Source organism: Conger conger, chromosome 9, assembly GCF_963514075.1.
Source record: "Conger conger chromosome 9, fConCon1.1, whole genome shotgun sequence".
In the NCBI taxonomy this organism is placed as follows: Eukaryota; Metazoa; Chordata; class Actinopteri; order Anguilliformes; family Congridae; genus Conger; species Conger conger.
The window spans coordinates 9,312,063-9,455,250 of NC_083768.1; the positions used below are offsets into that span (position 1 = coordinate 9,312,063).

The following is a 143,188-nucleotide window of genomic DNA, read 5'->3' on the forward strand; positions in this document are numbered from 1 at the left end:
CTTATCACCATTCCTCAGGGAAAAGACCCAGAATCCTTTCTCTGTGTTGAGTGTTATTCTTCCCTTCCTAATGATGGACTCTTTCACCACTCCTACATCCCAGGCAGTTTTACTCCCAACCTTCACCTCCCAGCTGTGCTTCCCTGAGGTAAACCCCTCAGATCCCAGCACATCCACAATGGGGCTAAACCTCTCTGGGTTGTCAGGACAGTTCTGCGCTGTACTTGTGTGTCTCACAGAGGTCAGATCATCAGAGAGAGAGAGAGATAGGCACATGCAGTGTTGGGGCCCAGCATCACAGGAGCTGAAATAAAGAATATAGATATCTAAAAGACTGAAAGAAAAGGCACATGTCAAATACTCTATCCAGATTAGCTCACAAGCACAGAATTTTCTATATAATAAAGAAAGATTCTAATATTGTAGTTTTTATATTTGGGGTTAAAACCCACTTGCATTTTAAAAACACAGTTGATGGCAAATTTCACACATACTAATATGGTTTATTAGCTGTGTGAATTGTAAGTGGGTTTTAAATGGTTAATTCTGTGTTTGCTGGTGTTCTGAGTCTGCTGCAGCCCACAGGCTATACACTGACTCATTTTTCTTTCACATCATTTCAATATACAGCCTGTTCCATCAGTCCTATGTGTTCAGTAAATGCTTACAGAAAACAATGCCCCAGTATCTGCCCCAGATACTCACTGTACTGCACCGTCCCCAGCATCTTCTCCCAGACTCTGAACTTCAGGTTGCCCAGGTGTTTGGCCACATCTATCAGTGCCCCTGAGAGCAGCTCTGGGTCCTGCAGTGTGCACTGGGCTCTGTAACGACAGGCAGGAGTCAGTCAAGCTGAGGGAAAGAAGTGACTCGGACAAGGAAATGAGGCGAGAGTCTCCATACCTGTCTTTGATGTTCTTGTAGCTCTGAAAAACACATAACAGCATAATTGTGATGCATGTACAAATGTTTCTTATTCGCAGTTTGTAATATTCCCTATTTTACTGGTGAGGCCTTTCTTTACTGACCCAGTGGTTATTGAAAATGGCCACTGATACTCTATCACAGTGAGAAACTACACATCTCAGTTTGACTGGAACATGATAAACCCAGAGTCAATCAAGCTCCTACCTTTAAAAGGGAGGCATCTTCAGTGTCTATGGCCTTCTCAATAGTGGTGATTTTGTCTGTCAGTGTGGAGAGGTGTCTTGTGAGGTCTGCCAATTTCTCCTCCATGATCCGACTCTTCACCTCCCCTTCCTCCTTCAGTACAGCTAGTCTGGCCTCCTCTTCCTCTCGTAGGAACTGGTGCAGCCTTTCAAAGTCTGCCTTTACCTGCCCCTCTGTGTGCTGCGTTTGACTCTGCAATCAACACACAATGTTAAAACTGAATATTGTAACTATTCTGTTCATGTTAAACACAAACTAAAAAGAATACTTTTCTAATTCTTTGTGCACTTTAAAATAATTCCGAGCAGCTTTACTTACCCTGATGTGTTCCACGGTTTTCTTACACTCTCGTTCATTTTCAGTAAAAGTCTTCAGTTTTTCTTTCATGAGATTAAGTGCAGGCTTGAGTTCCTCCTGCAGTGATATGAACCAGTTGTCACTTACAGAAAGACACAAGTGGCAAAGTAATACCCCTGAGTCAAGATCAGCATAACTTTTTAAGTACAAGGGAAATGTAGTTGTGAGGTGGGGTGTGGGGTGTTGGAACAAACGCAGACACCAGGGCTCCTAAAAGCAGTTCACAAACAAACAACCACTAAATCTGCAAAGCAGACTAAAGGGACAGGAAAATGAAGATAAAGTAAGAATGACCTTTAAATAAAAATTACCCCACCGGGGAAAAAACTTCACACAAAGGGAAGGATAAAGAAGGTGAACTTAAATATGTCCCAAACAAGTGAAAAAGGAAAACTTGTAGCAAATAAACTAGGGGAGAGTAGACTCCCCCCAAAAACACTATTCTCAGTGAAAAATAGAAGAGTATTCTAACAAAGGGAGAGTTAGACGCCCACAATCTCATTTCTCAGCGAACCAGCGATACTGTTTACCAGCTTCAGCATAACGCAAATTACACAGAAGCACCTGAGTGCAGTGAGAGGAGGGTTTATCAAGGGTGCGGTCCGATTGCACACATGATTACACCTGTGAGTAAATAGGCTGAAAAGACTGTCAACCGACCACACCACCCTCCAGTGATCCACACCGGTACTGCACCAGTCATGGGGCAAATAGCCCTCCTACAACTCCAGTAAAGATCATAGAAATAGACTTATAGTGCATCATAACATTCTATATTTTTGTGCATTCTCAGTACTATGAAACCAGTCTGAATTTTCAGCATATAAGATTAAAAAGCATCTATTATACTGGGTTGTACTTCATATAAAATATTGCAGACATTAAGAAATGTGGAAGCATTTGTAAAATTGGTTTGATGTATTGGTACAAAAAATCTATAGTATTGATTTTCTGGTACATTCACACACAACAGATCTGTTAAAAACAACAAATAGTGTGTAATTTTTAACACACCTACATGTCGACTTAAGGACAACACATTCTGTGTTAAAAAAAAGAAAAAACTCTCCCTTTGTAACACACAAATCCTTTTTGAGAGAATAGGCTATAGCTCTCATCTCCTCTGGTTGTATACTCATTGTGGATTTCTGTACTTCCTGGTTGTTGCTCAGCTCTCTCTCCAAGTATTTAATAGTATATATTGTATAATATTACCTTTATCATAACTGGACCTATGTGATATAAGAGACTTTGTACTCATATCTAAATGTTTCTTGAGAATATCTTGTTGTTTAAAAAAAAAAAGTGATTACCTTAAGATCCAGTACAGCCTCTTCCACTGGACAGACTGGGTGGTTTGTGTGTGGCAGACGACACAGAGAGTTTCTTTGTCATGTTTGCAGAATAATAGAAGTTTCTCCCCATGAAGACAACAGCAAGCCTCACTCTTGTGTGCAGTTTCTCTGTCAGTCTTCTGCTTTAAGTAGGATTCCACTATGCTCCGTAAGGCCAGGTTTAGAGGAGGTTCCATAGAGGCCTTTCTCCTGCAGATGGGACACTCTCGAGAGCTCTTCTCTTCCCAGTACTGCTGCAGACACACTCTACAGAAACTGTGGCTACATTTTAGAACAACAGGCTCTTTAAAAATATCAAAACATACAGAACAACAGAGATCATCCTCAGGAATCAGAGCTTGAGCTGCCATTTCACGGTCTCTCAGTCTGATACTTGCAGTTTGGCTGATACCCAGATCTGAACACACCTTGTGTGCAACACAATATTCTTGCAGATCAGGTTTGCTTTTCTCAGTCTGTGATAAAGTCTTGACTGTGTTTGTGTTCTCTCACTTACAGAGATGATATGAGTTGATTTCATACACAAAATTAAAAGTCAGTAAAATAGTGAAAGAAAGAATAAGCTGATCCGCTGTAAGAACAAAAGCATATTGAGGGAAAGAAGGTGACACAACTAGAGAAGAGTTACACATCCATGTTTGTTTCTGTGTTTGTAATTCACTGAGGAGCTGATGACCAGCTTAGCGATATCTGAACGCAACACTAAATGCATCTTAATTCAGACTATGGTTAAAGTAATTTTTTTAAATTGCTTTGCAGAGTGCCATGTGTCATATACTTTGATTTACTTCCTCCTGCAGTCTCTGAGTGAACACTACCTGGATGATTCTTAAACACGTAGGAAATGTGTGTCCTTTGCAAAGAGGTATGGTGCCTATTGGGTGCAGATGGGTAAGGTGTGAGAACACAAATATATGACTGGAATGTTCAGTTCTTAACTGAAAAAAACATGACAAAAAACCTACTCTTCAAACGGCCGAGTGATTGTTTTTTGTGCGTTAAGTGTGATTTCCCTGTTCAGATGGACAGAGTTGAACTGTCATTACAGACATGACCTTTTCAGGGCACACACACCATTCACACACTCATACCCACGGGCAATTTAGACTCTCCAATCAGCCTAACCTGCATATCTTTGGACTGTGGGAGGAAACCGGAGTACCCAGAAGAAACCCATGTGAACACGGGGAGAACATGCAAACTCCACACAGAGAGGCCCCGGCTGACCAGGATTCAAACCCAGGACCTCCTTGCTGTGAGGCGGCAGTGCTACCCACTGCACCATCCGTGCTGGCCCTTTTCAACATTCTACATGAATTTGCTTCTACCCTGATTCGCGGATATCCAATGGAAACGAATATCTTTTAAGAACAGAACTTAGTGTACAGCACACTTTGAGCAGTAAAAAGGCTGTCCAAAACCAGTCATGGAAATACAAAGGGAAATCATACTTGTAGTTTCCCACTTGAATAGGAAGTGCGACACAATATCGACTATAAAAGCAAGTGGCAGGCATTAAAATGTATTCTACACGTTACGTTGTCTGCATCAACAAAATCTCTTTACTCAAGTGAGTTCTAATAATAATAATAATAATAATAATAATAATAATAATAATATACGCTGGAAGTACATATAGCCTTGGTAAAACACCTTTGTAGAAACCCTTTCAGTGCTTACTCTAAAAACGTATTGTGTATGTGCTACTAATTTACATTTTAAGTTGTATTTAGGTAACATATACATACAAATATACATGCTGTATACACGAGGACGAATTATAGATGAGATTGTTTGAATAATACCTTTGTGGAATAAAATATGCATCTGGTAATATTGCATGTGCAATGAACCGTTTCACACCGACCACGCACCAGTTTAATCTAGTGAATTAAAACCAGTTTAGAGGCAAGTTCAAGTTCTCTCACAACATTCATGTTATTTATTTGTTCGTGTATTTATTTATTTATTTATTTATTTATCTATTTGTTTATTTTAGATGATTTTTTAGAAGATCCAGGTGTATTTAACTTGTTATCCATCTTATCGGTATCCATCTTATCCAGTGTTATCCGTCTATGGTTTCCCTGTTCATTTATTTATTTATTTTTTACCAGAAATACAATTTCTCGTTTTAGCTTGTTAATTCTCCCGGTTGTGACCATGCTGAAATATTAGTTCAGAAGTAGGCAACTGCAGCGCCCTCCCGTCGATATGTTGAAAATACCGTGTTAAAACTACACGGTACGATGGTATACGCCAGTGTTTTGTTTTCTTGGGGACAATTCATGACGCCGTACCTTAAGCGCCACAGTTTAAACTTCCCTCACAAGACAGCATCTGACGGAATTAGTTATAAAAAAAATATTAGCGAATGCAGGCACAATTAATTGAAAATGAAATTCCGAGCAAAGATGATAGGCGTGGGCTGCCTTAATAATTCTACTCGCGTGGTCGTTAATTTAACTATTTAACAGTAACTAGCTAACCTAACTTAGCCAACGCTAAGTAAGGCTCATATGATTTGGACTTATTAAATTTGTATGCGAGCTATCTAACGGCTTCGTTAGTTATACTATCTAGACTAGAAGTTGTTTATCTAATTAGCAACCATTAGCTAACTTGCATGGAACAACGTTAATATAGCTATCAGGTTAAATAAGTTGCCGCAATTGTGCGTGTACGACTCGGGTAAATAGCCAGTATCAGATTTGAGTGAGTAACGTTATCGTTTTGCGAAAGTGGGTGGCCGGTCTGTCCCTTTACTACGCAGGTGTGGTGAATACCATCTCGAAATTGACGAAGACTTGCACGCTGCGACTCACCACTGACAACCTGTTTTTCATGCTTTCTGACAAAGTGGCCAATGGTGGCGTCAGTATGTGGTGCGAGTTATCGCAGGTAATATCCATATTCAGACTCCGGGAACGTTTTGCTAACTAATCAACGGCCTTGACTTTTATTGATCGAAGCACTTAGCATAGTTGCTATACATTATTAATAATAATTAGAACTACATTTTTGAGCACCGTGTTAATATCGGCTATTGATTTCAGTTCATTGACAAATGCCAACTTATTTCTCGACATGGGGCCTGCAGCCATTCAGGCTCCACTGTGGAACCAGCAGCCATTCAGGCTCCACTGTGGAACCAGCAGCCATTCAGGCTCCACTGTGGAACCAGCACCAGCGGCCATTCCGGCTCCACTGTGCAACCAGCAGCCATTCAGGCTCCACTGTGGAACCAGCACCAGCGGCCATTCCGGCTCCACTGTGCAACCAGCACCAGCGGCCATTCCGGCTCCACTCATCTTCAGCTCCATGTGGAACCTGCAGGCACTGGAGACATGGCATTCCTTAACTTTTATGTTCTGGGAAAAGATATCAGCTTTGCATTCAAGTAAAATTTAAGGGGGATTGTTCCTTTTTAAAATCAACCTTGTCATCCTGATCTTGAATGGAGCACTTTGTTATTGACGCCTGTTGTTCTGTAAAGTACATTTCAAGTAATATATACTTGAATCCTCAACTTAAAGCCAAGCTAAGAATGTCCCACTTCCTTAATTAACTTTCCTCAGTCACACCAGTGGTGTGTATGTGTATGTAAGTGCAGTTATGTGCTGTCTCCATTGTCCCTGCCGTACTGTGTCCTGAGAGAGTCTTCAGGGTCAGCTCATGAGAGACTTTTCACAGGCTGAACTCCAGCAGGTTTGCTGGGTGCACAGAGGTGTGTGACCTCACTGCTCTGGGGGGTGCAGTGGTAGTGTTCCACTGGATCTACACCCGGGCCTTCAGTAGTCTCCTCTCTACAGTGGTGATTACGCTCAGCCCTGTTTTGCTTTTGCACTCCCTGATTATCTAGCAAACAATCCAAATTCATGCAAGAATGTAGGAAAGCTACAACACATTTTTGCCTGCAGAACTGCTGCTCACTGGATGTTTTTAGTTTTTTTGCACCATTCACTGCAAACTCTCGAGACTGTTGCATGTGAAAATCCCAAGAGATCAGCAGTTTCTCAGTCCACTCTGACATCAACAATCATTCCACGCTCAAAGTCACTGAGATCAAATCTCTTCTCCATTTTTATGTTTGACAACGTCTGCATGCTTTTATGCATTTAGTTGCAGCCACATAATTGGCTGATTAGATATTTGCATATACAAGCTGGTCTACCTAATAAATTGCTCACTGAGTGTATAAAACTTAAAATTATTTTAAATAATTCTGTTTTATTAACTGGAGTTTTTTGCTATTTCAATTCTGTAACATTAATTGATGAACAAGAATACTATGAAATCAACTTGTTTATTTGTTTTGTTGCATTTTACAAATGTTTTTCACAATACACTTCACAGAAAAGCTTGGCCAAAACCCCCACAAGAGCAGCAGTGGCTTGAAAACACTTTTAAAGTAAAGTAAAGTCTTAGTTCCAAAGTTTACAACAATAACAATGTATATTAACAGGTGAAAGTAGTCTCCTTTACAGCAGGAAACATAGCAGGTAAATGCCAGGCATTTAAATTACAATGCAGTGTTCAAGCCCCAGCTTTATAGCCCTTCCCAGAATGAAATGTAGCAATAATGTGGCAGGGAATCAAATGATCATTGTTACCTCTGTATGCATGTCTGCTGCCTTCTGACCACCCCAAATCAACATCCATGCACACTGAGGCTGATTACAGGAAACAAATGGTCATTGTGTGTGTGTGAGAGAGAGAGAGAGAGAGAGAGAGAGAGAGAGAGAGAGAGAGAGAGAGAGAGAGAGAGAGAGAGAGAGAGAGAGAGAGAGAGAGAGAGAGAGAGAGAGAGAGAGAGAGAGAGAGAGAGAGAGAGAGAGAGAGAGAGAGAGAGAGAGAGAGAGAGAGAGAGAGAGAGAGAGAGTCTCAGAGTTGTACCAAAGTACAAGATCTCACATTTCTTAATTTTTTTTTTTTTTCAAACATCTTCACTGGGATCATGTCACTGTAACAGAAACCTTTGCTGGACATATTTGCAGAGGGGCATCATTCCTACCACCATCTGTCAGATAGGGAGAGAAGTATGGGAACAATCTCTCAGTAAACATGTGTTTAAAAGTGTGAATGTGGGCCATGTCACTGGAGTCAAAGAAGGACACCTCCCCCCTGTCATAGTCCAGCTGCACTCTGATGCTCTGGGGTTTCCTCTCCAGTGTGAGCACAGTACCTCCTGCTTTGTACTGATCACCATTCCTCAGATAGAAGACCCAGAATCCATTCTTTGTGTGAAGTGTTATACTTCCCTTCCTAATGACGGACTCTTTCACCACTCCTACATCCCAGGCTGTTTTACTCCCAACCTTCACCTCCCAGCTGTGCTTCCCTGAGGTAAACCCCTCAGATCCCAGCACAAACACACAGGGGTTAAACCTCTCTGGGTTGTCAGGACAGTTCTGCGCTGTATCTGTGAGTCTCACAGCGGTCAAATCATCAGAGAGAGAGAGTTTGTGATGTGCAGTGTTGGGGTCCAGCATCACAGGAGCTGAAATAAAGACCGATAAGTAAAAGACTGAAAGTTCAGCCACATGTCAAATACTCTATTCAGATTAGCTCAAACAGTATTTTCTATATAACAATGAAAGATTCTAATATTGTAGTTTTAGCAATCTTGCAAAAATATATATAAAACCCATTTGCATTTTAAAAATGAATAAAAACAAAAGCTGATTTAATGGATAATTCACACCGCTAATAAACCATATTAAGTGGGTTTTAAATGGTTAATTCTGTGTTTGCTGGTGTTCTGAGTGTGCTGCAGCCCACAGGATGTTCCTCCACTTGGAGAAACTGTGTCTGAGTGACTCCATTTTTCTCCATCATTTCAATATACAGCCTGTTCCATCAGTCTTACATGTTTAGTAAACGCTTACAGAAGACAATGTTTTCCCCATCTGCCCCAGATACTCACTGTACTGCACCATCCCCAGCATCTTCTCCCAGACTCTGAACGTCAGGTTGCCCAGGTGTTTGGCCACATCTATCAGTGCCCCTGAGAGCAGCTCTGGGTCCTGCAGTGTGCACTGGGCTCTGTAACGACAGGCAGGAGTCAGTCAAGCTGAGGGAAAGAAGTGACTTAGACATGGAAATGAGGTGAGTGTCTCCATACCTGTATTTGATGTTCTGGTAGCTCTGAAAAACACATATCAGCATAATTGTGATGCATGTATGCATGTACAAATGTTTCTTATTAGTTTCTCATATTCCCTATTTTGCCATGCCATGCTTTACTGGCCACTGATACTCTATCACAGTGAGAAACTACACATCTCAATATGACTGGAACATGATAAACCCAGAACACTGTCAGTAAATGAAGCTCCTACCTTTAAAAAGGAGGCATCTTCAGTGCCCATGGCCTTCTCTATAGCGGTGATTTTGTCTGTAAGGGTGGAGATGTGTCTTGTGATGTCTGCCAATTTCTCCTCCATGATCCGACTCTTCACCTCTCCTTCCTCCTTCAGTACAGCTAGTCTGGCCTCCTCTTCCTCTCGTAGGAACTGGTGCAGCTTTTCAAAGTCTGCCTTTATCTGCCCCTCTGTGTGCTGCATTTGACTCTGCAATCAAAACAACTTTAAACCTGAATAATGTAACTATGCTTTGCATGTCAAACACAAACTAAAAAGAATACTTTTCTAATTTTTTGTGCACTTAAAAATAATTCCTAGCTGCTTTACTTACCCCAATATGTTCTGCGGTTTTCTTACACACTTGTTCATTCTTAGTAAAGATCTTCAGTTTTTCTTTAATGAGATTAAGTGCAGGCTTGAGTTCCTCCTGCAGTGATATCAACCAGTTGTCACTTACAGAAAGACACAAGTGGCACAGTAATACCCCTGAGTCAAGATCAGCTTAACTTTTTAAGTACATGGGAAATGTAGTTGTGAGGTGGGGTGTGTGGTGTTAGACCAAACGCACACACCAGGGCTCCTAAAAGCACTTCACAAACAAACAACCACTAAATCTGCAAAGCAGACTAAAGGGACAGGAAAATGAAGATAAAGTAAGAATGCCCTTTAAATAAAAACTACCCCACCAGGGAAAAACTTCACACAAAGGGAAAAATAAAGAAGGTGAACTTCTCAAACAAGTGAAAAAGGAAAATTTGTAGCAAATAAACTAACACAGGGAAACCCACAAACTCTTTTCTCAGCAAAGCAGCGATACGGTTTACCAGCTTCAGCATAACGCAAATTTCACAGAAGCACCTGCATGCAGTGAGAGGAGGGTTTATCAAGGGTGCAGTCGATTGCACACAAATTATTACACCTGTGAGTAAATAGAATGAAAACGCTGTCAACCGACCACACCACCCTCCAGTGGTCGAAACTGGTTCTGCACCAGTCGTGGGCAAATAGCCCTGCTACAACTCCAGTAAAGATCATAGAAATAGACTTATAGCGAATCATAACATTCTATATTTTTGTGTATTTTCAGTACTATGAAACCTGTCAGAATTTTCAACATATTGGATTAAAAAGCATCTATTATACTGGGTTGCACGTTATATATAATATTGCAGACTTTGAGAAATTTGGAAGCATTTGTAAAATTGGTTTGATATATTGGTACAATAAATCAATAGTTTAGATTTTCTGGTACATTCACACACAACAGATCTGTCAAAAACAACAAATAGTGTGTAATTTTTAACACACCTACATGTCTACTTTAGGAGAACACATTCTGTGTTAAAAAAAGAACAAACTCTCCCTTTGTAACACAGCAATCCTTTTTGAGAGAATAGGCCATAGCTTTCATCTCCTCTGGTTGTATACTCATTGTGGATTTCTGTACTTCCTGGTTGTTGGTCAGCTCTCTCTCCAAGTATTTAACAGTATATATTGTATAATATTAGCTTCATCATAACTGGACCTGTATGATATAAGATACTTCTTACTCATATCTAAATGTTTCTTGAGAATATAAAGTGATTACCTTCAGATCCAGTACAGCCTCTTCCACTGGGCAGACTGGGTGGTTTGTGTGTTTTTTTGAAGTCTGGCAGACGAGACAGAGAGTTTCTTTGTCATGTTTGCAGAATAATAGAAGTTTCTCCCCATGAAGACTACAGCGAGCCTCACTCTTGTGTGCAGTTTCTCTGTCAGTCTTCTGCTTTAAGTAGGATTCCACAATGCTCCTTAAGGCCAGGTTTACAGGAGGGTCCTCCATAGAGGCCTTTCTCCTGCAGATGGGACACTCTCGAGAGCTCTTCTCTTCCCAGCACTGCTGCAGACACACTCTACAGAAGCTGTGGCTACATTTTAGAACAACAGGCTCTTTAAAAATATCAAAACATACAGAACAACAGATGAGCTCCTCTTCAGGAATCAAAGCTGTAGCCTCCATTTCACGGTCTCTCAGTCTCTCAGTCTCAAACTATCACTTTCACTTCTGCTGAACTGAGAACACAACACCCCATGTGGTTCAAAAGCGAACTGCAGATCAGGCTTGTTGTTCACAGTCTGTGAGAGATTCTTGACTGTGTTTGTCCTCTCTCTCTCTTACAGATGATAATGTCTCTGAACTATCTGCTCTGTGTGGAGTTACAGAGTGTAAAGGTGTACCACTTGATTTAAAACATTTTCATGGATAGCACATTTTCTGCACCAAAATTTAATATGCGTCACAAAAAAACACTCCCCTCCAAGCTAACCTTATTGGACAAACAGACTGTTCACTCCCTAAGACAGTAGACAGCATATCGAGGGTAAGAAGGTGAAATAAAAATGAAAAGAAATGGAATGAGGTACAAATAAAATGATAAAACTTTCCATTAGTAATCAAGAAATAAGTGGAGAGAATTAAACACCTTATTCAAGCATTCAAGAAAAATAACAATGGATAGATAAAAACAATTTAGGTCATGGAGTACAGGTTGTGGGGTGCGAGACACCAGAGAGGCACTGAAAGCGTGTGTTACGACCCCTGGTTTAGTCTCGGGGTAAGTGGGGTGAGCAAGAAGGGAAACTGGCAGGAGTGGGGAAAAGAATAGTAACACAATGGCGGTGGAAACAGAAAAGAATCCGACAGGGTTGTAATTCTCAGGTGCTCTTTTATCTACAGTGTGCAGTGCATGTACAAGTTTGGGAAGGGATGGTAAATAGTGTCAAATAAATAAATACAAATAAAACCATACAACAAAAACTGATATTAGATAAACCAACTGACTAATACCTAGAAAATAAATCCCCAAGGAAACAACCAAAACCTACAATACTAAACTCAATCAGGATAATTCACAAAGAAAACAGATGTGCCACTCGCTCCTTTCCTAATGTGTCTGACAGTGAAGTCTACATGTATATACACACTGAGCACTTTATTAGGAACACTATATTAATTTGCTCCCAAAACGGCCTCAATTCCTGGTGGCATGGATTCCACAAGATGTTCATGTTATGTTAGTTTATTAGTGTTATTCTTGTAATTTATTATTTTTCATTATTAGATCTGGTTTTCTATTTCCCTTCCATTACAATTGTGATCCCCTGTTTACGGTAGTTTCCTGGATTTCAACATTCGTTCCAGTCTCGCATTTCTTACTTCCCGCTTCTCTCGATAGTAAAATGTTGTAAAGCACTATTCTTACTAACTACTGCTAATCTAGATATTGTACGGTATATCATGTTTCCCACCTGTTGTCTATTTGTTAGCCCACCTTTCTCCCGAGCCCCGCCTAGATTGTCACCTTCCCTCCTGTATTTAAATCTCAGTCTCTGCTTTGTTCTTTGTCAGATCGTTCATCCTCATTCTGAGCTGAGTTCCCAGTTTGCCAGTTTGTAAAGATTCTTGAGACACCCTTTTGCCTGATTACGATTTGCCTTGCCCTTCTGTTTTGTTGGTTTCGATTTTTGCTACGTCCAGTTATTATTCGCCTGCCTGCTCCTTTTGTACTTTTGCTCATCTGATTTTTGGCTACGACTGTTTTAGCACTGTCTGAACCTCTGATGCCTGGCTATGAACTTGGACAGTAATAAAGACTGATTCTTGCTCATCCTTGTGGTTTCCATCTGGTTCCTTTACCAGTCGTAACAGTTAAAAACATTCATTTCAGATTCTGTTCCATGTTGACATGATATCAAGCATTTTCTGCATATTTGTCAGCTGCACATTCATGCTGAAAATCTCCCTTTGTACCACATCCCAAGGGTGCTAATAAATATGGGATTTGTATCTATATTGCATTTTGACTGCCTCAAATAAGTCACTTTGAGCTACAGTGAAGGATACTTTAGGCAGTATTGTTGCTGTGATTTATGTGTGGACTGTCACCTGTGAACAACAGATGAGGGATTGGGTGTGTGTGTCATCATTGAAAGCACACTGATTATTATATTTTTTTTTTTAAATAATGAACTGTGAACTTGAAGTGCTTTGAAGTGAACTGCAAAATAACTGTACAAAAATTATATAATTGCCAAAAATGGTAATGCACCTGACATTTAAAAAAATTGAATTGGGAAGTAAGATTACTTTTTATGGTATATTCCTCTGAAATGTACATATGTTTTAAAGTGTCTGTTGCACATTTAATTGAAAGTAGTTTTTCTCATATTATTTTCTGAATATTTGGCTGATACACCAATGCAAGACCTGCTCACAGTGAGGAAAAGCACTGATTACAGAACTTATTCATATCATTCACACTGCCACTAACATCCTAGGAACATGGTTGTTTTGGTCTCTACTCCCCAAGATTTATTTCATTTTACCAGAGCAGCCGATGTACTGTACATTAAAACATGCAGTCAAGAGGCTTTTGGGCTGAAGGTTCTGCATTAGCCTTCTGGTCCTTCTCAATGCGTACACCTGAAAGATAAAGTGCAGTTATGTGCTGTCTCCGTTGTCCCTGCCGTACTGTGTGTCCTGAGAGAGTCTTCAGGGTCAGCTTATGAGAGACTGTTTTCACAGGCTGAACTCCAGCAGGTTTGCTGGGTGCACAGAGGTGTGTGACCTCACTGCTCTGGGGGGTGCAGTGGTAGTGTTCTACTGGATCTACACCCGGGCCTTCAGTAGTCTCCTCTCTACAGTGGTGATTACGCTCAGCCCTGTTTTGCTTTTGCACTCCCTGATTATCGAGTAAACAATCCAAATTCATGCAAGAATGTAGGAAACCTTGACTCCATAAATGTCCATTTACCTGTTCTGTGAAGTTCAGGAAGTTCAGTGCTCATGGAAATGCCCTGAAGCTTTCATCAAGCTGAAGGAGATGCTGTACTGTATGTTGGTACAGTACACTCTACAATAAACAAAGGAATTTAAGTTAAAGACTACATACACTCACAGAGCACTTTATTAGGTATTTATTAGACATTTTTAGACTGAAGTCTTCTGCAGCTGTGGCCTATCCACTTAGGGGTTTGATGCGTTGTCTGTTCAGAGATGCTCTTCTGCATACCACTGTCGTAATGTGTGGCTATTTGCATTACTGGCACCTTCCTGTCAGCTTCAACCAGTCTGGCCCTTCTCTGACCTCTCATTGACAACACATTTTTGCCTGCAGAACTGCTGCTCACTGGATGTTTTTAGTTTTTTTGCACCATTCACTGCAAACTCTCGAGACTGTTGCACGTGAAAATCCCAAGAGATCAGCAGTTTCTCAGATACTCAATCCACTCTGACATCAACAATCATTCCACGGTCAAAGTCACTGAGATCGAATTTCTTCTCTATTCTGACATTTGACAACATCTGCATGCTTTTACGCATTTAGTTGCATAAAATTGGCTTATTTTAGAAGATATTTTCATAAACAAGCTGGTCTACCTAATAAATTGCTCACTGTGTATAAACCTTATTCTTTGAAATAATTCTGTTTTTAGTCCTTTCGTACTATTGAGATTCTGTAACATTAATTGATGAACGAGAATACTATGAAATCAACTTGTTTATTTGTGTTGTTGCATTTTACGAATGTTTTTCACAATACACTTCACAGAAAGGCTTGGCCAAAACCCCTCCCCCCCCTCTCCCCGTGTGAGACAGATAGAGATGAGAAACAGACAGTGAAAGCTTGGCGATTACTTGTAATTAAATCACTGGAATTGGCAACTAATAGTTACAATACAAATAATTGTCACGCAATAATTATCAGCCAAGTATAAGGAATGAAAAGTCAAAGTTTGATGTCGATGGCAGGAGTGCAGACAAGTCTGTACACTGCCTTATGAACCCAGCTAAAATGGAATGACACTGATCAGGTATAAAAACATTTGATTTAACCATAAGAGTGCATTTGTTTCATGCATGAACATTATGAACTCAACAAAATAATCAATGATTAAATGAAAATTAAATGAAAATATCATCATGAAATGGATTTCCTCTATCGTACTTCTTTAGAGTGACGGAATTGGTCCTTTTTAAAGTAAAGTCTTAGTTCCAAAGTTTACATCAATAACAATGTATATTAACATGTGAAAGTAGTCTCCTTTACAGCAGGAAACATAGCAGGTAAAAGCCAGGCAGGTAAATTACAATGCAGTGTTCAAGCCCTAGCTTTATAACCCTTCCCCAGAATGAAATGTAGCAATAATGTGGCTGGGAATCAAATGATCATTGTTACCTCTGTATGCATGTCTGCTGCTTCGAGTGTGTGCGAGAGAGTGTGTATGAGAGTGTGTGTGTGTGTGTGTGTGTGTGTGTGTACTGCCTCCCATTCGGTTCTGATAGGCAGGAAAACCCCTCCTTAATCAAAGTTCATGTCAACAACCAGGCATGCTGAGGCGGAATAGAACCGTACTTGAATGGAATTTTTTATCAAAAATCTTCACTGGGATGACGTCACTGTTACAGAAACCTTTGCTGGACATATTTGCAGGGGGGCATCATTCCGACCACCATCTTTCAAATGAGGACAGAAGAATGGGAACAATCTCTCAGTGAACGTGTGTTTAAAAGTGTGAATGTGGACCATGTCACTGGAGTCAAAGAAGGACACCTTCCCCCTGTCATAGTCCAGCTGCACTCTGATGCTCTTGGGTTTCCTCTTCAGTCTGAGCACAGTACCTCCTGCTTTGTACTGATCACCATTCCTCAGGGTAAAGACCCAGAGTCCTTCCTCCGTGTTGAGTGTTATTATTCCCTTCCTAATGATGGACTCTTTCACCACTCCTATAGTCCAGGCAGTTTTACTCCCAACCTTCACCTCCCAGCTGTGCTTCCCTGAGGTAAACCCCTCAGATCCCAGCACGTCCACACAGGGGTTAAACCTCTCTGGGTTGTCAGGACAGTTCTGCGCTGTACTTGTGAGTCTCATAGTGGTCAGATCATCAGAGAGAGAGAGTTTGTGATGTGCAGTGTTGGGGTCCAGTATCACAGGAGCTGAAATAAAGAATATAGACATCTAAAAGGCTGAAAGAACAGGCGCATGTCAAAGACTATTCAGATTGGCTCATAAACACAATATTTTCTATAACAATGAAAGATTCTAATATTGTAGTTATAGCAATCTTGCAAATATATATATATAAAACCCATTTGCATTTTAAAAATGAATAAAAACACAGCTGATGGCAAACTTCATGGACAATTCACACAGCTAAAAACCATATTAAGTGGGTTTTAAATGGTTAATTCTGTGTTTGCTGGTGTTCTGAGTGTGCTGCAGCCCACAGGATGTTCATACACTTGGAGGAACTGTGTCTGAGTGACTCCATTTTCCTTTCACATCATTTAAATATACAGCCTGTTCCATCAGTCTTACATGTTTAGTAAACGCTTACAGAAGACAATGTTTTCCCCATCTGCCCCAGATACTCACTGTACTGCACCAACCCCAGCATCTTCTCCCAGACTCTGAACTTCAGGTTGCCCAGGTGTTTGGCCACGTCTATCAGTGCCCCTGAGAGCAGCTCTGGGTCCTGCAGTGTGCACTGGGCTCTGTAACGACAGGCAGGAGTCAGTCAAGCTGAGGGAAAGTAGTGACTTAGACAAGGAAATGAGGCGAGTGTCTCCATACCCGTCTTTGATGTTCTTGTAGCTCTGAAAAACACATAACGGCATAATTGTGATGCATGTATGCATGTACAAATGTTCCTTATTAGCAGTTTGTCATATTACCTATTTTGCTGGTGAGGCCTTGCTTTACTGACCCATTATTGAAAATGGCCACTGATACTCTGCATCACAGTGAGAAACTACACATCTCAATATGACTGGAACATGATAAACCCAGAACACTGTCAGTAAATGAAGCTCCTACCTTTAAAAAGGAGGTGTCTTCAGTGTCCATGGCCTTCTCTATAGTGGTGATTTTGTCGGTAAGGGTGGAGATGTGTCTTGTGATGTCTGCCAATTTCTCCTCCATGATCCGACTCTTCAACTCCCCTTCCTCCTTCAGTACAGCTAGTCTGGCCTCCTCTTCCTCTCGTAGGAACTGGTGCAGCTTTTCAAATTCCGCCTTTATCTGCCCCTCTGTGTGCTGGGTTTGACTCTGCAATCAACATACAATGTTAAACCTGAATTATGCAACCATGCTTCGCATGTCAAACAACGCAAAACAAAAATAATATTTTTCTATTTTTTTGTGCACTTAAAAATAATTCCTAGCTGCTTTACTTACCCTGATGTGTTCCACGGTTTTCTTACACTCTTGTTCATTCTCAGTAGACATCTTTAGTTTTTCTTTCATGAGATTAAGTGCAGGCTTGAGTTCCTCCTGCAGTGATATGAACCAGTTGTCACTTACAGAAAGACACAAGTGGCACAATAATACCCCTGAGTCAAGATCAGCATAACTTTTTAAGTACAAGGGAAATGTAGTTGTGAGGTGGGGTGTGGGGTGTTAGACCAAACGCAGACACCAGGGCTCCTAAAAGCGGTTCATAAACAAACAACCACTAAATCTGCAAAGCAGACTCAAGTGACAGGAAAATGAAGATAAAAAGTAAGAATGACCTTGAAATAAAAACTACCCCACCGGAGAAAAACTTCACACAAAGGGAAGGATAAAGAAGGTGAACTTAAATAGACCCCAAACAAGTGAAAAAGGAAAACTTGTAGCAAATAAACTAACAAATGGAGAGTTAGACTCCTTCAAACTCTTTTTTCAGCGAACCAGCCATACCGTTTACCAGCTTCAGCATAATGCAAATTACGCAGAAGCACCTGAGTGCAGTGTGAGGAGGCTTTATCAAGGGTGCAGTCCGATTGCACCAGTCGTGGGGCAAATAGCCCTGCTACAACTCCAGTAAAGATCATAGAAATAGACTTATAGCGAATCATAACATTCTATATTTTTGTGCATTTTCAGTACTATGAAACCAGTCCGAATTTTCTGCATATAGGCTTAAAAAGCATCTATTATACTGGGTTGTACGTTATATATAATAGTGCAGACTTTAAGAAATGTGGAAGCAATTTGTAAAGTTGGTTTGATGTATTGGCACAATAAGTCAATTATATTGATTTGCTTGTACATACACAACAGGTACATTAAAAACCAACAAATACTGTGTCATTTTTAACTTGACAATCAATAAAACAGACAGTAGCAGAAAAAAGAGTGTCAGATCCTTTTTGAGAGGGTCATTTTACTTATGTATAAATGCGTCACAAGAATATGTTTAAAAATAAAGTGATTACCTTCAGATCCAGTACAGCCTCTTCCACTGGGCAGACTGGGTGGTTTGTGTGTTTTTTTGAAGTGTGGCAGACGACACAGAGAGTTTCTTTGTCATGTTTGCAGAATAATAGAAGTTTCTCCCCATGAAGACTACAGCGAGCCTCACTCTTGTGTGCAGTTTCTCTGTCAGTCTTCTGCTTTAAGTAGGATTCCACAATGCTTCTTAAGGCCAGGTTTATAAGAAGTTCCTCCATAGAGGCCTTTCTCCTGCAGATGGGACACTCTCGAGAGCTCTTCTCTTCCCAGTACTGCTCCAGACACACTCTACAGAAGCTGTGGCTACATTTTAGAACAACAGGCTCTTTAAAAATATCAAAACATACAGAACAACAGAGATCATCCTCAGGTATCAAAGCTTGAGCTGCCATTTCACGGTCTCTCAGTCTGATACTTGCAGTTTGGCTGATACCCAAAACTGAACACACCTTGTGTGCAACACAATATTCTTGCAGATCAGGTTTGCTTTTCTCTGTCTGTGATAAAGTCTTGACTGTGTTTGTGTTCTCTCACTTACAGAGATGATATGAGTTGATTTCATACACAAAATTAAAAGTCAGTAAAATAGTGAAAGAAAGAATAAGCTGATCCGCTGTAAGAACAAAAGCATATTGAGGGAAAGAAGGTGACACAACTAGAGAAGAGTTACACATCCATGTTTGTTTCCGTGTTTGTAATTCACTGAGGAGCTGATGACCAGCTTAGCGATATCTGAACGCAACACTAAATGCATCTTAATTCAGACTATGGTTAAAGTAATTTTTTTAAATTGCTTTGCAGAGTGCCATGTGTCATATCCTTTGATTTACTTCCTCCTGCAGTCTCTGAGTGAACACTACCTGGATGATTCTTAAACACGTAGGAAATGTGTGTCCTTTGCAAAGAGGTATGGTGCCTATTGGGTGCAGATGGGTAAGGTGTGAGATCACAAATATATGACTGGAATGTTCAGTTCTTAACTGAAAAAAACATGACAAAAAACCTACTCTTCAAACGGCCGAGTGATTGTTTTTTGTGCGTTAAGTGTGATTTCCCTGTTCAGATGGACAGAGTTGAACTGTCATTACAGACATGACCTTTTCAGGGCACACACACCATTCACACACTCATACCCACGGGCAATTTAGACTCTCCAATCAGCCTAACCTGCATATCTTTGGACTGTGGGAGGAAACCGGAGTACCCAGAAGAAACCCATGTGAACACGGGGAGAACATGCAAACTCCACACAGAGAGGCCCCGGCTGACCAGGATTCAAACCCAGGACCTCCTTGCTGTGAGGCGGCAGTGCTACCCACTGCACCATCCGTGCTGGCCCTTTTCAACATTCTACATGAATTTGCTTCTACCCTGATTCGCGGATATCCAATGGAAACGAATATCTTTTAAGAACAGAACTTAGTGTACAGCACACTTTGAGCAGTAAAAAGGCTGTCCAAAACCGGTCATGGAAATACAAAGGGAAATCATACTTGTAGTTTCCCACTTGAATAGGAAGTGCGACACAATATCGACTATAAAAGCAAGTGGCAGGCATTAAAATGTATTCTACGCGTTACGTTGTCTGCATCAACAAAATCTCTTTACTCAAGTGAGTTCTAATAATAATAATAATAATAATAATAATAATAATAATAATAATAATATACGCTGGAAGTACATATAGCCTTGGTAAAACACCTTTGTAGAAACCCTTTCAGTGCTTACTCTAAAAACGTATTGTGTATGTGCTACTAATTTACATTTTAAGTTGTATTTAGGTAACATATACAAACAAATATACATGCTGTATACACGAGGACAAATACAGGGCCTACTCTTTATGTGGATTTATGTTTGCTTGGTTCTGTTTTTCAACGAATTATAGATATATTATTATATAATATATCCATTATATATATATTATTGTTTGAATAATACCTTTGCATCGGGTAATATTGCATGTGCAATGAACCGTTTCACACCGACCACTCACCAGTTTAATCTAGTGAATTAAAACCAGTTTAGAGGCAAGTTCAAGTTCTCTCACAACATTCATGTTATTTATTTGTTCATGTATTTTTTTATTTATCTATTTGTTTATTTTAGATGATTTTTTTGAAGATCCAGGTGTATTTAACTTGTTATCCGTACATCTTATCGGTATCCATCTTATCCAGTGTTATCCGTCTATGTTTTCCATTTATTTTTATTTTTTTTTACCAGAAATACAATTTCTCATTTTAGTTTGTGACCATGCTGAAATATTAGTTCAGAAGTAGGCTACTGCGGCGCCCTCCCGTCGATATGTTGAAAATACCGTGTTAAAACTACACGGCACGACGGTATACGCCAGTGTTTTGTTTTCTTGGGGACAATTCATGACGCCGTACCTTAAGCGCCACAGTTTAAACTTCCCTCACAAGACAGCATCTGACGGAATTAGTTATAAATTTTAGCGAATACAATATTGCAGGCACAATTAATTGAAAATGAAATTCCGAGCAAAGATGATAGGCGTGGGCTGCCTTAATAATTCTACTCGTGTGGTCGTTAATTTAACTATTTAACAGTAACTAGCTAACCTAACTTAGCCAACGCTAAGTAAGGCTCATATGGTTTGGACTGATTACATTTGTATGCGAGCTATCTAACGGCTTCGTTAGTTATACTATCTAGACTAGAAGTTGTTTATCTAATTAGCAACCATTTGCTAACATGCATGGAACAACGTTAATATAGCTATCAGGTTAAATAAGTTGCCGCAATTGCGCGTGTACGACTCGGGTAAAGAGCCAGTATCAGATTTGAGTGAGTAACGTTATCGTTTTGCGAAAGTGGGTGGCCGGTCTGTCCCTTTACTACGCAGGTGTGGTGAATACCATCTCGAAATTGACGAAGACTTGCACGCTGCGACTCACCACTGACAACCTGTTTTTCATGCTTTCTGACAAAGTGGCCAATGGTGGCGTCAGTATGTGGTGCGAGTTACCGCAGGTAATACCCATATTCAGACTCCGGGAACGTTTTGCCATCTAATCAACGGCCTTGACTTTTATTAATCGAAGTACTTAGCGTAGTTGCTATACATTATTATTATCATTAATAATAATAATAATAATAATAATAATAATAATAAAAACAGTGTCATCCTCAGACCTGCGTACACTTGTGTGGGGGAGGCTGTGAAGCTGGTTAGGCTTGGTTGGGTTGGGTTGGGTCAGAAGGTGGAACTGGGACACAGAACTGTTTCTTGGAGAATGTGTATTGGTCTAAACTCTCCTGAATCAATAGCCAGAGTCCTGTTATGAGTGCCAGAATGTGGGCCAAATAAAAGGAGACAATAAATTGCTATGTGATTAGCAGAAGACATTAGATTTGATATTGGCATTTATTTATTTTCTACCCTAACATCAGAATATGAAATAAAAGAAGGCAGACAGAACATGCCTTCTTTTATTTCATGATTCAATGGCTCCAGCGAACACAAAGTTCACAGGTCCTTATCAGAGGAAAAAGGCACAGCAGATAACCAGCTGGCAACAGTGAATAAATACCAAGAGCCACCATCTTTAAAATAGGATGTGTTAGAACGTAAAATACAAGTAAGGCTGGGAGGAAGATTGATTAAAACCTCCAAGACGTCTCACTCAGAACACATTAGAAGACACAACTTTCATAAAATCAGCAAATGTTTTCAGAATCTGCTTATTCCAATTTTACATCCAGTTTTAGAACTACAGTTTTGAGCACCGTGTTAATATCGGCTATTGATTTTAGTTCATTGACAAATGCCAACTTATTTCTCCACCCCCCCCCCCCCCCCCCCCCCCAAAAAAAAAAACCCAGACATTGTCAACAAGGGGATTCATTCTGCTGAAGGAGGACGTCTCTCTGCAGTACTTCATCCCCGCAGTGGCCAGAGAAGAGGATTCTGGGATACGAGACACCGGAGAGGCACTGAAACTGTGGCTGAAGGACAGATGATGCACATGGGGCCTGCAGCCATTCAGGCTCCACTGTGGAACCAGCACCAGCGGCCATTCCGGCTCCACTGTGGAACCAGCACCAGCGGCCATTCCGGCTCCACTGTGCAACCAGCACCAGCGGCCATTCCGGCTCCACTCATCTTCAGCTCCATGTGGAACCTGCTAACTTTCCTCAGTCACACCAGTGGTGTGTGTGTGTGTGTATGTAAGTGCAGTTATGTGCTGTCTCCATTATCCCTGCTGTACTGTGTGTCCTGAGAGAGCCTTCAGGGTTAGCTTATGAGAGACTGTTTTCACAGCCTGAACTCCAGCAGGTTTGCTGGGTGCACAGAGGTGTGTGACCTCACTGCTCTGGGGGGTGCAGTGGTAGTGTTCCACTGGATCTAAACCCGGGCCTTCAGTAGTCTCCCCTCTACAGTGGTGATAACGCTCAGCCCTGTTTTGTTTTGCACTCCCTGACTATCGAGCAAACAATCCAAATTTATGCAAGAATGTAGGAAACCTTGACTACATAAATGTTCATTTACCTGTTCTGTGAAGTTCAGGAAGTTCAGTGCTTATGAAAATGCCCTGAAGCTTTCATCAAGCTGAAGGAGATGCTGTACTGTATGTTGGTACAAGTACACTCTACAATAAACAAAGGGATTTAAGTTAAAGACTACATACACTCAATGAGCACTTTATTAGGTATTTATTAGATTTTCTTTTTCTTCTGCAGCTGTGGCCTATCCACTTAGGGGTTTGATGCGTTGTCTGTTCAGAGATGCTCTTCTGCATACCACTGTCGTAATGTGTGGTTATTTGCATTACTGGCACATTCCTGTCAGCTTTGACCAGTCTGGCCCTTCTCTGACCTCTCATTGACAACACATTTTTGCCTGCAGAACTGCTGCTCACTGGATGTTTTTAGTTTTTTTGCACCATTCACTGCAAACTCTCGAGACTGTTGCATGTCAAAAGAGATCAGTAGTTTCTCAGATACTCAATCCACTCTGACATCAACAATCATTCCACTGTCAAAGTCACTGAGATCAAATTTATTCTCCATTTTGACATTTGACAACGTCAATTATGTGCATTTAGTTGCAGCCACATAATTGGCTGATTGGATATTTGCATGAACAAGCTGGTCTACCTAATAAATTGCTCACTGAGTGTATAAACCTTATTCTTTGAAATAATTCTGTTTTCATTACCTGGAGTCCTGTTTTGCTATTTAGATTCTGTAACATTCATTGATGAACGAGAATGCTTATTTGTTTTGTTGCATTTTACAAATGTTTTTCATAATACACTTCACAGAAAAGCTTGGCCGAGACCCCCACAAGAGCAACAGTGGCTTGAAAACACTCCCCGTGTGAGACAGATAGAGATGAGAAACAGTCAGCCAAAGCTTGGCGATTACTTGCCAATTCCAGTGATTTAATTAGAACGTATAATTACAGTACTAACAATTGTCACACAATAATTGTCAGCCAAGTATAAGGAATGAAAAGTCAAAGTTTGACGTTGATGGCAAGAGTGCAGGCAAGTCTGTACACTGCCTTATGAACCCGGCTAAAATGGAAAGACACTCATCAGGTATAAAAACATTTGATTTAACCACATCTGTTTTGTGCAAGAACATTATATGAAATAAACTCACAAAATAATTAATTCGATACGTCTGTGTGTGTGTGCTCCGATTTGGTTCTGATAGGCCATGGAAAACCCCTCCTTAATCACAATTCATGTCAACAACCAGGCATGCTGAGGCGGGTTTGAAACAACCCAAATTCCTTACAAGTACAACATCTCTTGTTTCTTCATTTTTCTTTTCTTTTTTTAGCAAACTGCTTCACTGGGATGATGTCACTGTTACAGAAACCTTTCCTGGACATATTTGCAGGGGGGCGTCATTCCAACCACCATCTTTCACATGAGGAGAGAAGTATGGGAACAATCTCTCAGTAAACGTGTCTTCCAAAGTGTGAATGTGGGCCATGTCACTGGAGTCAAAGAAGGACACCTCCCCCCTGTCATAGTCCAGCTGCACTCTGATGCTCTGGGGTTTCCTCTCCAGTGTGAGCACAGTACCTCCTGCTTGGTACTCATCACCATTCCACAGGGAAAAGACCCAGAATCCATTCTCTGTGTTGAGTGTTATACTTCCCTTCCTAATAATGGACTCTTTCACCACTCCTATAGTCCAGGCTGTTTTACTCCCAACCTTCACCTCCCAGCTGTGCTTCCCTGAGGTAAACCCCTCAGATCCCAGCACGTCCACACAGGGGTAAAACCTCTCTGGGTTGTCAGGACAGTTCTGCGCTGTATCTGTGGGTCTCACAGAGGTCAGATCATCAGAGAGAGAGAGATAGGCACTTGCAGTGTTGGGGTCCAGCATCACAGGAGCTGAAATAAAGAATATAAATATCTAAAAGACTGAAAGTTCAGCCACATGTCAAATACTCTTTTCAGATTATCTCATAAACACAGTATTTTCAATATTACAATGAAAGATTCTAATACTGTAGTTTTACCAATCTTTTAAAAATATATAAAACCCATTTGCATTTTAAAAATGAATAAAAACTCAGCTGATGGCAAATTTCATGGACAATTCACACAGCTAATAAACCATATTAGTAAGTGGGTTTTAAATGGTTAATTCTGTGTTTCCTGGTGTTCCAAGTGTGCTGCAGCCCACAGGATGTTCGTACACTTGGAGGAACTGTATCTGAGTGACTCCATTTTTCTTTTACATCATTTCAATATACAGCCTGTTCCATCAGTCCTACATGTTCAGTAAATGCTCACAGAAAACAATGTTTTCCCCATCTGCCCCAGATACTCACTGTACTGCACCATCCCCAGCATCTTCTCCCAGACTCTGAACTTCAGGTTGCCCAGGTGTTTGGCCACATCTATCAGTGCCCCTGAGAGCAGCTCTGGGTCCTGCAGTGTGCACTGGGCTCTGTAACAACAGGCAGGAGTCAGTCAAGCTGAGGGAAAGAAGTGACTTAGACAAGGAAATGAGGTGAGTGTCACCATACCTGTCTTTGATGTTCTGGTAGCTCTGAAAAAGACATAACAGCATAATTGTGATGCATGTACAAATGTTTCTTATTAGCAGTTTTATAATATTCCCTATTTTACTGGTGAGGCCTTGCTTTACTGACCCGTTATTGAAAATAGCCACTGATACTCTGTATCACAGTGAGAAAGTACCCATCTCAATATGACTGGAACATGATAAATCCAGAACACTGTCAGTAAATCAAGGTCCTACCTTTAGAAAGGAAGCGTCTTCAGTGTCTATGGCCTTCTCTATAGCGATGATTTTGTCTGTAAGGGTGGAGATGTGTCTTGTGATATCTGCCAATTTCTCCTCCCTGATCCGACTCTTCACCTTCCCTTCCTCCTTCAGTACAGCTAGTCTGGCCTCCTCTTCCTCTCGTAGGAACTGGTGCAGCTTTTCAAAATCTGCCTTTATCTGTCTCTCTGTGTGCTGCGTTTGACTCTGCAATCAACATACAATGTTAAAGCTTTGTATGTCAAACAACATAAACCAAAAATAATATTTATATTTTTTTGTGCACTTCCTAGCTGCTTTACTTACCCTCACGTGTTCTGCGGTTTTCTTACACTCTCGTTCATTTTTCGTAAAGATCTTCAGTTTTTCTTTAATGAGATTAAGTGCAGGCTTGAGTTCCTCCTGCAGTGATATGAACCAGTTGTCACTTACAGAAAGACACAAGTGGCACAGTAATACCCCTGAGTCAGGATAACCTTTTAATTACAAGGGAAATGTAGTTGTGAGGTGGGGTGTTAGAACGAACGCAGACACCAGGGTTCCTAAAAGCGGTTCACTCACAAACAACCACTAAATTTGCAAAGCAGACTAAAGGGACAGGAAAATGAAGATACAAAGTAAGAATGACCTTTAAATGAGAACTACCCCACCAGGGAAAAATATAGAAGGTGAACATAAATAGACCCCAAACAAGTGAAAAACTTATAGCAAATAAACTCACAAAGGGAGAGACTCCCACAAACTATTTTCTCAGCAAACCAGTGATACCGTTTACCAGCTTCAGCATAATGCGAATTACACAGAAGCTCCTGAATGCAGTGAGAGGAGGATTTTCAGCATATAGGATTAAAAAGCATCTATTATACTGGGTTGTACTTCATATAAAATACTGCAGACATTAAGAAATATGGAAGCATTTTTTAAATTAGTTTGACATATTGGCACATTAAGTCAATTGTACTGATTTTTTGTTACATACACACACAACAGATCTGTTAAAAACAACAATTAGTGTGTCATTTTTAACACACCTTCATGTCTACTTAAGGACAACACATTCTGTGTTAAAAAAGAAAAAACTCCCTTTGTAACACAGCAATCCTTTTTGAGAGAATAGGCTATAGCTCTCATGTATACTCATTGTGGATTTCTGTACTTCCTGGTTGTTGCTCAGCTCTCTCTCCAAGTATTTAACAGTATATACTGGATAATATTAGCTTCATCATAACTGGACCTGTATGATGTAAGAGACTTTGTACTCATATCTAAATGTTTCTTGAGAATATGAAGTTGTTGTTTAAAAAAGAAAAGTGATTACCTTAAGATCCAGTACAGCCTCTTCCACTGGACAGACTGGGTGGTTTGTGTGTTTTTTTGAAGTGTGGCAGACGAGACAGAGAGTTTCTTTGTCGAGTTTGCAGAATAATAGAAGTTTCTCCCCATGAAGACTACAGCGAGCCTCACTCTTGTGTGCAGTTTCTCTGTCAGTCTTCTGCTTTAAGTAGGATTCCACAATGCTCCTTAAGGCCAGGTTTATAGGAGGTTCCTCCATAGAGGCCTCTCTCCTGCAGATGGGACACTCTCGAGAGCTCTTCTCTTCCCAGCATTTCTCCAGACACACTCTACAGAAGCTGTGGCTACATTTTAGAACAACAGGCTCTTTAAAAATATCAAAACATACAGAACAACAGAGATCAATCTCAGGTATCAAAGCTGTAGCCTCCATTTCATGGTCTCTCAGTCTCTCAGTCTCTCAGTATCAAACTATCACTTTCACTTCCGCTGAACCAAGGACAGAACACAACCCATGTGGCTCAAAAGCAAACTGCAGATCAGGCTTGTTGTTCACAGTCTGTGAGAGATTCTTGTTTGTCCTCTCTCTCTCTTGCAGAGATGATAATGGAGTTACACAGTATAGAGGTGTACCACTTGATCTAAAACATTTTTATGGATAGCACATTTTCTGCACCAAAACTGAATATGCGTCACAAAAAAAGACAGAATAAGACACTCCCCTCCAAGCAAACCTTATTGGACAGTAGACAGCATATCGAGGGTAAGAAGGTGAAATAAAAATGAAAAGAAATGGAATGAGGTACTAATAAAATGATAAAACATTCCATTAGTCATCAATAGAATGTGGAGAGAATTAAAAACCTACAGCATTCAAGGAAAAAACAATTTAGCTCATGGAGTACAGGTTGTGGGGTGCGAGACACCAGAGAGGCACTGAAAGTATGTGTTACGACCCCTGGTTTAGTCTCGGGGTAAGTGGGGTGAACAAGAACGGAAACTGGGGGAAAGAATAGTTACACAATGGCGGTGGAAACAGAAAACAATCCAACAGGGTTGTAATTGTACAAGTTGGGGAAGGGATGGTAAATAGTGCCAAAACAAATTCAAGAAAATAAAACCATACAACACACTGAAAAAAAACCCAGACATTTGATAAACCAACTGACTAATACCTAGAAAATAAATCGCCAAGGAAACAAGAAAAACCTACAATACTAAACTCAATCAGAGTCATTAACAAAGAAAACAAATGTGTCACTCGCTCCTTTCCTAATGTGTCTGACAGTGAAGTCTACATGTATATACACACTGAGCACTTTATTAGGAACAATACTTGACAGGGCCTTGGCTCTCAAAACAGCCTCAATTCTTGGTAGTATTGATTCCACAAGATGTTAATGTTATGTTTTCCTGTTAGTTTATTATTATTATTCTTGGAATTTATTATTTTTCCTTATTAGATCTGGTTTTGGCGGCACAGATGGTGCAGTGGGTAGCACTGCCGCCTCACAGCAAGGAGGTCCTGGGTTCGAATCCCCGTTGGCCGGGGCCTCTCTGTGCGGAGTTTGCATGTTCTCCCCGTGTCTGCGTGGGTTTCCTCTGGGTACTCTGGTTTCCTCCCACAGTCCAAAGACACGCAGGTTAGGCTGATTGGAGAGTCTAAATTGCCCATAGGTATGAGTGTGTGAGTGAATGGTGTGTGTGCCCTGCGATGGACTGGCGACCGGTGTATTCCTGCCTTTCGCCCAATGTATGCTGGGATAGGCTCCAGCCCCCCTGCGACCCTGTTTAGGATAAGCGGGTTCAGATAATGGATGGATGGATGGATCTGGTTTTCTGTTTCCCATCCATTACAGTTGTGTCCCGTTTACGGTAGTTTACTGGATTTCAACATTCCTTCCTGTGTCGCATCTCTTACTTCCTGCTTCTCTCGATAGTTAAGTGTTGTAAAGCACTATTCTTACTAACTACTGCTAATCTACATATTGTACGGCACTAATCCGATTAATACACTTTACTAACTAACTAACTAGCAGTCACTTTAATTGGGTAGTTTAGATTTATCACGTAACTAACTCACTAACGCAATCTCTTAGTTTTGCGCACTGTTTTATAATTCCGCCTCCCTATGCTATCCCTGATTACTCGCTTAGTTTCAGCGAAGTGTTCGCACCTGCCTCTTACTATCACTGTCTTCAATCTCAGCAAATATCCACTCCCTAATCCGGAGCCGCATGTTTTACATGCGTGTTGTCGTGCATTCCAGTCCGCATTTTCATCTCGCCCCTGCAATTGTATTATTACCCTATCATGTTTCCCACCTGTTGTCTATTTGTTAGCCCACCTTTCTCCCGAGCCCCGCCTAGATTGTCACCGTCCCTCAGTCTTTGCTTTGTTCTTTGTCAGATCGTTGATCCTCGTTCTAGTATGCCAGTTTGTAGAGATTCTTGAGGCACCCTTTTGCCTGATTACAATTTTCCTTGCCCTTCTGTTTTGTTTGCCTTTCTTTTTTGGTGGGTTTTGACTTTTTCTACGTCCAGTTATTATTCTCCTGCCTGCTCCTTTTGTACTTTTGCTCATCTGATTTTTGGCTACGACTTCTGCTTGTGTCTTCTTTTGGCACTGTCTGAACCTCTCATGCCTGGATATGAACTTGGACTGTAATAAAGACAGATTTTTGCTCATCCCTGCGGTCTGCATCTGGTTCCTTTACCGATCGTAACAGTTAAAAACATTCATTTCAGATTCTGTTCCATGTTGACATGATATCATCAAGCATTTTCTGCAGATTTGTCAGCTGCACATTCATGCTGAAAATCTCCCTTTGTACCACATCCCAAGGGTGCTAATAAATATGGGATTTGTATCTATATTGCATTTTGACTGCCTCAGATAAGTCACTTTGAGCTACAGTGAATGATACTTTTGGCAGTATTGTTGCTGCGACTTATGTGTGGACTGTCACCTGTGAACAACAGATGAGGGATTGGGTGTGTGTGTGTCATCATTGAAAGCACACTGATTTTATTTGTTTTTTAAAATAATGAACTGTGAACTTTAAGTGCTTTGAAGTGAACTGCAAAATAACTGTAAAAAAATTATATAATTCGCAAAAATGGTAATGCAAATCAAAAAATTTAAATGGGAAGTAATATGACTTTTTATGGTATTGTCACGTTTCAGGTCTGTCTCGCCATGTTTTATCCATCCATCCATCCATTGTCTTAACCCTCTTATCCTGAACAGGGTCGCAGGGGGGCTGGAGCCTATCCCAGCATACATTGGGCGAAAGGCAGGAATACACCCTGGACAGCTCGCCAGTCCATCACAGGGCACACACACCATTCACTCACACACTCACACACTCATACCTACGGGCAATTTAGACTCTCCAATCAGCCTAACCTGTATGTCTTTGGACTGTGGGAGGAAACCGGAGTACCTGGAGGAAACCCACGCAGACACGGGGAGAACATGCAAACTCCGCACAGAGAGGCCCCGGCCATGTTTTATGTTTATTCATTTTGTCTTAGTCTTGTATTGTCTTATCATGTATTATGTTAGTCTAGGTTCGTCATGTTGTTTAGTTTATTTCTTGTTCCGATTTATTTTCTCGTCATGTCTAGTTATGTTTCGTTACGATTATATTACCTTGTTATGTTGAGTGGTTATCGTCTTAGTTTCGTTTTGTGTTATGTTTTGATTTATGTTTATTGTTACGGAGACTGGTTACTGTTTAAACATACACTTTTACATACAGGTTTTCCGCAAACCTTGCGTTCCGCCTTTTCTCTCTCTCTCTTTCTGTCATTCACTCCCTAATTGTTTCCATTTGTCTATTTACTAAAACTACTAACTGGATTGGGTAGAAACTAACAAACTAATCATGTGTTCATGTTACCTTAAGTTTCTCGTGCATGTCATTTACTAATTTACTAATGCTAGGGCAGGATAGGTTTATTACTAACGATTACTAATCTCCTTGTTAAACTTGTCATCCAACCCCCACGCACCCGTCTCAGAACAATTTCGCCACAATGGACCCTGCTGACTCTACTGCCATGTTCCACGCCCTCCAGGAACAAGGAGCCATCGTCCAGCAACATTCACAAGGAATCTCCGAGCTTCACCTGGAGATTCGTGAACTGTGTGCGGAGATGAAGAAGCTTGCTGTCGCGGTCCTGCTACAACCACGGGAGGAGCCTACCCACCCACCCGCATCCCCAGCGTTCAACCCCATGGAAACCTGGCAATTCCGGGAGCCCCAACAACCCCCCCCGGAGAGGTTCGGTGGAGAACCTGAGAGGTGCAAGGCTTTCCTACTCCAATGTGACTTCGTATTCAGGCAACAGCCCCAGACCTACAACAGCGACGACCGTCGGATAGGCTATGTGATGGGACTGCTGAAGGGGAGGGCATTGGACTGGGCTACTGCGGTGTGGACCGGGGGTTCATCTCCTCCTCGTTACCCGGCCTTCGTCGAGGAGATTCGGAAGGTTTTCCAACATGCATCCAGCGACCAGGAGCCATCCCAGAGACTGATTGCTCTGCGCCAGGGACGGAAGACCGCGGCAGACCACTCCATCGACTTCCGCACCCTCGCGGCGGCCACTAGTTGGAACGATGCGGCGTTGGCGAATCTCTTCCTGGCCAGCCTGAGTGAGACTCTCCAGGACGAGTTGGCGCGACTGGACCCCATCACCCAGCTCGACCAACTCGTGCGCACCACGATCCGCCTGGACAACCGTGCCAGACAACGCCGGTCGGAGAGACCGATCCTTCCCGGCAACCCGTACCCCAGCCAGGGGCCAGATCCTCGACAAGAGGAGCAGCAGTCGGAGGGACCCGAACCCATGGACCTGTCCCGGGCCGGTACCAAGATCTCCACTGAGGAACGAGCACGCCGCAGAACCACCGGCTCGTGCTTCTACTGTGGGAGGCCGGGTCACACCCAGGCTCGGTGCTCCTTCAGGACCAGGCGACCAGTAGAGGTGAGAGCAGTCGACAGGCATGAGGGTTCTGACAGAGACAACCATCGTCCCACGCTCACCACCCTGCTGATTCTTCCCGACGGAACAACCCGGGTTAACGCATTGGTGGATTCTGGAGCGGACGCCAACCTCATCGACGAAGTTCTGGTGTCTGAACTGAACATTCCCACCCTCCCTCTACCCCACCCTGAGAATGCGCGGTCGCTGGATGGAAGGACTTTCTGCCGCATGACGCACATCACAATTCCCGTACAACTGATCATTTCCGGGAACCATCGGGAGATGATCCAGTTCCGCGTCATCCAGTCCCCCAATGACCAACTCATCTTGGGATTACCCTGGCTCCAGAAACACAACCCCACGATCAACTGGAGTTCTAATCAAGTTCAAGCCTGGGATTCTAAATGTCATCTGTCCTGCTTGCGTTCCGCCCCACCACCAGCAGAGGGAGCACTAGCCCCACCACAGACTCCCAGGCCCTCCCTGGAAAGGGTTCCCACACCTTACCATGACCTGGCCACGGTGTTCTCCAAGACTCAAGCTCAGTCACTGCCGCCCCATCGACCCTACGACTGCGCCATCAAGCTCCTTCCCGGTTCGTCACTCCCCTCTAGTCGCCTATACAACGTCTCCAGACCAGAAAGGGAGGCTATGGAGAAATACATCCGTGACTGCCTGGCTAACGGACTAATTCGCCCATCTTCCTCTCCCGTCGGTGCGGGATTCTTCTTCGTTCAGAAGAAGGATGGCTCTCTACGCCCGTGCATCGACTACAGGGAGCTGAACAACATCACGGTGAGGAACAAGTATCCTCTGCCCCTGATGGACTCCGCGTTCCACCCACTTCACGAGGCCACCATCTTCACCAAGTTGGATCTTCGCAACGCTTACCACCTGGTCCGGATCCGTGAGGGCGATGAATGGAAGACCGCCTTCAACACCTCTCTCGGACACTTCGAATACCTGGTCATGCCATTCGGCCTCACCAATGCTCCTGCTGTGTTCCAGGCTCTGGTGAATGATGTTCTTCGGGACTTGTTGGGCCGCCATGTGTTCGTCTACCTGGATGACATCTTGATCTACTCCACTAATGCCAAGGATCATGAAAACCACGTCAGACAAGTTCTACAGAGACTTCTAGAGAACAAATTATTTGTCAAGGCGGAGAAGTGCGTCTTCCACTCCGACACAGTTGAGTTCCTTGGGTTTATCCTTGAGAAGGGACAGATCAGGGCGGATCCCAAGAAGATTCTGGCGGTCACCGACTGGCCCACACCGACCTCACGCAAGCAACTCCAGCACTTCTTGGGATTCGCCAATTTCTACCGAAGGTTCATCCGTTCCTATAGTCAAGTGGTCTCCCCCCTAACCAAGCTCACGTCCCCTGCGGTGCCATTCCGGTGGAGCCCCGAAGCTGAGACGGCTTTCACCAAGGTCAAGAGACTGTTCTCTTCCGCTCCCATCCTGGTACATCCCGACCCTACCCGCCAGTTTGTGGTCGAGACGGATGCTTCCGACACAGGGGTGGGAGCAGTGCTCTCTCAGGTGGCAGCCGCGGACAACCGACTACACCCCTGCGCCTTCTTCTCCAAGAAGCTGTCCCCGGCTGAGAGGAACTATGACGTTGGAAACCGAGAGCTGCTGGCAGTCAAACTGGCGCTGGAGGAGTGGAGACATTGGCTGGAGGGGGCCGAGAAGCCGTTCATCGTTTGGACCGACCACAAGAACCTGGCATACCTCCAGACAGCCAAGAGGCTGAACTCCCGACAGGCTAGATGGGCGCTGTTCTTCGGGAGGTTCAACTTTTCTCTGACCTACCGCCCGGGTTCGAAGAACGTTAAGCCCGACGCCCTGTCCCGTCAATTTAACACCTGTTCTGAGCGTGAGGTTCCCGAGAACATCCTTCCTGCCTCCTGCACTATCGGATCTGTCACATGTTTGGCTGGATCTACGTGTATGGACTTTGCTTGTGTTGACTACTCTCCTGGGATTCGTCCCGAATAAAGCCTTGAGGGGTCTTTATATTACTATTGTTTCTGAGTCGTGCATTTTGGGTCCAACCCCCACGCACCCGTCTCACATTGTGGATTTCTGTACTTCCTGGTTGCTGCTCAGCTCTCTCTCCAAGTATTTAACAGTATATCTTGTATAATATTAGCTTCATCATAACTGGACCTGTATGATATAAGAGACTTTACTCATATCTAAATGTTTCTTGAGAATATGAAGGTGTTGTTTAAAAAAAAAGTGATTACCTTAAGATCCAGTACAGCCTCTTCCACTGGACAGACTGGGTGGTTTGTGTGTTTTTTTGAAGTGTGGCAGACGAGACAGAGAGTTTCTTTGTCGTGTTTGCAGAATAATAGAAGTTTCTCCCCATGAAGACTACAGCGAGCCTCACTCTTGTGTGCAGTTTCTCTGTCAGTCTTCTGCTTTAAGTAGGATTCCACAATGCTCCTTAAGGCCAGGTTTATAGGAGGTTCCTCCATAGAGGCCTCTCTCCTGCAGATGGGACACTCTCGAGAGCTCTTCTCTTCCCAGTACTGCTGCAGACACACTCTACAGAAGCTGTGGCTACATTTTAGAACAACAGGCTCTTTAAAAATATCAAAACATACAGAACAACAGAGCTCATCCTCAGGAATCAAAGCTTGAGCTGCCATTTCACGGTCTCTCAGTCTCTCAGTCTCTCAGTCTCAAACTATCACTTTCACTTCTGCTGAACTGAGAACAGAACACACCCCATGTGGTTCAAAAGCAAACTGTAGATCAGGCTTGTTGTTCACAGTCTGTGAGAGATTCTTGACTGTGTTTGTCCTCTCTCTCTCTTACAGAGATGATAATGTCTCTGAACTATCTGCTCTGTGTGGAGTTACAGAGTGTAAAGGTGTACCACTTGATCTAAAACATTTTCATGGATAGCACATTTTCTGCACCAAAATTGAATATGCGTCACAAAAAAAGACAGAATAAGACACTCCCCTCCAAGCGAACCTTATTGGACAAACAGACTGTTCACTCCCTAAGACAGTAGACAGGATATCGAGGGTAAGAAGGTGAAATAAAAATGAAAAGAAATGGAATGAGGTACAAATAAAATGATAAAACTTTCCATTAGTAATCAAGAAATAAGTGGAGAGAATTAAACACCTTATTCAAGCATTCAAGAAAAATAACAATGGATAGATAAAAACAATTTAGGTCATGGAGTACAGGTTGTGGGGTGCGAGACACCAGAGAGGCACTGAAAGCGTGTGTTACGACCCCTGGTTTAGTCTCGGGGTAAGTGGGGTGAGCAAGAAGGGAAACTGGCAGGAGTGGGGAAAAGAATAGTAACACAATGGCGGTGGAAACAGAAAAGAATCCGACAGGGTTGTAATTCTCAGGTGCTCTTTTATCTACAGTGTGCAGTGCATGTACAAGTTTGGGAAGGGATGGTAAATAGTGTCAAATAAATAAATAAAAATAAAACCATACAACAAAAACTGATATTAGATAAACCAACTGACTAATACCTAGAAAATAAATCCCCAAGGAAACAACAAAAACCTACAATACTAAACTCAATCAGGATAATTCACAAAGAAAACAGATGTGCCACTCGCTCCTTTCCTAATGTGTCTGACAGTGAAGTCTACATGTATATACACACTGAGCACTTTATTAGGAACACTATATTTATTTGCTCTCAAAACGGCCTCAATTCTTGGTGCCATGGATTCCACAAGATGTTCATGTTATGTTAGTTTATTATTGTTATTCTTGTAATTTATTATTTTTCATTATTAGATATGGTTTTGTGTTTCCCATCCATTACAATTGTGATCCCCTGTTTACGGTAGTTTCCCAGATTTCAACATTCGTTCCCGTCTACTACCGCTAATCTAGATATTGTACGGTACTAATCCGATTAATACACTTACTGTCTGTTTAACTAACTAACTAACTAACTAACTAACTAACAGTCACTTTAATTGGGTAGTTTAGATTTCTCACGTAACTAACTCACTAACGCAATCTCTTAATTTTTGCGCACTGTTTTATAATTCCGCCTCCCTATGCTATCCCTGATTACTCGCTTAGTTTCAGCGAAGTGTTACAGAAACCTTTGCTGGACATATTTGCAGGGGGGCGTCATTCCTACCACCATCTCTCCAACCAGGACAGAAGAATGGGAACAATCTCTCAGTAAACATGTGTTTAAAAGTGTGAATGTGGGCCATGTCACTGGAGTCAAAGAAGGACACCTCCCCCCTGTCATAGTCCAGCTGCACTCTGCTGCTCTGGGGTTTCCTCTCCAGTTTGAGCACAGTATCTTCTGCTTGGTACTGACCACCATTACACAGGGAAAAGACCCAGAATCCTTTATCTTTGCTGCTTATATTTCCCTTCCTAATAATGGACTCTTTCACCACTCCTATAGCCCAGACAGTTTTACTTCCAACCATCACCTCCCAGCTGTGTGTCCCTGAGGTAAACCCCTCAGATCCCAGCACATTCACACAGTGGTTAAACCTCTCTGGGTTGTCAGGACAGTTCTGTGCTGTACCTGTGCGTCTCACAGTGGTCAGATCATAAGAGAGAGAGAGATTGGCACATGCAGTGTTGGGGTCCAGCATCACAGGAGCTGAAATAAAGAATTTAGATATCTAAAAGACTGAAAGTCCAGCCACAGGTCAAATACTCTTTTCAGATTAGTCCATAAACACAGTATTTTCTATATAATAATGAAATATTCAAATATTGTAGTTTTAGCGATCTTGTAAAAATATATATAAAACTCATTTGCATTTTAAAAATGAATAAAAACCCAGCAAATTTCATGGACAATTCACACAGCTAATAAACCATATTAAGTGGGTTTTAAATGGTTAATTCTGTGTGTGCTGCTGTTCTGAGTGTGCTGCAGCCCACAGGATGTTCCTCCACTTGGAGAAACTGTGTCTGGGTGACTCCATTTTTCTCCATCATTTCAATATACAGCCTGTTCCAACAGTCTTACGTGTTCAGTAAATGCTCACAGAAAAGAATGGTTTCACCATCTGCCCCAGATACTCACTGTACTGCACCAACCCCAGCATCTTCTCCCAGACTCTGAATGTCTGGTTGCCCAGGTGTTTGGCCACATCTATCAGCGCCCCTGAGAGCAGCTCTGGGTCCTGCAGTGTGCACTGGGCTCTGTAACAACAGGCAGGAGTCAGTCAAGCTGAGGGAAAGAAGTGACTTAGACAAGGAAATGAGATGAGTGTCTCCATACCCGTCTTTGATGTTCTTGTAGCTCTGAAAAACACAACAGCATAATTGTGATGCATGTATGCATGTACAAATGTTTCTTTTTAGCAGTTTGTCATATTCCCTGTTTTGCTGGTGAGGCCTTGCATTATTGACCAGCTATTGAAAATGGCCACTGATACTGATATCACAGTGAGAAACTGCCCATCTCAAGATGAATGGAACAGGATAAACCCAGAACACTGTCAGTAAATCAAGCTCCTACCTTTAGAAAGGAGGTGTCTTCAGTATCCATGGCCTTCTGTATTGTGGTGATTTTGTCTGTAAGGGTGGAGATGTGTCTTGTGATGTCTGCCAATTTCTCCTCCATGACCCGACTCTTCACCTCCCCTTCCTCCTTCAGTACAGCTATTCGGGCCTCCTCTTCCTCTCGTAGGAACTGGTGCAGCCTTTCAAAGTCTGCTTTTATCAGCCTCTCTGTGTGCTGCGTTTGTCTCTGCAATCAACACACACATTGAACATTGTAACTATTCTGTTCATGTCAAACACAAACTAAAAAGAATACTTTTCTAATTTTTTGTGCACTTTAAAATAATTCTGAGCAGCTTGACTTACCCTAATGTGTTCTGCGGTCTGAGGGACGTAAGCAGGGGGGTGACGTGTGAGTATTTGGGAAGGGTGAAGACCAGACGAGCTGCTGCATTCTGGATAAGTTGGAGGGGTCTGATGGCGGACGCTGGGAGGCCAGCCAAGAGGGAATTGCAGTAGTTCAGGCGGGATAGAACCATCGCTTGGACCAGGAGCTGGGTCGAGTAGGGGGTGGGAAAGGGGCGGTGGTTGTCCATCCAGCTCTGGATGTCCCTCAGGTAAGCAGAGATACGGGCTGAAAGCTGCGTATCAGACGGCGGGAACGAGACGAAGAGTCGGGTATCGTCCGCGTAGCAGTGGTAGGATAGCCCATGTGCAGTGATCACAGGGCCAAGGGAACGAGTGTAAAGATAAAAAAGAAGCGGGCCTAGGACTGAGCCCTGGGGAACTCCTGTGGCGAGGGGCCGAGGTGTTGATACCGAACCAGCCCAGGCAACCTGGAAGGAGCGACCAGAGAGGTAGGACTCAATCCAGTCCAGGGCCGTGCCACAGATGCCCGTTGCTGACAGGGCAGACAGGAGGATGGAGTGATCCACAGTTGTCACTTACAGAAAGACACAGGTGGCACAATAATACCCCTGAGTCAAGATCATTATAACTTTTTAGGTACAAGGGTAAGGTAGTTGTGAGGTGGGCTGTTGGGTGTTAGACCAAGCACAAACACCAGGGTTCCTAAAAGCGGTTCACAAACAACCACTAAATCTGCAAAGCAGACTAAAGGGACTACCCCACCAGGGAAAAACTTCACACAAGGGGAAGGATAAAGAAGGTGAATTTAAATAGATCCCAAACAAGTGAAAAAGGGAAACTTGTAGCAAATAAACTAGGGAGAGTTAGACACCCCCAAAAACACTGTTCTCAGTGAAAATAGAAGAGTATTCTAACAGTGGGAGAGTTAGACTCCCACAAACTCTTTCCCCAGTGCACCAGCGATACCATTTACCAACTTCAGCATATTTCACAGAAGCTCCTGAGTGCAGTGAGAGGAGGATTCATCAAGGGTACGGACCGATTGCACACAAATGATTACACCTGTGAGTAAATAGGCTGAAAATACTGTACACCAACCACACCACCATACAGTGGTCCAAACCGGTACTGCACCACAACTCCAGTAAAGATCACAGAAATAGACTTATCATTCTATATTTTTGTGCATTTTCTGTACTATAAAACCAGTCAGAATTTTCAGCATATGGGATTAAAAAGCGTCTATTATACTGGGTTGTATGTTCTATATAATATTGCAGAATTTAAGAAATGTGGAAGCATTTGTAAAATTGGTTTGATGTATTTGTACAATAAATCAATAGTATTGATTTTCTGGTACATTCACACACAACAGATCTGTTAAAAACAACAAATAGTGTGTAATCTTTAACACACCTACATGTCTTCTAAAGGAGAACACATTCTGTGTTAAAAAAAATAAAAAACTCTCCCTTTGTAACACAGCAATCCTTTTTGACAGAATAGGCTATAGCTCTCATCTCCTCTGGTTGTATACTCATTGTGGATTTCTGTACTTCCTGGTTGTTGCTCAGCTCTCTCTCCAAGTAGTTAACAGTATGTACTGTATAATATTAGCTTAATCATAACTGGACCTGTGTGATCTACGAGACTTTGTACTCATATCTACATGTTTCTTGAGAATATGAAATTGTTGTTTTAAAAAAAAGTGATTACCTTAAGATCCAGTACAGCCTCTTCCACTGGACAGACTGGGTGGTTTGTGTGTTTTTTTGAAGTGTGGCAGACGAGACAGAGAGTTTCTTTGTCATGTTTGCAGAATAATAGAAGTTTCTCCCCATGAAGACTACAGCGAGCCTCACTCTTGTGTGCAGTTTCTTTGTCAGTCTTCTGCTTTAAGTAGGATTCCACAATGCTTCTTAAGACCAGGTTTACAGGAGGTTCCTCCACAGAGAAAGTCTTTCTCCTGCAGATGGGACAGTTTCGAGAGCCCTTCTCTTTCCAGTACCGCTGGAGACACACTCTGCAGAAGCTATGGCTACATTTTAGGACAACAGGCTCTTTAAAAATATCTGAACATACAGAACAACGGAGCTCATCCTCAGGTATCAAAGCTTGAGCTGCCATTTCACGGTCTCTCAGTCTCTCAGTCTGATATTTTCACTTATGCTGAAACTCAGAACAGAACACACCTTATGTGCTTCAAAAACACAACAATCTTGCAGATCAGGTTTGTTGTTCTCAGTCTGTGATAAATTATTGAGTGTGTTTGTATTCTGTCATTTACAGAGATGATGTGAGTTGATGTTACTCAATCTGAATGCAGTGGACAGATTTACAGGGTGCAGTAATATGCCACTGAAGGTCAATTTTTACGTGTATAGCACATTGCATCCACGAAAATGAAATCTGCTTCACAAAAAAGGAGGAGCAGATGATGCACATGGGGCCTGCAGCCATTCAGGCTCCACTGTGAAACCAGCACCAGCAGCCATTCAGGCTCCACTGTGGAACCAGCACCAGCAGCCATTCAGGCTCCACTGTGGAACCAGCACCAGTGGCCATTCTGGCTCCACTGTGGAACCAGCACCAGCGGCCATTCCGGCTCCACTCATCTTCAGGTCCATGTGGAACCTGCAGGCACTGGAGACATGGCATTCCTTAACTTTTATGTTCTGGGAAAAGTTATCAGCTTTGCATTCAAGTGAAATTTAAAGAGGATTGTTCCTTTTTAAAATCAACCTTGTCATCCTGATCTTGAATGGAGCACTTTGTTATTGACGGCTGTTGTTCTGTAAAGTACATTTCAAGTAATATATACTTGAGTCCTCAACTTAAAGCCAAGCTAAGAATGTCCCACTTCCTTAATTAACTTTCCTCAGTCACACCAGTGGTGTGTGTGTGTGTGTGTATGTAAGTGCAGTTATGTGCTGTCTCCATTGTCTCTGCTGTACTGTGTGTCCTGAGAGAGCCTTCAGGGTCAGCTTATGAGAGACTGTTTTCACAGGCTGAACTCCAGCAGGTTTGCTGGGTGCACAGAGGTGTGTGACCTCACTGCTCTGGGGGGTGCAGTGGTAGTGTTCCACTGGATCTACACCCGGGCCTTCAGTAGTCTCCTCTCTACAGTGGTGATTACGCTCAGCCCTGTTTTGCTTTTGCACTCCTTGATTATCTAGCAAACAATCCAAATTCATGCAAGAATGTAGGAAACCTTGACTCCTTTAATGTCCATTTACCTGTGAAGTTCAGGAAGTTCAGTGCTCATGAAAATGCCCTGAAGCTTTCACCAAACTGAAGGAGATGCTGTACTGTATGTTGGTACAAGTACACTCTAACAAAGGGATTTAAGTTAAAGACGATATACACTCACTGAGCACTTTATTAGGTATTTATTAGACATTTTTTAGAGTTAAGTCTTCTGCAGCTGTGGCCTATCCACTTATGGGTTTGATGCATTGTGTGTTCAGAGATGCTCTTCTGCATACCACTGTTGTAATGTGTGGTTATTTGCAGAACTGTCACCTTCCTGTCAGCTTCGACCAGTCTGGCCCTTCTCTGAGCTCTCAGTAACAACACATTTTTGCCTGCAGAACTGCTGCTCACTGGATGTTTTTAGTTTTTTTGCACCATTCACTGCAAACTCTCGAGACTGTTGCACGTGAAAATCCCAAGAGATCAGCAGTTTCTCAGATACTCAATGCACTCTGACATCAACAATCATTCCATGGTCAAAGTCACTGAGATCGAATTTCCTCATGCTTTTATGCATTTAGTTGCAGCCACATAATTGGCTGATTAGATATTTGCATAAACAAGCCAGTCTACCTAATAAATTGCTCACTGTGTATAAACCTTATTCTTTGAAATAATTATGTTTTCATTAACTGGAGTCCTTTTTTGCTATTTAGATTCTGTAACATTAATTGATGAACGAGAATACCATGAAATCAACTCGTTTATTTGTTTTGTTGCATTTTACAAATGTTTTTCACTAAAAATGATTGGTGATTACTTGCCAATTCCAGTGATTTAATTGCAATTAAGAATTACAATACTAATAATTGTCACGCAATAATTGTCAGCCAAGTATAAGGAATGCAAACTCAAAGTTTGAGGTCAATGGCAGGAGTGCAGGTAAGCCTGTACACTGCCTTATAAACCTGGATAAAAAGGAAAGGCACTGATCAGGTATAAAAACACTTGATTTAACCACATGAGTGTATCCGTTTTATGCATGTTTTATTCATTATATGAAATAAACTCACAAAATAATACATTCTATATGTCTGTGTGTGTCCGTGTGCGTGCTCCCATTCGGTTCTGATAGGCCATGGAAAACCCATCCTTAAAATCACAATTTATGTCAACAACCAGGCATGCTGAGGCGGATTACAAACAACCCAAATTCATCTCGTTTCTTCATTTTTATTTATTTTATCAAACATCTTCACTGGGATGATGTCACTGTTACAGAAACCTTTGCTGGACATATTTGCAGGGGGGCATCATTCCTACCACCATCTTTCAAATCAGGAGAGAAGTATGGGAACAATCTTTCAGTGAACATGTGTTTAAAAGTGTGAATGTGGGCCATGTCACTGGAGTCAAAGAAGGACACCTCCCCCCTGTCATAGTCCAGCTGCACTCTGATGCTCTGGGGCTTCCTCTTCAGTGTGGGCACAGTACATCCTGCTTGGTACTGATCACCATTGCTCAGGGAAAAGACCCAGAATCCATTCTTTGTGCTGAGTGTTATTATTCCCTTCCTAATGATGGACTCTTTCACCACTCCTACATCCCAGGCAGTTTTACTCCCAACCTTCACCTCCCAGCTGTGCTTCCCTGAGGTAAACCCCTCAGATCCCAGCACAAACACACAGGGGTTAAACCTCTCTGGGTTGTCAGGACAGTTCTGCGCTGTATCTGTGAGTCTCACAGAGGTCAGATCAGAGAGAGAGAGTTTCTGATGTGCAGTGTTGGGGTCCAGTATCACAGGAGCTGAAATAAAGAATATAGATATCTAAAAGGCTGAAAGAACAGGCGCATGTCAAATACTCTGTTTATGAGCTAATCTGAATACAGTATTTTCTATATAATAATGAAAGATACTAATATTTAAGTTTGAGTGATCTTGCAAAAATATATATAAAACCCATTTGCATTTTAAAAATGAATAAAAACACAGCTGATGGCAAATGTCAAATTTAAAAAATTCTGTGTTTGCTGGTGTTCTGCAGCCCACAGGATGTTCATACACTTGGAGCTGTATCTGAGTGACTCCATTTCTCCTTCACATCATTTCAATATACAGCCTGTTCCATCAATCCTACGTGTTCAGTAAATGCTTCCAGAAAATGTTTTCCCCATCTGCCCCAGATACTCACTGTACTGCACCATCCCCAGCATCTTCTCCCAGACTCTGAACGTCAGGTTGCCCAGGTGTTTGGCCACATCCATCAGTGCCCCTGAGAGCAGCTCTGGGTCCTGCAGTGTGCACTGGGCTCTGTAACGACAGGCAGGAGTCAGTCAAGCTGAGGGAAAGAAGTGACTTGGACAAGGAAATGAGGCGAGAGTCTCCATACCTGTCTTTGATGTTCGTGTAGCTCTGAAAAACACATAACAGCATAATTGTGATGCATGTATGCATGTACAAATGTTTCTTATTAGCAGTTTGTCATATTTCCTATTTTACTGGTGAGGCCTTGCTTTACTGACCAGCTATTGAAAATGGCCAGTGATACTCTGTATCACAGTGAGCATCGCAATATGACTGGAACATGATAAACCCAGAACACTGTCAGTAAATCAAGGTCCTACCTTTAGAAAGGAGGTGTCTTCAGTGTCCATGGCCTTCTCTGTAGCAGTGATTTTGTCTGTAAGTGTGGAGATGTGTCTTGTGATGTCTGCCAATTTCTCCTCCATGATCCGACTCTTCACCTCCCCTTCCTCCTTCAGTACAGCTAGTCTGGCCTCCTCTTCCTCTCGTAGGAACTGGTGCAGCTTTTCAAAATCTGCCTTTATCTGTCTCTCTGTGTGCTGCATTTGACTCTGCAATCAACATCCAATGTTAAAGCTTTGTATGTCAAACACCATAAACCAAAAATAATTTTTGTTTTTTTTTGTGCACTTCCTAGCTGCTTTACTTACCCTAACGTGTTCTGCGCTTTTCTTACACTCTCGTTCATTCTTCGTAAAGATCTTCAGTTTTTCTTTAATGAGATTAAGTGCAGGCTTGAGTTCCTCCTGCAGTGATATGAACCAGTTGTCACTTACAGAAAGACACAAGTGGCAGAGTAATACCCCTGAGTCAGGATAACTTTTTAATTACAAGGGAAATGTAGTTGTGAGGTGGGGTGTTAGAACGAACGCAGACACCAGGGTTCCTAAAAGCAGTTCACTCACAAACAACCACTAAATTTGCAAAGCAGACTAAAGGGACAGGAAAATGAAGATACAAAGTAAGAATGACCTTTAAATGAGAACTACCCAACCAGGGAAAAACTTCACACAAAGGGAAAGATAAAGAAGGTGAACATAAATAGGGCGGCCTGTAGCGTAGTGGTTAAAGTAAAAGACTGGGACACGCAAGGTCGGCGGCTCTAATCCCGGTGTAGCCACTATAAGATCCACACAGCCGTTGGGCCCTTGAGCAAGGCCCTTAACCCTGCATTGCTCCAGGAGAGGATTGTCTCCTGCTTAGTCTAATCAACTGTACGTCGCTCTGGATAAGAGCGTCTGCCAAATGCCAAAAATGTAATGTAATGTAATAAATAGACCCCAAACAAGTGAAAAAGGAAAACTTACAGCAAATAAACTCACAAAGGGAGAGACTCCCACAAACTCTTTTCTCAGGAAACCAGTGATACCGTTTCCCAGCTTCAGCATAATGCGAATTACACAGAAGCTCCTGAATGCAGTGAGAGGAGGATTTCTCAGCATATAGGATTAAAAAGCATATATTATACTGGGTTGTACTTCATATAAAATACTGCAGACATTAAGAAATGTGGAAGCATTTTTTAAATTAGTTTGACATTTTGGCACATTAAGTCAATTGTACTGATTTTCTGTTACATACACACACAACAGATCTGTTAAAAACAACAATTAGTGTGTAATTTTTAACACACCTTCATGTCTACTTAAGGACAACACATTCTGTGTTAAAAAAGAAAAAACTCCCTTTGTAACACAGCAATCCTTTTTGAGAGAATAGGCTATAGCTCTCATCTCCTCTGGTTGTACACTCATTGTGGATTTCTGTACTTCCTGGTTGTTGCTCAGCTCTCTCTCCAAGTATTTAACAGTATATACTGGATAATATTAGCTTCATCATAGCTGGACCTGTATGATGTAAGAGACTTTGTACTCATATCTAAATGTTTCTTGAGAATATGAAGTTGTTGTTTAAAAAAGAAAAGTGATTACCTTAAGATCCAGTACAGCCTCTTCCACTGGACAGACTGGGTGGTTTGTGTGTTTTTTTGAAGTGTGGCAGACGAGACAGAGAGTTTCTTTGTCGAGTTTGCAGAATAATAGAAGTTTCTCCCCATGAAGACTACAGCGAGCCTCACTCTTGTGTGCAGTTTCTCTGTCAGTCTTCTGCTTTAAGTAGGATTCCACTATGCTCCTTAAGGCCAGGTTTATAGGAGGTTCCTCCATAGAGGCCTCTCTCCTGCAGATGGGACACTCTCGAGAGCTCTTCTCTTCCCAGCATTTCTCCAGACACACTCTACAGAAGCTGTGGCTACATTTTAGAACAACAGGCTCTTTAAAAATATCAAAACATACAGAACAACAGAGATCAATCTCAGGTATCAAAGCTGTAGCCTCCATTTCATGGTCTCTCAGTCTCTCAGTATCAAACTATCACTTTCACTTCCGCTGAACCAAGGACAGAACACAACCCATGTGGCTCAAAAGCAAACTGCAGATCAGGCTTGTTATTCACAGTCTGTGAGAGATTCTTGTTTGTCCTCTCTCTCTCTTGCAGAGATGATAATGGAGTTACAGAGTGTAGAGGTGTACCACTTGATCTAAAACATTTTTATGGATAGCACATTTTCTGCACCAAAACTGAATATGCGTCACAAAAAAAGACAGAATAAGACACTCCCCTCCAAGCAAACCTTATTGGACAGTAGACAGCATATCGAGGGTAAGAAGGTGAAATAAAAATGAAAAGAAATGGAATGAGGTACTAATAAAATGATAAAACATTCCATTAGTCATCAATAGAATGTGGAGAGAATTAAAAACAATTTAGCTCATGGAGTACAGGTTGTGGGGTGCGAGACACCAGAGAGGCACTGAAAGTATGTGTTACGACCCCTGGTCTAGTCTCGGGGTAAGTGAGGTGAACAAGAACGGAAACTGGGGGAAAGAATAGTTACACAATGGCGGTGGAAACAGAAAACAATCCAACAGGGTTGTAATTCTCAGGTGCTCTTTTATCTACAGTGTGCAGTGCATGTACAAGTTGGGGAAGGGATGGTTAATAGTGCCAAAACAAATTCAAGAAAATAAAACCATACAACACACTGAAAAAAAAAACCAGACATTTGATAAACCAACTGACTAATACCTAGAAAATAAATCGCCAAGGAAACAACAAAAACCTACAATACTAAACTCAATCAGAGTCATTAACAAAGAAAACAAATGTGTCACTCGCTCCTTTCCTAATGTGTCTGACAGTGAAGTCTACATGTATATACACACTGAGCACTTTATTAGGAACAATACTTGGCAGGGCCTTGGCTCTCAAAACAGCCTCAATTCTTGGTAGTATTGATTCCACAAGATGTTAATGTTATGTTTTCCTGTTAGTTTATTATTATTATTCTTGGAATTTATAATTTTTCCTTATTAGATCTGGTTTTGGCGGCACAGATGGTGCAGTGGGTAGCACTGCCGCCTCACAGCAAGGAGGTCCTGGGTTCGAATCCCCGTTGGCCGGGGCCTCTCTGTGCGGAGTTTGCATGTTCTCCCCGTGTCTGCATGGGTTTCCTCTGGGTACTCTGGTTTCCTCCCACAGTCCAAAGACACGCAGGTTAGGCTGATTGGAGAGTCTAAATTGCCCATAGGTATGAGTGTGTGAGTGAATGGTGTGTGTGCCCTGCGATGGACTGGCGACCGGTGTATTCCTGCCTTTCGCCCAATGTATGCTGGGATAGGCTCCAGCCCCCCTGCGACCCTGTTTAGATAATGGATGGATGTGTCACGTTTCAGGTCTGTCTCGCCATGTTTTATGTTGATTTATGTTTATTTATGTTATCTTAGTCACGTAGTGTCTTATCATGTATTATGTTGTCTAGGTTCATCATGTTGTTTAGTTATGTTTCGTTACGATTTATTTTCTTGTCATGTTTAGTTATGTCTCGTTACGATTTATTTTCTTGTCATGTCTAGTTATGTTTTCGTACGATTATATTCCTGGTTATGTTTAGTGGTTATCGTCTTAGTTTCGCGTTGTGTCATGTTTTGATTTATGTTTATTGTTACGTTAACTGGTCACGGTTTATGCATACACTTTTACATGTTTTTCCGCAAACCTTGTGTTCCGCCTTTTCTCTCTCTCTCCTTCTGTCATTCACTTCCTAATTGTTTCTATTTGTCTATTTACTAAAACTACTAACGCTAGATCAGGATTGGGTAGAGACTAACAAACTAATCATGTGTTCATGTTACCTTACGTTTCTCGTGCATGTCATTTACTAATTTACTAATGCTAGGGCAGGATAGGTTTATTACTAACGATTACTAATCTCCTTGTTAAACTTGTCATCCATCGCACCTGTTTTCCATTTCCTTGCTACGCTCTAACTAATTGTCTACACCTGTCTACACCTGCATTTATAGCCCAGTCGCGCATCTGTTCACTGCGAAATTGTCTGCCTCTGTTTTCCACGCAACTCTTGAGCATTTACTGTTTTGATTACACGTTACGATCCAAGCCCATCATCGACTATTGATTATTGATTTCTGTTTTGTGACCTTCGTTTGTTTCTTGACTACGTCCCCGCCTACCGTTTTTGTACTTTTGCCCCGCTGATTGTTTCATGGTTTCGACTCCCGCTTCGCCCACGACTACGCCTCTGCCTGCCGTCCGCCTGTTCATCTGCCCCGCTGACAGCTCTCCTGCTACCGGACCTCCCTGCACGCCTACCGACTACGAGATTGCCTCTTCCCTCGGCACCGTGCTTTTTGTTTGTTTTGTATTTGTTTGGCTGGATCTTCGCGTATGGACTTTGCTTGTGTTGACTACGCTCCTGGGACTCGTCCCAAATAAAGCCCTAACGGGACTTTATTTTACTATTGTTTCTGAGTCGTGCATTTTGCGTCCAACCCCCACGCACCCGTCTCAGAACAATTTCGCCACTATGGACCCTGCTGACTCAACTGCCATGTTCCACGCCCTCCAGGAACAAGGAGCCATCGTCCGGCAGCATTCACAAGGAATCTCCGAGCTTCACCTAGAGATTCGTGAACTGTGTGCAGAGATGAGGAGGCTCGCCGTTGCGGTCCTACCACAACCACGGGAGGAACCCACCCACCCACCCACTTCCCCGGCGGTCAACCCCTCGGGAGCCTGGCAATTCCGGGAGCCCCAACAACCCCCCCCCGGAGAGGTTCGGTGGAGAACCTGAGAGGTGCAAGGCGTTCCTACTCCAATGCGAGTTTGTATTCAAACAACAGCCCCAGACCTACAACAGCGACGACCGTCGGATTGGCTATGTGATGGGACTACTCAAGGGGAGGGCGTTGGATTGGGCTACGGCGGTGTGGTCCGGGGATTCTTTCCCTCCTCGTTACCCAGTCTTCGCCGACAAGATTCGAAAGGTGTTCCAACACGCATCCAGCGACCAGGAGCCATCCCAGAGACTGATTGCTCTGCGCCAGGGACGGAAGACCGCGGCAGACCACTCCATCGACTTCCGCACCCTCGCAGCAGCTACTAGTTGGAACGATGCAGCTTTGGCGAATCTCTTCCTGGCCAGCCTGAGCGAGACGCTCCAGGACGAGTTGGCGCGACTGGACCCCATCACCCAGGTCGACCAACTCGTGCGCACCACGATCCGCCTGGACAACCGCGCCAGACAACGCCGGTCGGAGAGACCGATCCTTCCCGGCAACCCGTACCCCAGGCAGGGCCCAAGTCCTCGACGAGAGGAGCAGCAGTCGGAGGGATCCGAACCCATGGACCTGTCCCGGGCCGGTACCAGGGTCTCTACCGAGGAACGAGCACGCCGCAGAACCACCGGTTCGTGCTTCTACTGTGGGAGGCCGGGTCACACCCAGGCTCGGTGCTCCTTCAGGACCAGGCGACCAGTAGAGGTGAGAGCAGTCGACAGGCATGAGGGTGCTGACAGAGAGAACCATTGTCCCACGCTCACCACGCTGTTGATTCTTCCCGACAGAACAACCCGGATTAACGCGTTGGTGGATTCTGGAGCGGACGCCAATCTCATCGACGAAGTGTTGGTGTCCGAACTGAACATCCCCACCCTCCCTCTACCCCACCCTGAGAATGCGCGGTCGCTGGATGGAAGGACTTTCTGCCGCATGACGCACATTACTATTCCCTGTCAACTGGTCATTTCTGGGAACCATCGGGAGATGATCCAGTTCCGCGTCATCCAGTCCCCCAATGACCAACTCATCTTGGGATTACCCTGGCTCCAGAAACACAACCCCACGATCAACTGGAGTTCCAATCAAGTTCAAGCCTGGGATTCTAGATGTCATCTGTCCTGCTTGCGTTCCGCTCCACCACCAGCAGAGGGAGCACCAGCTCCACCACAGACTCCCAAGCCCTCCCTGGAAAGGGTTCCCACACCTTACCATGACCTGGGCGCAGTGTTCTCCAAGATACAAGCTCAGTCTCTGCCGCCTCATCGACCCTACGACTGCGCCATCGAGCTCCTTCCTGGTTCGTCACTTCCCTCAAGTCGCCTTTACAACGTCTCCAGACCTGAAAGGGAGGCTATGGAGACATACATCCGTGACTGCCTGGCTAACGGACTAATTCGCCCTTCTTCCTCTCCCGTCGGTGCAGGATTCTTCTTCGTCCAGAAGAAGGATGGCTCCCTACGCCCATGCATCAACTACAGGGAGCTGAACAACATCACGGTGAGGAACAAGTATCCTCTGCCCCTGATGGACTCCACGTTCCACCCACTTCACGAGGCCACCATCTTCACCAAGTTGGATCTTCGCAACGCGTACCACCTGGTCCGGATCCGTGAGGGCGATGAATGGAAGACCGCCTTCAATACCTCTCTCGGACACTTTGAATACCTAGTCATGCCATTCGGCCTCACCAATGCTCCTGCTGTGTTCCAGGCCCTGGTGAATGACGTTCTTCGGGACTTGTTGGGTCGCCATGTGTTCGTCTACCTGGATGACATCTGGATCTACTCCACTAATGCCAAGGATCATGAAAACCACGTCAGGCAAGTTCTACAAAGGCTTCTAGAGAACAAATTGTTTGTCAAGGCAGAGAAGTGCGTCTTCCACTCCGACACAGTTGAGTTCCTTGGGTTTATCCTTGAGAAGGGACAGATCAGGGTGGATCCCAAGAAGATTCTGGCGGTCACCGACTGGCCCACACCCACCTCACGCAAGCAACTCCAGCGCTTCTTGGGATTCGCCAATTTCTACCGAAGGTTCATCCGTTCCTATAGTCAAGTGGTCTCCCCTCTAACCAAGCTCACGTCCCCAGCGGTGCCATTCCGGTGGAGCCCCGAAGCTGAGACGGCCTTCACCAAGGTCAAGAGACTGTTCTCTTCCGCTCCCATCCTGGTACACCCCGACCCCACCCGCCAGTTTGTGGTCTAGACAGATGCTTCCGACACAGGGGTGGGAGCAGTGCTCTCTCAGGTGGCGGCCGCTGACAACCGACTACACCCCTGCGCCTTCTTCTCCAAGAAGCTGTCCCCGGCGGAGAGGAACTACGACGTTGGAAACCGTGAGCTGCTGGCAGTCAAACTGGCGCTGGAGGAGTGGAGACATTGGCTGGAGGGGGCCGAGAAGCCGTTCATCGTTTGGACCGACCACAAGAACCTGGCATACCTCCAGACAGCCAAAAGGCTGAATTCTCGACAGGCGAGATGGGCGCTGTTCTTCGGGAGGTTCAACTTCTCACTCACCTACCGCCCTTTCTCGCCAGTTTAACACCTGTCCTGAGCGTGAGGTTCCAGAGAACATCCTTCCGGCCTCCTGCACCGTTGGGTCCGTCACCTGGAAGATCGAGTCGGTGATCCAGAGGGCTCTAAGGGATGAACCCGATCCTAGGCCCAACCCCGGATTACGCCTATACGTTCCCGCAGCCGCTCGGACACAGATGCTGCAATGGGCCCATTCATCCCTCCTTTCCTGCCACCCCGGCTTTACCCGCACCTTGGCGGTGCTGAAGAGGAGATTCTGGTGGAGCTCCATGATCCCTGACACCAGGCGCTTCATCAAGGCATGTACCACCTGTGCCAGAAGCAAGGCCTCCCACCAAGCCCCTGCTGGTCTACTCCAACCTCTGCCTGTGCCCAGCCGACCCTGGAGCCACATCGGCGTGGACTTTGTTACCGGACTTCCCCCTTCCGAAGGTAACACCACCATCCTCACTGTGGTGGACCGATTCAGCAAAGCGGCACACTTCATCCCCCTGGCTGGATTGCCCACCGCCCAAGAGACCGCAGAGGTTCTGGTGAGAGAAGTATTCCGCATTCACGGACTTCCCTCGGACATCGTTTCTGACCGCGGCCCCCAATTCATCTCCCAAGTTTGGAAGGCGTTCTGCGTGGCCCTCGGGGCCACAGCTAGCCTCTCTTCGGGCTACCACCCTCAGTCCAATGGCCAAACGGAGAGGGCCAATCAGGACCTGGGGGCCGCTCTACGCTGCGTATCGGCAAAGAATCCAGCCGGCTGGAGCAAGATGCTAACCTGGGTGGAATACGCACACAACACCTTACCCTGCGCCGCCACCGGGAAATCTCCGTTTGAGGTCTCCTTGGGCTACCAACCTCCACTGTTTCCTGACCAGGAAGCTGAGATCGCTGTTCCCTCCCTCGCCATCCACATGAAACGGTGCTCCAAGGTTTGGAGGGATGCCAAGGCCGCGCTGCTAAGCACGGCAGATCGTAATCGGCGTTTTGCTGATCGCCACCGCACTCCAGCTCCGGCCTACAAACCAGGTGACTCCGTCTGGCTGTCCACTAAGGACATTCCCCTCCAAGCCACCTCTCACAAGCTACAACCCCGCTTTATTGGTCCCTTTAAGATCCGCAGTATCATCAACCCTTCCTCTGTTAAACTTTCACTCCCTGCTTCACTTAGGATTCACCCCACTTTCCATGTTTCTTGTATTAAGCCTGTATCCTCTCACCCCATATGTCCCCCGGATCCCCCACCAACTTCCCCCCCGCATTATTGACAACCACCACATTCGTAAGAGGGGCCGTGGGGTGCAATACTTGGTTGACTGGGAGGGCTATGGCCCTGAGGAGTGTTCCTGGGTCGCTCCCAGTCTCATTCTGGACAAATCGCTCATCAGAGACTTCCATCGTGACCACCCTGATAAATTCCAAGGACCGCCAGGAGTCGGTCGTTAAGGGGGGGGTCCTGTCACGTTTCAGGTCTGTCTCGCCATGTTTTATGTTGATTTATGTTTATTTATGTTATCTTAGTCACGTAGTGTCTTATCATGTATTATGTTGTCTAGGTTCGTCATGTTGTTTAGTTATGTTTCGTTACGATTTATTTTCTTGTCATGTTTAGTTATGTCTCGTTACGATTTATTTTCTTGTCATGTCTAGTTATGTTTTCGTACGATTATATTCCTGGTTATGTTTAGTGGTTATCGTCTTAGTTTCGCGTTGTGTCATGTTTTGATTTATGTTTATTGTTACGGAGACTGGTTACTGTTTAAACATACACTTTTACATGTCTTTCCGCAAACCTTGCGTTCCGCCTTTTCTCTCTCTCTCTTTCTGTCATTCACTCCCTAATTGTTTCCATTTGTCTATTTACTAAAACTACTAACTGGATTGGGTAGAAACTAACAAACTAATCATGTGTTCATGTTACCTTAAGTTTCTCGTGCATGTCATTTACTAATTTACTAATGCTAGGGCAGGATAGGTTTATTACTAACAATGACTAATTACCTTGTTAAACTTGTCATCCATCGCACCTGTTTTCTATTTCCTTGCTATGCTCTAACTAATTGTCTACACCTGTCTACACCTGCATTTATATCCCAGTCGCGCTACTGTTCACTGCGAAATTGTCTGCCTCTAGTTTACTACGCAACTCTCGAGCATTAGTACTGATTGATTCACGTTAAGATCCAAGCCAGTTTTACCGACCATCGTTGACCTTGATTTCTGTTTCGTTGACCATTGTTTGTTTTTTTGACCACGTCTTCGCCTACCGTTTTGTACCTTTGCCTCGCTGATTGTTTCATGGTTTCGACTTCCGCATCGCCCTCGACTACGACTCTGCCTGCCGTCCGCCTGTACTTCTGCCCCGCTGACGGCTCTCCTGCTACCGGACCTTCCTGCACGTCTACCGACTACGAGTTTGCCTCTTCCCTCGGCACCGTGCTTTTTGTTTGTTTTGTGTTTGTTTGGCTGGATCTACGTGTATGGACATTGCTTGTTTTGACTACGCTCCTGGGATTCGTCCCGAATAAAGCCCTGACGGGACTATCTAACCATTGTTTCTGAGTCTTGCATTTTGGGTCCCACGCACGTTTTGCTGATCGCAAAACCGTCTCAGGTATATTCTTCTGAAATGTACATATGTTTTAAAGTGTCTGTTGCACATTTAATTGAAAGTAGTTTCTCATATTTCTTTCAGAATATTTGGCTGAAAAGTTTTAGAAAACTTTCCCTGAGTATAAAGGATGTCACAGAGCACTAAATAACCAAGTATTCCCAGCCCCGCCCACCAATGCATCACCTGCTCACAGTGAGGAAAAGCACTGATTACAGAACTTATTAATATCTTTCACACTGACACTAACATCCTAGGAACATGGTTGATTTACTCTCTACTCCCTGAGATTTATTTCATTTTACTAGAGCAGCCAATGTACTGTACATTAAAACATGCAGTCAAGAGGCTTTTGGGCTGAAGGTTCTGCATTAGCCTTCTGGGCCTTCTCAATGCGTACACCTGAAAGAGAAAGTGCAGTTATGTGCTGTCTCCATTGTCCCTGCCATACTGTGTGTCCTGAGAGAGCCTTCAGGGTCAGCTTATGAGAGACTGTTTTCCCAGGCTGAACTCCAGCAGGTTTGCTGGGTGCACAGAGGTGTGTGACCTCACTGCTCTGGGGGGTGCAGTGGTAGTGTTCCACTGGATCTACACCCGGGCCTTCAGTAGTCTCCTCTCTACAGTGGTGATTACGCTCAGCCCTGTTTTGCTTTTGCACTCCCTGATTATCTAGCAAACAATCCAAATTCATGCAAGAATATAGGAAACCTTGACTCCATAAATGTCCATTTACCTGTTCTGTGAAGTTCAGGAAGTTCAATGCCTATCAAAATTCCCTGAAGCTTTCACCAAACTGAAGGAGATGCTATACTGTATGTTGGTATAAGTACACTCTACAATAAACAAAGGGAAGTTAAAGACTATATACCCTCACTGAGTACTTTATTGGGAATTTATTAGACATATGTTTTAGACTTAAGTCTTCTGCAGCTGTAGCCTATCCACTTTGAGGTTTGATCTGTTGTGTGTTCAGAGATGCTCTTCTGCATACCACTGTCATAATGTGTGATTATTTGTATTACTGTCACCTTCCTGTCAGCTTCTACCAGTCTGGCCCTTCTCTGACCTCTCATTAACAACACATGTTTGCCTGCAGAACTGCTGCTCACTGGATGTTTTCAGTTTTTTGCACCATTCACTGCAAACTCTCGAGACTATTGCATGTGAAAATCCCAAGAGATCAGCAGTTTCTCAGATACTCAATCCACTCTGACATCAACAATCATTCCACGCTCAAAGTCACTGAGATCAAATTTCTGCACGCTTTATGCATTTAGTTGCAGCAACATAATTGGCTTATTAGATATTTGCATAAACAAGCTGATCTACCTTATAAATTGCTCACTGTGTATAAACCTTATTCTTTGAAATAATTCTGTTTTTCTTAACAAATCTATCTAGATTCTGTAACATTAATTGATGAACGAGAATATTATGAAATCAACTCAAGTTTATTTGTTTTGTTGCAATTTACAAATATTTTTCACAATAAACTTCAGAGAAAAGCTTGGCCAAAACCCCCACAAGAGCAACAGTGGCTTGAAAACACTCCCCGTGTGAGACAGATAGAGATGAGAAACAATCAGCGAAAGTTGGTGATTACTTGCCAATTCCAGTGATTTAATTAGAACTTATAATTACAATACTAATAATTGTCAGCCAAGTATAAGGAATGAAAGGTCAAAGTTTGACGTCGATGGCAGGAGTGCAGGCAAGTCTGTACACTGCCTTATGAACCCGGATAAAATGGAATGACACTGATCAGGTATAAAAACATTTGATTTAACCATAAGAGTGCATTTGTTTCATGTATGAACATTGTATGAAATAAACTCAACAAAATAATCAATGATTGAATGAAAATTAAATGAAAATATTATAATCATGAAATGGATTTCCTCTATCGTACTTCTTTAGAGTGACGGAACTTGGTCCTTTTTAAAGTAAAGTCTTAGTTCCAAAGTTTACATGAACAACAATGTATATTAACAGGTTAAAGTAGTCTCCTTTACAGCAGGAAACATAGAAGGTAAAAGCCAGGCATTTAAATTACAATGCAGTGTTCAAGCCCCAGCTTTATAGCCCTTCCCCAGAATGAAAAGTAGCAATAATGTGGCAGGGAATCAAATGATCATTGTTACCTCTGTATGCATATCTGCTGCCTTCTGACCACCCCAAATCAACATCCATGCACACTGAGGCTGATTACAGGAACCAAATGGTCATTGTGTGTGTGTGTGTGTGTGTGTGTGTGTGTGTGTGAGAGAGTGAGTGTGAGAGAGAGAGAGAGTGTGTGTGTGTGTGTGTGTGTGTGTGTGTGTGTGTGTGAGAATGTGTGTGAGTGTGTGTGTGTGTGTGTGTGTGCGAGAGTGTGTGTGTGAGAGAGTGTGTGTGAGAGAGAGTGTGTGCAAGTGTATGTGTGCGAGTATGTGTGAGAGTGTGTGTGAGTGTGTGTGTGTGTACTGCCTCCCATTGGGTTCTGATAGGCCATGGGAAACCCGTCAATCACATTTCCAGCAGCTCTACCTCAGTTCATGTCAACAACCAAGCATGCTGAGGCAGATTAGAAACAACCCAAATTCCTTACAAGTTCAACATCTTGCATTTCTTCATTTTTTTATCAAACATCTTCACTGGGATGATGTCACTGTTACAGAAACCTTTGCTGGACATATTTGCAGGGGGGCGTCATTCCAACCACCATCTCTCCAACCAGGACAGAAGAATGGGAACAATCTCTCAGTAAACGTGTGTTTAAAAGTGTGAATGTGGGCCATGTCACTGGAGTCAAAGAAGGACACCTCCCCCCTGTCATAGTCCAGCTGCACTCTGATGCTCTGTGGTTTCCTTTCCAGTGTGAGCACAGTATCTTCTGCTTGGTACTGACCACCATTACTCAGGAAAAAGACCCAGAATCCTTTCTCTTTGCTGCTTATATTTCCCTTCCTAATGATGGACTCTTTCACCACTCCTATAGCCCAGACAGTTTTACTTCCAACCATCACCTCCCAGCTGTGCTTCCCTGAGGTAAACCCCTCAGATCCCAGCACATTCACACAGCGGTTAAACCTCTCTGGGTTGTCAGGACAGTCCTGCGCTGTACCTGTGCGTTTCACAGTGGTCAGATCATCAGAGAGAGAGAGATTGGCACATGCAGTGTTGGGGTCCAGCATCACAGGAGCTGAAATAAAGAATTTAGATATCTAAAAGACTGAAAGTTCAGCCACATGTCAAATACTCTATTCAGATTAGTCCATAAACACAGTATTTTCTATATAATAATCAATGTTCTGATATTGTAGTTTTAGCGATCTTGCAAAAATATATATAAAACCCATTTGCATTTTAAAAATGAATGAAAACACAGTTGATGCACAATTTCATGCATGCCATTCACACAGCTAATAAACCATATTAAATGGGTTTTAAATGGTTAATTCTGTGTTTTCTGGTGTTCTGTGTGTGCTGCAGCCCACAGGATGTTCTTCCACTTGGAGGTTCTTTCACATCATTTCAATATACAGCCTTTTCCATCAGTCTTACGTGTTCAGTAAATGCTCACAGAAAACAATGTCGTCCCCATCTGCCCCAGATACTCACTGTACTGCACCATCCCCAGCATCTTCTCCCAGACTCTGAACGTCAGGTTGCCCAGGTGTTTGGCCACATCTATCAGTGCCCCTGAGAGCAGCTCTGGGTCCTGCAGTGTGCATTGGGCTCTATAACGACAGGCAGGAGTCAATCAAGCTGAGGGAAAGAAGTGACTTAGACATGGAAATGAGGTGAGTCTCTCCATACCCGTCTTTGATGTTCTTGTAGCTCTGAAAAACACAACAGCATAATTGTGATGCATGTACAAATGTTTCTTATTAGCAGTTTGTCATATTCCCTGTTTTGCTGGTGAGGCCTTGCTTTACTGACCAGCTATTGAAAATGGCCACTGATACTGATACTGATATCATAGTGAGAAACTGCACATCTCAATATGAATGGAACATGATAAACCCAGAACATTGTCAGTAAATGAAGCTCCTACCTTTAAAAAGGAGGCGTCTTCAGTGTCCATGGCCTTCTCTATAGTTGTGATTTTGTTTGTAAGGGTGGAGATGTGTCTTGTGATGTCTGCCAATTTCTCCTCCATGATCCGACTCTTCACCTCCCCTTCCTCCTTCAGTACAGCTAGTCTGGCCTCCTCTTCCTCTCGTAGGAACTGGCGCAGCTTTTTAAAGTCTGCCTTTATCTGCCTCTCTGTGTGCTGGGTTTGACTCTGCAATCAACACACAATGTTAAAATCGAATATTGTAACTATTCTGTTCATGTCAAACACAAACTAAATAGAATACTTTTCTAATTTTTCGTGCACTTTAAAATAATTCCGAGCAGCTTTACTTACCCTAATGTGTTCTGCGGTTTTCTTACACTCTTGTTCATTCTTAGTAAACATCTTCAGTTTTTCTTTAATGAGATTAAGGGCAGGCTTGAGTTCCTCCTGGAGTGATATGAACCAGTTGTCACTTACAGAAAGACACAAGTGGCACAGTAATACCCCTGAGTCAAGATCATTATAACTTTTTAGGTACAAGGGTAATGTAGTTGAGAGGTGGGGTGTTGGGTGTTAGACCAAGCACAAACACCAGGGTTCCTAAAAGCGGTTCACAAACAATCACTAAATCTGCAAAGCAGACTAAAGGGACAGGAGAATGAAGATAAAAAGTAACAATGACCTTTAACCTCATGATACGCTTAAATGAAGTACATATTTTGAAATTATTTTCACTGTCACATGTTTCTGTCATCCAAGACACTTAAGAGTCCATCCATCCATCCATTATCTGAACCCGCTTATCCTGATCAGGGTTGCAGGGGGGCTGGAGCCTATCCCAGCATACATTGGGCGAAAGGCAGGAATACACCCTGGACAGGTCGCCAGTCTATCTCAGGGCACACACACCATTCACTCACACACTCATACACTCATACCTACGGGCAATTTAGACTCTCCAATCAGCCTAACGTGCATGTCTTTGGACTGTGGGAGGAAACCGGAGTACCCGGAGGAAACCCACGCAGACACGGGGAGAACATGCAAACTCCGCACAGAGAGGCCCCGGCCGACGGGGATTCGAACCCAGGACCTCCTTGCTGTGAGGCGGCAGTGCTACCCACTGCACCATCCGTGCCGCCCACACTTAAGAGTACTATATTTAAAAAATATTTTAAAAAAATAATTCTTCTGGGTCTCAGGAGGTTAAATGAGAACTACTGCACCAGGGAAAAACTTCACTCAAAGGGACGGATAAAGAAGGGGAACTTAAATAGATCCCAAACAAGTGAAAAAGGAAAACTTGTAGCAAATAAACTAACACAGGGAGAGTAGACTCCCCCCAAAAACACTGTTCTGAGTGAAAATAGAAGAGTATTCTAGCAAAGGGAGAGTTAGACTCCCACAAACTCTTTCCCCAGTGCACCAGCGATACCGTTTACCAGCTTCAGCATATTTCACAGAAGCTCCTGAGTGCAGTAAGAGGAGGTTTCATCAAGGTTACGGACCGATTGCACACAAATGATTACACCTGTGAGTAAATAGGCTGAAAATACTGTACACCGACCACACCACCATCCACTGGTCCAAACCGGTACTGCACCACAACTCCAATAAAGATCACAGAAATAGACTTATCATTCTATATTTTTGTGCATTTTCAGTACTATAAAACCAGTCAGAATTTTCAGCATATGGGATTAAAAAGCATCTATTATACTGGGTTGTATGTTATATATAATATTGCAGAATTTAAGAAATGTGGAAGCATTTGTAAAATTGGTTTCATGTACAATAAATCGATAGTATTGATTTTCTGGTACATTCACACACAACAGATCTGTTAAAAACAACAAATAGTGTGTCATTTTTAACACACCTACATGTCTTCTAAAGGAGAACACATTCTGTGTTAAAAAAAAGAAAAAACTCTCCCTTTGTAACACAGCAATCCTTTTTGAGAGAATAGGCTATAGCTCTCATCTCCTCTCGTTGTATACTTATTGTAGATTTCTGACTTCCTGGTTGTTGCTCAGCTCTCTCTCCAAGTAGTTAACAGTATGTACTGTATAATATTAGCTTAATAATAACTGGACCTGTGTGATCTACGAGACTTTGTACTCATATCTACATGTTTCTTGAGAATATGAAGTTGTTGTTTAAAAAAAAAGTGATTACCTTAAGATCCAGTACAGCCTCTTCCACTGGACAGACTGGGTGGTTTGTGTGTTTTTTTGAAGTGTGGCAGACGAGACAGAGAGTTTCTTTGTCGTGTTTGCAGAATAATAGAAGTTTCTCCCCATGAAGACTACAGCGAGCCTCACTCTTGTGTGAAGTTTCTTTGTCAGTCTTCTGTTTTAAGTAGGATTCCACAATGCTTCTTAAAGCCAGGTTTAGAGGAGAATCCATAGGGGCCTTCCTCCTGCAGATGGGACACTTTCGAGAGCCCTTCTCTTTCCAGTACTGCTGGAGACACACTCTGCAGAAGCTGTGGCTACATTTTAGGACAACGGGCTCTTTAAAAATATCTAAACATACAGAACAACGGAGCTCATCCTCAGGTATCAAAGCTTGAGCTGCCATTTCACAGTCTCTCAGTCTCTCAGTCTGATATTTTCACTTATGCTGAAACTCAGAACAGAACACACCTTATGTGCTTCAAAAACACAACAATCTTGCAGATCAGGTTTGTTGTTCTCAGTCTGTGATAAATTATTGAGTGTGTTTGTATTCTGTCATTTACAGAGATGATGTGAGTTGATGTTACTCAATCTGAATGCAGTGGACAGATTTACAGGGTGCAGTAATATCCCACTGAAGGTCAATTTTTACGTGTATAGCACATTGCATCCACGAAAATGAAATCTGCTTCACAAAAAAGGAGGAGCAGATGATGCACATGGGGCCTGCAGCCATTCAGGCTCCACTGTGAAACCAGCACCAGCAGCCATTCAGGCTCCACTGTGGAACCAGCACCAGCAGCCATTCAGGCTCCACTGTGGAACCAGCACCAGTGGCCATTCTGGCTCCACTGTGGAACCAGCACCAGCGGCCATTCCGGCTCCACTCATCTTCAGGTCCATGTGGAACCTGCAGGCACTGGAGACATGGCATTCCTTAACTTTTATGTTCTGGGAAAAGTTATCAGCTTTGCATTCAAGTGAAATTTAAAGAGGATTGTTCCTTTTTAAAATCAACCTTGTCATCCTGATCTTGAATGGAGCACTTTGTTATTGACGGCTGTTGTTCTGTAAAGTACATTTCAAGTAATATATACTTGAGTCCTCAACTTAAAGCCAAGCTAAGAATGTCCCACTTCCTTAATTAACTTTCCTCAGTCACACCAGTGGTGTGTGTGTGTGTGTGTATGTAAGTGCAGTTATGTGCTGTCTCCATTGTCTCTGCTGTACTGTGTGTCCTGAGAGAGCCTTCAGGGTCAGCTTATGAGAGACTGTTTTCACAGGCTGAACTCCAGCAGGTTTGCTGGGTGCACAGAGGTGTGTGACCTCACTGCTCTGGGGGGTGCAGTGGTAGTGTTCCACTGGATCTACACCCGGGCCTTCAGTAGTCTCCTCTCTACAGTGGTGATTACGCTCAGCCCTGTTTTGCTTTTGCACTCCTTGATTATCTAGCAAACAATCCAAATTCATGCAAGAATGTAGGAAACCTTGACTCCTTTAATGTCCATTTACCTGTGAAGTTCAGGAAGTTCAGTGCTCATGAAAATGCCCTGAAGCTTTCACCAAACTGAAGGAGATGCTGTACTGTATGTTGGTACAAGTACACTCTAACAAAGGGATTTAAGTTAAAGACGATATACACTCACTGAGCACTTTATTAGGTATTTATTAGACATTTTTTAGAGTTAAGTCTTCTGCAGCTGTGGCCTATCCACTTATGGGTTTGATGCATTGTGTGTTCAGAGATGCTCTTCTGCATACCACTGTTGTAATGTGTGGTTATTTGCAGAACTGTCACCTTCCTGTCAGCTTCGACCAGTCTGGCCCTTCTCTGAGCTCTCAGTAACAACACATTTTTGCCTGCAGAACTGCTGCTCACTGGATGTTTTTAGTTTTTTTGCACCATTCACTGCAAACTCTCGAGACTGTTGCACGTGAAAATCCCAAGAGATCAGCAGTTTCTCAGATACTCAATGCACTCTGACATCAACAATCATTCCATGGTCAAAGTCACTGAGATCGAATTTCCTCATGCTTTTATGCATTTAGTTGCAGCCACATAATTGGCTGATTAGATATTTGCATAAACAAGCCAGTCTACCTAATAAATTGCTCACTGTGTATAAACCTTATTCTTTGAAATAATTATGTTTTCATTAACTGGAGTCCTTTTTTGCTATTTAGATTCTGTAACATTAATTGATGAACGAGAATACCATGAAATCAACTCGTTTATTTGTTTTGTTGCATTTTACAAATGTTTTTCACTAAAAATGATTGGTGATTACTTGCCAATTCCAGTGATTTAATTGCAATTAAGAATTACAATACTAATAATTGTCACGCAATAATTGTCAGCCAAGTATAAGGAATGCAAACTCAAAGTTTGAGGTCAATGGCAGGAGTGCAGGTAAGCCTGTACACTGCCTTATAAACCTGGATAAAAAGGAAAGGCACTGATCAGGTATAAAAACACTTGATTTAACCACATGAGTGTATCCGTTTTATGCATGTTTTATTCATTATATGAAATAAACTCACAAAATAATACATTCTATATGTCTGTGTGTGTCCGTGTGCGTGCTCCCATTCGGTTCTGATAGGCCATGGAAAACCCATCCTTAAAATCACAATTTATGTCAACAACCAGGCATGCTGAGGCGGATTACAAACAACCCAAATTCATCTCGTTTCTTCATTTTTATTTATTTTATCAAACATCTTCACTGGGATGATGTCACTGTTACAGAAACCTTTGCTGGACATATTTGCAGGGGGGCATCATTCCTACCACCATCTTTCAAATCAGGAGAGAAGTATGGGAACAATCTTTCAGTGAACATGTGTTTAAAAGTGTGAATGTGGGCCATGTCACTGGAGTCAAAGAAGGACACCTCCCCCCTGTCATAGTCCAGCTGCACTCTGATGCTCTGGGGCTTCCTCTTCAGTGTGGGCACAGTACATCCTGCTTGGTACTGATCACCATTGCTCAGGGAAAAGACCCAGAATCCATTCTTTGTGCTGAGTGTTATTATTCCCTTCCTAATGATGGACTCTTTCACCACTCCTACATCCCAGGCAGTTTTACTCCCAACCTTCACCTCCCAGCTGTGCTTCCCTGAGGTAAACCCCTCAGATCCCAGCACAAACACACAGGGGTTAAACCTCTCTGGGTTGTCAGGACAGTTCTGCGCTGTATCTGTGAGTCTCACAGAGGTCAGATCAGAGAGAGAGAGTTTCTGATGTGCAGTGTTGGGGTCCAGTATCACAGGAGCTGAAATAAAGAATATAGATATCTAAAAGGCTGAAAGAACAGGCGCATGTCAAATACTCTGTTTATGAGCTAATCTGAATACAGTATTTTCTATATAATAATGAAAGATACTAATATTTAAGTTTGAGTGATCTTGCAAAAATATATATAAAACCCATTTGCATTTTAAAAATGAATAAAAACACAGCTGATGGCAAATGTCAAATTTAAAAAATTCTGTGTTTGCTGGTGTTCTGCAGCCCACAGGATGTTCATACACTTGGAGCTGTATCTGAGTGACTCCATTTCTCCTTCACATCATTTCAATATACAGCCTGTTCCATCAATCCTACGTGTTCAGTAAATGCTTCCAGAAAATGTTTTCCCCATCTGCCCCAGATACTCACTGTACTGCACCATCCCCAGCATCTTCTCCCAGACTCTGAACGTCAGGTTGCCCAGGTGTTTGGCCACATCCATCAGTGCCCCTGAGAGCAGCTCTGGGTCCTGCAGTGTGCACTGGGCTCTGTAACGACAGGCAGGAGTCAGTCAAGCTGAGGGAAAGAAGTGACTTGGACAAGGAAATGAGGCGAGAGTCTCCATACCTGTCTTTGATGTTCGTGTAGCTCTGAAAAACACATAACAGCATAATTGTGATGCATGTATGCATGTACAAATGTTTCTTATTAGCAGTTTGTCATATTTCCTATTTTACTGGTGAGGCCTTGCTTTACTGACCAGCTATTGAAAATGGCCAGTGATACTCTGTATCACAGTGAGCATCGCAATATGACTGGAACATGATAAACCCAGAACACTGTCAGTAAATCAAGGTCCTACCTTTAGAAAGGAGGTGTCTTCAGTGTCCATGGCCTTCTCTGTAGCAGTGATTTTGTCTGTAAGTGTGGAGATGTGTCTTGTGATGTCTGCCAATTTCTCCTCCATGATCCGACTCTTCACCTCCCCTTCCTCCTTCAGTACAGCTAGTCTGGCCTCCTCTTCCTCTCGTAGGAACTGGTGCAGCTTTTCAAAATCTGCCTTTATCTGTCTCTCTGTGTGCTGCATTTGACTCTGCAATCAACATCCAATGTTAAAGCTTTGTATGTCAAACACCATAAACCAAAAATAATTTTTGTTTTTTTTTGTGCACTTCCTAGCTGCTTTACTTACCCTAACGTGTTCTGCGCTTTTCTTACACTCTCGTTCATTCTTCGTAAAGATCTTCAGTTTTTCTTTAATGAGATTAAGTGCAGGCTTGAGTTCCTCCTGCAGTGATATGAACCAGTTGTCACTTACAGAAAGACACAAGTGGCAGAGTAATACCCCTGAGTCAGGATAACTTTTTAATTACAAGGGAAATGTAGTTGTGAGGTGGGGTGTTAGAACGAACGCAGACACCAGGGTTCCTAAAAGCAGTTCACTCACAAACAACCACTAAATTTGCAAAGCAGACTAAAGGGACAGGAAAATGAAGATACAAAGTAAGAATGACCTTTAAATGAGAACTACCCAACCAGGGAAAAACTTCACACAAAGGGAAAGATAAAGAAGGTGAACATAAATAGGGCGGCCTGTAGCGTAGTGGTTAAAGTAAAAGACTGGGACACGCAAGGTCGGCGGCTCTAATCCCGGTGTAGCCACTATAAGATCCACACAGCCGTTGGGCCCTTGAGCAAGGCCCTTAACCCTGCATTGCTCCAGGAGAGGATTGTCTCCTGCTTAGTCTAATCAACTGTACGTCGCTCTGGATAAGAGCGTCTGCCAAATGCCAAAAATGTAATGTAATGTAATAAATAGACCCCAAACAAGTGAAAAAGGAAAACTTACAGCAAATAAACTCACAAAGGGAGAGACTCCCACAAACTCTTTTCTCAGGAAACCAGTGATACCGTTTCCCAGCTTCAGCATAATGCGAATTACACAGAAGCTCCTGAATGCAGTGAGAGGAGGATTTCTCAGCATATAGGATTAAAAAGCATATATTATACTGGGTTGTACTTCATATAAAATACTGCAGACATTAAGAAATGTGGAAGCATTTTTTAAATTAGTTTGACATTTTGGCACATTAAGTCAATTGTACTGATTTTCTGTTACATACACACACAACAGATCTGTTAAAAACAACAATTAGTGTGTAATTTTTAACACACCTTCATGTCTACTTAAGGACAACACATTCTGTGTTAAAAAAGAAAAAACTCCCTTTGTAACACAGCAATCCTTTTTGAGAGAATAGGCTATAGCTCTCATCTCCTCTGGTTGTACACTCATTGTGGATTTCTGTACTTCCTGGTTGTTGCTCAGCTCTCTCTCCAAGTATTTAACAGTATATACTGGATAATATTAGCTTCATCATAGCTGGACCTGTATGATGTAAGAGACTTTGTACTCATATCTAAATGTTTCTTGAGAATATGAAGTTGTTGTTTAAAAAAGAAAAGTGATTACCTTAAGATCCAGTACAGCCTCTTCCACTGGACAGACTGGGTGGTTTGTGTGTTTTTTTGAAGTGTGGCAGACGAGACAGAGAGTTTCTTTGTCGAGTTTGCAGAATAATAGAAGTTTCTCCCCATGAAGACTACAGCGAGCCTCACTCTTGTGTGCAGTTTCTCTGTCAGTCTTCTGCTTTAAGTAGGATTCCACTATGCTCCTTAAGGCCAGGTTTATAGGAGGTTCCTCCATAGAGGCCTCTCTCCTGCAGATGGGACACTCTCGAGAGCTCTTCTCTTCCCAGCATTTCTCCAGACACACTCTACAGAAGCTGTGGCTACATTTTAGAACAACAGGCTCTTTAAAAATATCAAAACATACAGAACAACAGAGATCAATCTCAGGTATCAAAGCTGTAGCCTCCATTTCATGGTCTCTCAGTCTCTCAGTATCAAACTATCACTTTCACTTCCGCTGAACCAAGGACAGAACACAACCCATGTGGCTCAAAAGCAAACTGCAGATCAGGCTTGTTATTCACAGTCTGTGAGAGATTCTTGTTTGTCCTCTCTCTCTCTTGCAGAGATGATAATGGAGTTACAGAGTGTAGAGGTGTACCACTTGATCTAAAACATTTTTATGGATAGCACATTTTCTGCACCAAAACTGAATATGCGTCACAAAAAAAGACAGAATAAGACACTCCCCTCCAAGCAAACCTTATTGGACAGTAGACAGCATATCGAGGGTAAGAAGGTGAAATAAAAATGAAAAGAAATGGAATGAGGTACTAATAAAATGATAAAACATTCCATTAGTCATCAATAGAATGTGGAGAGAATTAAAAACAATTTAGCTCATGGAGTACAGGTTGTGGGGTGCGAGACACCAGAGAGGCACTGAAAGTATGTGTTACGACCCCTGGTCTAGTCTCGGGGTAAGTGAGGTGAACAAGAACGGAAACTGGGGGAAAGAATAGTTACACAATGGCGGTGGAAACAGAAAACAATCCAACAGGGTTGTAATTCTCAGGTGCTCTTTTATCTACAGTGTGCAGTGCATGTACAAGTTGGGGAAGGGATGGTTAATAGTGCCAAAACAAATTCAAGAAAATAAAACCATACAACACACTGAAAAAAAAAACCAGACATTTGATAAACCAACTGACTAATACCTAGAAAATAAATCGCCAAGGAAACAACAAAAACCTACAATACTAAACTCAATCAGAGTCATTAACAAAGAAAACAAATGTGTCACTCGCTCCTTTCCTAATGTGTCTGACAGTGAAGTCTACATGTATATACACACTGAGCACTTTATTAGGAACAATACTTGGCAGGGCCTTGGCTCTCAAAACAGCCTCAATTCTTGGTAGTATTGATTCCACAAGATGTTAATGTTATGTTTTCCTGTTAGTTTATTATTATTATTCTTGGAATTTATAATTTTTCCTTATTAGATCTGGTTTTGGCGGCACAGATGGTGCAGTGGGTAGCACTGCCGCCTCACAGCAAGGAGGTCCTGGGTTCGAATCCCCGTTGGCCGGGGCCTCTCTGTGCGGAGTTTGCATGTTCTCCCCGTGTCTGCATGGGTTTCCTCTGGGTACTCTGGTTTCCTCCCACAGTCCAAAGACACGCAGGTTAGGCTGATTGGAGAGTCTAAATTGCCCATAGGTATGAGTGTGTGAGTGAATGGTGTGTGTGCCCTGCGATGGACTGGCGACCGGTGTATTCCTGCCTTTCGCCCAATGTATGCTGGGATAGGCTCCAGCCCCCCTGCGACCCTGTTTAGATAATGGATGGATGTGTCACGTTTCAGGTCTGTCTCGCCATGTTTTATGTTGATTTATGTTTATTTATGTTATCTTAGTCACGTAGTGTCTTATCATGTATTATGTTGTCTAGGTTCATCATGTTGTTTAGTTATGTTTCGTTACGATTTATTTTCTTGTCATGTTTAGTTATGTCTCGTTACGATTTATTTTCTTGTCATGTCTAGTTATGTTTTCGTACGATTATATTCCTGGTTATGTTTAGTGGTTATCGTCTTAGTTTCGCGTTGTGTCATGTTTTGATTTATGTTTATTGTTACGTTAACTGGTCACGGTTTATGCATACACTTTTACATGTTTTTCCGCAAACCTTGCGTTCCGCCTTTTCTCTCTCTCTCCTTCTGTCATTCACTTCCTAATTGTTTCTATTTGTCTATTTACTAAAACTACTAACGCTAGATCAGGATTGGGTAGAGACTAACAAACTAATCATGTGTTCATGTTACCTTACGTTTCTCGTGCATGTCATTTACTAATTTACTAATGCTAGGGCAGGATAGGTTTATTACTAACGATTACTAATCTCCTTGTTAAACTTGTCATCCATCGCACCTGTTTTCCATTTCCTTGCTACGCTCTAACTAATTGTCTACACCTGTCTACACCTGCATTTATAGCCCAGTCGCGCATCTGTTCACTGCGAAATTGTCTGCCTCTGTTTTCCACGCAACTCTTGAGCATTTACTGTTTTGATTACACGTTACGATCCAAGCCCATCATCGACTATTGATTATTGATTTCTGTTTTGTGACCTTCGTTTGTTTCTTGACTACGTCCCCGCCTACCGTTTTTGTACTTTTGCCCCGCTGATTGTTTCATGGTTTCGACTCCCGCTTCGCCCACGACTACGCCTCTGCCTGCCGTCCGCCTGTTCATCTGCCCCGCTGACAGCTCTCCTGCTACCGGACCTCCCTGCACGCCTACCGACTACGAGATTGCCTCTTCCCTCGGCACCGTGCTTTTTGTTTGTTTTGTATTTGTTTGGCTGGATCTTCGCGTATGGACTTTGCTTGTGTTGACTACGCTCCTGGGACTCGTCCCAAATAAAGCCCTAACGGGACTTTATTTTACTATTGTTTCTGAGTCGTGCATTTTGCGTCCAACCCCCACGCACCCGTCTCAGAACAATTTCGCCACTATGGACCCTGCTGACTCAACTGCCATGTTCCACGCCCTCCAGGAACAAGGAGCCATCGTCCGGCAGCATTCACAAGGAATCTCCGAGCTTCACCTAGAGATTCGTGAACTGTGTGCAGAGATGAGGAGGCTCGCCGTTGCGGTCCTACCACAACCACGGGAGGAACCCACCCACCCACCCACTTCCCCGGCGGTCAACCCCTCGGGAGCCTGGCAATTCCGGGAGCCCCAACAACCCCCCCCCGGAGAGGTTCGGTGGAGAACCTGAGAGGTGCAAGGCGTTCCTACTCCAATGCGAGTTTGTATTCAAACAACAGCCCCAGACCTACAACAGCGACGACCGTCGGATTGGCTATGTGATGGGACTACTCAAGGGGAGGGCGTTGGATTGGGCTACGGCGGTGTGGTCCGGGGATTCTTTCCCTCCTCGTTACCCAGTCTTCGCCGACAAGATTCGAAAGGTGTTCCAACACGCATCCAGCGACCAGGAGCCATCCCAGAGACTGATTGCTCTGCGCCAGGGACGGAAGACCGCGGCAGACCACTCCATCGACTTCCGCACCCTCGCAGCAGCTACTAGTTGGAACGATGCAGCTTTGGCGAATCTCTTCCTGGCCAGCCTGAGCGAGACGCTCCAGGACGAGTTGGCGCGACTGGACCCCATCACCCAGGTCGACCAACTCGTGCGCACCACGATCCGCCTGGACAACCGCGCCAGACAACGCCGGTCGGAGAGACCGATCCTTCCCGGCAACCCGTACCCCAGGCAGGGCCCAAGTCCTCGACGAGAGGAGCAGCAGTCGGAGGGATCCGAACCCATGGACCTGTCCCGGGCCGGTACCAGGGTCTCTACCGAGGAACGAGCACGCCGCAGAACCACCGGTTCGTGCTTCTACTGTGGGAGGCCGGGTCACACCCAGGCTCGGTGCTCCTTCAGGACCAGGCGACCAGTAGAGGTGAGAGCAGTCGACAGGCATGAGGGTGCTGACAGAGAGAACCATTGTCCCACGCTCACCACGCTGTTGATTCTTCCCGACAGAACAACCCGGATTAACGCGTTGGTGGATTCTGGAGCGGACGCCAATCTCATCGACGAAGTGTTGGTGTCCGAACTGAACATCCCCACCCTCCCTCTACCCCACCCTGAGAATGCGCGGTCGCTGGATGGAAGGACTTTCTGCCGCATGACGCACATTACTATTCCCTGTCAACTGGTCATTTCTGGGAACCATCGGGAGATGATCCAGTTCCGCGTCATCCAGTCCCCCAATGACCAACTCATCTTGGGATTACCCTGGCTCCAGAAACACAACCCCACGATCAACTGGAGTTCCAATCAAGTTCAAGCCTGGGATTCTAGATGTCATCTGTCCTGCTTGCGTTCCGCTCCACCACCAGCAGAGGGAGCACCAGCTCCACCACAGACTCCCAAGCCCTCCCTGGAAAGGGTTCCCACACCTTACCATGACCTGGGCGCAGTGTTCTCCAAGATACAAGCTCAGTCTCTGCCGCCTCATCGACCCTACGACTGCGCCATCGAGCTCCTTCCTGGTTCGTCACTTCCCTCAAGTCGCCTTTACAACGTCTCCAGACCTGAAAGGGAGGCTATGGAGACATACATCCGTGACTGCCTGGCTAACGGACTAATTCGCCCTTCTTCCTCTCCCGTCGGTGCAGGATTCTTCTTCGTCCAGAAGAAGGATGGCTCCCTACGCCCATGCATCAACTACAGGGAGCTGAACAACATCACGGTGAGGAACAAGTATCCTCTGCCCCTGATGGACTCCACGTTCCACCCACTTCACGAGGCCACCATCTTCACCAAGTTGGATCTTCGCAACGCGTACCACCTGGTCCGGATCCGTGAGGGCGATGAATGGAAGACCGCCTTCAATACCTCTCTCGGACACTTTGAATACCTAGTCATGCCATTCGGCCTCACCAATGCTCCTGCTGTGTTCCAGGCCCTGGTGAATGACGTTCTTCGGGACTTGTTGGGTCGCCATGTGTTCGTCTACCTGGATGACATGTGGATCTACTCCACTAATGCCAAGGATCATGAAAACCATGTCAGGCAAGTTCTACAAAGGCTTCTAGAGAACAAATTGTTTGTCAAGGCAGAGAAGTGCGTCTTCCACTCCGACACAGTTGAGTTCCTTGGGTTTATCCTTGAGAAGGGACAGATCAGGGTGGATCCCAAGAAGATTCTGGCGGTCACCGACTGGCCCACACCCACCTCACGCAAGCAACTCCAGCGCTTCTTGGGATTCGCCAATTTCTACCGAAGGTTCATCCGTTCCTATAGTCAAGTGGTCTCCCCTCTAACCAAGCTCACGTCCCCAGCGGTGCCATTCCGGTGGAGCCCCGAAGCTGAGACGGCCTTCACCAAGGTCAAGAGACTGTTCTCTTCCGCTCCCATCCTGGTACACCCCGACCCCACCCGCCAGTTTGTGGTCTAGACAGATGCTTCCGACACAGGGGTGGGAGCAGTGCTCTCTCAGGTGGCGGCCGCTGACAACCGACTACACCCCTGCGCCTTCTTCTCCAAGAAGCTGTCCCCGGCGGAGAGGAACTACGACGTTGGAAACCGTGAGCTGCTGGCAGTCAAACTGGCGCTGGAGGAGTGGAGACATTGGCTGGAGGGGGCCGAGAAGCCGTTCATCGTTTGGACCGACCACAAGAACCTGGCATACCTCCAGACAGCCAAAAGGCTGAATTCTCGACAGGCGAGATGGGCGCTGTTCTTCGGGAGGTTCAACTTCTCACTCACCTACCGCCCTTTCTCGCCAGTTTAACACCTGTCCTGAGCGTGAGGTTCCAGAGAACATCCTTCCGGCCTCCTGCACCGTTGGGTCCGTCACCTGGAAGATCGAGTCGGTGATCCAGAGGGCTCTAAGGGATGAACCCGATCCTAGGCCCAACCCCGGATTACGCCTATACGTTCCCGCAGCCGCTCGGACACAGATGCTGCAATGGGCCCATTCATCCCTCCTTTCCTGCCACCCCGGCTTTACCCGCACCTTGGCGGTGCTGAAGAGGAGATTCTGGTGGAGCTCCATGATCCCTGACACCAGGCGCTTCATCAAGGCATGTACCACCTGTGCCAGAAGCAAGGCCTCCCACCAAGCCCCTGCTGGTCTACTCCAACCTCTGCCTGTGCCCAGCCGACCCTGGAGCCACATCGGCGTGGACTTTGTTACCGGACTTCCCCCTTCCGAAGGTAACACCACCATCCTCACTGTGGTGGACCGATTCAGCAAAGCGGCACACTTCATCCCCCTGGCTGGATTGCCCACCGCCCAAGAGACCGCAGAGGTTCTGGTGAGAGAAGTATTCCGCATTCACGGACTTCCCTCGGACATCGTTTCTGACCGCGGCCCCCAATTCATCTCCCAAGTTTGGAAGGCGTTCTGCGTGGCCCTCGGGGCCACAGCTAGCCTCTCTTCGGGCTACCACCCTCAGTCCAATGGCCAAACGGAGAGGGCCAATCAGGACCTGGGGGCCGCTCTACGCTGCGTATCGGCAAAGAATCCAGCCGGCTGGAGCAAGATGCTAACCTGGGTGGAATACGCACACAACACCTTACCCTGCGCCGCCACCGGGAAATCTCCGTTTGAGGTCTCCTTGGGCTACCAACCTCCACTGTTTCCTGACCAGGAAGCTGAGATCGCTGTTCCCTCCCTCGCCATCCACATGAAACGGTGCTCCAAGGTTTGGAGGGATGCCAAGGCCGCGCTGCTAAGCACGGCAGATCGTAATCGGCGTTTTGCTGATCGCCACCGCACTCCAGCTCCGGCCTACAAACCAGGTGACTCCGTCTGGCTGTCCACTAAGGACATTCCCCTCCAAGCCACCTCTCACAAGCTACAACCCCGCTTTATTGGTCCCTTTAAGATCCGCAGTATCATCAACCCTTCCTCTGTTAAACTTTCACTCCCTGCTTCACTTAGGATTCACCCCACCTTCCATGTTTCTTGTATTAAGCCTGTATCCTCTCACCCCATATGTCCCCCGGATCCCCCACCAACTTCCCCCCCGCATTATTGACAACCACCACATTCGTAAGAGGGGCCGTGGGGTGCAATACTTGGTTGACTGGGAGGGCTATGGCCCTGAGGAGTGTTCCTGGGTCGCTCCCAGTCTCATTCTGGACAAATCGCTCATCAGAGACTTCCATCGTGACCACCCTGATAAATTCCAAGGACCGCCAGGAGTCGGTCGTTAAGGGGGGGGTCCTGTCACGTTTCAGGTCTGTCTCGCCATGTTTTATGTTGATTTATGTTTATTTATGTTATCTTAGTCACGTAGTGTCTTATCATGTATTATGTTGTCTAGGTTCGTCATGTTGTTTAGTTATGTTTCGTTACGATTTATTTTCTTGTCATGTTTAGTTATGTCTCGTTACGATTTATTTTCTTGTCATGTCTAGTTATGTTTTCGTACGATTATATTCCTGGTTATGTTTAGTGGTTATCGTCTTAGTTTCGCGTTGTGTCATGTTTTGATTTATGTTTATTGTTACGGAGACTGGTTACTGTTTAAACATACACTTTTACATGTCTTTCCGCAAACCTTGCGTTCCGCCTTTTCTCTCTCTCTCTTTCTGTCATTCACTCCCTAATTGTTTCCATTTGTCTATTTACTAAAACTACTAACTGGATTGGGTAGAAACTAACAAACTAATCATGTGTTCATGTTACCTTAAGTTTCTCGTGCATGTCATTTACTAATTTACTAATGCTAGGGCAGGATAGGTTTATTACTAACAATGACTAATTACCTTGTTAAACTTGTCATCCATCGCACCTGTTTTCTATTTCCTTGCTATGCTCTAACTAATTGTCTACACCTGTCTACACCTGCATTTATATCCCAGTCGCGCTACTGTTCACTGCGAAATTGTCTGCCTCTAGTTTACTACGCAACTCTCGAGCATTAGTACTGATTGATTCACGTTAAGATCCAAGCCAGTTTTACCGACCATCGTTGACCTTGATTTCTGTTTCGTTGACCATTGTTTGTTTTTTTGACCACGTCTTCGCCTACCGTTTTGTACCTTTGCCTCGCTGATTGTTTCATGGTTTCGACTTCCGCATCGCCCTCGACTACGACTCTGCCTGCCGTCCGCCTGTACTTCTGCCCCGCTGACGGCTCTCCTGCTACCGGACCTTCCTGCACGTCTACCGACTACGAGTTTGCCTCTTCCCTCGGCACCGTGCTTTTTGTTTGTTTTGTGTTTGTTTGGCTGGATCTACGTGTATGGACATTGCTTGTTTTGACTACGCTCCTGGGATTCGTCCCGAATAAAGCCCTGACGGGACTATCTAACCATTGTTTCTGAGTCTTGCATTTTGGGTCCCACGCACGTTTTGCTGATCGCAAAACCGTCTCAGGTATATTCTTCTGAAATGTACATATGTTTTAAAGTGTCTGTTGCACATTTAATTGAAAGTAGTTTCTCATATTTCTTTCAGAATATTTGGCTGAAAAGTTTTAGAAAACTTTCCCTGAGTATAAAGGATGTCACAGAGCACTAAATAACCAAGTATTCCCAGCCCCGCCCACCAATGCATCACCTGCTCACAGTGAGGAAAAGCACTGATTACAGAACTTATTAATATCTTTCACACTGACACTAACATCCTAGGAACATGGTTGATTTACTCTCTACTCCCTGAGATTTATTTCATTTTACTAGAGCAGCCAATGTACTGTACATTAAAACATGCAGTCAAGAGGCTTTTGGGCTGAAGGTTCTGCATTAGCCTTCTGGGCCTTCTCAATGCGTACACCTGAAAGAGAAAGTGCAGTTATGTGCTGTCTCCATTGTCCCTGCCATACTGTGTGTCCTGAGAGAGCCTTCAGGGTCAGCTTATGAGAGACTGTTTTCCCAGGCTGAACTCCAGCAGGTTTGCTGGGTGCACAGAGGTGTGTGACCTCACTGCTCTGGGGGGTGCAGTGGTAGTGTTCCACTGGATCTACACCCGGGCCTTCAGTAGTCTCCTCTCTACAGTGGTGATTACGCTCAGCCCTGTTTTGCTTTTGCACTCCCTGATTATCTAGCAAACAATCCAAATTCATGCAAGAATATAGGAAACCTTGACTCCATAAATGTCCATTTACCTGTTCTGTGAAGTTCAGGAAGTTCAATGCCTATCAAAATTCCCTGAAGCTTTCACCAAACTGAAGGAGATGCTATACTGTATGTTGGTATAAGTACACTCTACAATAAACAAAGGGAAGTTAAAGACTATATACCCTCACTGAGTACTTTATTGGGAATTTATTAGACATATGTTTTAGACTTAAGTCTTCTGCAGCTGTAGCCTATCCACTTTGAGGTTTGATCTGTTGTGTGTTCAGAGATGCTCTTCTGCATACCACTGTCATAATGTGTGATTATTTGTATTACTGTCACCTTCCTGTCAGCTTCTACCAGTCTGGCCCTTCTCTGACCTCTCATTAACAACACATGTTTGCCTGCAGAACTGCTGCTCACTGGATGTTTTCAGTTTTTTGCACCATTCACTGCAAACTCTCGAGACTATTGCATGTGAAAATCCCAAGAGATCAGCAGTTTCTCAGATACTCAATCCACTCTGACATCAACAATCATTCCACGCTCAAAGTCACTGAGATCAAATTTCTGCACGCTTTATGCATTTAGTTGCAGCAACATAATTGGCTTATTAGATATTTGCATAAACAAGCTGATCTACCTTATAAATTGCTCACTGTGTATAAACCTTATTCTTTGAAATAATTCTGTTTTTCTTAACAAATCTATCTAGATTCTGTAACATTAATTGATGAACGAGAATATTATGAAATCAACTCAAGTTTATTTGTTTTGTTGCAATTTACAAATATTTTTCACAATAAACTTCAGAGAAAAGCTTGGCCAAAACCCCCACAAGAGCAACAGTGGCTTGAAAACACTCCCCGTGTGAGACAGATAGAGATGAGAAACAATCAGCGAAAGTTGGTGATTACTTGCCAATTCCAGTGATTTAATTAGAACTTATAATTACAATACTAATAATTGTCAGCCAAGTATAAGGAATGAAAGGTCAAAGTTTGACGTCGATGGCAGGAGTGCAGGCAAGTCTGTACACTGCCTTATGAACCCGGATAAAATGGAATGACACTGATCAGGTATAAAAACATTTGATTTAACCATAAGAGTGCATTTGTTTCATGTATGAACATTGTATGAAATAAACTCAACAAAATAATCAATGATTGAATGAAAATTAAATGAAAATATTATAATCATGAAATGGATTTCCTCTATCGTACTTCTTTAGAGTGACGGAACTTGGTCCTTTTTAAAGTAAAGTCTTAGTTCCAAAGTTTACATGAACAACAATGTATATTAACAGGTTAAAGTAGTCTCCTTTACAGCAGGAAACATAGAAGGTAAAAGCCAGGCATTTAAATTACAATGCAGTGTTCAAGCCCCAGCTTTATAGCCCTTCCCCAGAATGAAAAGTAGCAATAATGTGGCAGGGAATCAAATGATCATTGTTACCTCTGTATGCATATCTGCTGCCTTCTGACCACCCCAAATCAACATCCATGCACACTGAGGCTGATTACAGGAACCAAATGGTCATTGTGTGTGTGTGTGTGTGTGTGTGTGTGTGTGTGTGAGAGAGTGAGTGTGAGAGAGAGAGAGAGTGTGTGTGTGTGTGTGTGTGTGTGTGTGTGAGAATGTGTGTGAGTGTGTGTGTGTGTGTGTGTGTGCGAGAGTGTGTGTGTGAGAGAGTGTGTGTGAGAGAGAGTGTGTGCAAGTGTATGTGTGCGAGTATGTGTGAGAGTGTGTGTGAGTGTGTGTGTGTGTACTGCCTCCCATTGGGTTCTGATAGGCCATGGGAAACCCGTCAATCACATTTCCAGCAGCTCTACCTCAGTTCATGTCAACAACCAAGCATGCTGAGGCAGATTAGAAACAACCCAAATTCCTTACAAGTTCAACATCTTGCATTTCTTCATTTTTTTATCAAACATCTTCACTGGGATGATGTCACTGTTACAGAAACCTTTGCTGGACATATTTGCAGGGGGGCGTCATTCCAACCACCATCTCTCCAACCAGGACAGAAGAATGGGAACAATCTCTCAGTAAACGTGTGTTTAAAAGTGTGAATGTGGGCCATGTCACTGGAGTCAAAGAAGGACACCTCCCCCCTGTCATAGTCCAGCTGCACTCTGATGCTCTGTGGTTTCCTTTCCAGTGTGAGCACAGTATCTTCTGCTTGGTACTGACCACCATTACTCAGGAAAAAGACCCAGAATCCTTTCTCTTTGCTGCTTATATTTCCCTTCCTAATGATGGACTCTTTCACCACTCCTATAGCCCAGACAGTTTTACTTCCAACCATCACCTCCCAGCTGTGCTTCCCTGAGGTAAACCCCTCAGATCCCAGCACATTCACACAGCGGTTAAACCTCTCTGGGTTGTCAGGACAGTCCTGCGCTGTACCTGTGCGTTTCACAGTGGTCAGATCATCAGAGAGAGAGAGATTGGCACATGCAGTGTTGGGGTCCAGCATCACAGGAGCTGAAATAAAGAATTTAGATATCTAAAAGACTGAAAGTTCAGCCACATGTCAAATACTCTATTCAGATTAGTCCATAAACACAGTATTTTCTATATAATAATCAATGTTCTGATATTGTAGTTTTAGCGATCTTGCAAAAATATATATAAAACCCATTTGCATTTTAAAAATGAATGAAAACACAGTTGATGCACAATTTCATGCATGCCATTCACACAGCTAATAAACCATATTAAATGGGTTTTAAATGGTTAATTCTGTGTTTTCTGGTGTTCTGTGTGTGCTGCAGCCCACAGGATGTTCTTCCACTTGGAGGTTCTTTCACATCATTTCAATATACAGCCTTTTCCATCAGTCTTACGTGTTCAGTAAATGCTCACAGAAAACAATGTCGTCCCCATCTGCCCCAGATACTCACTGTACTGCACCATCCCCAGCATCTTCTCCCAGACTCTGAACGTCAGGTTGCCCAGGTGTTTGGCCACATCTATCAGTGCCCCTGAGAGCAGCTCTGGGTCCTGCAGTGTGCATTGGGCTCTATAACGACAGGCAGGAGTCAATCAAGCTGAGGGAAAGAAGTGACTTAGACATGGAAATGAGGTGAGTCTCTCCATACCCGTCTTTGATGTTCTTGTAGCTCTGAAAAACACAACAGCATAATTGTGATGCATGTACAAATGTTTCTTATTAGCAGTTTGTCATATTCCCTGTTTTGCTGGTGAGGCCTTGCTTTACTGACCAGCTATTGAAAATGGCCACTGATACTGATACTGATATCATAGTGAGAAACTGCACATCTCAATATGAATGGAACATGATAAACCCAGAACATTGTCAGTAAATGAAGCTCCTACCTTTAAAAAGGAGGCGTCTTCAGTGTCCATGGCCTTCTCTATAGTTGTGATTTTGTTTGTAAGGGTGGAGATGTGTCTTGTGATGTCTGCCAATTTCTCCTCCATGATCCGACTCTTCACCTCCCCTTCCTCCTTCAGTACAGCTAGTCTGGCCTCCTCTTCCTCTCGTAGGAACTGGCGCAGCTTTTTAAAGTCTGCCTTTATCTGCCTCTCTGTGTGCTGGGTTTGACTCTGCAATCAACACACAATGTTAAAATCGAATATTGTAACTATTCTGTTCATGTCAAACACAAACTAAATAGAATACTTTTCTAATTTTTCGTGCACTTTAAAATAATTCCGAGCAGCTTTACTTACCCTAATGTGTTCTGCGGTTTTCTTACACTCTTGTTCATTCTTAGTAAACATCTTCAGTTTTTCTTTAATGAGATTAAGGGCAGGCTTGAGTTCCTCCTGGAGTGATATGAACCAGTTGTCACTTACAGAAAGACACAAGTGGCACAGTAATACCCCTGAGTCAAGATCATTATAACTTTTTAGGTACAAGGGTAATGTAGTTGAGAGGTGGGGTGTTGGGTGTTAGACCAAGCACAAACACCAGGGTTCCTAAAAGCGGTTCACAAACAATCACTAAATCTGCAAAGCAGACTAAAGGGACAGGAGAATGAAGATAAAAAGTAACAATGACCTTTAACCTCATGATACGCTTAAATGAAGTACATATTTTGAAATTATTTTCACTGTCACATGTTTCTGTCATCCAAGACACTTAAGAGTCCATCCATCCATCCATTATCTGAACCCGCTTATCCTGATCAGGGTTGCAGGGGGGCTGGAGCCTATCCCAGCATACATTGGGCGAAAGGCAGGAATACACCCTGGACAGGTCGCCAGTCTATCTCAGGGCACACACACCATTCACTCACACACTCATACACTCATACCTACGGGCAATTTAGACTCTCCAATCAGCCTAACGTGCATGTCTTTGGACTGTGGGAGGAAACCGGAGTACCCGGAGGAAACCCACGCAGACACGGGGAGAACATGCAAACTCCGCACAGAGAGGCCCCGGCCGACGGGGATTCGAACCCAGGACCTCCTTGCTGTGAGGCGGCAGTGCTACCCACTGCACCATCCGTGCCGCCCACACTTAAGAGTACTATATTTAAAAAATATTTTAAAAAAATAATTCTTCTGGGTCTCAGGAGGTTAAATGAGAACTACTGCACCAGGGAAAAACTTCACTCAAAGGGACGGATAAAGAAGGGGAACTTAAATAGATCCCAAACAAGTGAAAAAGGAAAACTTGTAGCAAATAAACTAACACAGGGAGAGTAGACTCCCCCCAAAAACACTGTTCTGAGTGAAAATAGAAGAGTATTCTAGCAAAGGGAGAGTTAGACTCCCACAAACTCTTTCCCCAGTGCACCAGCGATACCGTTTACCAGCTTCAGCATATTTCACAGAAGCTCCTGAGTGCAGTAAGAGGAGGTTTCATCAAGGTTACGGACCGATTGCACACAAATGATTACACCTGGAGTAAATAGGCTGAAAATACTGTACACCGACCACACCACCATCCAGTGGTCCAAACCGGTACTGCACCACAACTCCAATAAAGATCACAGAAATAGACTTATCATTCTATATTTTTGTGCATTTTCAGTACTATAAAACCAGTCAGAATTTTCAGCATATGGGATTAAAAAGCATCTATTATACTGGGTTGTATGTTATATATAATATTGCAGAATTTAAGAAATGTGGAAGCATTTGTAAAATTGGTTTCATGTACAATAAATCGATAGTATTGATTTTCTGGTACATTCACACACAACAGATCTGTTAAAAACAACAAATAGTGTGTCATTTTTAACACACCTACATGTCTTCTAAAGGAGAACACATTCTGTGTTAAAAAAAAGAAAAAACTCTCCCTTTGTAACACAGCAATCCTTTTTGAGAGAATAGGCTATAGCTCTCATCTCCTCTCGTTGTATACTTATTGTAGATTTCTGACTTCCTGGTTGTTGCTCAGCTCTCTCTCCAAGTAGTTAACAGTATGTACTGTATAATATTAGCTTAATAATAACTGGACCTGTGTGATCTACGAGACTTTGTACTCATATCTACATGTTTCTTGAGAATATGAAGTTGTTGTTTAAAAAAAAAGTGATTACCTTAAGATCCAGTACAGCCTCTTCCACTGGACAGACTGGGTGGTTTGTGTGTTTTTTTGAAGTGTGGCAGACGAGACAGAGAGTTTCTTTGTCGTGTTTGCAGAATAATAGAAGTTTCTCCCCATGAAGACTACAGCGAGCCTCACTCTTGTGTGAAGTTTCTTTGTCAGTCTTCTGTTTTAAGTAGGATTCCACAATGCTTCTTAAAGCCAGGTTTAGAGGAGAATCCATAGGGGCCTTCCTCCTGCAGATGGGACACTTTCGAGAGCCCTTCTCTTTCCAGTACTGCTGGAGACACACTCTGCAGAAGCTGTGGCTACATTTTAGGACAACGGGCTCTTTAAAAATATCTAAACATACAGAACAACGGAGCTCATCCTCAGGTATCAAAGCTTGAGCTGCCATTTCACAGTCTCTCAGTCTCTCAGTCTGATATTTTCACTTATGCTGAAACTCAGAACAGAACACACCTTATGTGCTTCAAAAACACAACAATCTTGCAGATCAGGTTTGTTGTTCTAAGTCTGTGATAAATTATTGAGTGTGTTTGTATTCTGTCATTTACAGAGATGATGTTGAGTTGATGTTACTCAATCTGAATGCAGTGGACAGATTTACAGGGTGCAGTAATGTCCCACTGAAGGTCAATTTTTACGTGTATAGCACATTGCATCCACGGAAATGAAATCTGCTTCACAAAAAAGTCATTAAAATAGTCAAAGAAAGAATAAGCTGATCCTCTCTAATAAACTTTACTGAACAAGTAGAGCTCATTCACAACAAAAGCATATTGAGGGAAAGAAGGTGACACAACTAGAGAAGTGATATACATCCATGGTTATTTCTGTGTGTAATTCACTGAGGAGCTGATGACCAGCTTAGCAATTTCTGAAAGCAACACTAAATGCATCTTAATTTTTGAATTGCTTTGCAGAGTGCCATGTGTCATATCTGGGGCGACACACTGCCACACTGGGGTGACATGGCTCAGGCAGTAAGAGCAGTCGTCTGGCAGTCGGAGGGTTGCCGGTTCGATCCCCCGCCCGGGCTGTGTTGAAGTGTCCCTGAGCAAGACACCTAACCCCTAAATGCTGCTGATGAGCTGGTCGGTGCCTTGCATGGCAGCCAATCGCTGTTGGTGTGTGAGTGTGAGTGTGTGTATGAATCAATTGTATAGTGCTTTGGATAAAGGTGCTATATAAATACCCACCATTTATCATATCCTTTGATTTACTTCCTCCTGCAGTCTCTGAGTAAACACTACCTGGAAGATTCTCAAACATGTAGGAAATGTGTGTCCTTTGCAAAGAGGTGTGGTGACTATCGGGTGCAGATGGGTAAGGTGTGAGATCACAAATATATGACTGGAATTCTTTTTTTTTTTTAAACCTACTTTTCAAAGGGCTAAGTGATTGTTTTTTTGTGCGTTAAGTTTGATTCCCCTGTTCAGATGGACAGAGTTGAACAGGGGAATCAAACTTAACGCACAAAAAACAATCCACTCTCCAGTCAGCCTAACCTGCATGTCTTGTACCCGGAAGAAACCCATGGAAACACGGGGAGAACATGCAAACTCCACACACTACTCTTTAGGTGGATGTATGTTTGTTTGGTTCTGTTTTTCAAGAAATTATAGATGAGATTGTTTGAATAATACCTTTGTGGAATAAAATATGCATCCGGTAACATTGCATGAGCATAAAAACACCAGTTTAATCTTGTGATTTAAAACCAGTTTAGAGACTAGTTAAAGTTCTCGCACAGCATTCATGTTATTTATTTGTTCATGTATTTATCTATTTGTTTATTTTAGATGATTTTTTTGAAGATCCAGATGTATTTAACGTGTTATCCGTACATCGATCTTATCCAGTGTTGGTTTCCCTGTTCATTTATTATAAATTTTTTGACCAGAAATAGAATTTCTCATTTTAGATAGTTAATTCTCCCGGTTGTGACGAGGCTGAAATATTAGTTGAGAAGTAGGATACTGCAGCGCCCTCCCGTGGATATGTTGAAAATACCGTGTTAAAACTACACGGCACGACGGTATACGCCAGTGTTTTGTTTTCTTGGGGATAATTCATGACGCCGTACTTTAAGCGCCATAGTTTAAACTTCCCTCACAAGACAGTATCTGAAATGAGTTATAAAAAATATTAACTAATACAATATTACAGGCACAATTAATTTAAAATGAAATTCAGAGCAAAGATGATAGACGTGGGCTGCCTTAATAATTTTACTCGTGAGTGTGGTCGTTCATTTAACTATTTAACAGTAGCTAGCTAACCTAACTTAGCCAACGCTAAGTAAGACTCATATGATTTGGACTGTGTATGCTAGCTATCTGACGGCAACGTTAGTTATACTATCTAGGCTAGAAGTTGTTTAACTAATAAGCAACCATTAGCTAACTTGCATGGAACAACATCAATATAGCTATCATGTTAAATAAGTTGCTGCAATTGCGCGTGTACAACTCAGGTAAAGAGCTAGTATCAGATTTGGCGTCAACAAAGGTTGACTTCGATGTTTACAATGTGGGGGGAAGGAGGGGCTCTAGCAAGAGTTAGTAACGTTATCGTTTTGCGAAAGTGGGTGGCCGGTCTGTCCCTTTACTACGCAGGTGTGGTGAATACCATCTCGAAATTGACGAAGACTTGCACACTGCGACTCACCACTGACAACCTGTTTTTCATGCTTTCTGACAAAGTGGCCAATGGTGTCGTCAGTATGTGGTGCGAGTTATCGCAGGTAATATCCATATTCAGACTCGGGAAACGTTTAGCGAAGTAATAAACAGCCTTGATTCTTATTAATGAAAGCACTTAGCGTAGTTGCTATACATTATAAATAATAATAATAATAATAATAACAATGTCATCCTCAGACCTGCTTACACTCGTGTGGGGGAGGCTGTGAAGCTGGTTAGGCTTGGTTGGGTAAGGAGGTGGAACTGGGACACACTGTTTCTAGGAGAATGTGTATTGGTCTAAGCTCTCCTGAATCAATAGACAGGGTCCTGTTATGAGTGCCAGAATGTGGGCCAAATAAAAGTAGACAATAAATTGCGATGTGATGAGCAGATGACATTTTTTTTGATGACATTTGATATTTGATTTTTCTACCCTAACATCAGAATATAAAATTACATTACATTACATTACATTATTGGCATTTGGCAGACGCTCTTATCCAGAGCGACGTACAACAAAGTGCATACCCATAACCAGGGATAAGTTCGCTGAAAGACCCTAGAGGTAAGTACAATTTCAACTGCTACCTGTACAACAAAGATAAGGACAAGGGCCTTTTTTTTTTTTTTTTTTTTTTTTTTTTGAACAAACAAACAAACAAACAAACAGAGCAAAAGTCACCAAAGTTAACTATCAAAACACTGCTTACCTAGCCAACTAAAAATACCGATACACAAAGCAAGTCACAGAGACAACAATTAAGGTTCACAGGGAGGTAGGGAGGGATGGGGAGAGGTGCTGCTTGAAGAGGTGTGTCTTCAGCTTGCGCTTGAGGTGGGGAGAGATTCTATAGTTCTGACCTCAACGGGGAGTTCGTTCCACCACCGTGGAGCCAGAACAGACAGTAGTCGTGAGCGTGAGGTGGAGGTTCGGAGAGGGGGAGGTGCCAAGCGGCCTGTGGAGGCTGAACGAAGAGGTCTGGCAGGGGTGTAGGGTCTGATGATTTTTTGCAGATAAGCTGGGGAAGACCCTTTAACTGCTTGGAAGGCTAGCACCAATGTTTTGAATTTGATGCGAGCCATGACAGGCAGCCAGTGGAGGGAAGTAAGCAGGGGGGTGACGTGTGAGTATTTGGGAAGGTTGAAGACCAGACGAGCTGCTGCATTCTGGATGAGTTGGAGGGGTCTGATGGCGGACGCTGGGAGGCCAGCTAAGAGGGAATTGCAGTAGTCCAGGCGAGACAGAACCATCGCTTGGACCAGGAGCTGGGTCGAGTAGGGGGTGAGAAAGGGGCGGATTCTCCGTATGTTGTATAGGAAGAACCTGCAAGACCGGGTCACCGCCGCAATGTTCTCGGAAAGGGACAGTCTGCTGTCCATCACCACGCCGAGGTTCCTTGCACTGGGTGACGGCGTGAGTGTGGTGTCCCCGAGGGAAATGGAGAGATCCAGATGGGGAGAGGTATTAGCAGGGATGAATATCATTTCAGTTTTACCTGGGTTGAGCTTTAGATGGTGGTTGTCCATCCAGCTCTGGATGTCCCTCAGGCAAGCAGAGATACGGGCTGAAACCTGCGTATCAGACGGCGGGAACGAGACGAAGAGTTGGGTATCGTCCGCATAGCAGTGGTAGGATAGCCCATGTGCAGTGATCACAGGGCCAAGGGAGTGAGTGTAGAGAGAAAAAAGAAGCGGGCCAAGGACTGAGCCCTGGGGAACTCCTGTGGCGAGGGGCCGAGGTGTCGATACCGAACCAGCCCAGGCAACCTGGAAGGAGCGACCAGAGAGGTAGGACTCAATCCAGTCCAGGGCTGTGCCACAGATGCCCGTTGCTGACAGGGCAGACAGGAGGATGGAGTGATCCACAGTGTCGAAGGCAGCAGAGAGATCTAGAAGAATGAGGACAGAGGTGAGGGAGGCTGCTCGTGCGGCATAAAGTGACTCACTGACGGAGAGGAGCGCAGTCTCTGTCGAGTGGCCCGATCTGAAGCCAGACTGATGGGGCTCTAGCAGGTTGTTGTTAGAAAAGAAGGAAGAAAGTTGAGTAGAAGCGGCTCGTTCTATAGTTTTAGAAAGGAAAGGAAGAAGAGATACCGGGCGGTAGTTCTGGATGATGGAGGGATCCAGGGTAGGCTTTTTTAGCAGCGGAGTGATGTGGGCCCTCTTGAAGGATGCAGGAAAACAGCCGGAAGACAGGGAGGAGTTGACAAGGGAGGTGACAAATGGGAGAATGTCTGGTGTGATAGTTTGGAGAAGAGAAGAGGGGATAGGGTCAAGAGCACAGGTTGTAGGGCGGTGGGAGAGCAGGAGTTGAGAAACATCAGAGTCTGTAAGGGGGGAGAAAGTGGAAAAGGAAGGGATGGGCCTAGGGGGGGGGAAGGGCACAGTGAGGGGGGTGGTGGTTGTAAAGGATCTGCGGATGACTGTGACCTTCTCATCGAAGAAATCAGCAAAGTCATCAGCAGCGAAGGAGGACTGAGGAGGAGGAGGCGGTGCGTTGAGGAGAGAGGAGAAAATGGAGAAAAGTTTCCGGGGGTAAGAAGCAGAGTTCTGAATTTGTGTTTGATAGTATTTTGCTTTGGCGGCAGTGACATCGGAAGAGAATGCCGCCAGGAGAGACTGGTAAGTCATGAGGTCTCTGGATTTCCCCCACTTCCTCTCCGCTGCGCGGAGGCTGGCCCTGGAGGTACGGAGGGTGTCAGATATCCAAGGACTGGGAGGGGAAGTGCGAGGTGGCTTTGAGACAGGGGGACAGAGAGAGTCAAAGGCGGAGGAGAGAGATGAAAGGAGGGTGGCAGATGCAGAGTCAGCGGGGAGTTTGGAGAAGGATTCGAGAGGGGGGAGTGAGGCGGTGACGGTGCTGGCAAAGGAAGAGGGTGAGAGGGAGCGGAGGTTACGGCGGGCTGAGGAAGTGTGGGTGGGAGGAGGGGGAGGAGGATGGGGAGGAAGAGGGAGGGAGAATGAGATGAAGTGGTGATCAGATGTATGCAGAGGGGTAACCGTGAAATCGGAGCATGAGCAGTTCCTTACAAAGACAAGGTCTAGGACATTGCCCGCCTTGTGGGTTGGAGGAGAGTGTTGCAGGGAGAGGCCGAAGGAGTGGATTAGCGGTAGGAAGGCGGCAGACTGGGAGGCTTCTAGGTGGATGTTGAAGTCTCCAAGGAGAATCAGTGGGGTGCCATCCTCAGGGAAGGAGCTGAGAAGGGTGTCTAGCTCATCAAGGAAGTTTCCCAGGGGCCCTGGAGGACGGTAGATAACTGCAATGAAAAGGTTAGTAGGGTAGGATACTGCAACATAATGGAATTCAAAAGTGGATATGGACAGGTCAGAGAGGGGGAGAACAGAAAATTTCCACGAGGGGGAAATTAAAAGACCAGTACCACCGCCACGGCCGGATGCCGGGGAGTGTGCGAGAAGGAGAAGGAGGATGAGAGGGCAGCGGGAGTGGCGGTGTTGTCAGGTGTGATCCAGGTCTCAGTTAGGGCAAGGAATTGTAGGGACTGGAGGGAGGCATACGCAGGGATGAAGTCAGCCTTCCGAGTGGCAGACTGGCAGTTCCATAGTCCCCCTGTGACAGCAAAGTCCTCACAGGGGGTCAGCGGGGGATAGCTGAGGTTTGAGGGGTTCCGACGCCGTGGAGGCCCACGTCGCAGACACGAAGGCAGACATAGAACCTGCCTTCTTTTATTTCATTATTCAATGGCTCCAGCAGCTCCTTGTCGGCCAGCAGGTGAACCCCAGCAAGGCCATGTGCAGTAAGTCCTCCTGCTCCCGCCATATGTCTGCTATTCATTTTATTTTGGGAGCTAAATGTAACCCCAAACATGGGGCTGGCCATGTCCAATTCCCACCCATTGAGCGCACCTATGGGCCCAACCGCCTTTCCCCTCCGAAACTCGTGGTGTCGCCAGCCTCTTCTTCTCACACTGCGGACCTCAGCTAAACTCACACAGAGTAGAGTCAGAGGAGGACCTTTCATTCGATGTTTTACCGTGGAGTCCACAGGCGTCGATGACCAGCGATGATGGCAATGAAAGGCTCATTTGCGAGGTCGTAATTTCACGAGTCTGTCTTTTCATTCTTGAATGCTGTCTTGAGTATTCATTTTTATGTGTGCTACTCCGGTTTAGTAAGGGATTCCACCAAGAATGTCATAAGAACATGAACACAAAGTTCACAGGCACAACAAATAACCAGCTGGCAACAGTGAATAAATACCAAGAGCCACCATCTTTAAAATAGGACGTGTTAGAACGTAAAATACAAGTAAGATTGATTAAAACCTCCAAGATGTCTCACTCAGAACACATTAGAAGACACAACTTTCATAAAATCTGCAAATGTTTTCAGAATCTGCTTATTCCAATTTTACTTTCCTTTTAGAAATACAGTTTTGAGCACCGTGTTAATATCGGCTATTGATTTCATTTCATTGACAAATGCCAACTTATTTCTCCACACCCCCCCCCCCCCCCCCCCCAAAAAAAAAACCCCAGACATTGTCAACAAGGGGATTCATTCTGCTGTAGGAGGACATCTCTCTGCAGTACTTCATCCCCAGAGAAGAGGATTCTGGGATATGAGACACCGAAGAGGCACTGAAACTGTGGCTGAAGGACAGATGATGCACATGGGGCCTGCAGCCATTCAGGCTCCACTGTGGAACCAGCACCTTCGGCCATCCCGGCTCCACTCATCTTCAGGTCCATGTGGAACCTGCAGGCACTGGAGACATGGCATTCCTTAACTTTTATGTTCTGGGAAAAGGTATCAGCTTTGCATTCAAGTGAAATTTAAAGGGGATTGTTCCTTTTTAAAATCAACCTTGTCATCCTGATCTTGAATGGAGCACTTTGTTATTGACGGCTGTTGTTCTGTAAAGTACATTTCAAGTAATATATACTTGAATCCTCAACTTAAAGCCAAGCTAAGAATGTCCCACTTCCTTAATTATCTTTCCTCAGTCACACCAGTGGTGTGTGTGTGTATGTAAGTGCAGTTCTGTGCTGTCTCCATTGTCCCTGCCGTACTGTGTGTCCTGAGAGAGCCTTCAGGGTCAGCTTATGAGAGACTGTTTTCCCAGGCTGAACTCCAGCAGGTTTTTGGTGGGTGCACAGAGGTGTGTGACCTCACTGCTCTGGGGGGTGCAGTGGTAGTGTTCCACTGGATCTACACCCGGGCCTTCAGTAGTCTCCCCTCTACAGTGGTGATTACGCTCAGCCCTGTTTTTTACATTACATTACATTATTGGCATTTGGCAGACGCTCTTATCCAGAGCGACGTACAACAAAGTGCATACCCATAACCAGGGATAAGTTCGCTGAAAGACCCTAGAGGTAAGTACAATTTCAACTGCTACCTGTACAAGAAAGATAAGGACAAGGGCCATTTTTTTTTTTTTTTTTTTTTTTTTAACAAACAAACTAACAGAGCAAAAGTTTGCACTCCCTGACTATCGAGCAAACAATCCAAATTCCTGCAAGAATGTAGGAAACCTTGACTCCATAAATGTCCATTTACCTGTTCTGTGAAGTTCATGAAGTTCAGTGCTCATGAAAAATGCCCTGAAGCTTTCACCAAACTGACGGAGATGCTATACTGTATGTTGGTACAAGTACACTCTAGAATAAACAAAGGGATTTAAGTTAAAGACTATATACACTCACTGAGCACTTTTTTAGGTATTTATTAGACATTTTTAGACTGAAGTCTTCTGCAGCTGTGGCCTATCCACTTAGGGGTTTGATGCGTTGTGTGTTCAGAGATGCTCTTCTGCATACCACTGTCGTAATGTGTGGTTATTTGCGTGACTGGCACCTTCCTGTCAGCTTCAACCAGTCTGGCCCTTCTCTGACCTCTCATTAACAACACATTTTTGCCTGCAGAACTGCTGCTCACTGGATGTTTTTAGTTTTTTGCACCATTCACTGCAAACTCTCGAGACTGTTGCACTTGAAAATCCCAAGAGATCAGCAGTTTCTCAGATACTCAATCCACTCTGACATCAACAATCATTTCACACTCAAAGTCACTGAGATCAAATTTCTTCTCCATTTTGACATTTGACAACATCTGCATGCTTTTATGCATTTAGTTGCAGCCACATAATTGGCGAATTTGATATTTGCATGAACAAGCTGGTCTACCTAATCAATTGCTCATTGAGTGTATAAACCATATTCTTTGAAAGAATTCAATTTTTTGCTATTTAGATTCTGTAACATTAATTGATGAACGAGAATACTATGAAATCAACTTGTTGGTTTGTTGCATTTTACAAATATTTTTCACAATACACTTCACAGAAAGGCTTGGCCAAAACCCCCACAAGAGCAACAGTGGCTTGAAAACACTTCCCAACAGAGACCGATAGAGATGAGAAACAGTCAGCGAAAGCTTGGTGATTACTTGCCAATTCCAGTGATTTAATTGCAATGAATAATTACAATACTAAAAATTGTCACACAATAATTGTCAGCCAAGTATAAGGAATGAAAAATCAAAGTTTGATGTCGATGGCAGGAGTGCAGGTAAGTCTGTACACTGCCTTATGAACCCGGCTAAAATGGAATGACACTGATCAGGTATAAAAACACTTTTAACCACAAGAGTGCATATGTTTCATGCATGAACCTTATATGAAATAAACTCACAAGAAAATAATAAATGATTGAATAAAAATGAAAAAATTAATTATTTACTGTGTGTCTGCTCCCGTTCGGTTCTGATAGGCCATGGAAAACCCCTCCTTAATCACAGTTCATGTCAACAACAAGGTATGCTAAGGCGGATTACAAACGACCCAAATTCCTCACGTTTCTTCATTTTTTTTTAATCAAACATCTTCACTGGGATGATGTCACTGTTACAGAAAGCTTTGCTGGACATATTTGCAGGGGGGCATCATTCCTACCACCATCTTTCAAATCAGGAGAGAAGTATGGGAACAATCTTTCAGTAAACGTGTGTTTAAAAGTGTGAATGTGGGCCATGTCACTGGAGTCAAAGAAGGACACCTCCCCCCTGTCATAGTCCAGCTGCACTCTGATGCTCTGGGGTTTCCTCTCCAGTGTGGGCACAGTACCTCCTGCTCTGTACTGATCACCATTCCTCAGGGAAAAGACCCAGAATCCTTTCTTTGTGTTGAGTGTTATTATTCCTTTCCTAATGATGGACTCTTTCGCCACTCCTATAGTCCAGGCAGTTTTACTCCCAACCTTCACCTCCCAGCTGTGCTTCCCTGAGGTAAACCCCTCAGATCCCAGCACAGCCACACAGGGGTTAAACCTCTCTGGGTTGTCAGGACAGTTCTGCGCTGTACTTGTGTGTCTCACAGTGGTCAGATCATCAGAGAGAGAGAGAGAGGCATGTGCAGTGTTGAGGTCCAGCATCACAGGAGCTGAAATAAAGAATATAGATATCTAAAAGGCTGAAAGAACAGGCGCATGTCAAATACTGTATTCGGATTAGCACACACACAGAGTTTTCTATATAATAATGAAAGATTCTAATATAGTAGTTTTTATATTTTGGTGTTCAAAATAAAACCCATTTGCATTTAAAAAAGACAGTGATGGCAAATTTCATGCAGACAATTCACACAGCTAATAAAAAAAGTGGGTTTTAAATGGTTAATTCTGTGTTTGCTGGTGTTTTGAGTGTGCTGCAGCCCACAGGATGTTCCTCCCCTTGCAGGAACTGTGTCTGAGTGACTCCATTTTTCTTTCACATCATTTCAATATACAGCCTATTCCATCAATCCTACGTGTTCAGTAAATGCTCACAGAAAACTATGTTGTCCCCATCTGCCCCAGATACTCACTGTACTGCACCATCCCCAGCATCTTCTCCCAGACTCTGAACGTCAGGTTGCCCAGGTGTTTGGCCACATCTATCAGCGCCCCTGAGAGCAGCTCTGGGTCCTGCAGTGTGCACTGGGCTCTGTAACGACAGGCAGGAGTCAGTCAAGCTGAGGGAAAGTAGTGACTTAGACATGGAAATGAGGTGAGTGTCTCCATACCCGTCTTTGATGTTCTTGTAGCTCTGAAAAACACATAACGGCATAATTCTTATGCATGTACAAATGTTTCTTATTAGCAGTTTGTCATATTCCCTATTTTGCTGGTGAGGCCTTTCTTCACTGACCCGTTATTGAAACTGGCCACTGATACAATGTACCACAGTGAGCATCTCAATATGACTGGAACATGATAAACCCAGAACACTGTCAGTAAATCAAGCTCCTACCTTTAAAAAGGAGGTGTCTTCAGTGTCCATGGCCTTCTCTATAGCGGTGATTTTGTCTGTAAGGGTGGAGAGGTGTCTTGTGATGTCTGCCAATTTCTCCTCCATGATCCGACTCTTCACCTCCCCTTCCTCCTTCAGTACAGCTAGTCTGGCCTCCTCTTCCTCTCGTAGGAACTGGTGCAGCCTTTCAAAATCTGCCTTTATCTGCCTCTCTGTGTGCTGGGTTTGACTCTGCAATCAACACAATGTTAAACCCGAATAATGTAACTATGCCTTGCATAGTTACAACGTGAAGCAAAAATAATATTTTTGTCTTTTTTTGTGCACTTCCTGGCTGCTTTACTTACCCTCACGTGTTCTGCGGTTTTCTTACACTCTCGTTCATTCTTAGTAAAGATCTTCAGTTTTTCTTTAATGAGATTAAGTACAGGCTTGAGTTCCTCCTGCAGTGATATGAACCAGTCGTCACTTACAGAAAGACACAAGTGGTACCGTAATACCCCTGAGTCAAGATAACTTTTTAAGTACAAGGGAAATGTAGTTGCGAGGTGGGGTGTGGGGTGTTAGACCAAACGTAGACACCAGGGCTCCTCAAAGTGGTTCACAAACAAACAACCACTAAATTCGCAAAGCAGACTAAAGGGACAGGAAAATGAAGATAAAGTAAGAATGACCTTTCAATAAAAACTACCCCACCGGGGAAAAATTTCACACAAAGGGAAGGATAAAGAAGGTGAACTTAAATAGACCCCAAAGAAGTGAAAAAGGAAAACTTATAGCAAATAAACTAATAAAAGGGAGAGTTAGACTCCCACAAACTCTTTTCTCAGTGAACCAGCGATACTGTTTACCGGCTTCAGCATAACACAAAGTCCACAGAAGCTCCTGAGTGCAGTGAGAGGAGGGTTTATCAAGGGTGCAGTCCAATTGCACACAAATGATTATACCTATGAGTAAATAAGCTGAAAAGGCTGTCAACCGACCACACCACCCTCCAGTGGTCCAGACCGGTACTGCACCAGTCGTGGGGCAAATAGCCCTGGTACAACTCCAGTAAAGATCAACTATAAAACCAGTCCGAATTTTCAGCATATAGGATTAAAAAGCATCTATTATACTGGGTTGTACTTCATATAAAATATTGCAGACATTAAGAAATGTGGAAGCATTTGTGAAATTGGTTTGATATATTGGCACAATAAGTCAATTGTACTGATTTTCTGTTACATACACACACAACAGATCTGTTAAAAACAAGAAATAGTGTGTCATTTTTAACACACCTTCATGTCTACTGAAGGACAACACATTGTGTGTTAAAAAAGAAAAAACTCTCCCTTTGTAACACAGCAATCCTTTTTGAGAGAATAGGCGATAGCTCTCATCTCCTCTGGTTGTACACTCATTGTGGATTCCTGTACTTCATGGTTGTTGCTCAGCTCTCTCCCCAAGTATTTAACAGTATATACTGTTGATAAAAGTGATTACCTTAAGGTCCAATACAGCCTCTTCCACTGGACAGACTGGGTGGTTTGTGTGTTTTTTTGAAGTGTGGCAGGCAACACAGAGAGTTTCTTTGTCATGTTTGCAGAAGAATAGAAGTTTCTCCCCATGAAGACAACAGCGAGCCTCACTCTTGTGTGCAGTTTCTCTGTCAGTCTTCTGCTTTAAGTAGGATTCCACAATGCTCCTTAAGGCCTGGTTTACAGGAGGTTCCTCCATAGAGGCCTTTCTCCTGCAGATGGGACACTCTCGAGAGCCCTTCTCTTCCCAGTACAGCTGGAGACACACTCTACAGAAGCTGTGACTACATTTTAGGACAACAGGCTCTTTAAAAATATCTAAACATACAGAACAACGGAGCTCATCCTCAGGAATCAAAGCTTGAGCTGCCATTTCAAGGTCTCTCAGTCTCTCAGTCTGATATTTTCACTCATGCTGAAACTCTGAACAGAACACACCTTATGTACTTCAAAAACACAACAATCTTGCAGATCAGGTTTGTTGTTCTAAGTCTGTGATAAATTCTTGAGTGTGTTTGTATTCTGTCATTTACAAAGATGATGTTGATGTTGCTCAATCTGACTGCTGCGGACAGATTTACAGGGTGCAGTAATGTGCCACTGAAAAGTCATTAAAATAGTCCAAGACAGAATAAGCTGATCCTCTCCAATAATCTTTTCTGAACAAGTAGACAGCGCATTCACAACAAAAGCATATTGAGGGAAATAAGGTGACACAACTAGAGAAGTGTTACACATCCATGTTTGTTGAGTGTAATTCACTGATGATCAGTTTAGCGATATCTCAAAGCAACACGAAATGCATCTTAATTCAGACTATGCTCAAAGTAAATTTTTTGAATTGCTTTGCAGAGTGCCACGTGTCATATCCTTTGATTTACTTCCTCCTGCAGTCTCTGAGTAAACAATACCTGGATGATTCTCAAACATGTAGGAAATGTGTGTCCTTTGCAAAGAGGTGTGGTGACTATTGGGTGTAGGTGGGTAAGGAGTGAGATCACAAATGTATGAGTGGAATGTTCAGTTCTTAACTGAAAAACATTACAAAAAACCTATTCTTCAAACGGCTGAGTGATTGTTTTTTGTGCGTTAAGTTGTGTGATTTCCCTGTTCAGATGGACAGAGTTGAACTGTCATTACAGACATGACATTTTCAGGGCACACACACCATTCACTCACACACTCATACCCACGGGCAATTTAGACTCTCCAATCAGCCTAACCTGCATGTCTTTGGACTGTGGTAGGAAACGGAGTACCTGGAGGAAACCCACGCAGACACGTGGAGAACATGCAAGCTCCACACAGAGAGGCACCATCCGTGCCGCCCCCTTTTCAAATGGTAAATGGTAAATGGTTGGCATTTATATAGCGCCTTTATCCAAAGCGCTGTACAATTGATGCTTCTCATTCACCCGTTCATACACACTCACACCCCGACGGCGATTGGCTGCCCTGTAAGGCACCGACCAGCTCGTCAGGAGCATTTGGGGGTTAGGTGTCTTGCTCTTGCTATTTAGATTCTGTAACATTAATTGGTGAACGAGAATACTATGAAATCAACTTGTTTATTTGTGTTGTTGCATTTTATGAATGTTTTTCACAATACACTTCACAGAAAAGCTTAGCCGAAACCCCCACAAGAGCAACAGTGGCTTGAAAACACTCCCCGTGTGAGACAGATAGAGATGAGAAACAGTCAGCGAAAGCTTGGTGATTACTTGCAAATTCCAGTGATTTAATTGGTGCACACACACACACACACACACACACACACACACACACACACACAACCGATGGCGGTTGGCTGCCCTGCAAGGCACCGACCAGCTCATTAGGAGCAATTGGGGGTTAGGTGTCTTGCTCAGGGACACTTCAACACAGCCAGGGCGTGGGATCGAACCAGCAACCCTCCGACTGCCAGACGACTGCTCTTACTGCCTGAGCCATGTCAACATATTTATTTATCTATTTGTTTATTTTAGATTATTTTTTAGAAGATCCAGGTGTATTTAACTTGTTATCCGTACATCTTATCGGTATCCATCTTATCCAGTGTTATCCGTCTATGGTTTCCCCGTTCGTTTTTTTTTTTTTTTACCAGAAATACAATTTCTAATTTTAGCTTGTTCATTCTCTCGGTTGTGACCATGCTGAAATATTAGTTGAGAAGTAGGCTACTGCAGCGCCCTCCCGTGGATATGTTGAAAATACCGTGTTAAAACTACACGGCACGACGGGATACGCCAGTGTTTTGTTTTCTTGGGCACAATTCATGACGCCGTACTTTAAGCGCCACAGTTTAAACTTCCCTCACAATACAGCATCTGACGGAATTCGTTTTAAAAGAATATTAGCTAATACAATATTGCAATCACAATTCATTGAAAATGAAATTCCGAGCAAAGATGATAGACGTGGGCTGCCTTAATTTTACTCGTGAGTGTGGTCGTTCATTTAACATGTAACAGTAGCTAGCTAACCTAACTTAGCCAACGCCAAGTAAGACTCATATGATTTGGACTGTGTAGCTATCTAACGGCAACGTTAGTTAAACTATCTAGACTAGAAGTTGTTTAACTAATTAGCATCCATTAGCTAACTTGCATCGAACAACATCAATATAGCTATCATATTAAATATGTTGCCGCAATTGCGCGTGTACGACTCGGGTAAAGAGCTAGTATCAGATTTGGCGTCAACAAAAGTTGACTTCGATGTTTACAATGTGGGGGGAAGGAGGAGCTCTAGCAAGAGTTAGTAACGTTATCGTTTTGCGAAACTAGGTGGCCGGTCTGTCCCTTTACTACGCAGGTGTGGTGAATACCATCTCGAAATTGACGAAGACTTGCACACTGCGACTCACCTCTGACAACCGGTTTTTCATGCTTTCTGACAAAGTGGCCAATGGTGGCGTCAGTATGTGGTGCGAGTTATCGCAGGTAATATCCATCTTCAGACTCGGGGAACGTTTTGCGAAGTAATAAACGGCCTTGATTCTTATTAATCAAAGTACTTAGCGTAGTTGCTATACATTATTAATAATAATAATAAAAAGAATGTCATCCTCAGACCTGCTTACACTCGTGTGGGGGAGGCTGTGAAGCTGGTTAGGCTTGGTTGGGTCAGGAGGTGGAACTGGGACACAGAACTGTTTCTAGGAGAATCTTTATTGGTCTAAGCTCTCCTGAATCAATAGCCAGGGTCCTCTTATGAGTGCCAGAATGTGGGCCAAATAAAAGTAGACAATAAATTGCGACGTGATGAGCAGATGACATTAGATTTGATATTGGCATTTGTTCATTTTTCTACCCTAACATCAGAATATAAAATAAAAGAAGGCAGACATAGAACCTGCCTTCCTTTATTTCATTATTCAATGGCTCCAGCAGCTCCTCGTCGGCCAGCAGGTGAACCCCAGCAAGGCCATGTGCAGTAAGTCCTCCTGCTCCTGCCATATGTCTGCTATTCATTTTATTTTGGGAGCTAAATGTAGCCCCAAACATGGGGCTGGCCATGTCCAATTCCCACCCATTGAGCGCACCCATGGGCCCAACCGCCTTTCCCCTCCGAAACTCGTGGTGTCGCCAGCCTCTTCTTCTCACACTGCGGACCTCAGCTAAACTCACACAGAGTAGAGTCAGAGGAGGACCTTTCATTCGATGTTTTACCGTGGAGTCCACAGGCGTCGATGACCAGCGATGATGGCAATGAAAGGCTAATTTGCGAGGTCGTAATTTCACGAGTCTGTCTTTTCATTCTTGAATGCTGTCTTGAGTATTCATTTTTATGTGTGCTACTCCGGTTTAGTAAGGGATTCCACCAAGAATGTCATAAGAACATGAACACAAAGTTCACAGGCACAACAAATAACCAGCTGGCAACAGTGAATAAATACCAAGAGCCACCATCTTTAAAATAGGACGTGTTAGAACGTAAAATACAAGTAAGATTGATTAAAACCTCCAAGATGTCTCACTCAGAACACATTAGAAGACACAACTTTCATAAAATCTGCAAATGTTTTCAGAATCTGCTTATTCCAATTTTACTTTCCTTTTAGAAATACAGTTTTGAGCACCGTGTTAATATCGGCTATTGATTTCATTTCATTGACAAATGCCAACTTATTTCTCCACACCCCCCCCCCCCAAAAAAAAACCCCCAGACATTGTCAACAAGGGGATTCATTCTGCTGTAGGAGGACATCTCTCTGCAGTACTTCATCCCCGCAGTGGCCAGAGAAGAGGATTCTGGGATATGAGACACCGAAGAGGCACTGAAACTGTGGCTGAAGGACAGATGATGCACATGGGGCCTGCAGCCATTCAGGCTCCACTGTGGAACCAGCACCTTCGGCCATCCCGGCTCCACTCATCTTCAGGTCCATGTGGAACCTGCAGGCACTGGAGACATGGCATTCCTTAACTTTTATGTTCTGGGAAAAGGTATCAGCTTTGCATTCAAGTGAAATTTAAAGGGGATTGTTCCTTTTTAAAATCAACCTTGTCATCCTGATCTTGAATGGAGCACTTTGTTATTGACGGCTGTTCTGTAAAGTACATTTCAAGTTTGAATTTGAATTTGAATTTATTTGTTTATAGTGTCGTGGACAGTCCCCATTAATTAACTGTAAACAGTAAATGGAGCAGCTTTAGCCTACATGACTAATTTCCAGCTGTAGTCCCCGGCCAGTTGACAGTAGGCTCCCTAAAATACATTAGTTAAAAAAATAATAAAATTACAGTTGCAGCAAGCACAAACAAATGGAGCAAGACATACAAACATGTCAAGCAGAATTGGAGCAAGCACAAACATGCGGGGAGACAAGACATGCAAGCACAAATGGCAGCAACATCAATGCAGTACATGAGATAAAACAGTACAAGGGGACAAGGGAAGAGCAAATAGTCATAGCAGACATACAGACACAGCAACATACAGACATAATAGTGTACAGACATAGTAGCATATAGACACAGCAGCATACAGGCACAGTAGCATCCAGACATTGAAACACACACAGACATATGCAGGTGGGTAGCAAAGATGGAGGTGTACATAACACACGTCACATCTGACAGATTAATGTATGCAGTGGTAGTTATCGCAAAGCCATGTTTTAAGGTGTGTTGTAAAGGTGGAGTATGTATGTATATTTTTTATGTAGGTAGGTATTGAGTTCCAGTTTTGTATTGCTATAACAGAGAATGATAATTGACCAAATGTACTTTTCCTAAATGGGACTAAGAAGTCGCCTCGTGTGGTGCTTCTGGTGATCTGACTGGTATTGTTACATTGGATTATGAATGAGTTAAGAGGAGGAGGAGCAGTGTTATGCAAGACTTTGTAGACCAGGCAGATGTTTTTGTATTTGATCACATCTTCCCAGCTCAGAAGTTTACGGTTATTTAGGATGATACAATGATGAGAGCTGTTAGGCTTCTGGTCCAGGACTTTAAGGGTTTGCTTGTAGAGAATTGCTAGTGGTTTGAGTGATGAGCTGTTAGTTTGTCCCCAACTTGTCAAACAGTATGTCAGATGTGACATAATCATGGCGTTCATGTATAATTTGGCAGCATTAAAAGGCATTACATTTCTGATGTATTTAAAATTAGTTAGGCTAAACTTGACTCTTTGGCATACTTTCTTAATGTGTGCTTTGAATGACAGATTGGAGTCAATAATGATACCCAGATATTTAAATTGTGGCACAATGCTAATATTTTTACCTGAGATTGATATATTGGACACGGTGTTACATTGTCTTTTAGTGAAAAACATTCCTACAGTTTTATTTACGTTAAGTTGAAGGCATGAACGGTTCAGCCAATTTGTGATCTGATCCATAGCTGTGATGAGTTTGGCAGCAGCCAGATGTTTGGTCTTGGCATGCACATATATTACAGTGTCATCTGCATATAATTGTGTTTCAACATCAGGGCAGACAGATGGCAGATCATTAATATATAGGCTAAACAGAAGCGGGCCAAGTATTGATCCTTGAGGTACACCGGTGCATAGGTTAAGAGCTGATGAACGGTGGTTGTTCACAGAAACATGTTGGCTTCTACCAGTTAGGTATGACTCAATCCATTTGAGTGCTAACGAGGAGAAGTTAAAAGCAGACAGTTTGGCAATAAGGACCTTATGGTTGACTGTGTCGAAAGCTTTGCGAAGGTCTAAGAACACAGCACCGACAACACCTCCTTTGTCGACCATTGCGCGGACCTTCTCTAAGAAGAAACAGTTAGCTGTTTCAGTGGAGTGATGGGCCCTGAAGCCAAACTGCATGGGATGGAGATTAAATGGACCATTATTTAAGAAAGAAACAAGCTGCTCTGATACCCACTTCTCAGCAACCTTGGAAATCACAGGTAAAATGCTGATTGGGCGATAGTTGCATATGTTCTGGGGATCATCTGACTTGAATATGGGAGATACAATTGCAGTCTTCCAGGTACTTGGGAATGTCCCCTGTAATACTGACAGGTTAATAGTTTGGGTGATAGGGGGGACTATGTATTCTTTCAGAGATTTAAGCATTATAGAATCCATACCATATATATCCTTCGCCGTTGAGGTTCTAAGAGAATGAATGATTGCTTGAGTCTTAAGTTCAGAGATGGGTTGAATGCTGAAGGAAGGCTTGCTTTCGTCAACCTTAATAATATTTTCTGTTGTTAAGGGGAAATTCTGTGCGATTTCGGCTACAGAATTGATAAAATATTAATTAAAGGCTACAGCTATTTGTGCTGGGTCTTGCATTAGCTTACCATTCAGTTTCAGCTCAAACTGGTTCCTAGGCCTGTGGTTGATCCCCATTACATTCTTAATCTGTTCCCAGATCAGCTTTGTGTTACCCTTTGCCTCATTGATAATTGTTATAAAAAAGTTGGCTTTGGCCTTTCTGATTGCTTTGGTTACTTTGTTACGTAATGAGGTGAACCTCTGCCTATCACTATTTAATTTAGTCTTCAGAGCTCTTTTCAATGCAGAGTCTCTTTCCTTCATCAGGTTAAATATTTCAGTATTGAGCCAAGGAAGTGCATTGTTTTTTTTCTTTCCTTTCACTTTTCTAGTGAACTCCTCAACTAAACTATGTAACTTGGTTGTAAGCGTTTTGCAATCTGCTTCTACGTTGCTCCCAGTAAGTATATTTTTCCAATCAGTCTGCTGAACTGCTCTTTCAAAATTAACCATTTCATTTTTTGGAATCCTAAGTTGCTCCACAGGTTTATGAGAATGATGAAAGCGCTTCTTTGTGAGTTTTCTTGACATTAATGTCAAATTATGGTCGGACAGTCCAGTAATAAAATTGAATGTCTTAATTCTTTCAGGCTTGTTGCTGAATATTAAGTCTATCTGTGTCTGGGAGGATGCAGTTATTCTAGTTGGTCCTTCCATCAGTTGCGTAAAATCCAAACTATCTGTGACCTGCTTAAGGGCTTTCCTATTAGTCTTATCTTGCCAGTTACAATTCAGATCACCAAGTAGTATTACCTCAGTTTTAAAATCACATGCTTGAAGCAGCTTTTTAAATGTGATGTAAAAATCATTATTGGAAGAAAGTGGACGATATACAGCAATGAGCACAAAGGACATTTCAGGTGAGAGCATTATATTCAGTCCAATACATTCTAAATCATGATTAAAAGGCCAGCATATTTGATGACAGTTGATATGGTCTTTGATATAGATCATGACCCCACCCCCTCTTCCCTTAGATCTGTCCTGTCTAAAGGTGTTATAGCCTGGTACATGTAATGCAGCAGATGGAGAGTTGCTATGTAACCACGACTCTGACAGGCATAGAAAATCTAAGTTAGAGTTATTAAGAAGATGATGCACTTGTTCAGCCTTTGGGGTGAGGCTACGGATGTTAATATGTCCTCCAAAAATACCCCTGGGTTTGAGCCGTGGGTCCCAGATCACCTGAGAGTAATTAACAGTTTTAAAAAAGTTCAGTCTGCGATGTTTTTTAAAAACAGGATTAATGTTGCTTCTGTAAGCACTGTGGGCCGTACAGAACGGATCTCGACTCTCCGCGACAGGTACGCCGGTGGCCGCTGCTCCCGCACTCCGCCCGAAGTCGCCCTTGCGTCTGGTACCGAACCCCGCCACACCAACTCCTTCTCCCAATACGCCACGCTCGGTCCGCCTGGCATCGTCTCCCCCGACCCTCGACGCAGCCCCCGGACAGCAAAGAGGTGGAGACGGATCAGTAAGGATGTCACAGGTAAAACCAGCAGGTTCACTGTTTACCATGCTTACCTGAGAGAAGGTGTTATTGCTCTCCAGTAGATCCGCCAGGTTGTTGACTTCCTCATTCGCATTAACCGGACCAGGGCACTGATGAATATCTCCAGATAAAAGCAGGCAAATGGCTATGATAAGCTGGCATGTGTCTACATTTCTTTTGATTGTTTTGGATTTGTTTCGCAGTTGAGCCCAAGATGACACGCAAAAGTACTCATCAAAACGGCTTTGCCAAATACAAAATGTTTGACGTTCCTTCCGATCAAAACTTCACCTTCTGATTGTGTTTTACAAACATTTAAAAACCCGCAATTAAAATTATGGGGGGTAAAACCAAAAAGACCTGTAAAGTTTAAAAACATCACAAAAGTGAGAAGGGCTGCTGACGCACCAAACCTGCCCGACGCCATTACCTAATCGCACTCTGAACCGGTAAGACTTCTCAAGTAATATATACTTGAATCCTCAACTTAAAGCCAAGCTAAGAATGTCCCACTTCCTTAATTAACTTTCCTCAGTCACACCAGTGGTGTGTGTGTGTGTGTGTATGTAAGTGCAGTTATGTGCTGTCTCCATTGTCCCTGCTGTACTGTGTGTCCTGAGAGAGCCTTCAGGGTCAGCTTATGAGAGACTGTTTTCCCAGGCTGAACTCCAGCAGGTTTGCTGGGTGCACAGAGGTGTGTGACCTCACTGCTCTGGGGGGTGCAGTGGTAGTGTTCCACTGGATCTACACCCGGGCCTTCAGTAGTCTCCTCTCTAGTGGTGATTACGCTCAGCCCTGTTTTGCTTTGCACTCCCTGACTATCGAGCAAACAATCCAAATTCCTGCAAGAATGTAGGAAACCGTGACTCCATAAATGTCCATTTACCTGTTCTGTGCTCATGAAAAATGCCCTGAAGCTTTCACCAAACTGACGGAGATGCTGTACTGTATGTTGGTACAAGTACACTCTACAATGAACAAAGGGATTTAAGTTAAAGACTATATACACTCACTGAGCACATTATTAGGTATTTATTAGACATTTTTTAGAGTTAAGTCTTCTGCAGCTGTAGCCTATCCACTTATGGGTTTGATGCGTTGTGTGTTCAGAGATATTCTTCTGCATACCACTGTTGTAATGTGTGGTTATTTGCATAACTGTCACCTTCCTGTCAGCTTCGACCAGTCTGGCACTTCTCTGACCTCTCATTAACAACACTTTTTTTCCTGCAGAACTGCTGCTCACTGGATGTTTTTGGTTTTTCCACCGTTCACTGCAAACTCTCGAGACTGTTGCATGTGACATAATTGGCTGATTAGATATTTGCATAAACAAGCCGGTCTACCTAATAAATTGCTCACTGTGTATAAACCTTATTCTTTGAAATAATGTTTTCATTAACTGGAGTCCTTTTTTGCCTTTTAGATTCTGTAACATTCATTGATGAACAAGAATACCATGAAATCAACTCGTTTATTTGTTTTGTTGCATTTTACAACTGTTTTTCACTAAAAATGGCTTGAAAACACTCCCTGTGTGAGACAGAGATGTCAGCTAAAAGTGTGTGAGAAACAGTCAGCGAAAGCTTGGTGATTACTTGCCAATTACAGTGATTTAATTGTAATTAATAATTACAATACTAATAATTGTCTGCCAAGGATAAGGAATGAAAAGTCAAAGTTTGAGGTCAATGGCAGGAGTGCAGGCAAGTCTGTACACTGCCTTATGAACCCGGCTAAAATGGAATGACACTGATCAGGTATAAAAACTTTTGATTTAACCATAAGAGTGCATCTGCTTCATGTATGAACATTGTATGAAATAAACTCACAAAATAATTAATTCTATACGTCTGTGTGTCTGCTCCCATTTGGTTCTGATAGGCCATGGAAAACCCCTCCTTAATCACAGTTCATGTCAACAACCAAGCATGCTGAGGCGAATGACAAACCCAAATTCCTTACAAGTACAACATCTCACATTTCTTCATTTTTTTCATCAAACATCTTCACTGGGATGATGTCACTGTTACAGAAACCTTTGCTGGACATATTTGCAGGGGGGCATCATTCCTACCACCATCTGTCAGATTGGGAGAGAAGTATGGGAACAATCTCTCAGTGAACGTGTGTTTAAAAGTGTGAATGTGGGCCATGTCACTGGAGTCAAAGAAGGACACCTCCCCCCTGTCATAGTCCAGCTGCACTCTGATGCTCTGGGGTTTCCTCTCCAGTGTGAGCAGAGCACCTCCTGCTCTGTACTGATCACCATTCCTCAGGTAAAAGACCCAAAATCCATTCTCTGTGCTGGTTGTTATTCTTCCCTTCCTAATGATGGACTCTTTCACCACTCCTACATCCCAGGCAGTTTTACTCCCAACCTTCACTTCCCAGCTGTGCTTCCCTGAGGTAAACCCCTCAGATCCCAGCACAATCACACAGGGGTGAAACCTCTCTGGGTTGTCAGGACAGTTCTGCGCTGTACTTGTGTCTCTCACAGTGGTCAGATCATCAGAGAGAGAGAGATAGGCACTTGCAGTGTTGGGGTCCAGCATCACAGGAGCTGAAATAAAGAATATAGACATCTAAAAGACTGAAAGAACAGGCGTTATGTACGGTGCAGAGAACCCAGACGCAGACCACAGGATAATCCAAAATCGTAGTTTTAATGTTCAGTAGTCAAAAGCAAAGAGATCCAGTACACAGCCAAAAACAAAGGCAAAGGCAAAAGAATGGTCGAAAAACAAGCAAGAGGTCAAAATCCAGAAAATCACAGGGCGAAGGAACAGAAGGGCAAAAACAAACTCGTAGTCAAAAACACAAAGCGAAAACGTTGAAAAACCAGAAGTGCAAACAAAACGAGGGCAAGGCAGGTACGGAAGTCAAGGCAAAGGGGTGTCTATCAAGAATCTCAATAAGGCTTACACAAAATCGGCACTTACTATGATCAACGTTCTGACAAAGAAGCATACTGAGAATGGGGTTTAAATACAAGAGGGAAGGTGACAATCTAGGCGGGGCAGAGAAAAAGGTGGGCTAAACAAAGACAACAGGTGGGGATGCACGAAACAAAACATGTAAAACATACGGCTCCGGATTAGGGAGTAGACATTTGCAAAGTTTGAAGACGTAGTGATAGTTAGAGACAGGTGCGAACACTTTGCTGAAACTAAACGAGTAATCAGGGATAGCAGAGGGAGGCGGAGTTACAGAACAGTGCAGAAATACTAAGATTGCGTTAGTGAGTTAGTTACGTGAATATTTCTAAACTACCCAATAAAAGTGATTGTTAGTTAGTTACAGTAAGTGTATTAATCGGATTAGTACTGTACAAAGCCTAGATTAGTAGTAGTTAGTAAGAATCGTACTTTACAACATTTAACTACCAAGAAAAAGCAGGAAGTAAGAATCGCGAGTTATATAGAGGAAATGTTGAAAACCCGAAAAACTACCGTAACCACCCGAATAGTGGAACACGCAGACAGGGGAGTGACTAGACTGGTAAACATTCAGACGCAGACATAACAGGGGAGGGAAATAGAGAACTGTAATGGAAAACATAAATCAGGTAACTATGAAATGAATAATAAACGAAAACACAGAACAAATACAGAAACATTACAACAGGCGCATGTAAAATACTGTATTCACATTAGCTCAGTCATTTCTATCTAATAATGAAAGATTCTAATATCGTAGTTTTAGCAATCATGCAAAAATGTATAAAACCCATTTGCATTTTAAAAATGAATAAAAACACAGCTGATGGCAAATTTCATGGACAATTCACACAGCTAATAAACCATATTAAGTGGGTTTTAAATGGTTAATTCTGTGTTTGCTGGTGTTCTGAGTGTGCTGCAGCCCATAGGATGTTCCTCCCCTTGGAGGAACTGTCAGAGTGACTCCATTTTCCTTTCACATCATTTCAAGATACAGCCTGTTCCATCAGTCCTACATGTTCAGTAAATGCTTCCAGAAAACAATGTTGTCCCCATCTGCCCCAGATACTCACTGTACTGCACCATCCCCAGCATCTTCTCCCAGACTCTGAACGTCAGGTTGCCCAGGTGTTTGGCCACATCTATCAGTGCCCCTGAGAGCAGCTCTGGGTCCTGCAGTGTGCACTGGGCTCTGTAACGACAGGCAGGAGTCAGTCAAGCTGTGGGAAAGTAGTGACTTAGACATGGAAATGAGGCGAGTGTCTCCATACCTGTCTTTGATGTTCTTGTAGCTCTGAAAAACACATAACAGCATAACTGTGATGCATGTACAAATGTTTCTTATTAGCAGTTTGTAATATCACCTATTTTGCAGGTGAGGCCTTGCTTTACTGACCCGTTATTGAAACTGGCCACTGATACTCTATCACAGTAAGAAACTGCACATCTCAATATGACTGGAACATGATAAACCCAGAACACTGTCAGTAAATCAAGCTCCTACCTTTAAAAAGGAGGCATCTTCAGTGTCCATGGCCTTCTCTATAGTTGTGATTTTGTCTGTAAGGGTGGAGATGCGTCTTGCGATGTCTGCCAATTTCTCCTCCATGATCCGACTCTTCACCTCCCCTTCCTCCTTCAGTACAGCTAGTCTGGCCGCCTCTTCCTCTCGTAGGAACTGGTGCAGCTTTTCAAAGTCTGCCTTTATCTGCCCCTCTGTGTGCTGCATTTGACTCTGCAATCAACACACAATGTTAAAATTGAATATTGTAACTATGCTTTGCATGTCAAACACAAACTAAAAAGAATACTTTTCTAATTTTTTGTGCACTTAAAAATAATTCCTAGCTGCTTTACTTACCCGAAAATGTTCTGCGGTTTTCTTACACTCTCGTTCATTCTTAGTAAAGATCTTCAGTTTTTCTTTAATGAGATTAAGTGCAGGCTTGAGTTCCTCCTGCAGGGATATGAACCAGTTGTCACTTACAGAAAGACACAAGTGGCACAGTAATACCCCTGAGTCAAGAACAGCTTAACTTTTTAAGTACATGGGAAATGTAGTTGTGAGGTGGGGTGTGTGGTGTTAGACCAAACGCACACACCAGGGCTCCTAAAAGCACTTCACAAACAAACAACCACTAAATCTGCAAAGCAGACTAAAGGGACAGGAAAATGAAGATAAAGTAAGAATGACCTTTAAATAAAAACTACCCCACCAGGGAAAAACTTCACACAAAGGGAAAAATAAAGAAGGTGAACTTAAATAGATCTCAAACAAGTGAAAAAGGAAAACTTGTAGCAAATAAACTAACACAGGGAAACCCACAAACTCTTTTCTCAGCAAAGCAGCGATACCCTTTGCCAGCTTCAGCATAACACAAATTTCACAGAAGCTCCTGACTGCAGTGAGAGGAGGGTTTATCAAGGGTGCGGTCCGATTGCACACAAATGATTACACCTGTGAGTAATTAGGCTGAAAATGCTGTCAACCGACCACACCACCCTCCAGTGGTCCAACCCGGTACTGGACCAGTCATGGGCAAATAGCCCTGCTACAACTTATAGCGCATCAAAACATTCTATAATTTTGTGCATTCTCAGTACTATAAAACCAGTCAGAGTTTTCTGCATATAGGATTAAAAAGCGTCTATTATTCTGGGTTGTACTTCATATAAAATTGGATATAAAAAGACATTAAGAAATGTGGAAGCATTTGTGAAATTAGTTTGACATATTGGCACAATAAGTCAAATGTACTGATTTTCTGATACATACACACACAACAGATCTGTTAAAAACAACAAATAGTGTGTAATTTTTAACACACCTTCATGTCTACTTAAGGAGAACACATTCTGTGTTAAAAAAAGAAAAAACTCCCTTTGTAACACAGCAATCCTTTTTGAGAGAATAGGCTATAGCTCTCAGGGTATAGCACTCATTGTGGATTTCTGTACTTCCTGGTTGCTGCTCAGCTCTCTCTCCAAGTATTTAACAGTATATCTTGTATAATATTAGCTTCATCATAACTGGACCTGTATGATATAAGAGACTTTACTCATATCTAAATGTTTCTTGAGAATATGAAGGTGTTGTTTTAAAAAAAAGTGATTACCTTAAGATCCAGTACAGCCTCTTCCACTGGACAGACTGGGTGGTTTGTGTGTTTTTTTGAAGTCTGGCAGACGACACAGAGAGTTTCTTTGTCATGTTTGCAGAATAATAGAAGTTTCTCCCCATGAAGACTACAGCGAGCCTCACTCTTGTGTGCAGTTTCTCTGTCAGTCTTCTGCTTTAAGTAGGATTCCACAATGCTTCTTAAAGCCAGGTTTATAGGAGGTTCCTCCATAGAGGCCTCTCTCCTGCAGATGGGACACTCTCGAGAGCTCTTCTCTTCCCAGTACTGCTCCAGGCACACTCTGCAGAAGCTGTGGCTACATTTTAGGACAACAGGCTCTTTAAAAATATCAAAACATACAGAACAACAGATGAGCTCATCCTCAGGAATCAAAGCTTGAGCTGCCATTTCACGGTCTCTCAGTCTCTCAGTCTCTCAGTATCAAACTATCACTTTCACTTCTGCTGAACCGAGAACAGAACACACGCCATGTGGTTCAAAAGCAAACTGCAGATCAGGCTTGTTATTCACAGTCTGTGAGAGATTCTTGACTGTGTTTGTCCTCTCTCTCTCTTACAGAGATGATAATGTCTCTGAACTATCTGCTCTGTGTTGAGTTACAGAGTGTAAAGGTGTACCACTTGATCTAAAACATTTTCATGGATAGCACATTTTCTGCACCAAAATTGAATATGCGTCACAAAAAAAGACAGAATAAGACACTCCCCTCCAAGCGAACCTTATTGGACAAACAGACCGTTCACTCCCTAAGACAGTAGACAGCATATCGAGGGTAGGAAGGTGAAATAAAAATGAAGAGAAATGGAATGAGGTACTAATAAAATGATAAAACTTTCCATTAGTAATCAAGAAATAAGTGGAGAGAATTAAACACCTTATTCAAGCATTCAAGAAAAATAACAATGGATAGATAAAAACAATTTAGGTCATGGAGTACAGGTTGTGGGGTGCGAGACACCAGAGAGGCACTGAAAGCGTGTGTTACGACCCCTGGTTTAGTCTCGGGGTAAGTGGGGTGAGCAAGAAGGGAAACTGGCGGGAGTGGGGAAAAGAATAGTAACACAATGGCGGTGGAAACAGAAAAGAATCCGACAGGGTTGTAATTCTCAGGTGCTCTTTTATCTACAATGTGCAGTGCATGTACAAGTTTGGGAAGGGATGGTAAATAGTGTCAAATAAATAAATAAAAATAAAACCATACAACAAAAACTGATATTAGATAAACCAACTGACTAATACCTAGAAAATAAATCCCCAAGGAAACAACAAAAACCTACAATACTAAACTCAATCAGGATAATTCACAAAGAAAACAGATGTGCCACTCGCTCCTTTCCTAATGTGTCTGACAGTGATGTTAATGTTATGTTAGTTTATTATTGTTATTCTTGTAATTCATTATTTTTCATTATTAGATATGGTTTTGTGTTTCCCATCCATTACACTTGTGATCCCCTGTTTACGGTAGTTTCCCGGATTTCAACATTCGTTCCCGTCTACTACCGCTAATCTAGATATTGTACGGTACTAATCCGATTAATACACTTACTGTCTGTTTAACTAACTAACTAACTAACAGTCACTTTAATTGGGTAGTTTAGATTTATCACGTAACTAACTCACTAACGCAATCTCTTAGTTTTGCGCACTGTTTTATAATTCCGCCTCCCTATGCTATCCCTGATTACTCGCTTAGTTTCAGCGAAGTGTTACAGAAACCTTTGCTGGACATATTTGCAGGGGGGCGTCATTCCTACCACCATCTGTCAAACCAGGAGAAAATAATGGATACATTCTCTCAGTAAACGTGTCTTCAAAAGTGTGAATGTGGGCCATGTCACTGGAGTCAAAGAAGGACACCTCCCCCCTGTCATAGTCCAGCTGCACTCTGATGCTCTGGGGTTTCCTCTCCAGTTTGAGCACAGTATCTTCTGCTTGGTACTGACCACCATTACACAGGGAAAAGACCCAGAATCCTTTCTCTTTGCTGCTTATATTTCCCTTCCTAATAATGGACTCTTTCACCACTCCTATAGCCCAGACAGTTTTACTTCCAACCATCACCTCCCAGCTGTGTGTCCCTGAGGTAAACCCCTCAGATCCCAGCACATTCACACAGTGGTTAAACCTCTCTGGGTTGTCAGGACAGTTCTGTGCTGTAGCTGTGCATCTCACAGTGGTCAGATCATAAGAGAGAGAGAGATTGGCACATGCAGTGTTGGGGTCCAGCATCACAGGAGCTGAAATAAAGAATTTAGATATCTAAAAGACTGAAAGTCCAGCCACAGGTCAAATACTCTTTTCAGATTAGTCCATAAACACAGTATTTTCTACATAATAATGAAATATTCAAATATTGTAGTTTTAGCGATCTTGTAAAAATATATATAAAACTCATTTGCATTTTAAAAATGAATAAAAACCCGGCAAATTTCATGGACAATTCACACAGCTAATAAACCATATTAAGTGGGTTTTAAATGGTTAATTCTGTGTGTGCTGCTGTTCTGAGTGTGCTGCAGCCCACAGGATGTTCCTCCACTTGGAGGAACTGTGTCTGAGTGACTCCATTTTTCTCCATCATTTCAATATACAGCCTGTTCCAACAGTCTTACGTGTTCAGTAAATGCTCACAGAAAAGAATGGTTTCACCATCTGCCCCAGATACTCACTGTACTGCACCAACCCCAGCATCTTCTCCCAGACTCTGAAAGTCTGGTTGCCCAGGTGTTTGGCCACATCTATCAGCGCCCCTGAGAGCAGCTCTGGGTCCTGCAGTGTGCACTGGGCTCTGTAACGACAGGCAGGAGTCAGTCAAGCTGAGGGAAAGAAGTGACTTAGACAAGGAAATGAGATGAGTGTCTCCATACCCGTCTTTGATGTTCTTGTAGCTCTGAAAAACACAACAGCATAATTGTGATGCATGTATGCATGTACAAATGTTTCTTCTTAGCAGTTTGTCATATTCCCTATTTTGCTGGTGAGGCCTTGCATTGTTGACCAGCTATTGAAAATGGCCACTGATACTGATATCACAGTGAGAAACTGCCCATCTCAAGATGAATGGAACAGGATAAACCCAGAACACTGTCAGTAAATCAAGCTCCTACCTTTAGAAAGGAGGTGTCTTCAGTATCCATGGCCTTCTGTATTGTGGTGATTTTGTCTGTAAGGGTGGAGATGTGTCTTGTGATGTCTGCCAATTTCTCCTCCATGACCCGACTCTTCACCTCCCCTTCCTCCTTCAGTACAGCTAGTGGGGCCTCCTCTTCCTCTCGTAGGAACTGGTGCAGCCTTTCAAAGTCTGCTTTTATCAGCCTCTCTGTGTGCTGCGTTTGTCTCTGCAATCAACACACACATTGAACATTGTAACTATTCTGTTCATGTCAAACACAAACTAAAAAGAATACTTTTCTAATTTTTTGTGCACTTTAAAATAATTCTGAGCAGCTTGACTTACCCTAATGTGTTCTGCGGTCTGAGGGACGTAAGCAGGGGGGTGACGTGTGAGTATTTGGGAAGGGTGAAGACCAGACGAGCTGCTGCATTCTGGATAAGTTGGAGGGGTCTGATGGCGGACGCTGGGAGGCCAGCCAAGAGGGAATTGCAGTAGTTCAGGCGGGATAGAACCATCGCTTGGACCAGGAGCTGGGTCGAGTAGGGGGTGGGAAAGGGGCGGTGGTTGTCCATCCAGCTCTGGATGTCCCTCAGGTAAGCAGAGATACGGGCTGAAAGCTGCGTATCAGACGGCGGGAACGAGACGAAGAGTCGGGTATCGTCCGCGTAGCAGTGGTAGGATAGCCCATGTGCAGTGATCACAGGGCCAAGGGAACGAGTGTAAAGATAAAAAAGAAGCGGGCCTAGGACTGAGCCCTGGGGAACTCCTGTGGCGAGGGGCCGAGGTGTTGATACCGAACCAGCCCAGGCAACCTGGAAGGAGCGACCAGAGAGGTAGGACTCAATCCACTCCAGGGCCGTGCCACAGATGCCCGTTGCTGACAGGGCAGACAGGAGGATGGAGTGATCCACAGTTGTCACTTACAGAAAGACACAGGTGGCACAATAATACCCCTGAGTCAAGATCATTATAACTTTTTAGGTACAAGGGTAAGGTAGTTGTGAGGTGGGCTGTTGGGTGTTAGACCAAGCACAAACACCAGGGTTCCTAAAAGCGGTTCACAAACAACCACTAAATCTGCAAAGCAGACTAAAGGGACTACCCCACCAGGGAAAAACTTCACACAAGGGGAAGGATAAAGAAGGTGAATTTAAATAGATCCCAAACAAGTGAAAAAGGGAAACTTGTAGCAAATAAACTAGGGAGAGTTAGACACCCCCAAAAACACTGTTCTCAGTGAAAATAGAAGAGTATTCTAACAGAGGGAGAGTTAGACTCCCACAAACTCTTTCCCCAGTGCACCAGCGATACCATTTACCAACTTCAGCATATTTCACAGAAGCTCCTGAGTGCAGTGAGAGGAGGATTCATCAAGGGTACGGACCGATTGCACACAAATGATTACACCTGTGAGTAAATAGGCTGAAAATACTGTACACCAACCACACCACCATCCAGTGGTCCAAACCGGTACTGCACCACAACTCCAGTAAAGATCACAGAAATAGACTTATCATTCTATATTTTTGTGCATTTTCTGTACTATAAAACCAGTCAGAATTTTCAGCATATGGGATTAAAAAGCGTCTATTATACTGGGTTGTATGTTCTATATAATATTGCAGAATTTAAGAAATGTGGAAGCATTTGTAAAATTGGTTTGATGTATTTGTACAATAAATCAATAGTATTGATTTTCTGGTACATTCACACACAACAGATCTGTTAAAAACAACAAATAGTGTGTAATCTTTAACACACCTACATGTCTTCTAAAGGAGAACACATTCTGTGTTAAAAAAAAAAAAAAACTCTCCCTTTGTAACACAGCAATCCTTTTTGACAGAATAGGCTATAGCTCTCATCTCCTCTGGTTGTATACTCATTGTGGATTTCTGTACTTCCTGGTTGTTGCTCAGCTCTCTCTCCAAGTAGTTAACAGTATGTACTGTATAATATTAGCTTAATCATAACTGGACCTGTGTGATCTACGAGACTTTGTACTCATATCTACATGTTTCTTGAGAATATGAAATTGTTGTTTTAAAAAAAAGTGATTACCTTAAGATCCAGTACAGCCTCTTCCACTGGACAGACTGGGTGGTTTGTGTGTTTTTTTGAAGTGTGGCAGACGAGACAGAGAGTTTCTTTGTCATGTTTGCAGAATAATAGAAGTTTCTCCCCATGAAGACTACAGCGAGCCTCACTCTTGTGTGCAGTTTCTTTGTCAGTCTTCTGCTTTAAGTAGGATTCCACAATGCTTCTTAAGACCAGGTTTACAGGAGGTTCCTCCACAGAGAAAGTCTTTCTCCTGCAGATGGGACAGTTTTGAGAGCCCTTCTCTTCCCAGTACCGCTGGAGACACACTCTGCAGAAGCTATGGCTACATTTTAGGACAACAGGCTCTTTAAAAATATCTGAACATACAGAACAACGGAGCTCATCCTCAGGTATCAAAGCTTGAGCTGCCATTTCACGGTCTCTCAGTCTCTCAGTCTGATATTTTCACTTATGCTGAAACTCAGAACAGAACACACCTTATGTGCTTCAAAAACACAACAATCTTGCAGATCAGGTTTGTTGTTCTCAGTCTGTGATAAATTATTGAGTGTGTTTGTATTCTGTCATTTACAGAGATGATGTGAGTTGATGTTACTCAATCTGAATGCAGTGGACAGATTTACAGGGTGCAGTAATATGCCACTGAAGGTCAATTTTTACGTGTATAGCACATTGCATCCACGAAAATGAAATCTGCTTCACAAAAAAGGAGGAGCAGATGATGCACATGGGGCCTGCAGCCATTCAGGCTCCACTGTGAAACCAGCACCAGCAGCCATTCAGGCTCCACTGTGGAACCAGCACCAGCAGCCATTCAGGCTCCACTGTGGAACCAGCACCAGTGGCCATTCTGGCTCCACTGTGGAACCAGCACCAGCGGCCATTCCGGCTCCACTCATCTTCAGGTCCATGTGGAACCTGCAGGCACTGGAGACATGGCATTCCTTAACTTTTATGTTCTGGGAAAAGTTATCAGCTTTGCATTCAAGTGAAATTTAAAGAGGATTGTTCCTTTTTAAAATCAACCTTGTCATCCTGATCTTGAATGGAGCACTTTGTTATTGACGGCTGTTGTTCTGTAAAGTACATTTCAAGTAATATATACTTGAGTCCTCAACTTAAAGCCAAGCTAAGAATGTCCCACTTCCTTAATTAACTTTCCTCAGTCACACCAGTGGTGTGTGTGTGTGTGTGTGTGTATGTAAGTGCAGTTATGTGCTGTCTCCATTGTCTCTGCTGTACTGTGTGTCCTGAGAGAGCCTTCAGGGTCAGCTTATGAGAGACTGTTTTCACAGGCTGAACTCCAGCAGGTTTGCTGGGTGCACAGAGGTGTGTGACCTCACTGCTCTGGGGGGTGCAGTGGTAGTGTTCCACTGGATCTACACCCGGGCCTTCAGTAGTCTCCTCTCTACAGTGGTGATTACGCTCAGCCCTGTTTTGCTTTTGCACTCCTTGATTATCTAGCAAACAATCCAAATTCATGCAAGAATGTAGGAAACCTTGACTCCTTTAATGTCCATTTACCTGTGAAGTTCAGGAAGTTCAGTGCTCATGAAAATGCCCTGAAGCTTTCACCAAACTGAAGGAGATGCTGTACTGTATGTTGGTACAAGTACACTCTAACAAAGGGATTTAAGTTAAAGACTATATACACTCACTGAGCACTTTATTAGGTATTTATTAGACATTTTTTAGAGTTAAGTCTTCTGCAGCTGTGGCCTATCCACTTATGGGTTTGATGCATTGTGTGTTCAGAGATGCTCTTCTGCATACCACTGTTGTAATGTGTGGTTATTTGCATAACTGTCACCTTCCTGTCAGCTTCGACCAGTCTGGCCCTTCTCTGAGCTCTCAGTAACAACACATTTTTGCCTGCAGAACTGCTGCTCACTGGATGTTTTTAGTTTTTTTGCACCATTCACTGCAAACTCTCGAGACTGTTGCACGTGAAAATCCCAAGAGATCAGCAGTTTCTCAGATACTCAATGCACTCTGACATCAACAATCATTCCATGGTCAAAGTCACTGAGATCGAATTTCCTCATGCTTTTATGCATTTAGTTGCAGCCACATAATTGGCTGATTAGATATTTGCATAAACAAGCCAGTCTACCTAATAAATTGCTCACTGTGTATAAACCTTATTCTTTGAAATAATTATGTTTTCATTAACTGGAGTCCTTTTTTGCTATTTAGATTCTGTAACATTAATTGATGAACGAGAATACCATGAAATCAACTCGTTTATTTGTTTTGTTGCATTTTACAAATGTTTTTCACTAAAAATGATTGGTGATTACTTGCCAATTCCAGTGATTTAATTGCAATTAAGAATTACAATACTAATAATTGTCACGCAATAATTGTCAGCCAAGTATAAGGAATGCAAACTCAAAGTTTGAGGTCAATGGCAGGAGTGCAGGTAAGCCTGTACACTGCCTTATAAACCTGGATAAAAAGGAAAGGCACTGATCAGGTATAAAAACACTTGATTTAACCACATGAGTGTATCCGTTTTATGCATGTTTTATTCATTATATGAAATAAACTCACAAAATAATACATTCTATATGTCTGTGTGTGTCCGTATGCGTGCTCCCATTCGGTTCTGATAGGCCATGGAAAACCCATCCTTAAAATCACAATTCATGTCAACAACCAGGCATGCTGAGGCGGATTACAAACAACCCAAATTCATCTCGTTTCTTCATTTTTATTTATTTTATCAAACATCTTCACTGGGATGATGTCACTGTTACAGAAACCTTTGCTGGACATATTTGCAGGGGGGCATCATTCCTACCACCATCTTTCAAATCAGGAGAGAAGTATGGGAACAATCTTTCAGTGAATGTGTGTTTAAAAGTGTGAATGTGGGCCATGTCACTGGAGTCAAAGAAGGACACCTTCCCCCTGTCATAGTCCAGCTGCACTCTGATGCTCTGGGGTTTCCTCTCCAGTGTGGGCACAGTACCTCCTGCTTGGTACTGATCACCATTGCTCAGGGAAAAGACCCAGAATCCTTTCTTTGTGCTGAGTGTTATTATTCCCTTCCTAATGATGGACTCTTTCACCACTCCTACATCCCAGGCAGTTTTACTCCCAACCTTCACCTCCCAGCTGTGCTTCCCTGAGGTAAACCCCTCAGATCCCAGCACAAACACACAGGGGTTAAACCTCTCTGGGTTGTCAGGACAGTTCTGCGCTGTATCTGTGAGTCTCACAGAGGTCAGATCAGAGAGAGAGAGTTTCTGATGTGCAGTGTTGGGGTCCAGTATCACAGGAGCTGAAATAAAGAATATAGATATCTAAAAGGCTGAAAGAACAGGCGCATGTCAAATACTCTGTTTATGAGCTAATCTGAATACAGTATTTTCTATATAATAATGAAAGATACTAATATTTAAGTTTGAGTGATCTTGCAAAAATATATATAAAACCCATTTGCATTTTAAAAATGAATAAAAACACAGCTGATGGCAAATGTCAAATTTCAAAAATTCTGTGTTTGCTGGTGTTCTGCAGCCCACAGGATGTTCATACACTTGGAGCTGTATCTGAGTGACTCCATTTCTCCTTCACATCATTTCAATATACAGCCTGTTCCATCAATCCTACGTGTTCAGTAAATGCTTCCAGAAAATGTTTTCCCCATCTGCCCCAGATACTCACTGTACTGCACCATCCCCAGCATCTTCTCCCAGACTCTGAACTTCAGGTTGCCCAGGTGTTTGGCCACGTCTATCAGTGCCCCTGAGAGCAGCTCTGGGTCCTGCAGTGTGCACTGGGCTCTGTAACGACAGGCAGGAGTCAGTCAAGCTGAGGGAAAGAAGTGACTTGGACAAGGAAATGAGGCGAGAGTCTCCATACCTGTCTTTGATGTTCGTGTAGCTCTGAAAAACACATAACAGCATAACTGTGATGCATGTATGCATGTACAAATGTTTCTTATTAGCAGTTTGTCATATTTCCTACCAGCTATTGAAAATGGCCAGTGATACTCTGTATCACAGTGAGCATCGCAATATGACTGGAACATGATAAACCCAGAACACTGTCAGTAAATCAAGGTCCTACCTTTAGAAAGGAGGTGTCTTCAGTGTCCATGGCCTTCTCTGTAGCAGTGATTTTGTCTGTAAGTGTGGAGATGTGTCTTGTGATGTCTGCCAATTTCTCCTCCATGATCCGACTCTTCACCTCCCCTTCCTCCTTCAGTACAGCTAGTCTGGCCTCCTCTTCCTCTCGTAGGAACTGGTGCAGCTTTTCAAAATCTGCCTTTATCTGTCTCTCTGTGTGCTGCATTTGACTCTGCAATCAACATCCAATGTTAAAGCTTTGTATGTCAAACACCATAAACCAAAAATAATTTTTGTATTTTTTTGTGCACTTCCTAGCTGCTTTACTTACCCTAACGTGTTCTGCGCTTTTCTTACACTCTCGTTCATTCTTCGTAAAGATCTTCAGTTTTTCTTTAATGAGATTAAGTGCAGGCTTGAGTTCCTCCTGCAGTGATATGAACCAGTTGTCACTTACAGAAAGACACAAGTGGCAGAGTAATACCCCTGAGTCAAGATAACTTTTTAAGTACAAGGGAAATGTAGTTGTGAGGTGGGGTGTTAGAACGAACGCAGACACCAGGGTTCCTAAAAGCAGTTCACTCACAAACAACCACTAAATTTGCAAAGCAGACTAAAGGGACAGGAAAATGAAGATACAAAGTAAGAATGACCTTTAAATGAGAACTACCCAACCAGGGAAAAACTTCACACAAAGGGAAAGATAAAGAAGGTGAACATAAATAGGGCGGCTTGTAGCGTAGTGGTTAAAGTAAAAGACTGGGACACGCAAGGTCGGCGGCTCTAATCCCGGTGTAGCCACTATAAGATCCACACAGCCGTTGGGCCCTTGAGCAAGGCCCTTAACCCTGCATTGCTCCAGGAGAGGATTGTCTCCTGCTTAGTCTAATCAACTGTACGTCGCTCTGGATAAGAGCGTCTGCCAAATGCCAAAAATGTAATGTAATGTAATAAATAGACCCCAAACAAGTGAAAAAGGAAAACTTACAGCAGATAAACTCACAAAGGGAGAGACTCCCACAAACTCTTTTCTCAGGAAACCAGTGATACCGTTTCCCAGCTTCAGCATAATGCGAATTACACAGAAGCTCCTGAATGCAGTGAGAGGAGGATTTCTCAGCATATAGGATTAAAAAGCATATATTATACTGGGTTGTACTTCATATAAAATACTGCAGACATTAAGAAATGTGGAAGCATTTTTTAAATTAGTTTGACATTTGGCACATTAAGTCAATTGTACTGATTTTCTGTTACATACACACACAACAGATCTGTTAAAAACAACAATTAGTGTGTAATTTTTCTTTACTTAAGGACAACACATTCTGTGTTAAAAAAGAAAAAACTCCCTTTGTAACACAGCAATCCTTTTTGAGAGAATAGGCTATAGCTCTCATCTCCTCTGGTTGTACACTCATTGTGGATTTCTGTACTTCCTGGTTGTTGCTCAGCTCTCTCTCCAAGTATTTAACAGTATATACTGGATAATATTAGCTTCATCATAGCTGGACCTGTATGATGTAAGAGACTTTGTACTCATATCTAAATGTTTCTTGAGAATATGAAGTTGTTGTTTAAAAAAGAAAAGTGATTACCTTAAGATCCAGTACAGCCTCTTCCACTGGACAGACTGGGTGGTTTGTGTGTTTTTTTGAAGTGTGGCAGACGAGACAGAGAGTTTCTTTGTCGAGTTTGCAGAATAATAGAAGTTTCTCCCCATGAAGACTACAGCGAGCCTCACTCTTGTGTGCAGTTTCTCTGTCAGTCTTCTGCTTTAAGTAGGATTCCACTATGCTCCTTAAGGCCAGGTTTATAGGAGGTTCCTCCATAGAGGCCTCTCTCCTGCAGATGGGACACTCTCGAGAGCTCTTCTCTTCCCAGCATTTCTCCAGACACACTCTACAGAAGCTGTGGCTACATTTTAGAACAACAGGCTCTTTAAAAATATCAAAACATACAGAACAACAGAGATCAATCTCAGGTATCAAAGCTGTAGCCTCCATTTCATGGTCTCTCAGTCTCTCAGTATCAAACTATCACTTTCACTTCCGCTGAACCAAGGACAGAACACAACCCATGTGGCTCAAAAGCAAACTGCAGATCAGGCTTGTTATTCACAGTCTGTGAGAGATTCTTGTTTGTCCTCTCTCTCTCTTGCAGAGATGATAATGGAGTTACAGAGTGTAGAGGTGTACCACTTGATCTAAAACATTTTTATGGATAGCACATTTTCTGCACCAAAACTGAATATGCGTCACAAAAAAAGACAGAATAAGACACTCCCCTCCAAGCAAACCTTATTGGACAGTAGACAGCATATCGAGGGTAAGAAGGTGAAATAAAAATGAAAAGAAATGGAATGAGGTACTAATAAAATGATAAAACATTCCATTAGTCATCAATAGAATGTGGAGAGAATTAAAAACAATTTAGCTCATGGAGTACAGGTTGTGGGGTGCGAGACACCAGAGAGGCACTGAAAGTATGTGTTACGACCCCTGGTCTAGTCTCGGGGTAAGTGGGGTGAACAAGAACGGAAACTGGGGGAAAGAATAGTTACACAATGGCGGTGGAAACAGAAAACAATCCAACAGGGTTGTAATTCTCAGGTGCTCTTTTATCTACAGTGTGCAGTGCATGTACAAGTTGGGGAAGGGATGGTAAATAGTGCCAAAACAAATTCAAGAAAATAAAACCATACAACACACTGAAAAAAAAAACCAGACATTTGATAAACCAACTGACTAATACCTAGAAAATAAATCGCCAAGGAAACAACAAAAACCTACAATACTAAACTCAATCAGAGTCATTAACAAAGAAAACAAATGTGTCACTCGCTCCTTTCCTAATGTGTCTGACAGTGAAGTCTACATGTATATACACACTGAGCACTTTATTAGGAACAATACTTGGCAGGGCCTTGGCTCTCAAAACAGCCTCAATTCTTGGTAGTATTGATTCCACAAGATGTTAATGTTATGTTTTCCTGTTAGTTTATTATTATTATTCTTGGAATTTATAATTTTTCCTTATTAGATCTGGTTTTGGCGGGTAGCACTGCCGCCTCACAGCAAGGAGGTCCTGGGTTCGAATCCCCGTTGGCCGGGGCCTCTCTGTGCGGAGTTTGCATGTTCTCCCCGTGTCTGCGTGGGTTTCCTCTGGGTACTCTGGTTTCCTCCCACTGTCCAAAGACACGCAGGTTAGGCTGATTGGAGAGTCTAAATTGCCCATAGGTATGAGTGTGTGAGTGAATGGTGTGTGTGCCCTGCGATGGACTGGCGACCGGTGTATTCCTGCCTTTCGCCCAATGTATGCTGGGATAGGCTCCAGCCCCCCTGCAACCCTGTTTAGATAATGGATGGATGTGTCACGTTTCAGGTCTGTCTCGCCATGTTTTATGTTGATTTATGTTTATTTATGTTATCTTAGTCACGTAGTGTCTTATCATGTATTATGTTGTCTGGGTTCGTCATGTTGTTTAGTTATGTTTCGTTACGATTTATTTTCTTGTCATGTTTAGTTATGTCTCGTTACGATTTATTTTCTTGTCATGTCTAGTTATGTTTTCGTACGATTATATTCCTGGTTATGTTTAGTGGTTATCGTCTTAGTTTCGCGTTGTGTCATGTTTTGATTTATGTTTATTGTTACGTTAACTGGTCACGGTTTATGCATACACTTTTACATGTTTTTCCGCAAACCTTGCGTTCCGCCTTTTCTCTCTCTCTCCTTCTGTCATTCACTTCCTAATTGTTTCTATTTGTCTATTTACTAAAACTACTAACGCTAGATCAGGATTGGGTAGAGACTAACAAACTAATCATGTGTTCATGTTACCTTACGTTTCTCGTGCATGTCATTTACTAATTTACTAATGCTAGGGCAGGATAGGTTTATTACTAACGATTACTAATCTCCTTGTTAAACTTGTCATCCATCGCACCTGTTTTCCATTTCCTTGCTACGCTCTAACTAATTGTCTACACCTGTCTACACCTGCATTTATAGCCCAGTCGCGCATCTGTTCACTGCGAAATTGTCTGCCTCTGTTTTCCACGCAACTCTTGAGCATTTACTGTTTTGATTACACGTTACGATCCAAGCCCGTCATCGACTATTGATTATTGATTTCTGTTTTGTGACCTTCGTTTGTTTCTTGACTACGTCCCCGCCTACCGTTTTTGTACTTTTGCCCCGCTGATTGTTTCATGGTTTCGACTCCCGCTTCGCCCACGACTACGCCTCTGCCTGCCGTCCGCCTGTTCATCTGCCCCGCTGACAGCTCTCCTGCTACCGGACCTCCCTGCACGCCTACCGACTACGAGATTGCCTCTTCCCTCGGCACCGTGCTTTTTGTTTGTTTTGTATTTGTTTGGCTGGATCTTCGCGTATGGACTTTGCTTGTGTTGACTACGCTCCTGGGACTCGTCCCGAATAAAGCCCTAACGGGACTTTATTTTACTATTGTTTCTGAGTCGTGCATTTTGCGTCCAACCCCCACGCACCCGTCTCAGAACAATTTCGCCACTATGGACCCTGCTGACTCAACTACCATGTTCCACGCCCTCCAGGAACAAGGAGCCATCGTCCGGCAGCATTCACAAGGAATCTCCGAGCTTCACCTAGAGATTCGTGAACTGTGTGCAGAGATGAGGAGGCTCGCCGTTGCGGTCCTACCACAACCACGGGAGGAACCCACCCACCCACCCACTTCCCCGGCGGTCAACCCCTCGGGAGCCTGGCAATTCCGGGAGCCCCAACAACCCCCCCCGGAGAGGTTCGGTGGAGAACCTGAGAGGTGCAAGGCGTTCCTACTCCAATGCGAGTTTGTATTCAAACAACAGCCCCAGACCTACAACAGCGACGACCGTCGGATTGGCTATGTGATGGGACTACTCAAGGGGAGGGCGTTGGATTGGGCTACGGCGGTGTGGTCCGGGGATTCTTTCCCTCCTCGTTACCCAGTCTTCGCCGACAAGATTCGAAAGGTGTTCCAACACGCATCCAGCGACCAGGAGCCATCCCAGAGACTGATTGCTCTGCGCCAGGGACGGAAGACCGCGGCAGACCACTCCATCGACTTCCGCACCCTCGCAGCAGCTACTAGTTGGAACGATGCAGCTTTGGCGAATCTCTTCCTGGCCAGCCTGAGCGAGACGCTCCAGGACGAGTTGGCGCGACTGGACCCCATCACCCAGGTCGACCAACTCGTGCGCACCACGATCCGCCTGGACAACCGCGCCAGACAACGCCGGTCGGAGAGACCGATCCTTCCCGGCAACCCGTACCCCAGGCAGGGCCCAAGTCCTCGACGAGAGGAGCAGCAGTCGGAGGGATCCGAACCCATGGACCTGTCCCGGGCCGGTACCAGGGTCTCTACCGAGGAACGAGCACGCCGCAGAACGAGCACGACAGGCATGAGGGTGCTGACAGAGAGAACCATTGTCCCACGCTCACCACGCTGTTGATTCTTCCCGACAGAACAACCCGGATTAACGCGTTGGTGGATTCTGGAGCGGACGCCAATCTCATCGACGAAGTGTTGGTGTCCGAACTGAACATCCCCACCCTCCCTCTACCCCACCCTGAGAATGCGCGGTCGCTGGATGGAAGGACTTTCTGCCGCATGACGCACATTACTATTCCCTGTCAACTGGTCATTTCTGGGAACCATCGGGAGATGATCCAGTTCCGCGTCATCCAGTCCCCCAATGACCAACTCATCTTGGGATTACCCTGGCTCCAGAAACACAACCCCACGATCAACTGGAGTTCCAATCAAGTTCAAGCCTGGGATTCTAGATGTCATCTGTCCTGCTTGCGTTCCGCTCCACCACCAGCAGAGGGAGCACCAGCTCCACCACAGACTCCCAAGCCCTCCCTGGAAAGGGTTCCCACACCTTACCATGACCTGGGCGCAGTGTTCTCCAAGATACAAGCTCAGTCTCTGCCGCCTCATCGACCCTACGACTGCGCCATCGAGCTCCTTCCTGGTTCGTCACTTCCCTCAAGTCGCCTTTACAACGTCTCCAGACCTGAAAGGGAGGCTATGGAGACATACATCCGTGACTGCCTGGCTAACGGACTAATTCGCCCTTCTTCCTCTCCCGTCGGTGCGGGATTCTTCTTCGTCCAGAAGAAGGATGGCTCCCTACGCCCATGCATCAACTACAGGGAGCTGAACAACATCACGGTGAGGAACAAGTATCCTCTGCCCCTGATGGACTCCACGTTCCACCCACTTCACGAGGCCACCATCTTCACCAAGTTGGATCTTCGCAACGCGTACCACCTGGTCCGGATCCGTGAGGGCGATGAATGGAAGACCGCCTTCAATACCTCTCTCGGACACTTTGAATACCTGGTCATGCCATTCGGCCTCACCAATGCTCCTGCTGTGTTCCAGGCCCTGGTGAATGACGTTCTTCGGGACTTGTTGGGTCGCCATGTGTTCGTCTACCTGGATGACATCTGGATCTACTCCACTAATGCCAAGGATCATGAAAACCACGTCAGGCAAGTTCTACAAAGGCTTCTAGAGAACAAATTGTTTGTCAAGGCAGAGAAGTGCGTCTTCCACTCCGACACAGTTGAGTTCCTTGGGTTTATCCTTGAGAAGGGACAGATCAGGGCGGATCCCAAGAAGATTCTGGCGGTCACCGACTGGCCCACACCCACCTCACGCAAGCAACTCCAGCGCTTCTTGGGATTCGCCAATTTCTACCGAAGGTTCATCCGCTCCTATAGTCAAGTGGTCTCCCCTCTAACCAAGCTCACGTCCCCAGCGGTGCCATTCCGGTGGAGCCCCGAAGCTGAGACGGCCTTCACCAAGGTCAAGAGACTGTTCTCTTCCGCTCCCATCCTGGTACACCCCGACCCCACCCGCCAGTTTGTGGTCGAGACAGATGCTTCCGACACAGGGGTGGGAGCAGTGCTCTCTAAGGTGGCGGCCGCTGACAACCGACTACACCCCTGCGCCTTCTTCTCCAAGAAGCTGTCCCCGGCGGAGAGGAACTACGACGTTGGAAACCGTGAGCTGCTGGCAGTCAAACTGGCGCTGGAGGAGTGGAGACATTGGCTGGAGGGGGCCGAGAAGCCGTTCATCGTTTGGACCGACCACAAGAACCTGGCATACCTCCAGACAGCCAAAAGGCTGAATTCTCGACAGGCGAGATGGGCGCTGTTCTTCGGGAGGTTCAACTTCTCACTCACCTACCGCCCGGGTTCTAAGAACGTTAAGCCTGACGCCCTTTCTCGCCAGTTTAACACCTGTCCTGAGCGTGAGGTTCCAGAGAACATCCTTCCGGCCTCCTGCACCGTTGGGTCCGTCACCTGGAAGATCGAGTCGGTGATCCAGAGGTCTCTAAGGGATGAACCCGATCCTAGGCCCAACCCCGGATTACGCCTATACGTTCCCGCAGCCGCTCGGACACAGGTGCTGCAATGGGCCCATTCATCCCTCCTTTCCTGCCACCCCGGCTTTACCCGCACCTTGGCGGTGCTGAAGAGGAGATTCTGGTGGAGCTCCATGATCCCTGACACCAGGCGCTTCATCAAGGCATGTACCACCTGTGCCAGAAGCAAGGCCTCCCACCAAGCCCCTGCTGGTCTACTCCAACCTCTGCCTGTGCCCAGCCGACCCTGGAGCCACATCGGCGTGGACTTTGTTACCGGACTTCCCCCTTCCGAAGGTAACACCACCATCCTCACTGTGGTGGACCGATTCAGCAAAGCGGCACACTTCATCCCCCTGGCTGGATTGCCCACCGCCCAAGAGACCGCAGAGGTTCTGGTGAGAGAAGTATTCCGCATTCACGGACTTCCCTCGGACATCGTTTCTGACCGCGGCCCCCAATTCATCTCGCAAGTTTGGAAGGCGTTCTGCGTGGCCCTCGGGGCCACAGCTAGCCTCTCTTCGGGCTACCACCCTCAGTCCAATGGCCAAACGGAGAGGGCCAATCAGGACCTGGGGGCCGCTCTACGCTGCGTATCGGCAAAGAATCCAGCCGGCTGGAGCAAGATGCTAACCTGGGTGGAATACGCACACAACACCTTACCCTGCGCCGCCACCGGGAAATCTCCGTTTGAGGTCTCCTTGGGCTACCAACCTCCACTGTTTCCTGACCAGGAAGCTGAGATCGCTGTTCCCTCCCTCGCCATCCACATGAAACGGTGCTCCAAGGTTTGGAGGGATGCCAAGGCCGCGCTGCTAAGCACGGCAGATCGTAATCGGTGTTTTGCTGATCGCCACCGCACTCCAGCTCCGGCCTACAAACCAGGTGACTCCGTCTGGCTGTCCACTAAGGACATTCCCCTCCAAGCCACCTCTCACAAGCTACAACCCCGCTTTATTGGTCCCTTTAAGATCCGCAGTATCATCAACCCTTCCTCTGTTAAACTTTCACTCCCTGCTTCACTTAGGATTCACCCCACTTTCCATGTTTCTTGTATTAAGCCTGTATCCTCTCACCCCATATGTCCCCCGGATCCCCCACCACCTCCCCCCCGCATTATTGACAACCACCACATTCGTAAGAGGGGCCGTGGGGTGCAATACTTGGTTGACTGGGAGGGCTATGGCCCTGAGGAGTGTTCCTGGGTCGCTCCCAGTCTCATTCTGGACAAATCGCTCATCAGAGACTTCCATCGTGACCACCCTGATAAATTCCAAGGACCGCCAGGAGTCGGTCGTTAAGGGGGGGGTCCTGTCACGTTTCAGGTCTGTCTCGCCATGTTTTATGTTGATTTATGTTTATTTATGTTATCTTAGTCACGTAGTGTCTTATCATGTATTATGTTGTCTAGGTTCGTCATGTTGTTTAGTTATGTTTCGTTACGATTTATTTTCTTGTCATGTTTAGTTATAGCGGCACGGATGGCGCAGTGGGTAGCACTGCCGCCTCACAGCAAGGAGGTCCTGGGTTCGAATCCCCGTCGGCCGGGGCCTCTCTGTGCGGAGTTTGCATGTTCTCCCCGTGTCTGCGTGGGTTTCCTCCGGGTACTCCGGTTTCCTCCCACAGTCCAAAGACATGCAGGTTAGGCTGATTGGAGAGTCTAAATTGCCCGTAGGTATGAGTGTGTGAGTGAATGGTGTGTGTGCCCTGCGATGGACTGGCGACCTGTCCAGGGTGTATTCCTGCCTTTCGCCCAATGTATGCTGGGATAGGCTCCAGCCCCCCTGCGACCCTGTTCAGGATAAGCGGGTTCAGATAATGGATGGATGGATGGATGTTTAGTTATGTCTCGTTACGATTTATTTTCTTGTCATGTCTAGTTATGTTTTCGTACGATTATATTCCTGGTTATGTTTAGTGGTTATCGTCTTAGTTTCGCGTTGTGTCATGTTTTGATTTATGTTTATTGTTACAGAGACTGGTTACTGTTTAAACATACACTTTTACATGTCTTTCCGCAAACCTTGCGTTCCGCCTTTTCTCTCTCTCTCTTTCTGTCATTCACTCCCTAATTGTTTCCATTTGTCTATTTACTAAAACTACTAACTGGATTGGGTAGAAACTAACAAACTAATCATGTGTTCATGTTACCTTAAGTTTCTCGTGCATGTCATTTACTAATTTACTAATGCTAGGGCAGGATAGGTTTATTACTAACAATGACTAATTACCTTGTTAAACTTGTCATCCATCGCACCTGTTTTCTATTTCCTTGCTATGCTCTAACTAATTGTCTACACCTGTCTACACCTGCATTTATATCCCAGTCGCGCTACTGTTCACTGCGAAATTGTCTGCCTCTAGTTTACTACGCAACTCTCGAGCATTAGTACTGATTGATTCACGTTAAGATCCAAGCCAGTTTTACCGACCATCGTTTATTGATTTCTGTTTCGTTGACCATTGTTTGTTTTTTTGACCACGTCTTCGCCTACCGTTTTGTACCTTTGCCTCGCTGATTGTTTCATGGTTTCGACTTCCGCATCGCCCTCGACTACGACTCTGCCTGCCGTCCGCCTGTACTTCTGCCCCGCTGACGGCTCTCCTGCTACCGGACCTTCCTGCACGTCTACCGACTACGAGTTTGCCTCTTCCCTCGGCACCATGCTTTTTGTTTGTTTTGTGTTTGTTTGGGTGGATCTACGTGTATGGACATTGCTTGTTTTGACTACGCTCCTGGGATTCGTCCCGAATAAAGCCCTGACGGGACTATCTAACCATTGTTTCTGAGTCTTGCATTTTGGGTCCCACGCACGTTTTGCTGATCGCAAAACCGTCTCAGGTATATTCTTCTGAAATGTACATATGTTTTAAAGTGTCTGTTGCACATTTAATTGAAAGTAGTTTCTCATATTTCTTTCAGAATATTTGGCTGAAAAGTTTAAGAAAACTTTCCCTGAGTATAAAGGATGTCACAGAGCACTAAATAACCAAGTATTCCCAGCCCCGCCCACCAATGCATCACCTGCTCACAGTGAGGAAAAGCACTGATTACAGAACTTATTAATATCTTTCACACTGACACTAACATCCTAGGAACATGGTTGATTTACTCTCTACTCCCTGAGATTTATTTCATTTTACTAGAGCAGCCAATGTACTGTACATTAAAACATGCAGTCAAGAGGCTTTTGGGCTGAAGGTTCTGCATTAGCCTTCTGGGCCTTCTCAATGCGTACACCTGAAAGAGAAAGTGCAGTTATGTGCTGTCTCCATTGTCCCTGCCATACTGTGTGTCCTGAGAGAGCCTTCAGGGTCAGCTTATGAGAGACTGTTTTCCCAGGCTGAACTCCAGCAGGTTTGCTGGGTGCACAGAGGTGTGTGACCTCACTGCTCTGGGGGGTGCAGTGGTAGTGTTCCACTGGATCTACACCCGGGCCTTCAGTAGTCTCCTCTCTACAGTGGTGATTACGCTCAGCCCTGTTTTGCTTTTGCACTCCCTGATTATCTAGCAAACAATCCAAATTCATGCAAGAATATAGGAAACCTTGACTCCATAAATGTCCATTTACCTGTTCTGTGAAGTTCAGGAAGTTCAATGCCTATCAAAATTCCCTGAAGCTTTCACCAAACTGAAGGAGATGCTATACTGTATGTTGGTATAAGTACACTCTACAATAAACAAAGGGAAGTTAAAGACTATATACCCTCACTGAGTACTTTATTGGGAATTTATTAGACATATGTTTTAGACTTAAGTCTTCTGCAGCTGTAGCCTATCCACTTTGAGGTTTGATCTGTTGTGTGTTCAGAGATGCTCTTCTGCATACCACTGTCATAATGTGTGATTATTTGTATTACTGTCACCTTCCTGTCAGCTTCTACCAGTCTGGCCCTTCTCTGACCTCTCATTAACAACACATGTTTGCCTGCAGAACTGCTGCTCACTGGATGTTTTCAGTTTTTTGCACCATTCACTGCAAACTCTCGAGACTGTTGCACTTGAAAATCCCAAGAGATCAGCAGTTTCTCAGATACTCAATCCACTCTGACATCAACAATCATTCCACGCTCAAAGTCACTGAGATCAAATTTCTGCACGCTTTATGCATTTAGTTGCAGCAACATAATTGGCTTATTAGATATTTGCATAAACAAGCTGATCTACCTAATAAATTGCTCACTGTGTACAATCCTTATTCTTTGAAATAATTCTGTTTTTCTTAACAAATCCTTTTTTGCTATTTAGATTGATGAACGAGAATATTATGAAATCAACTCAAGTTTATTTGTTTTGTTGCAATTTACAAATATTTTTCACAATAAACTTCAGAGAAAAGCTTGGCCAAAACCCCCACAAGAGCAACAGTGGCTTGAAAACACTCCCTGTGTGAGACAGATAGAGATGAGAAACAATCAGCGAAAGTTGGTGATTACTTGCCAATTCCAGTGATTTAATTAGAACTAATAATTACAATACTAATAATTGTCAGCCAAGTATAAGGAATGAAAGGTCAAAGTTTGACGTCGATGGCAGGAGTGCAGGCAAGTCTGTACACTGCCTTATGAACCCGGATAAAATGGAATGACACTGATCAGGTATAAAAACATTTGATTTAACCATAAGAGTGCATTTGTTTCATGTATGAACATTGTATGAAATAAACTCAACAAAATATTTAATGATTAAGTGAAAATGAAATGAAAATGTATTATAATCATGACATGGATTTCCTCTATCGTACTTCTTTAGAGTGACGGAACTTGGTCCTTTTCAAAGTAAAGTCTTAGTTTACATCAATAACAATGTATATTAACAAGTGAAAGTAGTCTCCTTTACAGCAGGAAACATAGCAGGTAAAAGCCAGGCAGGTAAATTACAATGCAGTGCTCAAGCCCCAGCTTTATAGCCCTTCCCCAGAATGAAATGTAGCAATAATGTGGCAGGGAATCAAATGATCATTGTTATATGCATATCTGCTGCCTTCTGACCACCCCAAATCAACATCCATGCACACTGAGGCTGATTACAGGAACCAGATGGTCATTGTGTGTGAGAGAGTGAGTGTGAGAGAGAGAGAGAGAGAGAGAGTGTGTGTGTGTGTGTGTGTGTGTGTGTGTGTGTGTGTGTGTGTGTGTGAGAATGTGTGTGAGTGTGTGTGTGTGTGTGTGCGAGAGTGTGTGTGTGAGAGAGTGTGTGTGTGAGAGAGTGTGTGCAAGTGTATGTGTGCGAGTATGTGTGAGAGTGTGTGTGAGTGTGTGTGTGTACTGCCTCCCATTGGGTTCTGATAGGCCATGCGAAACCCCTCAATCACATTTCCAGCAGCTCTACCTCAGTTCAACAACCAAGCATGCTGAGGCAGATTAGAAACAACCCAAATTCCTTGCAAGTTCAACATCTTGCATTTCTTCATTTTTTTATCAAACATCTTCACTGGGATGATGTCACTGTTACAGAAACCTTTGCTGCACATATTTGCAGGGGGGCGTCATTCCTACCACCATCTCTCCAACCAGGACAGAAGAATGGGAACAATCTCTCAGTGAATGTGTGTTTAAAAGTGTGAATGTGGGCCATGTCACTGGAGTCAAAGAAGGACACCTCCCCCCTGTCATAGTCCAGCTGCACTCTGATGCTCTGTGGTTTCCTCTCCAGTTTGAGCACAGTATCTTCTGCTTGGTACTGACCACCATTACACAGGGAAAAGACCCAGAATCCTTTATCTTTGCTGCTTATATTTCCCTTCCTAATAATGGACTCTTTCACCACTCCTTTCACCAGCATCACAGGAGCTGAAATAAAGAATTTAGATATCTAAAAGACTGAAGGTCCAGCCACAGGTCAAATACTCTTTTCAGATTAGTCCATAAACACAGTATTTTCTATATAATAATGAAATATTAAAATATTGTAGTTTTAGCGATCTTGTAAAAATATATATAAAACTCATTTGCATTTTAAAAATGAATAAAAACCCAGCAAATTTCATGGACAATTCACACAGCTAATAAACCATATTAAGTGGGTTTTAAATGGTTAATCTGTGTGTGCTGCTGTTCTGAGTGTGCTGGATGTTCCTCCACTTGGAGAAACTGTGTCTGAGTGACTCCATTTTTCTCCATCATTTCAATATACAGCCTGTTCCAACAGTCTTACGTGTTCAGTAAATGCTCACAGAAAAGAATGGTTTCACCATCTGCCCCAGATACTCACTGTACTGCACCAACCCCAGCATCTTCTCCCAGACTCTGAACGTCTGGTTGCCCAGGTGTTTGGCCACATCTATCAGTGCCCCTGAGAGCAGCTCTGGGTCCTGTAGTGTGCACTGGGCTCTGTAACGACAGGCAGGAGTCAGTCAAGCTGAGGGAAAGTAGTGACTTAGACATGGAAATGAGGTGAGTGTCTTTCTCATACCCGTCTTTGATGTTCTTGTAGCTCTGAAAAACACAACAGCATAATTGTGATGCATGTATGCATGTACAAATGTTTCTTCTTAGCAGTTTGTCATATTCCCTATTTTGCTGGTGAGGCCTTGCATTATTGACCAGCTATTGAAAATGGCCACTGATACTGATATCACAGTGAGAAACTGCCCATCTCAAGATGAATGGAACAGGATAAACCCAGAACACTGTCAGTAAATCAAGCTCCTACCTTTAAAAAGGAGGTGTCTTCAGTATCCATGGCCTTCTCTATAGTGGTGATTTTGTCTGTAAGGGTGGAGATGTGTCTTGTGATGTCTGCCAATTTCTCCTCCATGACCCGACTCTTCACCTCCCCTTCCTCCTTCAGTACAGCTAGTCTGGCCTCCTCTTCCTCTCGTAGGAACTGGTGCAGCCTTTCAAAGTCTGCTTTTATCAGCCTCCCTGTGTGCTGCGTTTGTCTCTGCAATCAACACACACATTGAACATTGTAACTGTTCTGTTCATGTCAAACACAAACTAAAAAGAATACTTTTCTAATTTTTTGTGCACTTTAAAATAACTATGAGCAGCTTGACTTACCCTAATGTGTTCTGCGGTTTTCTTACACTCTTGTACATTCTTTGTAAACATCTTCAGTTTTTCTTTCATAAGATTAAGTGCAGGCTTGAGTTCCTTCTGGAGTGATATGAACCAGTTACATTACATTCCATTACATTATTGGCATCTGGCAGACGCGCTTATCCAGAGCGACGTACAACAAAGTGCATACCCATAACCAGGGATAAGTTCGCTGAAAGACCCTAGAGGGAAGTACAATTTCAACTGCTACCTGTACAACAAAGATAAGGATGAGGGCCAATTCTTTTTTTTTTTGAACAAAGAAACAAACAACAGAGCAAAAATGACCAAAGTTCACTATTCAAACACTGCTTACCTAGCTAACTAAAAATACCCTTGGTTCTGTTATCTCTTTCCATGGCTTTTCTTATCATTCCTACGCTGATGACACCCAACTCTTCATTTCCTTCCCCCCCGACACCCAAGTCACCACACGATTCTCTGCCTGCTTGGCTGATATCTCTGCGTGGATGACTTCCCACCACCTGAAGCGCAACCTTGCCAAAACTGAGCTTCTCTACATCCCTGCTAAGTTCTCTCCGTCAATCGACCTCTCATTGACTGTTGAGGACTTTGTAGTTTCCTCCTCCCATACGGCAAAGAATCTTGGGGTGACTCTTGATAACTGCCTCACCCTGGCTCCACAAGTATCCTCCACTGGCAGAACCTGCAGGTTCTTTCTGTATAATATACGCCGTATCCATCATCTCCTGACTGAGAAAGCCACCCAGCTCCTAGTCCAGGCGCTCGTCATTTCCCGCCTGGATTACTGCAACTCCCTCCTAGCCGGTCTCCCAGCGTGTGCCATCAAGCCCCTCCAGCTGGTCCAGAATGCTGCAGCCCGCCTGATCACCAGTCAGCCCAGGTCGGCTCATGTCACCCCGCTTCTCATTGGCCTCCACTGGCTTCCTATTGCCGCACGCATCCGTTTCAAGGCCCTAGTGTTGGCATTTCAGGCTGCTAAGGGGACTGCCCCACCTTACATACAATCCCTGATCACTCCCTACTCCCCAGCTAGACCACTCCGGTCTGCCAGCTCTGGTCGCCTTATGGTTTCCTCTCTACGTGCACCTGGCGGTCGAGCTGCACGTTCACGCCTGTTTTCCGTTCTGGTTCCTCAGTGGTGGAATACACAAAGCAAGTCACAGAGACAACAATTAAGGTTCACAGGGAGGTCGGGAGGGATGGGGAGAGGTGCTGCTTGAAGAGGTGTGTCTTCAGCTTGCGCTTGAAGGTGGGGAGAGATTCTTCAGTTCTGACCTCAACGTGGAGTTGGTTCCACCACCCTGGAGCCAGAACAGACAGTAGTTGTGAGCGTGAGGTAGAGGTTCGGAGAGGGGGAGGTGCCAAGCGGCCTGTGGAGGCTGAACAAACAGGTCTGGCAGGGGTGTAGGGTCTGATGATTGTTTGCAGATAAGCTGGGGAAGACCCTTTAACTGCTTGGAAGGCTAGCACCAATGTTTTGAATTTGATGCGAGCCATGACAGGCAGCCAGTGGAGGGACGTAAGCAGGGGGGTGGCGTGTGAGTATTTGGGAAGGTTGAAGACCAGACGAGCTGCTGCATTCTGGATAAGTTGGAGGGGTCTGATGGCGGACGCTGGGAGGCCAGCCAAGAGGGAATTGCAGTAGTTCAGGCGGGATAGAACCATCGCTTGGACCAGGAGCTGGGTCGAGTAGGGGGTGAGAAAGGGGCGGATTCTCCGTATGTTGTATAGGAAGAACCTGCAACACCGGGTCACCGCCGCAATGTTATCGGAAAGATACAGTCTGCTGTCCATCACCAAGCCGCGGTTTCTTGCACTGGGTGATGGCGTGAGTGTGGTATCCCCGAGGGAAATGGAGTGATCCAGATGAGGAGAGGTATTAGCAGGGATGAGTATCATTTCAGTCTTGCCTGGGTTGAGCTTTAGATGGTGGTTGTCCATCCAGCTCTGGATGTCCCTCAGGCAAGCAGAGATACGGGCTGAAACCTGCGTATCAGATGGCGGAACGAGACGAAGAGTTGGGTATCGACCGCGTAGCAGTGGTAGGATAGCCCATGTGCAGTGATCACAGGGCCAAGGGAGCGAGTGTAAAGAGAAAAAAGAAGTGGGCCTAGGACTGAGCCCTGGGGAACTCCTGTGGCGAGGGGCCGAGGTGTCGATACCGAACCAGCCCAGGCAACCTGGAAGGAGCGACCAGAGAGGTAGGACTCAATCCAGTCCAGGGCCGTGCCACAGATGCCCGTTGCTGACAGGGAAGACAGGAGGATGGAGTGATCCACAGTTGTCACTTACAGAAAGACACAGGTGGCACAATAATACCCCTGAGTCAAGATCATTATAACTTTTTAGGTACAAGGGTAAGGTAGTTGTGAGGTGGGGTGTTGGGTTTTAGACCAAGCACAAACACCAGGGTTCCTAAAAGTGGTTCACAAACAACCACTAAATCTGCAAAGCAGACTAAAGGGACAGGAAAATGAAGATAAAAAGTAAGAATGACTTTTAAATGAGAACTACCCCACCAGGGAAAAACTTCACACAAAGGGAAGGATGAAGAATGTGAACTTAAATAGATCCCAAACAAGTGAAAAAGGAAAACTTATAGCAAATAAACAAGGGAGAGTTAGACACCCCCAAAAACACTGTTCTCAGTGAAAATAGAAGAGTATTCTAACAAAGGGAGAGTTAGACTCCCACAAACTCTTTCCCCAGTGCACCAGCGATACCGTTTACCAGCTTCAGCATATTTCACAGAAGCTCCTGAGTGCAGTAAGAGGAGGATTCATCAAGGGTATGGACCGATTGCACACAAATGATTACACCTGTGAGTAAATAGGCTGAAAATACTGTACAACGACCACACCACCATCCAGTGGTCCAAACCGGTACTGCACCACAACTCCAGTAAAGATCACCGAAATAGACTTATCATTCTATATTTTTGTGCATTTTCTGTACTATAAAACCAGTCTATTATACTGGGTTGTATGTTATATATAATATTGCAGAATTTAAGAAATGTGGAAGCATTTGTAAAATTGGTTTGATGTACTGGTACAATAAATCAATAGTATTGATTTTCTCGTACATTCACACACAACAGATCTGTTAAAAACAACAAATAGTGTGTAATCTTTAACACACCTACATGTCTTCTAAAGGAGAACACATTCTGTGTTAAAAAAAAGAAAAAACTCTCCCTTTGTAACACAGCAATCCTTTTTGAGAGAATAGGCTATAGCTCTCATCTCCTCTGGTTGTATACTCATTGTGGATTTCTGTACTTCCTGGTTGTTGCTCAGCTCTCTCTCCAAGTAGTTAACAGTATGTACTGTATAATATTAGCTTAATCATAACTGGACCTGTGTGATCTACGAGACTTTGTACTCATATCTACATGTTTCTTGAGAATATGAAGTTGTTGTTTTAAAAAAAAAGTGATTACCTTAAGATCCAGTACAGCCTCTTCCACTGGACAGACTGGGTGGTTTGTGTGTTTTTTTGAAGTGTGGCAGACGAGACAGAGAGTTTCTTTGTCGTGGTTGCAGAATAATAGAAGTTTCTCCCCATGAAGACTACAGCGAGCCTCACTCTTGTGTGCAGTTTCTTTGTCAGTCTTCTGCTTTAAGTAGGATTCCACAATGCTTCTTAAGGCCAGGTTTACAGGAGGTTCCTCCACAGAGAAAGTCTTTCTCCTGCAGATGGGACAGTTTCGAGAGCCGTTCTCTTTCTAATACCGCTGGAGACACACTCTGCAGAAGCTATGGCTACATTTTAGGACAACAGGCTCTTTAAAAATATCTGAACATACAGAACAATGGAGCTCATCCTCAGGTATCAAAGCTTGAGCTGCCATTTCACGGTCTCTCAGTCTCTCAGTCTGATATTTTCACTTATGCTGAAACTCAGAACAGAACACACCTTATGTGCTTCAAAAACACAACAATCTTGCAGATCAGGTTTGTTGTTCTCAGTCTGTGATAAATTATTGAGTGTGTTTGTATTCTGTCATTTACAGAGATGATGTGAGTTGATGTTACTCAATCTGAATGCAGTGGACAGATTTACAGGGTGCAGTAATGTCCCACTGAAGGTCAATTTTTACGTGTATAGCACATTGCATCTACGGAAATGAAATCTGCTTCACAAAAAAGTCATTAAAATAGTCAAAGAAAGAATAAGCTGATCCTCTCTAATAAACTTTACTGAACAAGTAGAGCTCATTCACAACAAAAGCATATTGAGGGAAAGTGCTTGAAAAACACAACATTCTTGCAGATCCGGTTTGCTTTTCTCAGTCTTTGCTAAAGTCTTGACTGTGTTTATGTTCTCTCACTTACAGAGATGATGTGAGTTGATTTCATACACAAAATTAAAAGTCATTAAAGTAGTCAAAGAAAGAATTAGCTGATCCACTCTAAGAACAAAAGCATATTGAGGGAAAGAAGGTGACACAACTAGAGAAGTGATATACATCCATGGTTGTTTCTGTGTGTAATTCACTGAGGAGCTGATGACCAGCTTAGCAATTTCTGAAAGCAACACTAAATGCATCTTAATTTTTTAATTGCTTTGCAGAGTGCCATGTGTCATATCTGGGGCGACACACTGCCACACTGGGGTGACATGGCTCAGGCAGTAAGAGCAGTCGTCTGGTAGTCGGAGGGTTGCCGGTTCGATCCCCCGCCCGGGCTGTGTTGAAGTGTCCCTGAGCAAGACACCTAACCCATAAATGCTGCTGACGAGCTGGTCGGTGCCTTGCATGGCAGCCAATCGCTGTTGGTGTGTGAGTGTGAGTGTGAGTGTGAGTGTGTGTATGAATCAATTGTATAGTGCTATGGATAAAGGTGCTATATAAATACCCACCATTTACCATATCCTTTGATTTACTTCCTCCTGCAGTCTCTGAGTAAACACTACCTGGAAGATTCTCAAACATGTAGGAAATGTGTATCCTTTGCAAAGAGGTGTGGTGACTATCGGGTGCAGATGGGTAAGGTGTGAGATCACAAATATATGACTGGAATTTTTTTTTTTTTCAAACCTACTTTTCAAAGGGCTAAGTGATTGTTTTTTTGTGCGTTAAGTTTGATTCCCCTGTTCAGATGGACAGATTTGAACAGGGGAATCAAACTTAACACACAAAAAACAATCCACTCTCCAGTCAGCCTAACCTGCATGTCTTGTACCCGGAAGAAACCCATGCAAACACGGGGAGAACATGCAAACTCCACACACTACTCTTTATGTGGATTTATGTTTGTTTGGTTCTGTTTTTCAACAAATTATAGATGAGATTGTTTGAATAATACCTTTGTGGAATAAAATATGCATCCGGCAACATTGCATGAGCATAAAAACACCAGTTTAATCTTGTGAATTAAAACCAGTTTAGAGACTAGTTAAAGTTCTCGCACAGCATTCATGTTATTTATTTGTTCATGTATTTATTTATTTATCTATTTGTTTATTTTAGATTATTTTTTTGAAGATCCAGATGTATTTAACGTGTTTTCCGTACATCGATCTTATCCAGTGTTGGTTTCCCTGTTCATTTATTATAAATTTTTTTACCAGAAATAGAATTTCTCATTTTAGATAGTTAATTCTCCCGGTTGTGACCAGGCTGAAATATTAGTTGAGAAGTAGGATACTGCAGCGCCCTCCCGTGGATATGTTGAAAATACCGTGTTAAAACTACACGGCACGACGGTATACGCCAGTGTTTTGTTTTCTTGGGGACAATTCATGACGCCGTACTTTAAGCGCCATAGTTTAAACTTCCCTCACAAGACAGTATCTGAAATGAGTTAAAAAAAATATTAACTAATACAATATTACAGGCACAATTATTTTAAAATGAAATTCAGAGCAAAGATGATAGACGTGGGCTGCCTTAATAATTTTACTCGTGAGTGTGGTCGTTCATTTAACTATTTAACAGTAGCTAGCTAACCTAACTTAGCCAACGCTAAGTAAGGCTCATATGATTTGGACTGTGTATGCTAGCTATCTAACGGCAACGTTAGTTATACTATCTAGACTAGAAGTTGTTTCATTAACTAGCAACCATTAGCTAACTTGCATGGAACAACATCAATATAGCTATCATGTTAAATAAGTTACCGCAATTGCGCGTGTACGACTCAAGGTAAAGAGCTAGTATCAGATTTGGCGTCAACAAAGGTTGACTTCGATGTTTACAATGTGGGGGAAAGGAGGAGCACAAGCAAGAGTTAGTAACGTTATCGTTTTGCGAAAGTGGGTGGCCGGTCTGTCCCTTTACGACGCAGGTGTGGTGAATACCATCTTGAAATTGACGAAGACTTGCACACTGCGACTCACCACTGACAGAGAATGTGTCCACTAGGAGAATGTGTATTGGTCTAAGCTCTCCTGAATCAACAGCCAGGGTCCTGTTATGAGTGCCAGAATGTGGGCCAAATAAAAGTAGACAATAAATTGCAATGTGATGAGCAGATGACATTAGATTTGATATTGCCATTTATTTATTTTTCTACCCTAACATCAGAATATGAAATAAAAGAAGGCAGACATAGAACCTGCCTTCTTTTATTTCATTATTCAATGGCTCCAGCAGCTCCTCGTCGGCCAGCAGGTGAACCCCAGCAAGGCCATGTGCAGTAAGTCCTCCTGCTCCCGCCATATGTCTGCTATTCATTTTATTTTGAGGGCTAAATGTAGCCCCAAACATGGGGCTGGCCATGTCCAATTCCCACCCATTGAGCGCACCCACGGGCCCAACCGCCTTTCCCCTCCGAAACTTGGGGTGTCGCCAGCCTCTTCTTCTCACACTGCGGACCTCAGCTAAACTCACACAGAGTAGAGTCAGAGGAGGACCCTTCATTCGATGTTTTACCGTGGAGTCCACAGGAGCCGATTGACCAGCGATGGTGGCAATGAAAGGCTCATTTGCTCATTTGTCTTTTCATTCATGAATGCTGTCCTGAGTATTCATTTTTATGTGTGCTACTCTCCGGTATAGTAAGAGATTCCACCATGAATGGCGTAAAAACATGAACACAAAGTTCACAGGTCCTTATCAGAGGAAAAAGGCACAGCAGATAACCAGCTGGCAACAGCGAACAAATACCAAGAGCCAACATCTTTAAAATAGGACGTGTTAGAACATAAAATACAAGTAAGGCTGGTAGGAAGATTGATTAAAACCTCCATGATGTCTCACTCAGAACACATTAGAAGACACAACTTTCATAAAATCTGCAAATGTTTTCAGAACTTTTTTTTTTAGAACTACAGTTTTGAGCATCGTGTTAATATCGGCTATTGATTTCAGTTCATTGACAAATGCCAACTTAAATCAGCTAAATCAACCTTGTCATCCTGATCTTGAATGGAGCACTTATTATTATGTTATTGACGGCTGTTGTACTGTTGTGGTTTAAAATATATACTTGAATCCTATATACTTTAAAGCAAAGCTAAGAATGTCCCACTTCCTCAGTTAACTTTCCTCAGTCCCACCAGTGATGTGTGTGTGTATGTAAGTGCAGTTATGTACTGTCTCCATTGTCCTTGCTGTTAAATGGTTGGCATTTAAATAGCACCTTTATCCAAAGCGCTGTACAATTGTTGCTTCACCCATTCATACACACACTCACACACCGACGGCGATTGGTGCCATGTAAGGCACCGACCAGCTCGTCAGGAGCATTTGGGGGTTAGGTGTCTTGCTCTTGCTATTTAGATTCTGTAACATTAATTGATGAGAACGAGAATACTATGAAATCAACTCAGCTTGGCCGAAACCCCCACAAGAGCAACAGTGTCTTGAAAACACTCCCTGTGTGAGACAGATAGAGATGAGAAACAGTCAGCGAAAGCTTGGTGATTACTTGCCAATTCCAGTGATTTAATTACAAATAATAATTACAATACAAATAATTGTCAGCCAAGTATAAGGAATGAAAAGTCAAAGTTTGACGTCGATGGCAGGATTGCAGGCAAGTCTTTACACTGCCTTATAAACCCAACTAAAATGTAATGACACTGATCAGTTATAAAAACATTTGATTCAACCATCTGTTTCATGTATGAAATAAACTCTACAAAATAATTCATGATTAAATAAAAATTTAATGAAAATTATGAAATGGATTTCCTCTATCGTACTTCTTTAGAGTGATGGAACTTGGTCCTTTTTAAAGTAAAGTTTTAGTTCCAAAGTTTACATCAATAACAATGTATATTAAGAAGTGAAAGTAGTCTCCTTTACAGCAGGTAAAAGCCAGGCGGGTAAATTACAATGCAGTGTTCGAGCCCCAGCTTTATACCCCTTCAACAGAATGAATTGTAGCAATAATGTGGCAGGGAATCAAATGATCATTGTTACCTCTGTATGCATATCTGCTGCCTTCTGACCACCCCGAATCAACATCCATGCACACTGAGGCTGATTACAGGAACCAAATGGTCATTGTGTGTGTGTGAGAGAGTGAGTGTGAGAGAGAGAGAGAATGTGTGTGTGAATGTGTGTGTGTGTGTGTGTGTGTGTGTGAGAGAGTGTGTGCAAGTGTATGTGTGCGAGTGAGTGTGTATGTGTGAGAGTGTGTGTGAGTGTGTGTGTGTGTGTGTGTGTGTGTGTGTACTGCCTCCCATTGGGTTCTGATAGGCCATGGGAAACCCGTCAATCACATTTCCAGCAGCTATACCTCAGTTCATGTCAACAACCAAGCATGCTGAGGCAGATTAGAAACAACCCAAATTCCTTACAAGTTCAACATCTTGCATTTCTTCATTTTTTTATCAAACATCTTCACTGGGATGATGTCACTGTTACAGAAAGCTTTGCTGGACATATTTGCAGGGGGGCGTCATTCCAACCACCATCTCTCCAACCAGGACAGAAGAATGGGAACAATCTCTCAGTAAACGTGTGTTTAAAAGTGTGAATGTGGGCCATGTCACTGGAGTCAAAGAAGGACACCTCCCCCCTGTCATAGTCCAGCTGCACTCTGATGCTCTGTGGTTTCCTTTCCAGTGTGAGCACAGTATCTTCTGCTTGGTACTGACCACCATTACTCAGGAAAAAGACCCAGAATCCTTTCTCTTTGCTGCTTATATTTCCCTTCCTAATGATGGACTCTTTCACCACTCCTATAGCCCAGACAGTTTTACTTCCAACCATCACCTCCCAGCTGTGCTTCCCTGAGGTAAACCCCTCAGATCCCAGCACATTCACACAGCGGTTAAACCTCTCTGGGTTGTCAGGACAGTCCTGCGCTGTACTTGTGCGTTTCACAGTGGTCAGATCATCAGAGAGAGAGAGATTGGCACATGCAGTGTTGGGGTCCAGCATCACAGGAGCTGAAATAAAGAATTTAGATATCTAAAAGACTGAAAGTTCAGCCACATGTCAAATACTCTATTCAGATTAGTCCATAAACACAGTATTTTCTATATAATAATCAATGTTCTGATATTGTAGTTTTAGCGATCTTGCAAAAATATATATAAAACCCATTTGCATTTTAAAAATGAATGAAAACACAGTTGATGCAAAATTTCATGCATGCCATTCACACAGCTAATAAACCATATTAGTAAGTGGGTTTTAAATGGTTAATTCTGTGTTTTCTGGTGTTCTGTGTGTGCTGCAGCCCACAGGATGTTCTTCCACTTGGAGGTTCTTTCACATCATTTCAATATACAGCCTTTTCCATCAGTCTTACGTGTTCAGTAAATGCTCACAGAAAACAATGTCGTCCCCATCTGCCCCAGATACTCACTGTACTGCACCATCCCCAGCATCTTCTCCCAGACTCTGAACGTCAGGTTGCCCAGGTGTTTGGCCACATCTATCAGTGCCCCTGAGAGCAGCTCTGGGTCCTGCAGTGTGCACTGGGCTCTGTAACGACAGGCAGGAGTCAATCAAGCTGAGGGAAAGAAGTGACTTAGACATGGAAATGAGGTGAGTCTCTCCATACCCGTCTTTGATGTTCTTGTAGCTCTGAAAAACACAACAGCATAATTGTGATGCATGTACAAATGTTTCTTATTAGCAGTTTGTCATATTCCCTGTTTTGCTGGTGAGGCCTTGCTTTACTGACCAGCTATTGAAAATGGCCACTGATACTGATACTGATATCATAGTGAGAAACTGCACATCTCAATATGAATGGAACATGATAAACCCAGAACATTGTCAGTAAATGAAGCTCCTACCTTTAAAAAGGAGGTGTCTTCAGTGTCCATGGCCTTCTCTATAGTTGTGATTTTGTTTGTAAGGGTGGAGATGTGTCTTGTGATGTCTGCCAATTTCTCCTCCATGATCCGACTCTTCACCTCCCCTTCCTCCTTCAGTACAGCTAGTCTGGCCTCCTCTTCCTCTCGTAGGAACTGGCGCAGCTTTTTAAAGTCTGCTTTTATCTGCCTCTCTGTGTGCTGGGTTTGACTCTGCAACACACAATGTTAAAATCGAATATTGTAACTATTCTGTTCAGGTCAAACACAAACTAAATAGAATACTTTTCTAATTTTTCGTGCACTTTAAAATAATTCCGAGCAGCTCTACTTACCCTAATGTGTTCTGCGGTTTTCTTACACTCTTGTTCATTCTTAGTAAACATCTTCAGTTTTTCTTTAATGAGATTAAGGGCAGGCTTGAGTTCCTCCTGGAGTGATATGAACCAGTTGTCACTTACAGAAAGACACAAGTGGCACAGTAATACCCCTGTGTCAAGATCATTTTTAGGTACAAGGGTAATGTAGTTGAGAGGTGGGGTGTTGGGTGTTAGACCAAGCACAAACACCAGGGTTCCTAAAAGCGGTTCACAAACAATCACTAAATCTGCAAAGCAGACTAAAGGGACAGGAGAATGAAGATAAAAAGTAACAACGACCTTTAACCTCATGATACGCTTAAATGAAGTACGTATTTTGAAATTATTTTCACTGTCACATGTTTCTGTGATCCAAGACACTTAAGAGTACTATTTTTAAAAAATATTTAAAAAAAATAATTCTTCTGGGTCTCAGGAGGTTAAATGAGAACTACTGCACCAGGGAAAAACTTCACTCAAAGGGAAGGATAAAGAAGGGGAACTTAAATAGATCCCAAACAAGTGAAAAAGGAAAACTTGTAGCAAATAAACTAACACAGAGAGAGTAGACTCCCCCCAAAAACACTGTTCTGAGTGAAAATAGAAGAGTATTCTAGCAAAGGGAGAGTTAGACTCCCACAAACTCTTTCCCCAGTGCACCAGCGATACCGTTTACCAGCTTCAGCATATTTCACAGAAGCTCCTGAGTGCAGTAAGAGGAGGTTTCATCAAGGTTACGCACCGATTGCACACAAATGATTACACCTGGAGTAAATAGGCTGAAAATACTGTACACCGACCACACCACCATCCACTGGTCCAAACCGGTACTGCACCACAACTCCAATAAAGATCACAGAAATAGACTTATCATTCTATATTTTTGTGCATTTTCAGTACTATAAAACCAGTCAGAATTTTCAGCATATGGGATTAAAAAGCATCTATTATACTGGGTTGTATGTTATATATAATATTGCAGAATTTAAGAAATGTGGAAGCATTTGTAAAATTGGTTTCATGTATATTAAATCGATAGTATTGATTTTCAGGTACATTCACACACAACAGATCTGTTAAAAACAACAAATAGTGTGTCATTTTTAACACACCTACATGTCTTCTAAAGGAGAACACATTCTGTGTTAAAAAAAGAAAAAACTCTCCCTTTGTAACACAGCAATCCTTTTTGAGAGAATAGGCTATAGCTCTCATCTCCTCTCGTTGTATACTTATTGTAGATTTCTGACTTCCTGGTTGTTGCTCAGCTCTCTCTCCAAGTAGTTAACAGTATGTACTGTATAATATTAGCTTAATAATAACTGGACCTGTGTGATCTACGAGACTTTGTACTCATATCTACATGTTTCTTGAGAATATGAAGTTGTTGTTTAAAAAAAAAGTGATTACCTTAAGATCCAGTACAGCCTCTTCCACTGGACAGACTGGGTGGTTTGTGTGTTTTTTTGAAGTGTGGCAGACGAGACAGAGAGTTTCTTTGTCATGTTTGCAGAATAATAGAAGTTTCTCCCCATGAAGACTACAGCGAGCCTCACTCTTGTGTGAAGTTTCTTTGTCAGTCTTCTGCTTTAAGTAGGATTCCACAATGCTTCTTAAAGCCAGGTTTAGAGGAGAATCCATAGGGGCCTTCCTCCTGCAGATGGGACACTTTCGAGAGCCCTTCTCTTTCCAGTACTGCTGGAGACACACTCTACAGAAGCTGTGGCTACATTTTAGGACAACAGGCTCTTTAAAAATATCTAAACATACAGAACAACGGAGCTCATCCTCAGGTATCAAAGCTTGAGCTGCCATTTCACAGTCTCTCAGTCTCTCAGTCTGATATTTTCACTTATGCTGAAACTCAGAACAGAACACACCTTATGTGCTTCAAAAACACAACAATCTTGCAGATCAGGTTTGTTGTTCTCAGTCTGTGATTAATTATTGAGTGTGTTTGTA

General features: G+C 43.5%; 7 protein-coding genes and 1 long non-coding RNA gene across 10 annotated transcripts; all 8 read right to left on the minus strand.

Moving 5' to 3' along the window:
• Positions 1 to 7,216: 7,216 nt before the first annotated feature.
• Positions 7,217 to 11,251, minus strand: LOC133137930 (zinc-binding protein A33-like). 3 transcript variants are annotated; one of them, XM_061256351.1, is made up of 6 exons: positions 10,836 to 11,251; positions 9,579 to 9,674; positions 9,224 to 9,454; positions 9,007 to 9,029; positions 8,809 to 8,927; positions 7,217 to 8,382 (listed from the first exon to the last, which is right to left on the minus strand). In XM_061256351.1, the coding sequence occupies exons 1-6, from the start codon at positions 11,244 to 11,246 to the stop codon at positions 7,838 to 7,840; spliced, it is 1,425 nt and encodes a 474-aa protein (XP_061112335.1). In that variant the 5' UTR covers positions 11,247 to 11,251; the 3' UTR covers positions 7,217 to 7,837. The 3 variants fall into 3 exon arrangements, with proteins under 3 accessions (XP_061112335.1, XP_061112337.1, XP_061112336.1); XM_061256353.1 differs by lacking the exon at positions 10,836 to 11,251 and adding an exon at positions 10,036 to 10,808; XM_061256352.1 differs by lacking the exon at positions 9,579 to 9,674.
• A 4,292-nt stretch (positions 11,252 to 15,543) lies between these two features.
• Positions 15,544 to 18,893, minus strand: LOC133137933 (zinc-binding protein A33-like). The gene is made up of 6 exons (XM_061256356.1): positions 18,486 to 18,893; positions 17,464 to 17,559; positions 17,104 to 17,334; positions 16,871 to 16,883; positions 16,663 to 16,797; positions 15,544 to 16,223 (listed from the first exon to the last, which is right to left on the minus strand). Exons 1-6 carry the CDS (start codon positions 18,891 to 18,893, stop codon positions 15,670 to 15,672), a joined length of 1,437 nt encoding a protein of 478 aa, XP_061112340.1. The 3' UTR covers positions 15,544 to 15,669.
• A 5,208-nt stretch (positions 18,894 to 24,101) lies between these two features.
• On the minus strand, positions 24,102 to 107,349 carry LOC133137931 (zinc-binding protein A33-like). Its single transcript, XM_061256354.1, has 6 exons — positions 106,939 to 107,349; positions 105,684 to 105,779; positions 105,327 to 105,557; positions 25,523 to 25,545; positions 25,325 to 25,443; positions 24,102 to 24,881 (listed from the first exon to the last, which is right to left on the minus strand). Exons 1-6 carry the CDS (start codon positions 107,347 to 107,349, stop codon positions 24,328 to 24,330), a joined length of 1,434 nt encoding a protein of 477 aa, XP_061112338.1. The 3' UTR covers positions 24,102 to 24,327.
• Positions 42,726 to 44,886, minus strand: LOC133137941 (nuclear factor 7, brain-like). Its single transcript, XM_061256365.1, has 4 exons — positions 44,067 to 44,886; positions 43,737 to 43,967; positions 43,304 to 43,524; positions 42,726 to 42,917 (listed from the first exon to the last, which is right to left on the minus strand). Exons 2-4 carry the CDS (start codon positions 43,959 to 43,961, stop codon positions 42,866 to 42,868), a joined length of 498 nt encoding a protein of 165 aa, XP_061112349.1. The 5' UTR covers positions 43,962 to 43,967; positions 44,067 to 44,886; the 3' UTR covers positions 42,726 to 42,865.
• Positions 63,000 to 65,155, minus strand: LOC133137940 (nuclear factor 7, brain-like). Its single transcript, XM_061256364.1, has 4 exons — positions 64,336 to 65,155; positions 64,006 to 64,236; positions 63,573 to 63,793; positions 63,000 to 63,186 (listed from the first exon to the last, which is right to left on the minus strand). The coding sequence occupies exons 2-4, from the start codon at positions 64,228 to 64,230 to the stop codon at positions 63,135 to 63,137; spliced, it is 498 nt and encodes a 165-aa protein (XP_061112348.1). The 5' UTR covers positions 64,231 to 64,236; positions 64,336 to 65,155; the 3' UTR covers positions 63,000 to 63,134.
• Positions 91,101 to 95,524, minus strand: LOC133137945 (uncharacterized). Its single transcript, XR_009709645.1, has 3 exons — positions 95,505 to 95,524; positions 91,463 to 91,558; positions 91,101 to 91,346 (listed from the first exon to the last, which is right to left on the minus strand). It is a non-coding gene; the product is annotated as an uncharacterized LOC133137945 (long non-coding RNA).
• Positions 107,350 to 108,660: 1,311 nt separating the features above from the next.
• LOC133136764 (zinc-binding protein A33-like) lies at positions 108,661 to 118,265 on the minus strand. The gene is made up of 5 exons (XM_061254482.1): positions 117,816 to 118,265; positions 116,549 to 116,644; positions 116,219 to 116,449; positions 115,814 to 115,952; positions 108,661 to 109,202 (listed from the first exon to the last, which is right to left on the minus strand). Exons 1-5 carry the CDS (start codon positions 118,221 to 118,223, stop codon positions 108,661 to 108,663), a joined length of 1,416 nt encoding a protein of 471 aa, XP_061110466.1. The 5' UTR covers positions 118,224 to 118,265.
• A 21,175-nt stretch (positions 118,266 to 139,440) lies between these two features.
• On the minus strand, positions 139,441 to 143,041 carry LOC133136766 (zinc-binding protein A33-like). Its single transcript, XM_061254484.1, has 6 exons — positions 142,637 to 143,041; positions 141,203 to 141,298; positions 140,850 to 141,080; positions 140,611 to 140,634; positions 140,414 to 140,528; positions 139,441 to 139,991 (listed from the first exon to the last, which is right to left on the minus strand). The coding sequence occupies exons 1-6, from the start codon at positions 143,039 to 143,041 to the stop codon at positions 139,441 to 139,443; spliced, it is 1,422 nt and encodes a 473-aa protein (XP_061110468.1).
• Between the last annotated feature and the right edge of the window lie 147 nt (positions 143,042 to 143,188).

What these genes read in the sequence shown, in the direction of transcription:
- LOC133136764 (XM_061254482.1), bottom strand. Translation starts at nt 118,223, where the DNA reads ATGGAGGCTACAGCTTTGATACCTGAGATTGATCTCTGTTGTTCTGTA. An exon ending in AAGACACCTCCTTTCTAAAG is followed by an intron (nt 115,953 to 116,218) that starts GTAGGACCTTGA and finishes TCAGCTTGACTG; the next exon opens with ACTCCTGCCTGTCGTTACAG. An exon ending in GCTGGGGATGGTGCAGTACA is followed by an intron (nt 109,203 to 115,813) that starts GTGAGTATCTGG and finishes TCTTTATTTCAG; the next exon opens with CTCCTGTGATGCTGGACCCC.
- LOC133136766 (XM_061254484.1), bottom strand. Translation starts at nt 143,041, where the DNA reads ATGGCAGCTCAAGCTTTGATACCTGAGGATGAGCTCCGTTGTTCTGTA. An exon ending in AAACCGCAGAACACATTAGG is followed by an intron (nt 141,081 to 141,202) that starts GTAAGTAGAGCT and finishes TGTGTGTTGCAG; the next exon opens with AGTCAAACCCAGCACACAGA. An exon ending in GCTGGGGATGGTGCAGTACA is followed by an intron (nt 139,992 to 140,413) that starts GTGAGTATCTGG and finishes TCTTTATTTCAG; the next exon opens with CTCCTGTGATGCTGGACCCC.
- LOC133137933 (XM_061256356.1), bottom strand. Translation starts at nt 18,893, where the DNA reads ATGGCAGCTCAAGCTTTGATACCTGAGGATGATCTCTGTTGTTCTGTA. An exon ending in AGGCTGTACTGGATCTGAAG is followed by an intron (nt 17,560 to 18,485) that starts GTAATCACTTTA and finishes ATATCACTGCAG; the next exon opens with GAGGAACTCAAGCCTGCACT. An exon ending in AAACCGTGGAACACATCAGG is followed by an intron (nt 17,335 to 17,463) that starts GTAAGTAAAGCA and finishes TGTTGATTGCAG; the next exon opens with AGTCAAACCCAGCACACAGA.
- LOC133137931 (XM_061256354.1), bottom strand. Translation starts at nt 107,349, where the DNA reads ATGGCAGCTCAAGCTTTGATTCCTGAGGATGAGCTCATCTGTTGTTCT. An exon ending in AAGATGCCTCCTTTTTAAAG is followed by an intron (nt 25,546 to 105,326) that starts GTAGGAGCTTGA and finishes TGTCTTTTTCAG; the next exon opens with AGCTACCAGAACATCAAAGA. An exon ending in GCTGGGGATGGTGCAGTACA is followed by an intron (nt 24,882 to 25,324) that starts GTGAGTATCTGG and finishes TCTTTATTTCAG; the next exon opens with CTCCTGTGATGCTGGACCCC.
- LOC133137941 (XM_061256365.1), bottom strand. Translation starts at nt 43,961, where the DNA reads ATGCAGCACACAGAGAGACAGATAAAGGCAGATTTTGAAAAGCTGCAC. An exon ending in AAGACACCTCCTTTCTAAAG is followed by an intron (nt 43,525 to 43,736) that starts GTAGGACCTTGA and finishes TGTGTTTTTCAG; the next exon opens with AGCTACACGAACATCAAAGA. An exon ending in GCTGGGGATGGTGCAGTACA is followed by an intron (nt 42,918 to 43,303) that starts GTGAGTATCTGG and finishes TCTTTATTTCAG; the next exon opens with CTCCTGTGATACTGGACCCC.
- LOC133137930 (XM_061256351.1), bottom strand. Translation starts at nt 11,246, where the DNA reads ATGGAGGCTACAGCTTTGATTCCTGAAGAGGAGCTCATCTGTTGTTCT. An exon ending in AGGCTGTACTGGATCTGAAG is followed by an intron (nt 9,675 to 10,835) that starts GTAATCACTTTA and finishes ATATCACTGCAG; the next exon opens with GAGGAACTCAAGCCTGCACT. An exon ending in AAACCGCAGAACATATTGGG is followed by an intron (nt 9,455 to 9,578) that starts GTAAGTAAAGCA and finishes TTTTGATTGCAG; the next exon opens with AGTCAAATGCAGCACACAGA.
- LOC133137940 (XM_061256364.1), bottom strand. Translation starts at nt 64,230, where the DNA reads ATGCAGCACACAGAGAGACAGATAAAGGCAGATTTTGAAAAGCTGCAC. An exon ending in AAGACACCTCCTTTCTAAAG is followed by an intron (nt 63,794 to 64,005) that starts GTAGGACCTTGA and finishes TGTGTTTTTCAG; the next exon opens with AGCTACACGAACATCAAAGA. An exon ending in GCTGGGGATGGTGCAGTACA is followed by an intron (nt 63,187 to 63,572) that starts GTGAGTATCTGG and finishes TCTTTATTTCAG; the next exon opens with CTCCTGTGATACTGGACCCC.